We start from the raw sequence: 133,603 nt of genomic DNA on the forward strand, positions 1-133,603 counted from the left end.
CCCAGGCCGCGCTGCCTTTACTCCTGAAGTCTGGAGATCTAGAGCATCCTCCGACTCTCATTTTCACTGGTATAATCTATCTCACGCCCAGTTGACTTTCTTCCTCTCGAATTGGGTGGATAATACTAATATGGCTTAGGTGCTACCGCAAGCCTCAAAGGTTCCTCCCTATGCGCATCATTCGCGACGGGAAAATTTGCTATGCGAGCCCTGTCCCAGTCACTCGCAAGGGAATTTGGTCCTCAGGGAATCCACGTTTGCCATGCTATCATCGATGGCATTATTGATGTCGAGCGCACAAAGGGCTTCAAATTTGACGCTCCCGACGCAAAATTGGACCCTAATTCGGTTAGTTTGAATGCCGAAGTTTCAGTGTCATAGTCTGAGCATAAAAAACGGAGAAGAGAGAAAAAGACCTGCTTTTCTTATGTCGTTGTGTGATATCATTTAGCTAACGTTTTGTTTACCCCCAAGATTGCGGAGACGTATTGGTTCCTGCATACCCAGCCAAGAACTACCTTTACCCAAGAACTTGATATGCGGCCATATATTGAAAAATGGTAAGACTGGTTTCTTGTTCAATAGGTCCGTACGCTGGCACATGTAAATATTCCCGGGACAGTGGTGTGATATATGACTCCATCAGAATGATCTCATGTAATTGAAGGAGATGGATTTAATTTGAATTTTTTTCATTAACGTATATTTTTGACCCATCGTGCATCTTATAGTAAATGAAATGATACTGCTGCACAAATTGTTGGGGGTTTGGATTGGTTCGTCCTATCTACTACCAACATGGCGTGGTGTGATTGAGCTCTTTTGCCCCAGTGGCCTTAGCATTTTTCCCCTAAGTCATCCCAGAACTCCAATCACGTGCATTATATCATCATTTTGATCAATCGGCAGCAGCTTGAACCTGAACTCCAACAGAGTGGTGACCGAGTATCGCAACAAGGGCCTCCATACATAGAGTAGTAACTGACGACGTGAGTTGCTTACAATCTCCCCTTCTGATCGGGTTTCGGCCTCAGTAGTCACTAACCTATCTCCCTCTTCAGACCGCGAAAAACAACCCCCGCAACCACGGCTGCCTCCATGATGGTGCGGAACGAGGTCTCGCCCCAGGCAGATGGCTATGGCAATGCTGCTATTGACTCTGGCGATAACTACTCCTTCTCACAAAACACATTATCACCTCTCAGAATGTTTGCCACCCGAATTGAAGTTCCACCCTACGGATTGGGGAAACAATTGTTATTTCTGCGATCAAGACCCGCATACGAGGAATATATGGCTTCTCGGATTAAACAACATGTTGAAATTGGGATGGCTTTTGTGGACAGACCGCTTACTCAACTGGAGACTGATTCCTTCGTTGAACAGGCCGTAAGCTTAACCACAAAACCTCGAATTGGGGCATACCTTGGCTCATTTTTGGGGTTCCTGTTAGTCGCAAAGCCTTTCTTCAAGAACGGTCGTCTAGTACCTTTTTCACAAATGAAGGTTATGGTAGATAGACCGTTAATTATTAAAACATTACTTTGGCCGTTTTGTGTCTTTGCAGGGAATATTTTCGGAAAAGCAAGCGGCGCCTCTCTCGCAGTGCGAGATTTGACATCGGATCCCAGATTAGCCCAATACCGGCAAGATCGCGCAAATCAGGATCCTCAGAAGGTTCAGAAAAGCCTAGAAAAGCTTGGGTGGAAAACTCGTCATACTCAGTCAACCCCACGTCGCCCTCACTCACAGCAAAGTAAACCAGAGAAAGACAATGCCAGCCCAACCGCTGGATTCGAATCAAATGGCGATGATGACTCAATCTACTCTTCTACCCATTACGGATCTTCAAGCGAAATTTACGTAATGCAATCACAAGCAGATTCGAACGTTCCGGAGCAATCAAATCCGCAGCAGTGGAACCCTTCGCAGAGGCAGCAAGGCGATTTGGGTAAATATCGACAGGGTCGCCATATAATCGATAAAAGCGACGACGATGATGTCTTTGGCTTCAACTCCAACACAACACCTGCAACAGCAGGCTCAACAACCACTAGATCTCAGCCGTCAGGAAGTGCCTGGGATCGGCTACGCGGGTCACCCTCATCCGCTTCCAGCCGCCCATCTATCAAGAGGGAAAGCTCAAGCTTGTATTCACCAATATCAAGCACCGAGGGTACACCATCCGATTCGTCATCAACACCTCCCGGCAGCTCATGGGATCGAATACGCGCCGCATCCGCGTTCCCTTCCTCCACGCCTTTCCAACCACAACCTGAGCAGTGGCCTCAGAATAAACCAGACAACTATGAAGATTCTACGCGACAATCTAAAGACAAGGCGCAGCGCGAGTTCGACCGCCTGCTTGAACAGGAGAGGCAGAATATCGGTGACGGCGACAGCTATACTAAACAAAAAAGGGATTGGGGGAGAGGTTCATAGCGTGCTGGAGCTGATATTCCCTTCGATGTTCGACTATCCCTAACTTTATCAATAGAAGAGGCAATATTACCTATGAGTTGGGTTGATTCCACAGCTATGCACGTGTGTTTGCAAAGCATATATCCACATCCACATCCCATATTTGTGTGTATTATTATCACTTTAGAATGATACTGAATTATAAGTATTAGACATGCATATATATCTGTAGAACGCCTTTTGTTACTAGGAAACATACATGGATATCAGCATCACGATGCTATGTAGATTAAGTGAGACAGCGAATGGTTCATATATTAAACTCGGTGGAGATTGGTTTGTGCGCTACAAAAATGGAAGAGAACACTGCCACGATTTTAATCAAAGCCACCCCAATTAAATGCGTCGGTCCCCTGAGAAGAAAATATCGTACGGTAAAGAAAAAAAAGGAAAAAAAAAAAAACCATAAACATTGATTGGAGGGGATATCAGAACGAATAGAGCGACGACAGAGTTCAATAGAGAAGCAACGGTAAAAATGAAAGAAAACTGCTGGGATAAGGAGAAATAACGCGAAACAGGAATTAGGGACGTTAGCAATAGATATTTTCGGAAATAAAAGAAATGCTAAAAGGAAATATAAATGTTCAGCAAACATAACATGCGTGTTGCTTTTCACGGTATCATTGAGCAGCGAATTTTGGTTGCCCAACTTCGCTGATTTATGACATCCATATAATCTTTGTCGATGAATGAAGGAATAACATGAGAAGAGCAAAAAGGACTGAAATCATAATGAATTATAATAATGAGAAACACATTTTTTACCGCTGACGGTCGCTTCCATCTTTTAAATTTAGTATAAGACTTTCATTTGATCCTAGCTCCATATCCCAAAAACATCACAAAAGGAGTTAGGTTTTTATTTTTAATATTTCCCCCCATTTCCAGTTTTTCGCAGGTGTGTAGTCACTGCCGCAATTTTTTTTTTTTTGTATTGGGGATATAGACTTGCTCCCTGGAGAGTTGCAGTTTCTGATCTATATCCTGTTCTCAATAACATTTTGTATCGACAAGCTTTCATACGGTGAGGGCGCATCGGATTCCGGAGGACGAGTATTGCGACCTCGGCTTGTACTACGCATTCTATCTGTAAAAGTGCGGATTTTGCTCGTGAAGTTCTCATTCACACTGCGGCCGCGCCGATGGGTGCTATCGCCATTGCTTTTCAAGGGAGAGAGTCCTGACGCCTCGGCGATGGGGGAGAATATTGCTGGTGGTTGTTGCAGCCCCATATCATTCATCTTTGAGGGATTATCAATGGCTATGTTGATAGTTCCCACTCCTGAAACAAGCGAGTTTCGTGAATCATACGTCGACGGCATTTGGATGTGGGTATTTATCATGGGAGGTGGTGGTGGCGGTGGTGGAGGTGATTGCAGATGCCGAAGCTCCGGCAGGAGAGGTGGTGGTGCTGCATTGCCATTATTGCCATTTGATAGATTGTGGCCCATATCCTGTGACGTTTGTCGTCGGTGAGAAAATTTCTGAGCTGGCTTGCTACTCGGTATCTGTTGTTGATAATGCGGGTGGGCCACAATCCCGAGTGGTTTTCCATTGAGTTCAAGGTGTTCAGGTGGAGCTGAAGCCGACCGCGAAATATTGTATCCAGTTGGTCGATAAACAGCGTCACTTAGTGTCATAATATTGTCTGGGACTTCAGGTAGAGCAGGGGCATTGACATCGGCGTAGCCTGTGCTGTACTTTGGATGTCTCATTGCCCTGGGAGTTGCAGGTAGCCCAATCGGGACATTCGAAGGCCCACGTCCCGAGTGGTTGGAATCGGAGTTCGAATTAGCTGGTGAAATGTTTTTCCCTCCCATTCTTTGATTGAAGGAGCCGCTGTATGGGGGACTGTCAACTGCATTTTGTCGGAGAGAAAAATTACTGCCACTCTCCCCCGGAAGGGGGATAGAGGGAGCAGAAGGTCGGCGTGCTAGGGACAGACGGCGAGCTTCCAACTCAGCGGCTGCTAATTCCTTTCTTTTACGTTCTGCCATAGATTGTAATGGCAGCTGATGACCAGTTTCAAAACCTGCGGTCGAGGGAGTTTCGTTATCGATAGAGTAGGCGTGCCTACGATGGCCTTTATTGCCATCTCCACTAGCGTATGTGTCTCGCAGTGCACTCGTTGAGCGGTCATGACTCTGTCTACTGTGAGAGCGATTGCGCTCTCTCCTTCGGTCTGGAGATGGATCACGGCGAGAACTTGTGCCACGTTCTGGACGGCGGTTCTGACTCGTGTGTCTCGATCGTACACGATGTTTCCTATCTACATTAACTAGCCGAAGGCCATTCTCAACATCTTGGCCACTGTTGTAGTCCCCGAGAGTTGGAGACATTGGAAGTGGAGAAGATGGAGATCTAGGACCAGAACCCTCAGTCCTCTGAGAACTCCTTCCTCGTGTTGCAATGGAGTTATATAATGGATCTGGGCTATGGCGGCGCGTTGTAACCTGACTAGACTTATCTCCAGCCCAAGAACCGGAACGATTGCGGAGTCGATGGCGGCTTTTGGACGCTGATCGAGTTCTGGATTTTGTACGTCTTCTGCTCCTATGGCGACGCCCTTGATCCACGTTCGATTTTGATTGATTATCAGTCGTGTCCCCAGTAGTATAGAGAGCCAAGTCATCCGGAGACATTGGGATGGGTGACGACGGCGATCTCTTTGCTGGTTGTATGTACCGCTGATTGCTTCTCCCATGGGATTCCTTCGAGTTTGGCCGAGACTTCTGCTTGCTACGGGCCTTGATATTAGGGTCAGTATCTGTATTTCGTCGTTCGCGTCCGATTCTGTGATGGCCAGAACGGTAGCTAGCTTCGTCTAGGCTACTGATATATTGATCAATACTTCTGACACTAGCATTGGCACTCCTTGTTGATCGTGCACTGGTAGTTGACATTGCTGAGCTATAGAAATTATCAGGTGTCGCTCCTCGATGCTGGTTTTGCGACATTGATCGGGGTATAATGTCGTAGGACATTGAAGTGTCAGGCCCACTCTCTGGGAAAGCATCCAAAGGAGGCCATGGCATATGGAGATCCTCAGCCTTGCGGCCATCCTTCTGTTCATGCGAATTCGTTCTACTCTGATTCTGTGCTTTCAGTGATTCGAATATATCGTTTGGAAGGGGCGAAAATGGGCGGCCTCCGTCGGATCCATCATCACCGTGCAAAACAGCAGTTGTTGGAGTCTTTCTTGGGGTTTCAGATATAGGAGTATACCTAGCAGACGACAACAAAACAGGTTCCGGTGTGTCAACAGATTGGCGCTGTGCGATGGCCATGCCGGCGTTACGAGCATCCCTCTCTTTATCCGACCCTGAGTCAACGGGCGTTGGCAAACTTTTAGGGATACCAAAAGCTGGAGGATTCACATCGATTGGTGTTTCGCCAATTGATGGGAGGCGGTGTTTAGCATAGCTGTTCGGTGTTCCCGCGCGACCGATTCTTCCCATAGGTAATCTATGTGAACCAAATCCTCCAGGTGAGGTTGGGTCGACAAGTGCAGAATCTGCGATCGGTGTAATCCCGGGAGCATTGGTTGGCGTCCGATCCGCAGAAGTAAGACCAGGGAATTTGAACTGGCCATTAGGATGTGGGCTGAAAGAAGTGATGAGCTTCAGGGCCGGGCTTTTAAGATTGCCGCGAGAGGGTGGACGGGGTGCATTGGCAGTAATGGACGGCTCAGCATTCGTTGGCGTTGGGCCTCGAGATCTGGACAATTGATCTGATAAAATAGTGGTCATCTGGGCAGTTGGAGAAGCCCATGCTTCGGATGTTTCTGCATCGGTACAAGCAAAGCATCGTATAGCTAGATGTTGTTGGGAGTTTTGAACAACATGCTCACCCCATTTTCTTACTAGATACGATTGCCGCTGCCATTCAGAAGGCATTAATAAGCATGTCAAAAGAATTGCCTCCATGTACAGATTTCTTGATACGTAAACTTCGATGGCATCGTTGCAATCGCCCATTCCGAGGAGAACTGCTGCAGAAGCATGAATATCGCCTTTTGCCAGAAGCTTTTGGACCAGCGCTTGCCCGAGATGTTTGCTATGGCCCTGGTTTCCAAGCTGCGTTAACGCAAGCAACATCCAATCGCTGTACTGGCTAGAGCCTGGTCCCATCATTGACAAGATAAGGTTTGTGTCGATTTCTCCCAACCAGCGGGCGAGGAGAATGGCATGTTGGCTTCCCGGATTGTGACGGCGCACTACAAAAAAGGATTAAAGAGTCAATAAACTCACAAAAATTATCGAATATCGGGATCAAATGGAACTCACACTCATCTCGTATTAGTTCATCAATATCTCCTTCCCATCCGAAAACAACATGGAGCATCTGTTTCCTAAGCTCATCCGGTGATAGATTACCGTCGTTTTGAGGGCGAGGGGGTTGGAACGGGACATTGTTTACACGGCTCCGGATGTACGGAAATAACTCCGTAATTGGCTTGTCGAGCGAATTATGGCTGCTGGTATTGCTCGCGTTCGGGAGATATTCATGGCGCAATCGTGAGGAGCCGCGAGCGTATGATCTCCTGGAGGAGGTAGAAACCGAAGAGGCATAATTCAAAGAAGTTACCGATCGCGATTCCGGAATTGAAGGCGCGGGCGAGCCCATTGAAAATGTCGTTCCGCTGTTGTAAGATCTGGATCGAATCGACATCGCACCACGTACACCACGATTGTACGAGTTTGCGGAACTGGTCGAGGTGGTCTGACTTCCGGTTGACATAGGGCTCTTTAACCCAGCCCGTTGGCGGGCAAGTTCTAAGGCATTTGGCTCAATAGGTCGCCCTGATGACGCTGGGGACGGACTTCTCATTCTCTCGGCAATGCTGGTTTGATATTGTGCCAAATTTTGTGTCGTAAGTCCCGATTCAACTTTCTCTGGTTGTGCCTCGGTAGTTTGGCTGGTCAAGGAAGTAAGAGGGAGGTGCTGAACGTTGGCGACCATGGTAGGGTTTTCAAGATCATATTGTTGAACAGTATGATTCGGCCCCAGTGTGAACAGAGAAGCTGTTGATCCATAGTTCGCCAGGCCTCTCACTCCTTGTACGGTTGGCACTTGCTCGTAAGTTACGTGCTTTGTTCTCACATCCCATGCCCAAGTCTCCCTAAAACATATGTCAGCTAATGGAATCTGCAACTTAAAGAAATGGGCATTTAAAAAAAAAAAAAAAAAAAAAAAAAATACCCTTCAGCATATTGAACAATTCGCCCATTCTTGGACCAAGCCAACCATTTTGGCCCAGGTGAGCCATATTCAGACCTTTTCAATGATCTAATGACGCGAGGCGTTTCGTTGGCGGGATGCTTTGATACACTCCACACAAGTAGATCTCCTTCAACAGTCTGGCTGGCGAGCATGTCTGATTTCTGCTTGGTAGATGAGGCATGCCATGCCAATGAAACAATGGAGGAAGGGCCACGAGAGGTAGTAAGAGTATGAAGTATCGTAAAAGGTTGAATGGTAGCGATTAATATTGAACCATTATTATATCTATGAGGATGTTTGTTAGCGGTGAAATCCCAAGGATTTCTCTCAAGAGCGCATACCCAATCGCGTAAATCCGACAATCGTTTCCCGGTGCCAACGCAGTAATGGGATCGAAAATCGTGCGAGCCGACACATGTTCAGAAGTTGCAGGTTCAAATATGATTACTTCCCCTTTGGTATTTCCTGCTAGCCAGTCAGCAATGACTTTGTTCTAACTTTTATTCTTTAATTTTTTTGGAGAATTTTCCCACCAAACGATACATTCCCATTCCGCAGCCAGGTTGCAACTCGGATATGTTCAAAAGAAGCAAATCGCGATATTTCTTGTCCAGTGAATATATCCCAAACTATTGCCGTCTGACTAACATCATAGCTAACTACTAGCCTTCCAGCACCCCTTTCGCTAACATTGTCCACAGATATAAACTGGATTTTCTCCTGGTGGCGGTCAAACCGTCGCTCGACCGCCAGAGTATCATGGTGTAAACAGAGGATAGAAGAGCCCTGAGAGTAGAGAAACAGCGAAGCAGTGGAAGCACATGGGTCGAAATCGTCGTGGGTATTTATCTGGCTCACTCCCAGAGCACCCGAGGTGGATCTCGAGCCTGTAGACATTGCCTTGCGAATGACGAAGTGACCAGAGGACTATCAAACCAGCACGGGGATGCCAGTGTAGGCGTGTCTATACATGTGTCAGCGTCCTCGTCGCACAGGGTCGGAATTTATTTCAGCTGGAGAAGAAGAGAACAGGGGGGAAAGAAACAGAAATTAACGGTGAGGGGCAAGGGTTTGTATTCAACACAAGTTACGGAAATCGGGGGGGGGGTCAACCGCTAAGCGCAGAGAGATTACAAGAGACAGAAATCACAACCCTCTCGAAAGGATCGTAGCACCAAATTCGGGGTTTGGGAAAATGACTCCACAACTTGCCCAGAGAAATAACCGCCGTGTGAAATCGTAGCATGCGAGGCTAAATTCAGCAGACGAGCACCACCGAAGGGCGGCTGGGGATAAGGTTAGCTTGTACAAGGAAGTAAGGAATGATAGCCAAGATCAGGAAGTCGGCGAAATTCAAACAGCAAAGTTGTCGATTGTGTATAAATGTCCAGAGAAGGTGAGCAATGGGGAGGAGGAGTCGGTGGTGTCTACAGAATACATGCGTATGGATAAGGGACGACAAGCGACCATAATTATGTGCGAACAATGTTTTGTTCCATTCTCTCCTGAAAAAGAAGAAATAAAAGACGCAAGTACGGAGTAGAAAAAGCCACTAAGAGCATGTGGCCTGTCCAAGTATCAATTGACACGATGTCTCCAGAAACTGTTATTTGCCCACCTCACGTCCGTCAGGTGGTGGAAATAGTGGGTAGAAGCTGGCGGCGAATGAAGGTAATGAGAGATGGCGGGGGAACAGGGGTTAGTGACTCGTGTAGCTCTGGTAAATCCCATACTCGGTCTCTCCACGGATTCAGGAATGAGACTGAGGGGCCGGACAGCATCAACAATTTTGGCTCTCAACTCAGTCGAACCTATGTCGACGAGAGAAAAAGCAACACAAGCGCAAACGACAGGGATAGGCTGGAGGGCGTTGGCGGGCACATCGAATTGCCGGCGCTCGATATGTTTGCTTTTTCCGGCCCATCACTTTCAATTTTATTTTTGGCTACAAATGATTCAGCGTTTAAGAGCTTAAAATGTCCATTCCATCTTTTCTTGAACACTTGCATGATGAGATATCAGATCTCAAATCAAATCTTATTTTCTCACTGCCCGGAATGACGAGCGCACCTCCCTCCTTGGAACAGAAGGATTGGATCGTCAAACCCTCTCCCTGCCAGGGCGTTGCCCCTTGGGAAGTACAGCTGGTGGAAAGATTGCGGATTGGAGAAACGAAACGCCCTTAGGTGAGACAAACAGCCATCGGAGATTCGAAGGCTGGATGGACTTGAATGATAAAGTAGCGATCGTAACAAGCATTAATTGCATAGAAGCTGCAGCCAACTGATTGGCAGGCAATGGTTTCAAGCTCGATAGATCGTAATCTTCCCAGGAATCAAACCCTTTAGTCCCTTCGCTAAAATTCAGGTATTGAGACAGCAGAGTTTTGATTGCTGGGACAGAAAATTAAACATGATCGTGGTGACCATTGAGCTCCTCAACACAAGGACTAGCCTATTATTGTGACACGATGCAGGATAATCCGGTGCTGATGGCAACGATAGCAGAGAATGGCAGAACCCCGCCTAGGCACTAGTCTCGAGAGTATGCTGGCTCCGTGCTGGGCTGGTTTGTTGGCTGATGCTGTGTGCACGCCGCGCTGGGTGGTGAAGATGCTGAAGAAGTGTCCAGGCAATCAGCGTGGCCAGGAACGATGTTAGGGCTGGGGCCTAGGGTTAGGGCCCAGCCGCTAGGGCTTCTCCGTCACGCGATTGGACAACTGCATCGCGCTCCTCTCGCCCTTCCTGCACGTTTCATCACCCCAATGGCCCCCATTTCGACCATGGCCCAATGACAGTCTGCCTACCCGTGACGGGGGCTAAGCCGTCGTGCGGTGATTCCTGGAGGGACTCGAATGCCTGTGTGCAAGCCTGGTGGGGGGCTGCTCACCCCTCCGGGGCGCGTAGAGGTTGCAGATGGATCCTACCACGTTACTTCTGGCGCTGGCTGGCCGATTTTCCTCCGAGAAAATGGTTTGTCTCCCTGACGTTCATGAAGAGTCCCATCTCTGCTTTGCTAGTGAAGCACAAGTGACGTTGATAAGGGCCCCAACAATCATATTGGGCACCAACTTGAGATGCCGATTTGATGGGCAGACAAGTGCCTCGTGGCGACCACTTCAGCAACCGAATAAAACAGCACGCTCCTGCGCCCAGATAACTCATGACCCAAGGGAGGTGAGGGGCAAGGTTTATTTCCCAAGTTCATGCGGCCTGCTGGCCCGCACATTTCAAAACGAATGGGTACGCGCATGGATCCTCTCAAGCCTCAAAAGCTCTATCCTGTGTACGGCACAGTTCGATGATTATTTCCATTTTCTCAGCGCTGCGTCGTCGCCCGCGGTCATGCGAACCCAGTGCGCGGCGGATACCATCTGGCAATCTCCGCAGCATCCATGTATCTTTTTCGCCCAATTAATCAATCTCTTCAAGCCTAAACGGACTTACCAGGGCCTGGTGATTACTTGACCAGACAACCATATAGATTTGTGTGATGATTAACTTTTTCTCAAATATATGTATCTATATAAATATATATATATGTATATCTATGGATAAACCCTCTGTCTAGGATGACTCCACGGTTTGTTGCTCGCCGTCCATTTCTACAATATGAAAGGAGGGCTTCCTTCCTCCGCGAACTCTTGGCTCCGTTGTTTGAGCCCCGCTTCGATCGGCCTGTTAGTCTGATCAACCAAGCCAAATTGCGTTCATGCTCAACAGCGCTCATGCTAACTAACCAAACTTGAGTTCCGCCTTCTCACGCATGAAATCACAGTCGCCCCAGAGTTCAAGAGCACACAATCATCGCAAACTTTCACAATTCAGTTGATGAGTAATGGAGTTGTTCTCCCCTGATTTATGGTCACAAATTATTGATGTGAACTAAATGGTTAGTGGAAAACTTCAACACATTGCTGTGGAAAAGTTTTCATCTTCCCAAATCAGAGTCAATTAACTTGCAGATTGTTCAATTTCCTCCCAGCTCTTCCACGATCGCCAGTTGCGAAATCATCTCCAGAAAGTTCGACTTTGAGCATGTCCCTTGCAAGACGTCATCAGAATACTCGTTTTCTTATACTCGTTTTCTTAACCTAAAACAGGGTGCATTTTACGCCACCAGGTTTTTCCAGGCCTCATACCTTCAGCCCTTGCCTAAGAGATTCAACTAGCCCTCTCCTCTCTCTCGCAGTTCTCAATAATGGGAACGTTAGTGACTACGCTCTTTAATTTGAAACAAACTTTTCCCGCTTCAACGCTCTCCTACCATATTCCATCAAAACAGCCCAAGCTATGCCGGAAGATCATGTCATTGAATGTAGAACATTCACCACAGACCATATCTGAATTTCGAGGTTGAGGAGAATCCTCATACATCCGAGCAACAGATATCTTTCAGGAAAAATCCACGTTCTCTGCAGGCTGTTGGGAAAACTGCATGATTTGGAGGTTGCACCATTTGTGACTTACCATTGTTTTCATCTCCCAATCAGCATCGTGCGCCGGCCCATACGATCTTATATTCAATAGGCAAATCCTCACGCTGCTTTATTGAATTTCCCTCAAGCAAGCATGTCATCTTGCTGTCATTAGTGAAGTGTTGCATTACGTCTTGACATGTTTGGCCATTTCCAATTTATTGATGATATACCATTCACCAGAGTAGGGAATATGGAACTTTGGCACAGGTGAAAAGAAAACGAAGAGTAAGATATATCGCGAAACTTCACCGCATGTTATTTGTTTTAGAAGCGAACCAGCCAAATGCGCAAATGAGAGCAAATCAAACTCTGCCACTGCAAGTACGCATTAAACATCGCTGATCTCCCTCGAAAAATGATATTAAATCCACAGCTTCGGCTTGATTTTGCATCTTCCACTTCCCTTTTGAGGAATTGCTCGCAGCAATATCTGTCCTCCTACATCCCACATTTTATTCCCCCCCAGAGTTAACTAGGGCAGGTAACAGCAACCGCACGGTCTTCCGCAGCCAGGCAACTCGGTTGCGGCATCCGCATTACGTTGAAGGAGCTGTTGGAATGTCTCATGGAAGATCTTTCCGACGAGTTTCCAGATGTCCACAGAAAATTAATTGCCCCGTATCCTAACGACTCAAGGTGCAGTTCAGACAAATCAATCCTTAGTGGATAACGATACTGATAATGACTTTGGAAAAGCAGTGGTTCCAAGTGGTCCTGGAAGCGAAGAAACGTCCTCAACATCCACAATCCAAGGGAATTATGCCCCCATTATGAAAGCTGCGTAGCCTACGGCGAAAAGCTTGGTGTCCCAAATAATGCATCTGAGAGCTTTTGTGGACCCTCTGAGCTTAAACAATGCCCTTATCCCGTCCCTTCGGAGCCTATATCTAATTCAGAGCCTGAACAAATCTGTGCTTAGTTGTGCCTCTGCCTCAAGCTTGAGGAACTCTTACCAGTACCAGTATATATACTAGTATGTATATATCCACGGACAAATAGCAGGTATTCTGATCTTGTTGATTGCGACGGTGGAAAAGAGGGTTTCTCTACCGCTTCATATTACTAGTTCTGTGACCGAACGAGAATTGGGGAACCTTGTATTTTTCCAATACAGAATGGTCCTCCTGGAGACGATGACTTTACTAAGATAGGGGCCGCTTTAAGATGAAGGAATTGTCTTTGCAAATTTTGTTGTTATTCACCAACCTTCTCGATTTATCCGAAGATACTCGGTGCCAATTATTCCTGGTGTCAAAAAGCCACGGATGCCCGATGTATTGATTCATTCAACCAGCATTCGGATTAAGCTGGCATATGGGAACTACAAGAAGTTAGGTCATTCGAAGCAGCAGAAATGCAGTTACACAGCTCTCTTCCGACCATCTTTTCTGTCATGTTTGCACCGTAACACCTCGAGCAACGCAACCAATCTGAAGGCATTCAAATATAGACAGCATACGATATTAAAATTCAACTGACCCTACCAAACTCCTTCCAGAAACAAATTAAGACTCTCCATTATACCCCCACTTTGTCTTGCTTGTTCCAACAAACACCGCGGTGCTACCGGCTTTTCTGGTCCCGAATCTCCTGGCCTCCTAGGCGTCACACCAACGCATCCAAAAGAGAAGGACAAGGGAAAAAGGAGAAAGGAACAGGCGCACAACGTTTCCACAGTTTTCGCTGCGCATAGGACGTGCAATAAGCACGCCCAAAGGGGGCCCTGACACATATGTCCGCTCATAAAACAACTTCTTGAGATCCTCGGTAACTCTATAAGCATCATCCTTGTTTATGGACAAAATCGGTTCTCCTTTGAATGCTTGATAGGAGCTCGATAGACGTTTACGAAATGTACATCAGCCTGAAACTAGGAATGAAACGCGTGTGTATGTTCTTTCATTCGCCGTTTTTTCGTCCTCTTAGTTTTCAAAGAGCATTCTGAGAAGCAGCGGCACCGTTAGGCCGGCTGAATTTCCTAAACCTCCCAGGCCTTGAACTCATTCGAGTTGAGCGGCCCTCCGGCCTAGTCCCTGCAGCCATGACGCACAGCAGGTTGCTCGAAGGCGGACATACCACCACACCAAACCAAAACATTTCCCATCTCGCTGTTTGTCACACAGCAAAAAAGAAAGCAAAAAGATACTTCTTATCTATGCCCCATTTCAAGAACCCTATCAGAACAACAGGAAATCCAATTCAGCACATCCTTGTTTGCATTTTTTTTCTAATGGAATCACATACCTGCTCCCCGTTCTCTAACAAACTATATTCACAGGGGCAAAAACTCCCTCGGTGAGCCCTGAAATGTATGTATGTCAACAAGGTGTCACGGATTGATTACCCAACAGATGTAAACTTCCATTTCGTACTCGATTGGAATGTTAATCCCGGTTTGGATGCCCAAGGGAGGGAGGATTGCAACATTGCCAGAATTAATTCAAATTGACTTCCAGTCGATTGCAAACCGTTTTCTGAAGCAAAGGGCAATCATGCATCACCAGGCCTTTTTAGGTGTATTGGCGGCATAGTCCTCGAACCATGACGGATTGACTTGAAAAGGTCAGAAAAAGAATTAAAGGTGAAGTATTTTATCATTGTTATTGATACAATGTCACTTCTCCAATTATAGCTTATTATTTCCTCCTTTTCTCCTTAGACACTCACCCATCATCCGCCCCGGCTCTGTTTCCGAGCCCTCAACCCCACCAACGCCCTTCCCATCCTGCTCGAAGGCACAGCCAAAATGATCAATTCCCGCCTCAATAGCTTCATTCACTCCCATTCCTTCCCACTCCCCGATCAATTATTTCTGATTCCTCACCGCCGCAATGCAGTCCTCTCCAAACTCTCGACTCACCCCGCCACCGCATCGTCCAGCCCTTCCCGTTCTACCACCTCCTCCAGCAATCTCCATTCCAGCGCCTCCCGCGCACCTATCATCTCCCCAGGCAATAGCATTCTCCTCGTCCGACCCCAGCCGATCAACCCAGGAAGCAACACAGTTTTCACGACACTCGACACTCCCATACGAGTTTCAGACATGCCCAGCCGTGCATTACTACTCGCCACGCGCATGTCACTCGATGCAACGATCTCTAAGCCTGCGCCCAACGCAAGCCCGTTGATGCGCCAGAGGATGGGCACAGGGCAGTCACGGATGCCCTTGCAGGCGGCATGGATCTTTGAAAATGAATGCCCTAGCCGCAGCGGGGCTTGGGGAGATGGCGGTCCTCTCGGCGATGCCGGCACCGCCTATGAAAAGAATTTAGGACCTGCGCCGGTGGGCGTGACGGCAAGTAGGTTGGGGTGGGTTGCGGTGAGTGTGTGGATTGAAGCTGGGAGTGCTGTGAGGAAGGATGCGGCTGTTGAGCGCATTGAGCTTCGCCGGCCGCCGTGAGATTGTGATAGTTGCAACGGGTTAGTTTGACGGGAGTACGGCCACAGATATTGTAATGGCTCCGTCAGCATTGCTATCGCAAATCACTCTACTGCTGTTGGCCTTGTTGTCGCGGCCGGGCATTGTTGTTAGAGCCCTCGTTAGCTGCTGCGGTGAGTGACTGGAGGACATTTATTATTATTGTTTTGTTGATCTGCTTTATTCTTAAGAATTCCTATTTAAACCGGAATGCAGTATTAAAGGGGGAAATAAATCATCAGAAGTTGGCAAAAGACCCTGAATTCCCTAAGGGTGCTGCTTGATGTTGGATTTCCCTGGCTATCGGACAAAGACACAAGTCAGTTTGCCGACGAATAGCCGCGATTTTGAGCTGTACCTTTACATGTCAATTGCATTCATACAACTACTGTATATGGCTGATAGAATGACGATTTAATATATTCTATAAGTATATATATGAATCTGTCTTGACAAGTGGCTTTTTAAGGGTCAGGGAACTTATATCCCATCTCCCTCCTCCTGAGAAAGGACCTGTAATGCCAGAGGGGGCTCACCCAAGGAACTAAGCCAAATGCTTGACCTATAATTATACAGACAGACCTTGCTAGTCTTGAGTTCACCTTGACAGTTTTCTTTTTTTGTTTTTGTTTTGTTTTTTGTTTTTTGTTTTTTTCCCCGAAGCAGCATATTGAGGTGCTTGATCACTTTGGACAGGCATTGCTCTCATCACAAAAGCGAAATGGACAAGCCCTGCATTGTAATTTGATGAGGATACTATCATACTCGTCAAACCACATGGAGTTTGAGAGCAGCAGAGAAGGAAGGTCGAAACACCATATTCTAGAATGGGTCCGGTTTCTGCCCTCTATTTATTTACCAGTAGATATGATGCTCATGCTGCCTCTGGAACGTTGCAGTGGGTTTGATCCGGATATCAAAATTCTAGGCATCCCCGGAAGGACATCATCCTCTGGAACACGTTTGGAGGTATAAAGAACGAGAGAAGCCAAATTCATCAAGCCTGCTAGAACAACCCGCGCGCTGCCTTCCTGGTTATTTTTCACATTGAAGTCCGAGTTGGGGTCTTTTTTTTTTTTGCCTCTGGCGTCTAAAATACTAGTGCAACCAAAGTAGGTCACGTCATAAAAGATACCACACTTAATAAGGAGCAAGTAGGGAGGGGTATTTAGACCAGAAGGGACTCGAGCACAAAATGGCCATTTATTTTATTTTTCTTTCTTTCTTTCTTTTCGCGACGCAAAAATGGGGCTGTGAGAAAATGTGAGAGAAACTTGACTAGTGCTCCTCCTCTGGGCACAGCGCGCTCTCGACAGCTCGCGGAAAAGAAGAAGCAAGGAGGATATCCCCTATGACAACAACGCGCCAAAGGAGGCCGCAACGGCGAGGTCCATTCGCCGCGAACTGAAAATCAATCAGATCCACGGAAGCAAAGCAACTTTAAGATATCACTACTACTAACCAGCCTAACTAGCTAGTAACCTGCTCTCAAAGAAAACGGCCTGCCGGTGTTCCATCCGCTTCTCCCCGCCAATAAATTAGCCTTTGGCGCGCACCCATGGTTCCGTTGGAGACGCATTTTTGGGTTGGGGACCGACGCTCCGGCTTCAGGTACCCGACAGAGCGGAACGGGTGTGTGATCCGGCGATATTAGAGGCCTGTTGCTTGTGCTTGGGCGGGAGAAACACCCAACCCCTAACCATTTGCAATGATGCAGGCGCCCTCCCTTGCTTTGTCGCCGCAGGATATGGGGGCCAAGTCATCGTTCTACTCGGCGGTGTGTGTGTCCCCTGTGTGCCAGGCCTTGCCTACATGCACATATCTGCCCCATGCGATGCACAGTACGGAGATACCAGTTCTAGCTTTTTGCTGATGTATGTTTGTTGCGCAAAAGGGCCGCTGCAGTAGGGGCCGGGAGAGGAGGGGGAGGAGGAGGAGGAGGCGGGAGCGGGGCGGGTGGGAGCATTGGTATGTACGTTGGGATGGGATTTTATCCGCCCCGGGCAGCCTATCCCCCGCATTTAGTCAACACAGACGACCACGGCGCGATTTTATACACGCTGCGCCCATCCATGGGGAACTCAGCGTCAGCGGGCGTTGAAAGCTTGATTGCCGTCCGCCGTTTCGGCTTTCGGCTTTCGGGGACCAGCCACCCCGCATATATTGATTGGCAGGGAAACAGAGTTTTCCGCGGGACCGTCAATAGACCCTGTGTATCGGGACAAAGACAAAGACGAGGAGAGAAGGCTATTCCGAAACCGGGTGGGTGGAAATCCCCTTTGAAGACATAGGGGTTGTTGTTCTGCTGCAGTCGCTTTGTTTCATTTTACTCCGTACTTAGCCCGGGATTCCGGACCATTGTGAAAGAGAAAGAAAGAAAGAGAGAGAGAGAGAGAGAGAGAGAGAATGAGAGAAAGAGAGAAAGAGAGAAAGAAAATATGAAATAGATCATAAATGGAATTTGATAGGATAGTTAGATGTATTATTGCAAACCAGCTGGGTGGGTTCCTTTGCACACAAGCCCGGCCCGCCGTATTCAATGATTTGGCTGCTTCTTGTGATCCAACTCACAGTGAGAAGTGGTTGGTTTGCATGATAGGAGAATGGGTAAGGAGTAAGGTAAGATGCTTGTTTCAAGAATGCGCCGATCTTGGTGGTTCTTGTGTCGAGGATGTCTTTTATATTGTTGCATCAGCCCATTTGGCCACTCAGGTATGTATGTACTGTATGTATACTAGTAAATAATCTAGCCACAACACACAGATTGCAGCAAAGAAGCAAAATGGCAAACTCCGCTTGAAATATCGATGTTATACTATACACCTTCCCGGAGCCTTGGTTTCTCACCCTTGTTATCTCCAACCCAAGCCCACACCAGCGCTCGACAGGCGATGCGCAGATTACTCTTCAAACGCTACTTCCAGGAACATCATAGGGTTAGATCCAGATAGAGACTAGTATGTATAGAGCATCACCCCCAGGTTTTATCCATCAGCACAGTTAAAAAAAACAAAAGCACGACAACTTAGAAGATAGTATTCCTGCGATGTCCCTGCCAAGCAATGAGAGAAATCCTCAAGTTTGACGTCATATAGTAAATTAAGAATAACCTCGTGTTATAAAAACAAACAGCTGCACATCACATGCTGGGGAATAAATACGAATAGAAATTCGAATCTCGGATTGACGAGATCTTGTGCAGCCGCTCGTTGCCCTGGCAATACTCGCGATCGTAGCTGGTAACACGGATTATGGTGGGAAGGCGAAAGATCCCTGCTGTAAGTATGTACAGTAAGAGCACAACTCTCAAAGACCTTGGTGGATTCGGGTGCAAGCATCCAGATCCAGGGCCCCTGGAGGAGAGGGTATCCAGGGAGGTCTGTATTGAGTGATGAATTGGCCGACGGGGTTTTTGATTTTTGAGCAGTCTTCTGGATGACGTGGGGAAGGAATTGTGAAATCACAAGCTGGAAAATATGATCCCAGTTGTCATCTTTCTTCTCCCCTTCCCTCGAATCCCAGCCGAGTTTGCTTGAAGGATCAGGCAGCTGTGGATGTCACCTGCCAATATCTTCATTTTCTTCCGTTATCAGAAGCAGAAGTCCCTAACATAGGAGCCTGGAGGGGTCCCTTCGGAACAGCACACATGCTGCAATTAGAAATTGAAAAAATACATATTTCTCTTCCAAGAAAGGAAGAGCGGTCACTTCACCGACTTGTTTTTGAAAATAAAACCCACCGGAACAGAATAAAAAAAAAAAAAAAAAAAAAAAAAAAAAAAAAAAAAAAAGCCTGTTTCGCTTTCCTCAGATGGATGCCGGTTGGAGGAAGAGCCGAGCGGGGGGGGCGGTGGGTGGGGTGATATGCCACACATCATGGAAATGGATCCGTATCTCTTCTCTGTGAGAGAGATCTTGACTCGACTTGTCCATGCCTTCATGGCCTTCAGCCAGGCTGTATGACACAAGCGATCTCCACGGACGATCCATCTCGAGAAGTGGAAAACGCAGGTGAACGCGCACCGTCCTCGAGTCCGTCCTCGAGCCCGTACTCTGGAGTACTCTCCGTCACGAACAGCAGCAGCGATACAATTTCCAGCGGCATCTACGAGTCGAAGTGCGTTTGACTTCCTGGAGCTGAAGCTGAGACATGAGGGAGGGTTCTGTCGACATGTTGTCTGGCTGAGGTTGCGCCCCGCCTCTGGCGATCGATAAGCCCCTTTGCTTCTTCAGGACGCTGAGCAAGCAAACTGACGATGGAGACAAGGGTAATGGCAGAGTTCAGAGCCGCAGGCACGGCTGGTGGAAAATGTGCGAGAGTGGACTTGTGGTGGTTTTGTTGTTGTCGTCGTCAATTGTCTGTCGAACATTCAGCTTCTTTCCTTCTCCCGTCCCGTCCTCCGGGGGAAGCCAAGGGGGAAGCCGGGGAGTTGCCGGGATCCCCCTTGTGGGAAGCAGCTTCGCTTTCGTTCTCCCAGCGAGTTTGTGTGTTTTAGACTTCCAAGGCTGTTGATATTCCCCGCCATCGATCACGCTGCCAGGCGAATCTGAATGCTCAGAGATGGCTCTGGCATCGAGTCTGCACACGATGGCCAAAGCATCGCTCCGTTTCGATCCCTCAGATCCATCTTCACGACGTGAAATGTCCGCGGGAAAGACAGAATGGAGGGGGGTACCTGGGCCTGGGCAAAAAGGCTGATCCTTCTCGTCGGGTCTCGAGTGGGCCCTTTTCAACATCCAGTGATGCAATGACGCGTGATGATTGGCTCGGTTCAGCACCAGAATAGATCCGCAGAGACGATTCGATTCTTCCATCTCACTCGCGGTTTAGTGGTTGAGTGGTTGAAAAACATCTTTCCAGGAAGTTGCATCTTCCATGGATGAATGCTTAACGGGAAATGCTTAAATGGAAATGTTTAAAATTTTGGGTCATGCACTGTGCATACTTACTCTGTTTACTCCGTATGGCTTTTCGCACTTCACGGCTTTGAGAAGGTTTCACTCAGGCGGTGTTTTGCCTGCGCCCACTTCTTCATGCACTGATAGGCGGAGAGGCAGCGGCCCTTCCAGCCCGTTGTTGGCCGTTGTGGGGCCTAGGCCAAGTCCAGGATAGCCAGCCGACTCCAACACACGGCCGGAGTGATTCCGGAACCCTCTGTTGGTAGGGAGTCCAGAGAGCCCTGGATTCTTCCAGCTTTCCAGCAGCATGAGGATTCAAGGTTGAAATTGGGCGGTTCCTTGTTTGGCCTCTGAGAGTGCAAGAGTGATGTCGGGAAAAAAAAAAAAAAAAAAGAAAAAAGGAAAAAAAGAGAAAAAAAAGAAGGCTGTGAATTCCCCACTCGCGAATCCGCGGCCATAGTTGCCTAGTAGCTGCTACGACCGAGCATGTAATTGATAGTTGATATATATTATATATACTCCGGATATATATGATACATCTATAAAACACTCCCAAAACCCACCCCCATGCACGCGATCAGGGCCCGACCTCCTGTTGGCTCACAAACAGCTGCACTTTCAAGGATGTTCTACACAAAATCAACCAACAGCCGGACACAGGGGGGATACGGCACTCTCGTTCCTGAATCCTGGCTGTCGGGACCGGGTTAACGTAACATGCTGGAGGGGGGGGAATACCACTGAAAAAAAGGGGGTGTTGGGGTGGTTCTTGGGGGTCGTGGGGGATGCTTGACGCCCATTACGAATTTACGACCCTGTTAAGCTGTGAATGGTCTAAATCCGCCCTGGCGGAAATGCAGTACCCTGGCTTCCGGCGGGACGGCGCGTTCCAGACGGGCGGTTAGTGGGATTGGGGGGGATCCTGGGATCCTCGGGTGAGTCTTCCGGAATGCGCCGTGTTCTGATTATTTGATTATTCTTACATAGTACTCCGTACATTCATGATTCTTGTTGACCGTAAAAGAGTTAGGGCCGGGAGGAGGCGTCTGCCTCTGCTAGTTTGAGGATGTTTTTTTTTTTTTTTTTTTTTTTTTTCCCTTCAGAAAAGGGGGACGGATATCCTCCGTAGTGCTTTCTCCGGGCGCTTCAATTTCTTGAAATCATTGAAGTCAATGAGATGGAGATCTTGCTGGTTATTGGAAAATAGAACAGTGCAGTTCCGAAACCAGCATGAATTTGGGTTAAAAAATTATAGGAGATAGGTTCCCTTTTTTGTTTTTGTTTTTTTTTTTTTTTTTTTCTTTTCCCTTCAGAGACGAGACCTCTCTGGATATCTGACTGATACAAGCTAGGTGAAAAAAAAAAAAAAAAAAAAAAAAAAAAAAAAAAAGAAGAGGATAATAAGAAAATGAAAATGAAAATGAAAAAAATGAACCTCGACTTCCTGAACGAAGCTTACTCATGACTCTTCATCCCAACCCCCCTCCGAATCTCCAAATCCCCAGGATCTGGATCTGGATTCCTTAGCTCGTGGATCGCACTGGAAGTACAGAGGGACCAACCCTTAGTTTTGGTCTGATGCTCCAAAAGGCCCCAATAATAACAATAGCCTGAATTCCCTCCCAATAATTCAAATGCAGATCACCATGTTTCCAGTCCCCTTTCCGCTTGTAAGAAACGATAACCGTGTTCGAGCAGTAGAGGCTTCTCGATTTTCCAGGAAACGTACTTGGTGCTCTAACGCAGCACAATCATCATCGTCATCATCATCATCATCATCATCATAATCATCATTGGGAACTCTATTGAAGATGCCCTTCCTTGTGGTGGTGACAAGAGAACGTGCTGAACTCAAGAGTTGCTGCCGTGGGTTGAATGTCCTCTTCGGGCCTTTCGCTGTAGGCTTGGGGGTTTTCTATCTTCTTGGATCGTTCTCTGTTGAGTTGGAGGCCTCGCACTACCGAAGCTGCGAGGCACAACTTTGTTCACTGTTGCCCAAATAGCAGTAGTATACCCAAATAGTATACCCAAATAGTATATCAGTTTGTTTGCCTTTCGGGGTTAGGCGTAATATCCGCTGCAAGTGCTACCACGATAGGTCGTTGGCAGGAAGGGAATCCGGTTGGCTGGTCAAACTTTGGAGTGCGCCGGTGGCAGCTTGGCAGCCCGCAGAATATCGGGGGTCGTGTCGCAACAGCCAATAGCCCCAATGGGGTGCCTGGGGAAGGGGCCCGACAGCCTGGGTCAGCAGCGGGGTGGGGACAGGGATGTGTGAGGGTCTATTCTTGAGCGTTGCTCTGGTGCCTCTCTCGAGAGATGAGAGACGGAAGAGACCAGAGCTGCTTAGTTTGTGGACAATACAAGTAGCCAGTCATTGGGGGAAACACGGCCTGCCGTCCAGGTGCAAGGGCACTTCGTATTCGGAGCTCGAATCATCGGAGAAACAGGAGGGAAGAAACCTCTGGGGAGGTTGGAAGATCGAGCTGAGACGATGGAGTTGCAGATAAGCTTTGGGGATAACCATGCAATTTTCAGGTTTTACTGCCTCTGAGAACTGTGTGTGTGTATGTGTGGATTCTGGCCGTCCTCCCTCTCTGTCGATCTCAGAGCTTGTTGAGATCAGCCCACACCCGTAGACAAACTTTCATGCCTTCTCTCCAAAACGAAGCGATCTTTTAGCAGGAGCATTGAGGCCCGGCAGGAGCAGATAAGCTGTCCCATTTTCAATAGTATTATAGTTTTCGATATATAAGTTTAAATTTGACGAGAAGTATCAGTGGTTCCTCACTGAGATTTCAGAAGCTATCACATGAAAGAAAACCATCTTGATAACTATCCAGAATCAAAATTCAAACATCATCAGCAGGGACAGTTTCATGAAGATTATTCAATCTGAACCGCGTTAGTGGCTGGCGCTGCTGCCTCCCAATATTCCAATATTACGCCGTATGGTCGTGAGCAATGTGTATCCCGTAAGCCGCGGTGGCACTCTTAGTACCGTCAATGATTGGTGGACATAAGCCATGCCCTTGTTTCCAGAACCCGGCTAGAAAGAGCCATCCATGGAGATAACCAAAGGTTCCAGGAGCCTATCACCGGGATACAGCTAGCTGAACCATGTCCTGCCACGAGCTCCGAGACTCCTCAGCGTCCCAAGACATGTTCGATTACCCATCGGGCGGGAAAAAGTTTCTTCACTCGGACTCGCCTCAATACTTCTACAGATCTGTAAGAATCACCATCATCACGATCATCCTTGAGACTAAACTATACTGCCAGAGCTGACATCCCAAAGCCATGGAAAATAACCTTTCCCAGTATCCCCATCCTGCTTTTCAAACTCAATATAATGGAATGAAGCCTTCGATATTCGTATTTATCTTTTGTCTTTTTGTCTTTTGTGCATTGACTTTACCCTCATAAGGCTTTTAATCTGCCCCCTAAGCATAGAATACCGGCGATACATATACGAAACAGTAAAATAAACGGTCGCTCCAGAAAGCTGGGTCAAGCTTGGTAACTCCGGCGGTAGCGTTGGTATTGGTATTTGGTGTGGTGGTTTGTTGTGGTAGTGGGTGGCTCCCGGACCGGACAAAAGCCTCCCAAGCTTCCGAGTTAAAATCAAAAAGGCCGCGGATATCAACATCTCCCCCGAAACTCTAGCCACCGGTGCGGATCAGCGGCGGGTTTGGAAGGATGAAATCCGGGAGAGGCTCGACTGAATTTAACTCAGCGACTCCAGAGAGCAAACCCGAAGAGAGTTGCGACTAAGTGGAGCGCGGATGGGAAACTAACGAAAATGACGAGAGACCTGGCCTCTTGTCGCGGGCGGGTCTAGTAATCAATTTATATTTATATTTTATGTTTTTTCGTTGTTCTTTTCATAGTTTCTTTTTCCTTCGATGCTGAACTTTGGAGTTTGCGGAGGCGGCCGCTATACTGGATATCCGATACATAAACGGTACCTGAGGACCTGGCCTCGATCGCCTGGGGGGCCAGATTCTTGCGTAATTCATTTGCCAACGTTTGACTTCTTTGGGAGGCTAGGGGCCGTGGCGACAGGGCTGGATGGATTGGTCTTGGATTGATTGCATCGACGGTAGGGAGGAAATAGAATCGTTTGAAGAATGATGACTCTGTCGAAGGCGATGATCATGGAGTGAACATAACTAGGACTATTGGTAACTCGAAGCTTGTTGTCCTGTCCAATGTACTCCGTAGTATCCAACTCCTTTCACAGAAGAACATGAGGAGTGGACGTTATATTCCGCCACCCTCTCGCGACCACGACCACACCTAGGAATCATGAAACAACACAAGGACACGGCAGACGAAACAAACGAGCACAGAAGACTTAACCAACACCCACCCGAAACAGCCAAGGGTTCACCAGCCCTTGAATCAGTTGAAACGCTTGTCTGGGGCTGAGAGTGGCCCTCTCGTTCTTCTCCCACGTTCCTGGTATGGTATGAGATTGAGTTAACTACTCCGTACTACGTACGGAGCACAGAGGTGGGTGGGTTCGAAATAACGCCACTCAGAACCAGAGGCACAAAAATCAAACAAGTCCGATCGTATGTCCTGTATCCGTACATGTGTATACATCACAGATTCGTAGTTAAATCACGCTCCTGCAAACGCCCTCGTGCTTCGTGGACAGGAAAAGAGACCAGTTGGGATAACAGGGATCGAGATCAGACAGAACAAAGTCGACACCGACACCGCCACGGTCTGGCAAGTTACCATGTCCAGCATAATGTAATAATGTACATGTACTCCGTACTGTACGATAACTATAGTACGTACATACATAGTCCACCATGGGATGATATGGGATAACTATTCTGCAGCCAACAAACAATGAATGATTCAGCCCGATTGCGGAACCAGCCATTTTTGCGATCTGTGATTTGCCGCGTCTGATGTGCTGGCTTGGGCGGATACAACAACACATGTCTAATCTTGTACTCCGTATACGTTGTAGAAGTCGATGGTAGGACTGTATGTAGTGTTGTTAACCCAATCAAACCCAACTCGCTATTCCGCACCCAACTGCGGCCTCCCTCACCTGCTGCTGCTGCTGCTTTGTTTCGTTGTTGTTTGCAGAAAGAAAGAATCAAACCATCAACCATCAACTGCAGCGGGAGAAAGAAAGAAAGAAAGGACTTCTACTACTACTACAACTCCGCCGGCAATGGTTTTACCTGACCCAACAGCAACTCAAACATAACCCCGGCCGAAAACCCCGAAGAGCCCAAGAAGCAAAAAGCAACGAAAGGGGGATACGAATAGACTTCTCGACAAACAAACGCGTTCCATGTGTTGTTCCTGTTGTTGTTGATGTTGTTGGGCTGGATCATCTCTCTCTTTGCCCGACCACCACTTGCTCGCTGATGATCCTCTTCCTCCTGTCAGCCTGGCGTGGTCGAACTAACTTAACCATCGGATCGCCGCAGCTTGCTCTCCACACTCGCCCATCCCCAACCCATCGAACCCAATCGCACCCCCGCCGCGGTTACCAACTTAACTCCGTCTGGTACCCGATGGTACTTTTCAAACTCTGTGCGGTGAGGTGGACGCATCACGCATCCTCCTCCTTTTGTAGGGCATGCGTATCTGTGTAAAGCAAAGCATCGGGCGGGCACAAATCGCCAGCTTGCGACCACATCAGGAACAAACGTGGAAGGATCTTTTTTAACCATTTTTACGCCATTTTTGGTTTTGGGATGTTATATATATATATATTTTTTTTCCTCTTGGGGTGAGGGAGTGTGTGCAATAAAGAAACAAAAAAAGAAAATTTACATTACGCGCCAACAAGAAAGGAACATAACATCAAGTTATCATCATTGATCGGATTTGTTAGATAACCTAACTAACTGGCATCTGATCCAGCCATCCACGGGAAGGAAATCAGACATTCTCTCGATCCTGCATTGCGATTTGTGCGTTGTACCCGTGATGCACCCGGCCTGGTCAAACGAAGGAAACACGAGAATAGCCAGGAAGTCATCCAGTCGAGTCGTGCTTGGTCAAGAGGCGAAAAGGAGCTCGATCACTCACGTCTCTTCTGGCAGCCATAACTTGCTTCACCGTTCTTCTCTGGCCGGGCCAGGGGACTGGGAATCCGTAGGTTGGGTCGAATAGGAGCCTCGACATCCTGGTTGTGCCCGTGAACAAGCCCTGTGCCGCCTCCTCATCATTTTTACAAAGTGGTTTTGCGAAAGAAAAAAAACAACAGAAAAGGAAAAAACCAGAAAAGGGCAAGGCGACTAGCCGTGGGACATCCGGCTCCCCGCCAGACTCGCAAGTGAGCTAGGCCACCGGGGCTTGTTTGGCTCAGCAGCGGACCGTTCCATGGAAGCGTGCTGGGGAACCTTCAACTACTGGCAACCGACGCCCCCCAGATCTCACCAGCGAAGTCAACCCCGGCCCCACCCCCCCTGGGGCGCTTGGCCCTCCGTTAGGTTTCGCCGTCCAGCCCCAAACGAAAAAAGAAAAGAAGCAGCAGGAAAAGCAAAAAACAAAAAGGAAAAAAGCAAAAAAAAAAAAAAAAAAAAAAAAAAAAAAGCAAAAAGCTGAACGCCGAAAAAACAAAACTTTAAAAAGAGGGAAGAAAGCAAAAGGTGACCAACCAACCAGACAGAAAACCTGTCATATTTTTATACTTTTGGCCCTTTTCTTTATCCCGCCGCAACGGTTTTTTTGTTTGTTATTTGCCTGGCCCGCCAAACAAGATCCTCTATATCAATACCGCCGTCCCGCCCGTCTGGGTTGATTGTCTCGATCGCCTCATTCGTACCCTGAATAATCCTGAATAGCCTCCTATCCACTGTTCCTCCCCCAGGTTTTATATAAACTCTTCACATCCTGCTGCTGACTTCCAGCTTACCTCTTTCAACATACCACCATACCACCATACCCCATTATTCATTACACATCTTAACATCCACATCCACCACACAACACTCCTACTACCACCAGCAAAATGTGGTACGGATTCAGCTTCAATAGCACGCTCTCCTCACCATCTGGCTCACCCTCCTCTCTTCCCCCACCTCCTCCGCCATCTCCCAGCGACTCTCTACTTGATATTGCTCCCCGAAAAAGCTCTTTCTCCATGACATTGGGCAGGAACACATCATGCGCTTTTCCCTCCTGGCCCAACCGGTCCTCCCTCTTTTCTGACTCAGACTCCACAGCCAGCGCCTACCTGTCAGACGAGGATCTCTTTCCCACGTCTCCTTCACCCAGCTCTGAGTCAGCCTTTGAAGAGGATGCCGTTTCGTACCACCCGGTCTTTGGAGCCGGAGAGCTGACCACAGAGGAGCAAATCTCCATGATCAACGGAGCAGCAGAGCAGGAAGAGCGACGACAAAGATATCTTGCCAATGCTCATGCTCAGCTCCGTGCACAACAAGCAGTACGAGCTGCCCAAATACTAGCTGCTGAGCAACAAAGCGGGAAACGAAGAAAGCGACGCGTGGTTACGGACAAGAAGCGGAGGACTGCCTCATCATCTTCCTCCTCTTCGAATTCCACCAAATCGCCCACTGGTTGAGTTGACGTGTGCTCAATGTTTACTTTTCTTGTCACATGTATTAAAACTCAACACATTTCCCATTTATCTACCTTCCAACATAACCTCCAGCCTTACCACTTCCAACCCGACAACGAAGCAAAGTACACCAACATCTGATACCGAGGAAGGAAGAACTTTTGAGTGAGCATATGCATGGAATGTGCATTGACTCGCTTGTTTCGATCCCGAGTGTATCATTGGTTTTTTTTTTCCCCGAGCAAGAGGAGAGACTCTAGGAAGCGAATACGGCATTAACTTTTTAATTTGCCTCGGAATTTTCTACAAAGACGTCATGTGAAAGAGCGGTGTCGCGGACCAGAAGGAATTACTCGGAGAGACGAGACGCAATGATTCCACTGCGACGGAGCCAACCTCCCCTGACTTCTTCTTTCCTTCTTACCGCCCTTTATTCGAGCACACATCTTTTCACCAATACCATCTGAAGTGAGAAAAACATTTAACTTTTTTTCTCGTTCTTGGGGTTTCGGGGTCCCTTGTCCATGTCGGATTGGCAGGTGTGACTTGCATGTGGCATGGATGTGACGTGACGTGACGGAACGAAACTCAAAAATGTTCGATAGTTGGAAGAACGGATTCCGACTTGACCTAAGCCAGTCGTTTGGTTACAGTTGGTCAGCCTTCAGTCCAGGTTGACATACATTACGCCATTATATTTTTCATTGCCCCTTACACCGCCCACTGCCGAACAGGGCCAGATGAGGAATCGGATGTCGAGTTTATTTTTTTATCGCGGTGGTGACTCATTTATTGGAGGTGTGGGTTGGCCACTTTGTCAGCGTCGGCTGTCATCTGAACTATTTTTGTTTCTCAGTCGGACGCGAAGCCTGCATGCATATTGGCTGGCGGGGCGGGTGATTTTCTCCCTTGCTGCCCGATGCGAGGAAATCGATGTTTGTTCGTTGGGTTTCTTATGGAGGTTGTGTTTCACCCCACGCATCCCCTGCGGCTTGGCCCCGTTCTTACTTAGCCTATTACCGCGCCCCAAGCAAGTCATCCGCTGGCTGCGCATCGCCCTACCGCCCCGGCACTTCCTCACCGCCTGTTGCCTGTTGCCTGTTGCCTGTTGTTGCTGTTCACGTCTATCATCATCATCAGCAGCAGCGGCAACAACAACAGCAGCAGCACTGTTCACTCTCTGCCTATCCTTCCCCCACGCCTTGACTTGCCCCTCACCTTTCTGCCTGAATTTTTATTTTGTGCGTGTGGTGTTACCTTCGGCATTCGGCCTTTGATCTCTTTCTCTCTCTCTGATGTACCAAGCACAGCAGAGCGCAGTGTTGGGGGAACCCTATTATTTTCTTGTCCACATCTTGTTCGGCGCCTCATTTTTATTCATTTTGTCCTTTTCTGTTATGCATTATACCCCCCCGAACCAATTTGGTATCGATTTGTTTTTGATTTGTTTTTCGCTACTCTGTTTATCGATATGATCGCAGCTGTGCTGGAGAAATCGACTTTTTCATTTTTTATTGACACTTCTTCACCTCCTCTTCTTCCCCACTTTTAGCTCCCGAGCGACTATGAGATCATCGTTCTGGACTCTGGAGATGGCTGAATGATGGAAAGTACTTTTTTTGATTTCTCCTAATGGTCTCCTGCTGGGATCACATTCGAAAGCAACGAGCTTGCTGGGGTTTTGTTTTTTTCTTCTCCTTGACTGGGTTGCATTATTGCATAGCATTGCATCACACATTGGGCAACGGTCGAAATTTTTAATATGCTTTTTTACACATTCAGCGCACATAAACATCAAGAAGACTCTGTACGGTGCGTACAGGTTCCCATTTAGCTAGCAATAGTTAGGCGGAAATAGCAGCATAGGGCATCAGGATGGGATTAGCCTGTCTTGAATCGAGATTTGCTCCTTCAAACGAAGCAAAGAAAAAAATAATATAATACACAATACAGATAAATACCATGAAAAAAATAACATTCCTTCGTATTCCTTTATCTTCCTTGAGAACAGTCACAGAGAGAGAGAGAGAGAGAGAGTTCAAGCTTCAAAACGAGCGGTCGGCTGTTGCCACCTCGCTAAACTCCCCCGCGGATTTTCCATCCCAATTCCATCGGAGTTGGTGGGCGGGGGGGCAGCTGGGCGGCTTAGGCGGCTTAGGACCATACCTCGAGCGAATAGCCTGAAGGGGCAGGTCGGTTTTTTCGGCGTCTGTCTGTCTCTCGCTCTCTCTCTCTCTCTTGCTGATCGACTGATGATGACTGATCCTAAAACATAGGATTTATGTTGTTGCATCTGCCAGTGTCCTTTGTCGAGAGTTAGTGCTGCTGGGTTTGTCATATCGAACAAGCATCGGGTCTGCCTCGGCGGGGCAAAATGAGGAGGAACGGTGCGGATGAGCGGAGGGTTATGGGGTCGTTTCTTCGTAATTGTTTATATAGCTTTTTTATTTGGTTTCTTCATTGTTGGATCCTGGTTAACCTGGATAGGAGGGTTGGGTTGTGTACTTTTGAAGGGCTCTGGGGAGGAATGCGATACGCAGGATGGGGCTGATGGTTGTTGCTGGACAAAATCACCGAATAATTTCAGGCATTATTATATTTATTGTTCTCCTGTTCTTTTCACGGCTTTTGGGGGTGCTATACGTTGTTTTCATCGTTGGGTTTCTCTTTTCTCTTGCTGCAGACACACAACACACACACACCCCTTTGCGGCTCTTTATCTAAAAGAAAGAGATTCGTTTCTTTGGCTGCACGCATATATGGGGCTCCCCTACGGATATCAAGGTAAGTTAACTGACATGGAGTTTGGATCTGGGGACGGTGATGTCGCGCGATTCTGTATTCGCGATGGATGGACAAGAACAAAGAGTTCCATTGTATCGTTGTTTGCAAACAAACAAACAAAAAAAAAAAAAAAAATAAAGGCGCTCCGGTGAGCGATCCTCCAGCTGCATCAATGGGCAAGATACCGTCTCTGGATCAATCATTCTCCCTTGTCTGGCAGGCATCAAGAGTCGCAGCCGCTGTTGATAGCCATCGCCCATCCGGATGCTGCCTGACTTGTTGCCCGCCTGTACCAGGGCAACCGATGGTCAGCCCAAGTAACCCATGTATGCACATGTAACGTAATCCACCACCCAACGCCCGTTTACACCCAACGCCCGCCATTTCACCATTACTATAATGAAATATTTTCAACATTATTTCAACAACACAATTAGATTTTAAGATAATATATCATAGGATGAAAATATATATAGAAAATTACATATAAAAATATATAACTAATTCAGTAAACATTTGTTTGGTTTAATAACTCATCTGGAATGTGAAATCCTGAGTAAAGACAGATTCAGTGAGCAAGCAGTCATTAAATCAGTAGAGATTGCAATATCATCATATCCCTCTGACAGTGGATTCATGGACACTCTGACAGAGCTCTGAAAATGTGATTTAGCCACTCTTTACAAAATCAAGGATTTATTTTTCTGATTAGAAAGATGATTTTTAAATTCTTTCATCATCTTTTTATTCAATCATGATTGTAATTGTACAGCAGCTCATTTTTTCTTTTCTTTTTATTTTTAAATTTTTTTCTCATCTTTAAGTTTTTTATCAATCTGTTGTTGAGCAGTTTTTGCAATCTTATTCTTTTTATTTTCCTGTTTTATGATTTGATGAACTGTCTTTCATTTCATTCTCTGCTGAATGATATCTGTTTTTTTCTATTTTTTGAAAATAGTGTGTTGCAGCTTTGCATTTTTCTTACAAATTTATTCATTCTTTTTAACAATTTTCAAAACTGTCAAATTCTCACAGATGCTGTGCATCTTTGTTAATGAGAAGAACTACATTAATGATGAATTTGAAAGATTTAATAATTTCATTACTCTGTTATGTTTGTGATGTTTTTTTTTTTTTTTTTTTTTTTTTTTTTTTTTTTGATTAAAAGCTTTTTAGAGCTGTTGATTTTCTATTAAAAAAATCTCTTTATCAAGAGCAAAACCTTCCCCTGCACAGATCACTCAGTTGAGATCATAAAATATTTAATATCATTGTTATTTGATATACTTCATCAATTTGTACAGATCAACAATAGAAATAGACATTTTTAATTGATATATTATATCTGAAAAAGTGCAAAATTGTATTTGAAGCTTTTTAAAAATGCATTTTGAATTGAATGAATGTAAATCAGTAGCAGCAAATGCAACTTCAATATTTGAAAATGTAACTATCTTCTTTCATACAATGTTAAAAAACTGTTAAAAAATTTTTTTGATAATGTATATAAATCTCATTTTAGTTCTTATTCATTCATTCAGCTATTTAAAATATGATTTATTTAATGATTTAAATATTTCAACATCTAGCAGTTGTAATCAATGTGTAGAATAAGAAGAAAAGACAGTAAATATAATTCAATTCTAATTTGTGTAATTGATAAATGCTATATTAACATGAAATGAATGATTATTCAATATAAAAAATCTATATTCACAGTCTGTCATCTCTTTTGTAAAAGATTCAAAGATTGTCTTTAATCATATTGACTCATATTCATCATTACTTCATTTATTTTCTGAAGCAGTGAAGTAGATCTGACTTTTTTCATTATTAAAATCTTCAAATCAAATATCTTGTATATTTTTTGATTTTTTTTAATATATGAAAGCAGATGAAAGTGAAGTTTCATTTGTGTAAATTGAGATAAATAATATGATAAATTCTCAACTGTCATTCTGACTGACATCTATCATATAACTCAAATTAAGTGAATTAATCAATACAATATATTTAAGAATGTGAATGAATTCTAATAAAAATCCTTTCTCATCAAAGTTGTAGATATTTATAGATTCAAAATTGTATTTCATGATTTTTATCTGCAACTGAAAAATTAAAATAAATTAATAAAATGAGAATTAAAAAAGCAGTATAAAAAAGAAATCTATTATAAAATTAAAATAATGTTTGAAGTATGCAAAATTGTCTGCAATCTTGTATTTTTAATCAATATTTCACAGATAAAATGATTTGATCACATTTTTATAACACTCATCGAATCAAATCATTCAGTTGATTTCAATAAATGCTTTTAGAATCTCAACAATGAGATTATGAAGAATTTAAAATGTACAAGAGAAACTGTGATCTGTCAATTGATTGATATGAAAAAAAAGCTGTTTTTTTTTTGTGAATCAGTGAGAACTTTGCAATGGGTAGAGCTTGCTTTTTTTCTTGACATTTGAACATCTCTATAATGCCTTGACAATGTATATCAGCTGATTTTCATATTTTTTTGCAGTCTCAGTGTAATTAGGTGTTAATTGTATGTTCAAATCATCAATCACAGCTTGTATAACTGCTTCATGGTGCATGTTGTGGGTGGTTAAGGATGAATGAAAAATGAAGATTTGAGCGGGCGTTGGGTGTAAACGGGCGTTGGGTGGTGGATTACGTTACACAGCAGCCGCTCAACCTGACGAAAACCCTCAACGCCTGGTCGGGGCTATTTCCATTGATCATTCAGGTTTCCAAAACATCAAACCGTGCGCCCGTGCAACTCTCTGCCTCGCCCGGGGGGGCTGAAAATGAAGAGAGGGTATGATGATGATGGTGGATGATTGTCCTCCAGCACCAAGATGTCGACCCGATGAATGAACTATGAACGAGTACTGGCATCCACTATGCTACCTACCCCCAACTGAGGTAGGCCGTGCACATATGCGCAAGAAAATCAATGATTGCTTTATTTATCCCTCGGACGTATGAAGTTTATAAGGGCTCACAATGGGTGTGATTTTAATATCCCGTGTTCCGATTATCGATAAACTAACTACCTGGATGGAGAGTATGAAAAAATATATATATATGCTGTTGTTGCTACATATATTTGAGCTCACGTCTGCCATCCTGTGCAACAGAAGTTCTGACAATTGATGCATCCATCCCCTGCATGCGAGGGGCGCCATTCAAGGATCAACAACATCCAGTAGCGTCGTAAATATATAAATAACGGTTGCATATTTTTTTTTTTTTTTTTTACCCTAGAGAACGATAATGCACATAAATTCAAACCACAATCTGTTTGTTAAAAAAAAGAACAGGAGTACGAGATCGCATATCGAACAAGAAAAGCAAAAGGAAAACCACGACCAATCCGAACAAAACTTAGCCCTTAGCCCTCAGCATGGCCGAACCTGAACTTAGCCATAATTTATTCTATTCCTTGAATCCACCCCAATGTTTGAACCTCCGAAACGTATGGCGATCGTGGGATAGAAAATTGAGAGATTCTAGCCATCACAACGGCTATCTTAGGTCCGACGTCCGGTAGGATCCGAATAAAGCAGAAAGTAACTCAAATTGGCAGAACTCGGATTCCTAGCATGAGATAAAGGCTCCCGTCGAAAACGATCAAAACAATATTAAATAAAAAAAACAAGGCCGCAGGCGCAACATAAAAACCAACAGCTCTGGGGTAAGGAGATATGTAAAAAGAACGCTGACATATAAGGAAGACGTTTTGCCGTTCAGAACCGCGATGTGGATATTTTCGATCGAGAAACGATCGCGATCCTGTTCCTGAACAAATCTTAGAGAGTGGCGAGAAAAGTAAAACTGCAGAAATCACAGCGGTCTGACTTGCTCCCTCCTTTTCAAGTTCGACGTATTGAGGGGTGTTTATCCAGTGTATATCGGTTTACTACCGCAACCATATGTTAGCCAACTGCGTCCACACTAAGGCGGGAACTGAGGAGAAATATATATGCCAACATACAGATATCTCATCCATTCCGAGGTCCTCCCCCCCAGCCGCAGCTGGCTGTGCGGCTCCGTTCGTTGCGGCTGGAACGGTATTCGACGAGGGAAAGTAGTCTTCCATCTCCGCATCAAGCTCTGCGATAGACTTGGGTTTCGGGCGTCCCACATTCCGTCCGCGACGGTTGCGGCTGCGCCTTGAGCCCGCACTGGCCTTCGTGGCTGATACGGGTTTGGGTTGGGGCTTTGGTTGACTATTACACGGAATTGTTAGAACCGCGTGTGGAGATGGCGATGAATGGGCTGGATTAACAAACTTACGCGACACGTTCCGTTAGGGGCTTCACGGCAGGAACAGTGGGAGCGCGAGATGCATCAAGAACAACCTCAATCTATCGCGACCCAATGTTAGTGTGCGCAGCTACATAGAATGTATTTTTAAGAATGCAGGATTCATCATGCCTTTATGGGTCGCTTGTCGATGAGTAAACCATTCAGTTCCTTTGCGGCTTTCGCGGCAGTATCTGGACGAACGAAGGTAATGGAAGCAATGCCGCGGCTAGTACCATTTTGGTTGTAGGTGAGCATGACCTTTTTCACAGGTCCAGCAGATTTGTGGAAATATTCCTAAGACAATGCCAAGGTAAGCGATCAGTATTTTAATATTTGTGTCCGCTTGACTCATGAGCTGCATGCAATGACCGAATCTTAAAAGCAGGGAGTTTTGAAGCCACTTGTCAGGCCTAATCATCAACGTCAACGTGATATAGGTCAGCGAGCGCAGAGTGACAACACAGCGTTAGTAGTCAGTATCGAATCCCGAATTCGAACACGGCAAGTGGTACGGGTGTGGCAGCTCGTGCAGTTACGGGTTAACCCCGGTTTCTGTCACAGTTCCCTCCCATACGGGTTCGCTCCATGTCAACCAAGTGCCAAGCCAGATTCAGCACCGAATTACCGAGCCCACGTCGCAATGGTAAGATCCCTCGAAAGAAGGCGCAACATCGAAGAGAGGGCTCTGTTATACAAGATCTTAACGCCACCCACCACATGTCGAGCGACATTTCTGTTGGCCAAATGCAAACAAAGCAAAGTATATCGGGCGATGAGAATATGTCTTTTCTCAGCTTTGCATATGTCGCACGGCATCAACCGGATATAGTATGCAGGACATGACTAAGCTCTGGAGACAATGACTGGATCCAAAGCTAGTGGAAATAGCCGACCTTTTCCCTTGCCTGTTCCTTTTCGTTTTTTTTTTTTTTTTTGGACAACCCTCTATCGATTTGGGTTTTGCTAAACGATATGTGACTTCGGGTCGCATCCGTCGGAATACGTCGAGGCGAGTGATAGCTATGCTGTGTATATTGTGTTGCTTCAATCACTTCTGCGCTCGCTGATACCCATCACTCCTGGAAGGAAAATAGAGGTTGATATCAACGCGATCCGTAGTTACGTGTATGAAGTTGGATCTCTCCCAAGACAACTGCTTTTTACACGACCTGCGACCCGTTTGGCTCAGGAGACATTGTGAAGAGCTGCCAGATAAGCCTTCGGGTGCAGGGGAGTCGCGAGATGGAGACAGAGCTCAACTTGCTGCGCTTTGCATCAGGCCAATGACCGGCGAGCCAAAGCTGCAAGGATGCCAAACTGTCTTGTGTTGCTAAAGCAACAGCAGCAACCAGAAGTGCACACGCCACGAACAGGCAAGGTGCGACCTTGGAAAAAAGGAAGAAATGTGCGACGATTCGTTCGTGACATTTCGAAGGGATATATCTCGAACGGAGACGGCGACGGAAACCCAGAAAGATACCCTCTATCAACATACCTTGATATTCGCTTCACCGACATCGGAGGGCTGGAAGAAGTTAGTTAGTACATTCCAAGAAACAATGGAAACTGCAGCCTGTGTCTCCGTGCAGCGAAGGAAGGTGGTGGCAGAATAGAACTTACCAAGCCGCTCACGATGATCTTGCTTTCGCCCAGACCCATAGATGGGCCTGTAGGAATAGACTTGGAAGTGGATTTCGCATTTCTGACAGTCTTTTTAACGCCACCTACAGGTGCAGTATTGTGAGATGCCCTTGTGGATCTGGTATCGCGACGTCGCTGGGAGGTGCGACGGGCTGTACGCCTGGAGCTAAGGATATCATCAAGAGATTTGTCCAGTTTGTCCGCCATGGTTATGTAGTAGTCGTGATGCTGCAGAATAAGACGAATTCGCTGAATACAGGGAAGATGCGCGGAGCGATTAGCTCAGTCTCTAACGCAGGTACGGCAGGCAGGGCAGGATCTCTTCTGAACGATGTTTTGACGTGGTGGCGATTGTTGATGGAGGGAGCCAGATCACGACAAAGAGGGAAGATAAAAAAAGGGTTTGACAGCCGCTAGCGGAGAGAGAAATAAAGGAGTGTTTCAGTCACTAGTTTTCGCGGGTGGTGAACAGCGTATCTGGATGGGAGTGAAGAGAGAAGGTGGTTGGGATGTTTGAGGAAGCAGAACGGTAGAAGACGTTGACTGAGCCTTGAAACGGGCCAAGCGCGGATGACTAAGAGAGCCACTAGTCTATTACACCAATTTGCTCCAGCGAAAGGGGATTGGAGGCAAATTGATAGAATATATATAACTTGTTAGAAATATCTTCATGGACACTCGTAGATTTACCGGTGTGATCCACTTTGAAATAACTGCGTCGGCAACGATCATCTATATCGTAACAACATTATAAGAGCAATCAATAAACCTGCGCCCAAAACGCCACTGTTTATGAAACAAACCACAAACGACAAAACGCCCGGCAGAAAGCATGACCATAATTCCACTGCAATATGCTGATAAAAAGAATCAGGAAACGATAAAGGAGAAATTAAGGAAGATATCCATCTCAACTCTTCAACGCCTCGAGTCGCCCTCTCATCTGAGCAAGAGTTTCCTCCTGATCCTCGAATTCTCCTTCCACTGGCTCCTCTTCCACCTTGTTTTCTGGCGTGAGTCCTTCCACCTTCGCCAGCTTGCCTTGCAAGATTTCTTGAAGGACCTTGTCAACTTCGGAATCCGCCTCTTCCTCTTCGCCCTCCAATAACTGGTCCTGGGGGATCATATCGTCGACCAGCTCTTCGATTATACCAGCCTTGACAAGCTCCATACCTAATTATATCTCCATTAGTAACTAGCAAATCAAAAACGCAACCACGATCACTGTAATTATTCGTATACATACTCAACTGCTGCATGGTTCCCGCCAGCTCCGGCAGCCGTACAAGATGGTTCACATTCTTCATAATTCCCGTAGAAGCCTTAAGGCTTCCTTCAATCTTCCGTACAGAAAATGCCTCGTTGACCTGCATCTTCACGCTCTCCAGCTGCGCCTTACTCGTCGTCAGCCGGCTGCTCTGTTTTCGGATGCGGATCATCTCACGGGCGAATACACGGGACTCCTTGGCTGCCTGTGTAGCCTGCGACGGGTTACGCTCTGCCCGTCGTGATGCGGCGACAATATATTGCTTCGTTTTGATTTCTAGGGCCTTCAGTTGGGCGATGTCCCGATCTAGCTTGCGGGCGTTGGCGCGGATGAGACTGTTGCATTTTCTCATCTGTGAAGTGGTGTGTCATTAACCCTGCTCTCGGGACAATCGCTTACTTCAACGAGAGATAAGAGTTGAGATAGGCAGTTAGGCGCATACCTGGGCAGCAGGATCAGGCCCGAAGAACACGGTTTTAAGGGCGTCCATTGAGAGGTGATTGGCCACAAGGCCTGGGAGTTGGTGTGTACTGGTTTACGGGCAATTATGGGTCTAGGTGGGTATGGAGAGGATAGAAGCTGTGGCACTCATTGCCGCTCGCCGTGAACCGAGGTTGTAATGTTGGATATTTTGCTATCGGTGTGCCGGAATAAATGGATAGAGGAGAAAGCAAGATATAGGCTGAGCCTTACAGTAGAAGCAGAGTATTCTTGTGGATAGCCGTCTTCGTTAACGCCGGAATATCGTCCACTCAGGCATCCTCCGACATTCATCCCCAACCGGGCTGCTGAGTCAGGATGGGGTGTTCCACGTGACTAAAGTCGATGTGGTTCCAGTACTTTCCAAACAGCCGAATTAGTGGCACAAAAAGGGAAAAGCTCACCACCACCACCAACAGAATAAAGCATCCGAGAGTCAACAATATCAACCAATCTTCCCAGCTTCAACTGCTATTGTATCTCCTTCCCGCGCTCTCCTCCTACTCTTACATTTCTCTTTCTTACGCACACATCTCTCACAATGGCTGCGACTCAGACCCCGGAAGGTACATTATGCCCCTCATCCGAATACCTAGATAACAACTCCCAGCTATGTTTGCTATCAGTAGCTTTTTCAGAATTGCGAATCGCAATAAATAGCTATACTAACAGTATGTCTTTGTTGCAGTCCTCTGGGCCCAGCGCTCGTCAAGCACTGATCCCGAGAAAAACCTTCTCTACGTCCACCTGGCCGTGCCCGATGTCTCCCCCTCTTCCGCAAAGCTCTCCCTCACTGCAACCTCTATTTCCTTCTCGGGTTACTCAGACACGAAGAAGGTCGACTACAAAGTGGACCTGGAGCTGTACGATGATATCGATGTCGATAACTCCAAATCGCATCACTCCCCTCGTGGTGTCGACCTCGTATTAAGAAAGAAGGAAGCCAAAGACGAATACTGGCCCCGCTTCTTGAAGGAAACCAAGAAGGTCCATTTCCTTAAAACGGACTTTGATAAAGTAAGATCAATTCCTTGGAATGCAGCATGCGTAGAAATATATATATATCGTAGGATTATATACTGACAGGAATGCTATAGTGGGTGGATGAGGATGAACAAAACACATTAGCAGATGATGACTACGGCAACTTGGGTGACATGGGTGGAATGGGCGACATGGGTGGCATTGACTTCTCGAAGCTGGGAGCCGGTATGGGCGGGATGGCTGGTATGGACGCGATGGCCGATGAAGGTGGTGATGATGAAGGATCGGTATGCGACACCTCTCAGAACTAAATTACTGGCAGGTATAAGAGAAAGGGGCATAATACTGACAAAATCTAATCCCTAGGAGGACGATATGCCTGCATTGGAAGAGGACATCAAGGACGGTGATGCTAAAGATACGAAGCCTAAGATCGAGGAGGTGGCTTAAAATGTATTTCCTATTTTCTCTTGTGGTTGTCGTTTTGTGTCCTTTCCAGCTAGCCATGTATTGCCTGGTTTCTAATAACACGTGGACTGCCGGGTGGCCTTCAAGTTCCTCCTTTGTTCGGATGCGTGTCCCTCACCGATAAATGTCGACATATCATCACCTCCGACAGCAGTCAATGATCCACTGTCAACATCTGTCAGTTCTAATTCCAGGGCTGAGGGAGTTCCTACGGTGTACGGTGCGTGGATGGGAGGAGGATTTTGGGAGGTAGACTTTTCATTTTTATATGTTCTTGTTTGGCCGCTCTTGCTCTCAGTCCCAGCCTCCTTCTCACCCCCAAGGTCTGCTGGAAGGGATATTAGCGTACAAGCAATTCTCTATTCTACGAAGTCAAGGAAACCAGGAGAAAATGAAAACGAAGCCCATATTTATGAATTAATATGACAAATTATTACACTTGCAATTGGAGAGGACATGATGTATGAAAACGAAGTCATTTTTCTCTATTTTCCATTTACTTGATCTTACTTCACCCCGTCCGTACTCTTAAATAAAATGGGAAACCCTGAAAGCTGCCAAAAGGATAGCTGAGTGTATTAGTGGGTGCTATTACTTGAAGTTTGACCTGCTGATTAGTGAAACAGAAATTCGATATGGCCAAACTTAAGAAGAGTTTGACATGATACACTAGCATTGGCACATCGAGACATATTTGTTGGAGCTTTGGATTGGTTCGTACCCTCTACTACCGGCATGGCGCTGGTGGTGGTCGAACTCCTTTGTCCCGTTGCCTAACATATATTTCATGGCGGATTACAATAGTATTTGTTCGATCTTTTTGCTCCTAGGTATAAACAAAGGCCCCCGGTGGGACCACAGAGATAAGGACAGTTTCTCAATGGATATTTCATCCAGGAGAGAAGTGGACGCAAACGAAAATCTACGAAAGGACGGGTAATATATTTTGGGTGACAAATACAAAGCAGCAGGGATATTCCGAAAAATAGTAATTTCGTATGCGATACCTACATCTTGAAACAAAAGAAGACTGGAAATGATAGGGCAAACTATCGCGTATCGGGGTAGGGAAATGGGGATTGTTTTTCTAAGAATCACATAGAAAGATCTCACAAATGGAAACCCCAGCTCACTTCAAACCCTTAGAACGGTGAATAAGCCCCTGTTGAGCTTATCCGGCATGCACATCCCCCCCTAGTGCCACCCAAGAACACATCCCCATCATCACCATTCATGCACAAATTGCTGATCCGGGTCCCCATCCTGGTTTCAGTCCCAGTTTCCAAGGAGTTTGGACAGACACTTGCATCGATAGGGTAGAAGTCAGAGAGATTCAATGCCTCCAGTGGTCGACGGTGTTTGTTGCTCCAGCGCAATCGTCCTTTCCCTCCCTCCTCGAGTGGTATGGGAGTTTCAGCGGGAGCGTTCTCCTTGTTAGCCTCTTCATCCGTGTTGTCATTGATAAGTCTGCGGTAGGGATCCTCTTCCGTATTACAGTGAATGGACTGTGCCGGGCCTGGTGGGAACTCGTTTACTACGTTAGAAATATTGACAGTTTCCTCTCTGTTTGTTGTGTCTGCGCCCGGGTTTGGATCTGTGTATACTTCGAAGAGTCGACCATTTAGATATGGATGTTGTTCAGGATTTATAGCTAGTGAGTTCCCACTGGATTTAAATGCCTTCGAATGTTCGATTGGCGGCCCAGAATCCGTAGCACGGTACCGGCGACTTTATTTATTCAGGGACGCTAAGGCTGGCTGGCTGTGATAGCTGTTGGTGGTGTATGCTTTACCAGCGTCTGGGGACCATGAAATACGCAGGGAATGATACGTGGGAGACTGATTCCAGTTCGACTTGTCGTGTGAATTGGGCTCAGGCTCAGAATCAGCGTCTGGAATGCTGTGGCCGTTAGGTCCCTTGGTGTTAGAGTCTAATTGATATAAGAGTTAATTGCAATAATTGTTAGAGCAAACTGTGATATTTTCCAGATTACATGCGGCTTCCGCTCACCGAAGGCTGATCTTCGAAACATATCGCGGCTACCAGGTCGTCTGATGGCCGGATATGGCTTCTTGTATGGGCTACCAGAGTCCGGCCTAGGATTTTGGGGGCCGTTTCCCATGATTAACAAACATTGACGAATCCAATGCAACGGAATCTGACAGTTTCAAAGAGGCTTGAACCGTACAAGTAATATGGCGGTTTCTCGGCGATGTTTTGTTAGACATAGTTGATCAGCCGGGAGTGGTGGGTTTTACAGGAAGATCAAAGGCAGGAAAAATCACCTCCTCCAATTCATTATACTCGCATGGGAATTGAGATAGTAGGATTCCTCAGTTGGCTATATGAAAGACATCATCTCACTGAAGTGTCTTGAAAGTCCCGAAAATAATCTTTCCTGGGCCTCATAAAGAAAGTTTTCACCCGATCATTGTTTGGAACGGCGAAAGATCAAAGATTAGGAAGATTTGGACTTTGTATGCGTGTTTTCTATTGGGGGATGAGTTTGTTCCAGCACCAAAACCATAATGACTTGGAAGTTTTTCAGCAAGAACGGAAATGGGTAGCATGGAGATGAAATGCAAACGAAGGTATGTAGATGAGCTTTGTCTGAACGCCAGAAGCATGACTCATTGGCGATTTGCTACTGAATGTAATTGGAACCCAGCTCCAAAGGAACAATGCATGGTATAAAAGTAGGTTATCCTTTCTTTGGCTGCCAAAGTAAAAAGCACAATGAACACCTTTTGAAAGTATAGACTAAAAGACAAGGAATATTCGCTGCTGTGGACATCCACTGTGGACAACGGATTTTTGAACCAATATTTCTTAGGAGGTCCTTGTTGTCGAGAAAGACTCCGGTGTTGTTATATATATTCGATGCGATTGATATCGTTACTGACTGCCATCCACAGCGTAGCCTTAGACAAGAACATTGACCTAAGAGAAGGATATTTTGTACCTTCGTGCGGGTGTATGTGAAAAACCCCTCAATGGTATATAAGACATCAAGTAAAATTGACAGAAAACTTGAAAGAAGACAGTTGCCGCGAGAGACATGGACAGCGAAATAAAGGAAAATAAGGCACAACGGAATGATCTAATTTTGAGATTTGGATGTGATTTTCCAGAGCAGCGTAGCAAGCGTAATGGCAGAGAAATTTAATATTATCTTTGTCAGAACAAGAAAATGGGGGGAGTGAGAGCATGGCTGAACAGGGGGAAAGAATGGAAATGGAAATGAAAATAGAAGCAAATGTATATAAATAAACACCCCACTATCCACGGCAATATCACATCTCAGTCTTCATTATGGTAAAACACCAAAACCAAAACCAAAACCAAAACCGAGTAATCACTTGTGATCTTTGCGTTCGCAGGAGCAGGGGCATTACCCCTACATTGATAGACCTGGTCTACAGGCCCGCAAACTTTCAGTGGACGGGACGCCAGGTCGTGAAAATAACAACGAGAACCGACATCATATAAAATGACTGGATATTGATTCTTGATTTCGTCGTCATCACTGGTGATTCCTTTTCCCTTTCCTACGGAAAGAGTGCCAAGAATGTGTCCTTTCTTTTATTCATATATTGATATTTATCCAGCTCCATCAACTGGGGTGGGCCGTTCTTCTGAACCAGTGCCGGACGTAAGAGCCGAAGAAGTTCCGTGGAGTTTCGCAATTCGATCCTCCTCCGATTGCTCTCGTAGTCGCTCTGTCTCCTTGCGTAATGATTCCATATTCCATCCATTCCAGTCCTCATCTCCGGCGTCACCATCATCATCCTCACTGTCGGAAGCGTTCCAGTCACCACTTTCGAACATGGCACGACCACTGGCATCTTTTGCTTTGCGGGCCTCTTCCTCCGCGGCTTTCTTGTCCAGACGTTCTTTCTTCCACTTGGCAAATGTTTCCGGAGTGACTGGTGTGAGGTTGCCTGTGAGTTTATGGCGTTCGGACTCGAGGAAATCTTCGAGAGTGAGGGTTTTCAATGGGGATTTGTCCATGAGAGCTTTTTCAGCGGCTCTTTGTTCTTTGGTTTTAAGGACGAAGCTATTGTACCAGTTAGAAATCGAGAAAAACAAAACACACTGAGAACCGAGAAGCATACCCAGGTGGCAAGCTGTGTCTGTACATGCATTTATCGCCGCCATTTGGACAAATCCAAAACCAACCATATTTCTGATTCTCGACAGCATCGATAAAGTACTTGCAGACTTTGTCGGTCGTTGTCTTTGGGTTACCATGTTTGCTCAACACGACCTTCCGCAATTTCTCTTCATCCCAATTATCCATCAAATCCTGTTTCTTTTCCTCTTCCGCATCTCTGCTATCGGAATAGAGATCCTTTTTCTGGGCCTTTCGCTCTACAGCTGGGTCGTGGCTGAACTTGCATCGTTTTCCCTTTTCACAGCTGCCCTTCTTGAAGAAAACACAGAGGACAGTTTTGGGGTCAACACCAAATGGAACTTTTTGGACTTGAACGGGCTTAAAGAGTTCCGCAGCTTCCCGTTTGGCTTGCTCAGCAGCAGCCTTATCCTTCTCGCGTTGAAGTCTTTGTGCTTCTTTCCTTTTCTCATCCGCGTTCTTGTTTGATTGGGCTTGTGCTTGAAGCTGGGCTATTTGTTTCTTTGCGTTGCCTCCTTTTTTCTATATTAATTTCAAAAATTAGACATAGACTAAGGTATATTCCGCAAACATCCCCCCTGGCTAGGTAGTATCTCAAACTCTTATTCCTATTCCGTGTATGTTTATGCGTGTGGGATATATCTAATGGGGCTTGAAAACATACATTTTTCATGCCAAATGTCTGAGGAGATGAAGACCAATACATCAGCAATATTGTTCCGAAGTGGGCTAGAGAACAACAGCAGGAACAGATAACTCACCTTATCTTCCACCGTAGCCCTCGTCTTCTTCGGCTGATCAGATCCTTTTTTGGGCGGCATTTTGGCGTTGAATGTAATTCAAGTTCGGGCCTTTGCTTTTCAAATCCGTCGGTATTTAATGTTTGATGATATTGAACTGGACATTAAAAATAGGGAGGGTATATTCCGGGAAACATAGAGGGCCCCTACAACCAGCGGCCGATGTATGTTATGGACAGGGTATAGGCCAAATTTGTGATATATGTGTTGTGATTGTGATGTTCGTGTGTGCTGTGTGGAGTGAAGAACATGAGTGTGCTGGAAAAAAGAAGCCTGAATCATGGTGGGGTTATTTGGCAGCGACAGATGAGGCTTTGGCGGACGTGGCAGTAGCAAAAACATTTGTATATAAGACACCACTAGCTTCAAGCTTTGGTACTGCATACCGGCGACGAATGTTCGTAGGTCCCATTGTGAGTGCGTCCAACGGATTACACTACAGCTCCTTGAGAAGTGATAGCCCAGAAGTTGCGCGATACGGAACCTGATCGACTCGCCGATATATATACGATTTATCTATATAACCTTACGAGTACGGACTCTACTCCCATTCCGGAGATAACGATATCGACCTTGCCAAAGGCCAGCTATCGCACACAACTACATAGGACGTCGTCACCTTGAAGATGATCTCAGACGAACAACTCTATCAACTCGCCATGTTCCTTGGCTCCTGCGCCATGCTCCTCATCGTCCTCTACCATTACCTCGAAGTCAACGCCAAAGACTCTTCTGCAACCTCCTCCACATCCTCCCAGACCTCTGTAAAATCCCACGCGTCGACAAGTTCGTCGAAGAATTCCATTTCCACTACAACAATTAACCGAGATGCGGCTGGTTGAGGGCTATTGGATAGGAGAAAGTAGATGGGAAACTCGGGAAACCGGAGATGGCGAGCATTTGTTGATTGGGTTTGATAGGATCGGATCATATGGTCTCTCGGGTGGTGGAAGTGCGGCTTGCTTCCAGAAATACCTACTTCACATGTACAGTACAAAATGTATTAATTGGCTTTTTCTTTTTCTTCCTCTTGCTCTCTCGCTTCTTCTTCTTCTTCTCCTTTTTTTTTTTTTTTTTTTTTTTTTTTTTTTTTTGTTGTTGTTGTTGTTGTTGTTCTAAGCTACGATTGACCTTTCTATCGCGAAACTGACAATCTAACCTGAAAGCCATTCGCATTGTTGGCGGGTATCATTCGCATGTATACCGATCCTGAATGTACGTACATGTGACTAACTTCGAAAACTCCCGGCGCCGAGCTATATAAGTACTGAGTACAAGTAAAAGACAATATGATTTCTTAAAAAAATCCACATGCATTTCCCAAACCCATTGCTGGAACATAACATCTGTTAATAAATATTCAAGGGAGGACGAAAGCGAGAAACGAAAGGAGCAAAACTAGAAAGCTACCATTCCGTAAAAGATTTTCTTATGCTGAGACACGTAATTTCTAAAGACCCTCCTTGTCTTCAGGGACGATCTCAAAAACCCTTTCAAACGCCACAACCGTCTCCTGTCTCTTTGGTTCATAAGTGTACATCCGCCGCGGCCCAACCCCGTTCCTACCTTACTTGTTTCATCTCCAGTGCCCGCAATACCTCCAGCGCTTTGGCTTTGTCGCTCTCGTTTCCATACATCTTGTTGAAGCATCGGATCGATCTGTATGCGGCGGGGAGAATCAAGGTAGGTCGTGTGCCTTTCGCGCTTGCCCTGGCGACCACGGCGCGTCCATTGCTGTCATTGAGGTAGTCGGCGATATTGTAATCTCGATGACCTAGAAGTGGAGAACAGAGGGAAAAGAAAATGAGAATTTCCTGGTTTGTTATACGAGGGTCTTTTGGTATGTCTTTTCTTCGTCTCTCGTCTTGTTTAAGAAACAACAATTGGGTCGCTGAGTAGTTTTCCAGTCTCACCAGATCTTACAGACCCTGGCCCTTCCCCCAGGGTCCATGCGAGGGCGCTTAAATGTTCATTCTCCACATGATCTGCCAGCCTCCTACTTCCAAACATAATCCCGCGACCACTGCAACCAGCCCATAAGCAAGAAGTCTCCATCCCATTGTTTTTGGGGATATGGAGGCGGGTGACGTGCTTTCGGAGTGTTTGGAGGTTGTGAAGTTCGGCATCGCAGTTTTGCCACTGGCATTTGTACGTATGAAATGGATGAAGCGTTTTTGGCGATGAACTTGTCGGAATGGTGATCTCAACTCGGTCTGCGAATCGAGGTTTATTCTTCGCGCCTGCTGGTCGTCCGCGTCGGCGAGACAATGGAATGTGAGATGAACTCATCACGGAGATTTTAGTTCTGCTGTCGATATTGCTCTCTTGCTGAATGTGAGGTGGCGAGTTATCAATGTTGGCTGTTTGACAGGTGTGTAGTGAAGGACTATGACTAACGCCTTTTGTCGAGTCACGTGGTAATATGTTATGTAAGCGGCCGATAACGGATCTGGACTTTGCATGTTTGCAGAGAGTGAAAAGGGGAGGTCTGGAGGTGGCAGAAACAAGAGGGGCTTCAGGTGGTGGCGGCCCTCCAGGATCGACAATGTCCCACCGGAACGTGCACAAATCAGATGAGTTATCTACAGCAGAAAAATTATCTCGCAGTTTCGAAAGATGTTGGTTCAATGGACGCTCTGTTGGGTGGCGACCGGTTGCGATTAAGAGATCTCTCGCAATGCTCTTCGGGTCGTAGTAGCGCGTTTTCAAAGCCTGCGTCTTGTTGAGAGGCTTGACGATATCGCCCCGCTTCGGTAACTTTTCATTGCTGGTAGAAACATCGGCATCTGGCATATTAAATTGGGACAAATCGGGCGTCTTCGCCTGTGTTCCAGGCGTCCCAGCCGTTTCCGATGCCCATGCTGGTACTTCTTCAACATTCACTTCCACATTTGCTTCGCTCTGGGTCGGTACGTCCTCTAAGCGCGATGCTTTTGACGGGTGGGGTGAATCGTTTTCGTCACTTGAAAGTTGTGTAAAATCCACAATCTCTGCAAACGTTCGCTTTTTAGCGAGTGCCTCCTTGGAACCAGGAGCAGGCACCTGCGCAGGTGGTACAGGAACGTGGAGCTTGGATTTCAGTTTGTTTCCAACCAGAGCCGGGTCACCTCTGCTGTGTCGAAACGACGGCTGGCTTTTGCGGTAACATGGCCCTGCGTAACCAGGAGCTTGGAATCCCATTGAAAAGGTTCCTGAAGGTGGTGGAGGACTTATAAAACCGGGGACCTGATTTTCTGGCGGGACTGACACTGGAGGTTGTTGCTGCCTGAAATATAGAGGGGATCTGTTGGCCGGTGGTGGTATGGGTGTCAATGATGGAGCTGGGAGCTCCACTTTGTTCCCCACAGCCTGAGTGTCAGGCTCTGGCGGCGACATGGATACTGGAGTAATGGGAACAGGATCATCTCTTGGGGCAAGTCTGGTATCTTGAGCTGCTGGTGGAATGGGCATTGCAGCTGGGAGAGGTTGGATTTGCGCTTTCCTAGCAGTGGAAGATGGCCCATTCGCGGCCCGGTTCGGACGAGCAGTAACACTGGAACTTGTCGTTAGTTCTGGCATAGCGTTGAGTAAATGTTTCGCGAAATGAACGCGATTCAAGACATAGCCCCGAGATTCCAACATTCCGCACAGCTCAATATAGCTTGGATTCTGATCTATCAGCGATAATACCATCTCTGGAGGACATTTCTTGCCCTGGTTGCGATTACTAAGGACGTCATCGATATATCTTGAGGCCGCTTGGGCGAGGGCTAATCGCTTCGGCTCAGGCCAGATCGTAGCAACCTTACGGGTTTCTTCCTTTGTTTGCCTAGTTTCAGGTTCAGGTGCAGGTTCAGGTGCAGGCTCAGGTGCAGGCTCAGGAGCAAGTTCGGCGGCTGGCGTTGCAGCTTGAGCTGAGGCTGGAAATGATGCAGATTCTGATTTATTAGTATCTATCAGCTTCCCAATTCCCATAGCCGAGTCCGTTCGGGGAGCCCGGCCTCCATTATGGGTTTCGGGCTGTGAAGAAGGAGCTGGTGCGGGCTGTTGTATATCATGCCTGATAGGTGAGGGTTGAGCTATACAATTAACAGCATCAACATGCTTTGGCTTCCGTTTTCGCCGAGCTGCGGGGAATTTGCCGCGATCATGGATTGAATTGCTCTCATCTGTGGGATTCATGGGAGCCAAAGTGGCTGGTGTAGATACTGGATTTTTGGCTGTTCGTTGATCCTCCACGACATGGGATGTGGCCGTAACAGGTTCCGGCTATTATTGGTACGAATATTAGATTGCGGTTGTGGTAGGAAAGGTCGAGGAATTGACGCACACACACACAAAAAAAAAAAAAAATATGAGAAGAAGAAGAAAGAAGAAAGAAAAGAAGAGAAGAGAGAGAGAGAGAAAGAGAGACAAAAAGACAAATGGAGACCTCACTCACCATTTCCAGTCCGCTTAGTAACTTGGCAAATTTGCTCGGGTCCTTGGATTTGAGTTGTTTCATTTTTTCCAACATCAATTCCATTTCCAAGTCTTCATCTTCACTAGGCCGTCCTTCACCTGGGGTTTGGGCCGCCGTTGAAAGTGTCTGACTTTGACTTTCGCTAGGTGGAGCAGTGGGCGCGAGCTCTGCTTGAGGGACACTCACCGGCACCCCGACGGGCGGAGGAGGGGAAAGTTTTATCTGCGATTTCCGCTGACGACGTTGGTGTTTCATGGTACTTCTAGGTTTTTGCTGTCGTGAATTAGTGGCGTTAGGAACTTGTAGCCTATTTTTTGGGACGGGTTTCTGACTTCGTTTATGTGTCTCCGAAGGGGATGGATTAGCTACTGCGAGGCTTTCAGATTGTGTTCTCTCAGCATGTGGGTGGGCAGTAAATGTTACTGTACTGTCTATCTTTTGGTCAATTTTGGTATCAGTAGCTCGATTCTGATTTTCCTCTATCTCTACTATCTCTCTCGCGACCTGCACACGTCTCTCTTCCTCCCTTTGACTCTCTATTTCACCTTGTTTCTCGTCTTCCTTCTGTTTTTGCTTCAGCCTTTCAGCTTCCGCTTCCGCCTGTGCTGCTTTCATTTTCTGGTATTCCTGGTAATACGGATTGTAGATTTGACTGGGGTCGATATAGCTTGGCGTAGCTGGCTGATGTGATTGTGATTGGCTTAGGTTCGCCGTTTGATATTCGGCGGTAGAATTTATGTGGGGGGGATTTGACGGGGTACTTTGGGCATGTGACACGGTAGGGTGCTGTTGAGAGGTGTTGACAATATTGTATGCTGCGTGGTGCTCTTGAGAGGTTGAACGGTCAGAATATGTTGACGGCGTGGCTAGCATGGACGAAGAATGCTTGAGGGGTGCGTGGGATAAAGAGGGTTGGCTCCGACGTATGTTTGACTGGGCTGATGGTGTTGACGTTCTACTAGACTGCGGAGAAATGTTCTGTTGACGAAACGGCTGGCTCTGGTGAGCTGAAGGTGAGGACATTACTGTGGGACCTAGGGACGCTAAATTGGAGCGAGGAGGCCCATGGCTTGAATTATAAGAATGCGATGTTGAGGAGGAGCCAGCAGGTCCAGTCATCAGCCTCTGGGAATTGGCACGAGGAGCGGTAATGCTGGAAGAGAGAGAAGTCATAGCTGAAGCAGCAGTAGTTCTCAAGGATTGAGAAGAATTTGGACGGTCAATCCGTAGAGAAACAATCGCCGGTGACCTATTCTGTACTGGAGGATCCGTGTCATAGCTCATGTTTGTAGAAGGGGAAGCGGTTGATACCGGATCCACCGAGGAGTTGGGGATGGCAATGGGCTCCAAGGGATACTGGATACTTTTCAGAGTTGGTGAAATAAGTTGGCTTTGTCTCCGATGGGACTGCTGGGCCTGTTGCGATGACAATGACGGCGATATTGACGGTGTAGCATTGGAAGTATGATAGTTCGTTTGTTGCTGATGCTGATATCCGTAGCTAGGGAATGGATTGCTTGAGGGCTGCCAGCTCTCAGTCTCCTGCTGCGGCCGTGGGCTTTGGCTTGATATATCTGTACCGTTCTGCCCTTGCCACTCATAACTCTGCTGCTGCCCGTAGCTTCGATCTGCTGATGGCTGGATATTTGGAGTTGATGAAGGGTGAGTGACAGGGATTTCGCGCATGGAAGAGTATGAGGTACCATGGAGGTACTGGTAAGGAGAGTAACCAAATCCTTGGTACGACATACCCAAAGGGTATAGCTAAAATTTCTTTTCTAAAATTCACGACTCCACGACAGCTTGAAAGCTATCTTGAGATACTGCACAGAGTATGGCATGGGGTAGAAGGGAGGGGCGGTTGAAGCAAGATGCGGGAGGGTTGATCCGATTGATAAAAGCGAGGGTTTGTGCGGTTGCGGCATAGGTGATTCGGTCGCAAAATGAGCACGATGCAGGTTTCGAGAATAGAATTAGCGGCAGCAGCGCGAAACATCTCCTTGAAGTGTTTCTCCTCATCGTTTACAGAATACTCTTTTGTTGGTTGTTCGTTCAATGAATGACTTGGCAGACGACTGAGTCAGCCAGCCCTAGACCAAGTCAGCTGACCCACAGTCTCCCACACAATTTTCGGATCGGAAATCTTGACGGCGGACGACTCCCAACGACGACGATAATTGAACAAACCCACCTCCTCCCACTCTCTCTCGGAGCCAGATCTCATTTTCCCCTTCAGATCTGCACAAATGGCAAAGGTCAACGGAGGTGCGTACAACTGCTTCTTCCCTGCTTGATTTATTGGGGCCGCGCTATTTACGGAACTCTGGACCTTATTCAAAGTATTATTACGTATGTCAATGAGGGACTGACAATTTATCTTATCGACAGAACTTGCCTCTTCACGGCGGAAGTCGCGCAAGGCGCACTTCAGTGCCCCTTCCAGTGAGCGACGAGTCATCATGAGCGCCCCGTTGAGCAAGGAACTGAGAGAAAAACACAATGTACGAGATCCTAGAATCCGGATATTATTCTCAATGGATACGGCCACTTTGGAACATAAGAATAGCCAATTACGAAGAAAGAAGAAAAGGAAACATGGGAACGAAAGTAGAAGGACAAAGGGCATGGGCTAATTCTGCTACAAAAATCTAGGTCCGCTCCATACCTATCCGCAAAGACGACGAAGTAACCATCGTCCGAGGCTCCAACAAGGGCCGCGAGGGCAAAATCACTAGTGTATATCGCCTCAAATACGTCGTGCACGTCGAGCGCGTCACCCGCGACAAGTCAAACGGCCAGAGCGTCCCTATCGGTATCCACCCATCCAAGGTTGTCATCACGAAACTGAAGATCGACAAAGACCGCGAGAACATCCTCGAGCGAATGGGTAAAGGCCGGGAAGCAAAGGCAGCTGCAAAAGGAAATTAAATTGAAAACGGCGTAACTATTGTTTATACTGGTCTTTTCTTGCTTTTCTTCCCCCCCCCCCACCTTTCCTCTCCAACTCGCATTGCATGCATATTGGTGAGGGATTGTACGCAGAAGGACCTTTTTTAACTTTGCGCAACTTATTGGCCGGATGGGATTTCCTTGGCGCGTGGAGTGGATTCATGCTATATTGTATGGACTGAACGTTGAAGAAAAAAATAAGAGCAAGACACTATACGACTTCTAATTGTCTGTAGTTACAAGCTTGGCCGGGGTGGTGGGTGGGTTTGACTCGTCTCTCCAGCTTCGGCCGTTTTTATTTTTCTTTAGTCTTCGTGCAACCATTCCCTCACCTCAGTGTCCAATGCGAATCAAACAGTGGACATAACATTTCAGAGCCTCGACCGATCAGAAATGCCAGAACGGGCCCCAAAGAATTTAATCACTTGAAGAACCATTCCCATTTCAAATCCTTTTTCCGTCCGGGGGGGCCCCCACCCCCAATACCCATCCGTTTTAATAGTAACAGCACATAATAGTGCATGACCTTTGCCAGTATTATCTCCTCGCAAACCATAAGATATAATCTTTATTCGGTGGTTTAGTGAGGTATACGGCTGGCGTATATGGAGTGACCTATACAACACCAAACATCAAACTCCACTTTTTGTATTCTTAAGTACGATGTGGGTATTGTGCGATGGTGTGGGTAAATCTCGCCTGCAGACTTGTTCCTACGGTTTATATCCATGATGGAGACAGGTTTGAGAGTGAGGGACATTGATTCTAGGTATATTATGTGTACGCAGTGAGCTGTTTTTAAATAATTTATTTCCTTTATTGCAAACGGGAATCGCTCCCAAAATTCAATTCCTAAGAATTTCTAATTGAAGAAAATAGGTTTCTAGATAAACGAAGAAGTTTTAATTTTGAATCTGTAAATACTAGAATCGAGGGATGAGTGCAATGAAAGGAAAGGATTAAAACTTGCGCGCTCGGCAAAATACAAATACAAAAGCTCTGTGGCTAGCAAAAGGACATTTCAAAGACATAAGAAATACACCCAGAAATAAAATCCAGTTAAAAACATGGGAAAGAAGAAAGAAAGCCTCCACCCTCAACAGATCTAAGACAACGAATATCTCAATGTGATATCAATGTCCCCAATATATGGTATACAATCCTAGCGTCCAAAACACTTTCCCCACGCAGGCAACCCACACCCCATCCCGACAAACAAATATACCAAAAACACAACGACGACGACCAACAAGGCCATCACTTTAACATTCTTCCACCACATCTGCCGCCTCAATCCACGACTCCGAACACGGAAATCCCGCGCGCTGCCCCCCAGACGATCTGTCTTATCAACCAACAAATCAATCCGCTCCCCACGCTCCAGCACCCGCTCGATGTTCTCCGTCATAATTCCACGTACGCTATCGATCTCCTTGCGCGCAGAGGCAAGCGAGTCTGCTGGCGGGGCAGTGTTGTAGGTCTGCAGCAGCTCGCGGAGGTGTGTGTTGAAGGCTGCACAGCCGTAGGGGGGCAGGGAGCTAAAGTCGGTGCTCTCTGGGTTGTAGGTTGTGAGGAATTTGCGACGGATCTCGAGGAGGAAGGCGAAGGGGATGCGTCGACCTAGTTCTGCGGTGGCAACGACTAGGTAGCTGAGCGGGGCGTGCGAGGTGAGTTCGCCATTTTCACCTGCAGCCGAGGGAGAGTCGGCTATGTAGTGGACGAAGAGGCGGTCATGAGTATAGGTGAGTTTTTGCGGTGTTTGGTGAGAGATTTTGGGGAGGATTATGGATGCGAGAGAGGAGGCGGCGGTGGAGGAAGTGCCGGGGGAGGAGTGTTCGGCTAAAATGGTGGTTCTATGCGCGATGCAGGCACTGCCTGATGGTCAGCTGGAGTTCCATCGTATTGCACAAGGGAGAGAGTGCTAGACAGAGGTACCTACTAGAGTAAAGGGCTAGGAGGTTTCGATGAAGAAGCCATCTTCGTCTGTTATCTTTGGCTCTTCTACCAGTAGTAGTGATGAAAGAGTCGAGGATGGAGAAGAGAAGGGGCAAATAAGATGTTGGTGGTTAAATACTCCGAGGTAGTTAACAACTTCCTGCGGTTTTGTTCCAAGTGTTTCAGGGTGTCAAAGACTCGTATATGCTTCAGAGGATGGTGCTTGATATATTGCGTTTTCTAACCTTGAAACTCTTCCGCTCCTTCAACCACGTGAAATCGATCCTTTCTTGGCGTCACAGACCCGGCATAAATAATCTGTTTTGTTGCCCATACCCGCACCGTGGTTGTCAACAGGTATAACACCCAACAGTCGTGCATAAGAATGGCCACTCGCCCTCCCCCACCACCCCGCGGCCCTCGACAGCAACTGTTTACGTAGGTCCTCACGCCGGGCTTCGTCGGGTTCTCCCTTTTTGTTGTTACGCTATGGTTGCCTCCGTTGGAGCAGGCCTGTTTACCATGTCCCTTTATCGCATGAGGCAGCAGAAGGTTGCGGAGGCAAAGAGGCTCCATGATGAGCAACATCGATAGGGGAATGTGTGGGGAAGTTGTGTACCGAGAGACTGGAAAATTGAGAAAGTTGAAAGAATGGCAGGGTGGAATGCGACATCTAGGCGTGATATGGGTGTTGGGTGTTAGGGATTTTATATATATCGCGAGAATGCGATGTCATCTGTACGATATACGATTTCCATTGCATTAATGGATTCAAAAAACCCAAATTTTTGTGTGGAAGACACTTTTAATGGATAGGGTCATAAAAGACAGGAATCGGATGCGAAATGCGGGGAATATCGCAAGAGACGCAGTGTATGGAGGATCGGGAGGGCAGTGTCCCTCATGATGCACTTCGGATAGTAGCAAAAATTTCACATCCTCTATGCTATGGATGAGTTATTGTGCCATGTGATGGGACGCTGTACAGAACATATATAAATACAATGCAGAGTCTTACCACGGAAAACGAGGTGATTATAAGAGCGCTAGGCCTGTTTAACCATCAAAAACCCCTAGCAGCCAAGTTCCTGAGAAAACACTTACAGAATCTGTAGGAATAAAATGATTCTCTTAAGTTGCTGTGTGATTCAGTTAGCTCAGCTTGAGATATTTCTAGACACATGAAATTACTAGATTTGAGTAAAGAGCTCTCAAGTCCCCATAAAGGCATTCTCTCTCAGAATCCTATGGAGCATTTCACAAGAGGGTTTTCCTAAGAGAATTCTTGCATCTAAAGCAGCTTGGACATATAGTACCAAGAAGATTCTCTTAAGATCTATCAATATTGTCTTTGCTAAAAGCAGCTTATAAGAGAATCCTCTTGTGATGAGGTAGCTCATGAAAGCAATCGCCAAGTCTTCTAAAAGAATTTACTTGTGAAGTTTGGCCATTAAAGAGTATTTATTTAAAAAGCCTCTTCTGTGACAAAATCCCTCTCAAGAGAATCCTCTTGTGATTTAAATCACATGCACAGAGCATTTCACAATATGAAATTTCTACCCTTATATTTCCTCATAAGAGAATTCTTCTAAAAGAATTTATATCATAAAAGAGATGTTCTGAATCCATTTCTGAAAATAAATTCTAAAGAGATGACATCATAGATAGAACATTCCAGATAAAGCAATCATCATAAGAGGATTCTCTCAGAAAAGGTACAGGTGCGGCTAAAGCCACTGGAGCATTTCACAAGAGGATTTTCCTAAGAGGATTTTCCTAAGAGGATTCTTTTCTTCAAAGGGTAGAAATTTCATAGGCTTGGTAAGCAACTTGAGAATCATTCTACCTTTTCTGTGACAAGAATCCCATGGAAGTAATTGCTGAGCAGGCCATGCAAACCAACCAAATCATGGCTTGGTGCTCTTCTGGCATGAAGGGCATGGATTGTTTACCTGGAGGGAGATAAACCAGCATATCAAATGTAACAGCTGGTATAGGTTGGAAAGTGTACTGGTTTGCCTGCCACAAAACCTGCCAAGGTTTGTACCTACAGGTACTTCGGTCAAAAGTCATAGATCACCGAAGAACCTGCAACCACTACTCTATGTTTATAATATGTACAGGTTATTCAGCACAGGTCAAACTGACCTATGCCAACCAACCTATTTCTGGGTAACGTAATCAATAACCTTCCCGATCAAATACCCTTCCCGATCACTTCTTCACTTTAAGACACATCATACAATTTATTCATCAAAATGTCAACAACAAGTGACAGAAGAAACTTCTATCAAGAAGGCAGGATTCTATTAGCTATTAAGGCTCTAGATAAAGGTCAAATCTCAGGTATTCGAGCTGCTGCACGCGCGTACGAAGTTCCTTATTCAAGTTTATATGATCGATTACACGGCCGCACAACACGAAAAGATTCTCAGTTAAAAAACCGAAAACTCAGTCTTACAGAGGAAGCATCTCTTATTCAGTGGATTCTATCCATGACTGAGCGAGGCCAGTCACCCCGCATCACAACCGTACGAAATATGGCCAATTTGCTTCTTTCTGAACGAGAAATCAAGTCTGAATCCAAACCCCCTCCAACAGTGGGTGAATGCTGGGTACGAAACTTTGTTAATCGTCATGAGGAGTTAAAATCAACATTCTCTCGAAAGTATGATCACCAGCGAGCTCTATGTGAGAATCCTGAGATTATTCGTGGATGGTTTAATCTCGTACGAAACACCATTGCAAAGTATGGGATTGCACAGGAAGATACATACAACTTTGATGAGACTGGATTTCAGATGGGAGTTATTGGGACAGCCAGAGTAATTACTGGATCTGAGAGAGTTGATCGTCCGAATCTTATACAGCCTGGAGATCGGGAATGGGCCACTGTTATTGCAGGAGTTAATGCAACTGGTTGGGCTTTACGTACGATGATTATTCTAAAGGGAAAGATGCACCAATCCCATTGGTATGAGACTGAGAAGCTGCCACATGACTGGGTGATTGGAGTCAGTGAGAATGGATGGACAAATGATAAGCTGGGGTTGATCTGGCTTAAGGAGATATTTGACAAGGACACTCGATCTCGTACGAAGGGCAAATATCGACTCTTGATCCTTGATGGACATGGAAGTCATGCTTCAGCAGAGTTTGATCAATTCTGCTCTGAGAATGACATCATTGTTCTCTACATGCCATCTCATTCATCTCATCTTCTTCAGCCCTTGGATGTTAGCTGTTTCTCTCCTCTAAAGAAGGCATACAGACGACAGGTGGAGAAGCAAATGCAGCTTGGCATCAATCACATTGATAAGGAAGAGTTTTTGACTCTCTATCCAGCAGCTCATATGGAAGCCCTGAATGAGAACAACATCAAAAGTGGTTTTAAAGCTACAGGGTTAGTTCCGTACGATCCAGAGCAGGTTCTCTCACGCCTTAATACCCAGATGCATACACCCACCCCCCCAGGAACTTCTCATAGTTCTCAAGCCTCCTGGGCCACAGCCACACCACACAATGTACGACAAGTGGATCTCCAGGCCAAGAAGATTAAAGGATACATGCAACATCGTACACAGGGTTCATCCAGTCCAACCAATCGAGCTATGAATCAGCTGATCAAGGGGTGTCAAATGGCTATGTGTAGTGCTGCTATTTTAGCAAAGGAAAACAAGGAACTAAGAGCTGCAAATGAGAAGCAAAAGAGAAAGCGAGGGAAAGGTCGTACATATATAGCTCAGGAAGGGGTTTTAAGAGTTGAAGAAGGAATAGATCGCGTACGAAGTGTCAATGAACAGGAAAATGAGAAGGTTGAGGTTTCTGACTCTCAACCACGAAAACGAGCAGCACCATGGTGCAGTATATGTGGTACTATTGGACATACTGCTCGTAAGTGTGAAAGCTGATTTGTAAATGATTCTTAATATGATTAATCTATTTTTCTTATGTGATTGTTGTTCTATTTAGTTATAAACATGAAAAAGAGTGAAGAAGTGATCGGGAAGGGTATTTGATCGGGAAGGTTATTGATTACGTTAACTGTACTAGCTAACATAAGCACCTCGACATGGATTAGTCAACACCAGCCCTCATAGAAAATCTCTCCCCATTTTGCATTGAAATGACAGTGATGGTCATTATGGGCTGAGGAGTCCTTGGATATTCATGTACCGAGTTGGATTGTTTTATTTTTGATCTAACTAACTTATTAAACTTCCCAAAGAGGAACAAAAAGACGCATGTACGACAGAAAATTAAACTAGGTGGGCCCTGTGCCAGGAACAGTAAATAAAATCCCGAACCACAATCATTGTCTGATAGTCTTGAATATGTGACCAAAGACATACATCGAACGCTGCGGCCTCGAACCCCCAGTTGTTTACTACTATTGGTACCAAGCCATTGCGGTGCATTCCATGTCCAATCACCCGTTGAAGGACGCATCGGAGCATCTGCATGGTTGCAGATCGGTTCAAGGCAGGGAGCTGGACCGAGTGGTTTGTACATCTGCTGAAACGGAATCGTCAGTGGGCACTCCACAAGAGCTATACGAATCGATTGAGTATGGATAGATTTTCCAGCGGGAGTTTCATCACAATATACATAACTGCGAGCCGCCGATTCCCAAGCTGTTAACATACCAAGGGCTATTCACTTCTCTCCTCGGGTTTCCTTTCCTGTTTGCCCTGCCGTTTCTTTTTGGATTTCCGAGGTTTGGGGTAACTCTCGCACGTCGTTCGGGACGGCGGAGGGTATAGCTTCTCCTGTGTTTTTGTCAGCGAGGCGTCTTTCTGCGGCTGTAAATGACTCACGATATCTTTATCCGGCGGTGGAAAATGGCTGTTTAAACCATCGTCTTCGCTAAATTTAATTGTAAAGTACCGATTGTCTTCGTGGATGAGAAGGTAGACACCCCTACAACGACAGTCATCAAAATAACTACGCAGCATACGCCGCAGCGTCCCTTTCCGTCGATAACACATCTGGACGAGGCTATTGCGCTCGCTCCATGACTTTTTGACCTCCTTCGAGATTGATGGCTGCATCTTATGTCGCTGGAACACAATAGAAAATAAAGGCTCTGAGACATGACTGTTCTCACATACTGTATCCCTATGAGAAGAGCTTTCATTTTATAGCTACAGGTGAAGGTCCAGATAAAGGGTGGCCTTTGAGCCAAAGGAGCGTTTCAAAACGACACTTCTGTCAAAAGGTTATTTCGAGTGATCGGTCGTTTTGTTGCGGCGCTTGCAACGCCAGGCCACGATTTCAGATTGCAGGCCACGGTTTTGTGATCCAAAATTGTGGCTCTCTCATGTCACTGGTCTGAAACAACTGATGGTTGTAGAGTTGCATGCCCAACTTCTGTTACTGTGCATAAGGGAATGGTAAACCGAGAGAATACTAGATCTAGAGAACCCTAGAAAATGCTTGACCGAGAGAGTACTTGACCGGGAGAATGCTTGATCGGGAGAATGCTTGTCCGGTCACGAGGCGCCAAGGCCTTCTTATCTCAGATAGTAATACAAGAGAATGGCTTTGTGAAACACGGGGACTTGAGAACTCTCACTCAATCTATTCTGTAGAGAAAAAGGAGTTATGCATCCCTGTTATCTCAGTTCCTCACTGCCACTTCGCTTCGTAAAATTATAAGCTAACTCCTTTTGACTTCTGCCAAGTGCTGAGATCTTCTGGACCAATCATAATCTACATGGCTTAAACTAGTCTTAATTAGGAAGGAGGAAAATTTTCCTTCGCGAAGCGTCTGAGAAAGAACGGTCGCGCGTTGTTAGTAACCCCGGGTCATTTTGAAGGGATGGCCAACTTTGCTCCATGCGCCAACTCCATCCTTATCAATTGACACAATTCGGCATAGTAAGGGAGATTTGTCTATCAAAAAGCTATAGAACACACTATTTTTTATTATGATAGGAGCCCTTTTGAGGTACGAACAACCGTGTCAAAAATGGTCACTTCGTGTTTTTTCACCAGAATGTATACTGATTTTTCAAAAATAATCTATAGATTCTCAACCACATATCCTATCAGCAAGATAAACATACTCGGATGCTCAGAATTAAGCCTAGAATGTCCGACTACCAACAAATAACATTCTCTTGATGATACTACCTCTCAGTCAGACCATCTGGTTTCTGTGGCACAAAGTAGGGTTATACCTTACACAGTGAACCCCTGCAAACCTCTGCGACCTCCCATAGGCTTCTATGAGCTCCTGATAATATCTTCCAATTATTGAGAATCCTGTGAGATGGTTCGTGGCAAATCAGACCCCACACCGGACCGTCGGAAACGGCGAAGTCGACATCAAATACGGCACAGAAGGGCTGCACTGGCAGAGCCACAAGACATTGAAACAACATTATCACCTAGCGCTCTAGATGCTATATTAGTGATGGATATCCAAAGTATGCCTGAATTAATTGGGAAATACTCACATCCAGACCATGTTAAGCAGCAGTATGGTGTGATTGAGGCATGTCTGAAGCGGCTGCTAAGAGATGGAAAGCCAGAAAGTACCCTCTGTCCTCATCCAGAACAGGTCCGTACTGTACGGCGATTAATATATGGATATGGTGACACTCTGTTTATTGCGCGGACTGGGTTTGGCAAAAGCCTTATTCTTCATTCCTATTCAATATTAACAGGAAGGATAACCATCCAACTTGTTCCATTGACTGGACTTGGTGAGCAGCAACAACGGGATATTGCTGAATTCCCAGGGGCACGGCCTTGTATGATCACTGCAGACTCCAAGAGAGCTGAACACTCATGGTTGCAGTCCATTCAACGGGGGTTATATACCCATGTTCTTCTCAGCCCAGAGCAGGCTCTCTCCAAGGTCTTTAAGGGAGCCTTGATGAAGCCTGACTTCCAAGCACGGATTGGACTTGTGGCTATTGATGAATGCCATCTTATACATCAGTGGAAGAACTTCCGTACACAATTTGCTATGCTGGGACAGTTAAGGCTCTTACTTCGTGAGGATATTGTCTGGTTTGGCTGTACAGCAACAGCCAGCAGTGCATGTGAGAAAGATATCCTATTGAATGGTGGATTCCGAGCAATTGGTAACAAGCCTTGTGAGACTGAGATAATCCGAACATCTATCGATCGACCTGATGTTTTTATTAGCATCCATCCTATTCCTCGAGGTCAATATCACTCCTTCCACCTGTTATTTTTCCTTATTAAGGATGCAATTGATGTGGATAAAAAGCCTGTACCACAACAGATTCCAAAAACTATTATCTTTATTGATAATATCCACCAGGTTTTTATAGCCGCTGACTGTCTCCGTAATCTCCTTATTGGACTCACCAGTCATTTAACAACAGGTGGTTATTCTACTGCTGGAGAACTATCTGTAAACCAGATTGTTCAGGTCTATACCTCACGGGTAACTTCAGGCGATCAGCATTCTCGGTTTAAAGAATTCATGAGGCCTAACTCCAGCATACGGCTCATGATAGCCACTACCTCTTTGGGCATGGGTGTAAATGTGCCGGACGTGAAACGAACTGTTGCATGGAGATTCCCAGTAAGCATGGATATAGCAGATATATGGCAGCGAATGGGGCGAGGGGGGAGAGGAAAAGGACAGACCAGTCATGCCTTTCTATTTCTGAATAGTACCTTTTCAATGTCGGCAATTTGGCTCATTAACGTATTTCCGTGCACATAGCTATGGCATATTCCAAAGCTTGACAGAGTCTCTACCACTCGGCGCTTGACACCAGATCCATGTAGATAAGCCGAGAATAAAGCAGCAAAGAAGTTGGAGGTCTTTAACGTATGAGAATGACATATTATACTGAGGATAACAAAGATTCGCCGGTTGACAGTTAACTTGTTGGCATTCCACGTATAACTTTGCCGTCCAGATCGAAAATTAACAAGAACCTTTGATAGAAGCATGTACCAGATTGGTGCCTGTTCCTGCATGTCCTTAAATGCTGAGTTGAAGTCCATCGTATTAAGATCCAAATCTGGAGAGAACCTGCCAAAGTATGGTGTTTTGATAAGTTCTCTCAGCTCTTCCTTAAGTTGTTGCTGTACCATCTCATGATTCTGAAGAAGGTTTGTCCGTAATACTGCACGATGTAATGCATTCCGTCGCTTTACACCAGTTGCATATCGTGATGCAGAGAGAATGTATTTATCGCTGACCCAGGCAGATATGAGACCTTCAATTCCCCAGCGTCTTTCAGCCATAAATTGTGTGAAATCCTGCAACTTGCTGATAGTGCCACGGTTGCGACGAGGGCCTTGTTTTTGAACATAGTATCGGCGTTGGGAAGGACTGTTGTTGGACTCATTGTCTAATCCAGAAGATTCCTCAGTATCATCCACTGTCTCATAACCATCATTGATGTCTGATGAAGGAGGAGGTGATGATAACTCAGAAGAGTATGCGCCGGACGTGAGGTCAAAGAGGCCAAATGAGGAGGTATTTTCAACTGGAGTTTCCATGCTGGTATTAGGCTGTGATAACTTTTAGGATAGTACAAGTTGTAGATAATATATAAAAGAATTGAATGGTATGGTTTTCAGTCAGAAAACCTGTGTGGTTGATGTCGATGTATGCCTTCGCAGATAGAGGATGAATTTGTATGGTGGAGATTTTCAGTATCACCAGAGGGGCGACCGTTCTTTCTCAGACTCTCTACGAGATATTTTTTGTTGCTTACGTTGCTGTGTTCTCATTGGTGCAGAAGTTAGCAGGACTTGGCAGGTGATCAAAGAAGTTAGCAGGGCTTGGCAGGTATTCAAAGTAGTCTGTGGCTAGTTTGCAACGAAAATATCTTGAGAGAGGCTGAGGCACTGAGATAATACGCGAGAGCAATACAATATGTTGGGGGGCACGTGATAGGGTAGCCGTACCTAGTACCCACTAACAAAAGCAACGAGCAGCTGACAATACCTGGAAAAACATTTTTCCTAGACGATGTCCAAGTTGTTTAAGGGCGTGTTCGGTTGCACGTACAATGCCGTATAACTGTAATAGGCGCAATGGAGATATCTATATTAGCTATGTGGCGATAGAAGGGCACAGAACACGCCAGAATTAATGAGGATGGACATAGCACACGGCACCATAGGTGGCTTTAAGGTGTGGTGGTGGCAACAGTGCCCATTTATATAATGCTCGCTGATATCCGTAGATCTTAGGAGATCAGCGATTAGCTTTGAATAATAGAGATTACTACCTTTTAAATATCCTTTGTGCGTACTTCACACTACTTTCGGTTTACCCTCTGACTTCGAGAAATATTTCGATGCCCAGGCATGGGATACGAAGTTCGCATCCGCACCAGAGTCTACCAATGTCCACGCCATCGACCATCCTGCTTCTGTCAGCATCCACGTACTCATCGCCAATAACTGTTTATTTCGCAGCTTAGTTGTCTGTATTCCCAATGCAGCAGCTGCTCCTACGATTGGGATTGTTGGTTTTTTGCTTGTCGGACTTGGTCGCGCTTTTCAGGGTGTAACATCCAACAGTCGTTTGCGACATGCCCCTTCTTATGGCAGTGAGAGCACTCCTTCATCCAGTTATATTTATCCTTCTTGGTTTGTTCAGTTGCCTTCTCATTTCCTCTTATTTCGACGGTTGCTAGATCTATCAGGGCGGCGCTGATTTCCTACAAATGTCGCAGGTCTGCCTTTGCGAATGGCACGTCGTCGCTCTGACATAGTTTCCTCAATTGTCTGTAGACTTCGGAGCAATTCTTCGTAATTGCGAGGCTTATCATTGCGTCGATCAAGTTCCGTGCGTAGCACCTTTAGTGCCTTGCCACGCAAGTTGTTCATCCTTTGTTCCTCATTATATGGGGGTAAGTAATACTCCCAATCTTCGAGATATTTAGAGAAGTCATGTATCGACTGCCACTTCTGTTGCTTAGCATCCTGGAATCTCTGGCTCGCTAATCATTGTTGGTTCTGCGGATCGTTAATCTGTATCTCTAGGTGTGTTAACATGTCTTCAAATGTTAACAGTGTTGCTCCTTCGCGTCTCTCATATGATGACACAAAGTTCAACCATTTCTGCTTAACGTGAGCATCAAGGTAGAGTTTGGCGTCGTTTATCTTGCGTTCTTCCTTTCGATAGTATCGGCGGTGGCGTGCGAAGAGAGTCAACATGCGATCTTTATAATCCTTAAATTCTAACCTATTTTTTCCTCGATAGTAATCCTTAATCTCCAATCGCGGCGGCGTTTCGTTATCATCATCGATATCATCTGCGGGTCGATTTAGCGGCGGTTCTACGGCGACATCCCGGGTTGGTTGAGGCTTGATAAAAGTGTCTTCGCGTATCTGCGCTTCCAACTCGTTAAGGCGCTGCTGCGTGTGCAGAATAGCCAATTGTTGCTCTCATTCATGAATTTGGTCATTTAGTTGTTGCAGTCGGGTGTTATGATCGTTGGAGGTGATAGAGGATTCAGATTGGTTCTCAAGGGATCTTGCATGTGTTGAAACCATCTTGTGTGTTTTAACTAACATTGCGAATCTTGTTGTAGGGCGTGTGTAACAACGGACCACTCAGATAATGTTTAGAGCGATTAGAATTGTAAGAGATAGGTTATAGGAATAGTTATAAGAGTAGTGTGAAGTACGCACAAAGGATATTTAAAAGGTAGTAATCTCTATTATTCAAAGCTAATCGCTGATCTCCTAAGATCAACGGATATCAGCGAGCATTATATATATGGTCACTGTTGCCACCACCACGCCTTAAGGCCACCTATGGTGCTTTTCCTATGTCCATCCTCATTAATTCTGGCGTGTTCTGTGCCCTTCTATCGCCACATAGCTATTTCCTAATATAGATATCTCCATTGCGCCTAATTACAATAACCACTACCATAGTGTCGGAACTAGATAAAGTCCGAATATTGACCCAAATACTGAATATCAAAAGAATAATTGAATTTCTTCTATTAACTCCAGTAATTACATGATATCTAGGCAGTATTTATAAGAAAGAAGATGCTTGAACATATGATAGGGGCAGTGCTGATATCTTATCGGAACATCCATCCGGTTTCCGATATTGTCACAATAGAAGATCCTTGTTAATGTAATCAGTAGAATCTGAGATATGATATATCACTTCTGACACATAGGCAAGGGCAGAAAGCAACGAGCAGCTGACAATACCTGGAAAAACATTTTTCCTAGACGATGTCCAAGTTGTTTAAGGGCGTGTTCGGTTGCACGTACAAAGCCGTATCCTCTGGAAACCAGGCACAATTAGCGCGGTTTTTTTAGCGTGTACGATAGCGTATTAAAAACGCGAAAACTACTGGATTATATGAGAGATCGGCTGTATTAGAATGTTTTAATGTAATTTATGTAATCTATTCAATCTAGCCCTAATTAATATCATGAGAATGAAACTCCTGTCAACACTGGCTTTTCAGACAGAGAGGAATATTATTACATGCAGCACACCCATATCTTGATCTTGGAGCTTTACCTTTATTCTGCTCTACTCTCTTTCTTTTATACTGACACCAGGCACAAGTTCAAGATCCTGGCAGAGAAATTTGATGATGATTTAGATCTGAATTTGATTGAGTAGATGATAGAGAATTAGAGAACTCAAAGAGTTGAAGATAGAGCTGTTGATAGAACTGAGCATGAGATAGAGTAGTAGAGTCCGGAGCAGCAGGGCCCGGAGCAGCAAGGCCTGGAGCGGTAGTCAATTGATGAAAAATATAACCATTGACAATCACATAATCGATAATCCAGTATAGAATTGACAACCATGTGTGATTAGTGGGCATATGAGTCTCATAGAAAGCTCTATACTTATTTGTTAAATCAATCCTATTTATATTATGATTGTAGTCATTAATAATGATAGGAATCTCCATAGCTTGTTCATATTTATCATCAAATAAACATCATATCTGCAGGCCGTTAGTGGAATTGATCTCAAAACATTTTCAGATACATTCAATGAAGCTGTCTGACTTATAAACTGTAAACAGTAGTAATATCACATTATTGTTTTTTCATACAAGATAGAGAACTTCATTTTGAAAGATTATACACAGAGTATTGAAGGGAATATGATGTCACACCCTTGGTTGCGCCAAGGCCCCGTGACGGCTCCACACGGCCCATCGTTTCCCTCGGATAATCACATCTATCCCATGACATCACGCAGGTGTCCGAACCGGTTTCCAACCACCCTATGACATCATTCGGATGCAATAGAAGAGGATCCGATTGATGAGCTATGAGAATCCTGTTTCTATACGGGGTCTGGATTTCTTCTGGCAGATCAATGCAGCGCCACTGCGGAGTTGCTTCGGCTACCCTCGCTTATAGAGTGAGGGGAGGATGGCTGCCCGTTGTCTATATAGAATAGCTAGATGCTGGCTCTCTATTCCAGGAGCCAGCGATTCGTCTTTTATCTTTTGACAATAAGATACCAGAGTTACCACTGTCCTCATACAATATTCTTAGTGTGCCGAGTACCTCTGGTAGTTCAGTATTTGTATAGTATTCTACGAGTTCGCGGTTCAAGCGAGATAATCAAGCCCACCCATAAGGCTTCCCATTATATACCATCCTCCTCTGTGCCGCTGCCGAGTAGCAATCGCCTCGGCGCCGTCACATTACAAATGTGTATGGAATTCAATGCATTTGAAGCCCTGCCTGTCTGCCTGCCTGCCTGATTCTCATATATTCGCCCACCTATCCCCCTACCCGCGAATATGGAACCCCCCAAACCTCCGAATGTGGAATCCACTGAGAAACCTACTAAATCCAATGGTGAGTTCCTTATATTAATCAATTCAAATGACCTAGCTAACTAATTCATTCTCTAGTTCATACAAAAACATCAAGAAAATGAAAACAGCCTGTTGAGGAGGTTATTGCAGAACTTCCACCTTTAGAATCAGTGAAATTCCACTCAATACTGCCTACCTCACGAGATCCAATTCTCAATATTCCTGCAAATATCAATATTAGCAGTCCATACGCCCTGTTTATCTTATTCTTCTCTGAGGAATGCTTTCAAAATATCAGTAATTCTACTAATCTCTATGCAAAATTAACGAGAAATACTAGAGATACTGATGATGAAGCTCCAGAGCTTTCAGAAATGGAGGAGGATGAGGAAGCTCAAGATATAGATATAAAGATTTCTGAAATATCTATATTTTCAAAGCCTTCTATTCAGCAATGTTCATGGAAAAATACCAATCCAGCAGAGATAAAGGTCTTTATAAGCATTCTTCTCTATATGAAAGTTCATAAATCCCATCAAATTGATCTATACTGGCGGAATGATCTGAAACAAGGCTCTATTCATTCTGTTCAATCCTATATGACCCATACGCGTTTCGAACAGATTAAACGATATATCCATATATCTAACCCTCATGAGGCCCGCCGCCCGGAGGCCAAAAATAAGGATTGGTGGTATAAGGTAGAGCCATTAGCTACTAAGTTTCATATGGCATGCCGAAAATACTATACCCCTGGCTCTAAGATTTCCATTGATGAGATTATGGTTAAATGCTTCGGACGGAGTCAACATACATACAAGATGCCTAATAAACCAATTCCTCGAGGATATAAGATATTTGGCCTAGCAGAACATGGCTATTTATGATCTTTTTCCTGGTCTAGCCGCCGGCAGGGTATAATGCCTATGTTCCAATTCCCTATGTTAACAAAAACCGGATCTATGGTGGTGAATCTGGTGAAGCGGCTTCCTATGGTATCCACGCCGAATACGCCGAATACCATACCGAATGCCACCCCTAATATCGACCCTAATATCACCCATAATATTGGCCCTAATATCAACCCGAATATCACCCCCCTGAATGCTACGCCGAATGCCACACCTAATGAAATCTCTATCTCACAGCTGGTCACATCCTATTCAATTTATATGGATAACTACTTTACATCAGTTCCTTAATTCAAAGAACTACGTCAACAGGAGTATGGAGCATGTGGAACCACTCATTCAAACCAGGTTCCAGCAGCACTAGATGAGCTTTGAGAGCATTCAAATTCCATACTCTGAAATACTCTGCATGTCATTGAAAAAGAGAATGTTCTCTGTCTTGCCTGGCAAGATAATAATATGGTATTGGCACTAACTACGATTCATTCATTGGACGCAGTTATTGAATGTACTTGTAAATGCTCAGGGGAACTCTCAATCAATGTCAATATTGTTAGAAAAGTCTTTAAAGGTCAACCACAAAAGAAGCTGAAAATCCCATTGATTATAGATGATTATAATCATCATATGAATGGGGTAGACCTAGCAAATCAATACCAGGCAGCATATACTAGTCATAGAGTCACCTATCACACCTGGCTTCCTATTCTCTACTGGCTTATTGATTCCGCGGCTATTAATGCATACCGGCTTCAATATCTATATATGAAGCAGCAGGGGATTCCAGCGAAGGATCTTCCTTCTCATATAAGCTTTCATGAGAAGCTTTACCAGGAACTCTTTGAATTCACATCTAGAATTCATGATAATCTATCAAGGGAATGATCAAATTCTAATCTAAATCATCAATGGATTCCTCTTCCAAAGCAGCGTGTTTGTGCCTGGTGTCAATATAAACGAAAGATTGGCCAGCAGAAATATAAAAAGATAGAGAGATCAAATTCTGGCTGTTCAGAGTGTCAAAATACCCTCTTATGTTTGAAAACTCAATGTTGGGCGGAATTTCATAGTATATCCTAATATCTATTTACGCGGATCCTTAATTAGGGTTTATATATTACACTAATACCAATGAATACTCAAAAATACACTGATTATTCAATGATATCTCGTATAATATACACTAATGAAACCACGCTAATTTTGCACAAACCTACGGACGAGAGGATAGAACTTGATAACTTATTCTTAACTTGAGCATCTGAGTGCAATCATAAACATAGAGCACTCAGACCGACACAGATGAATCAATTTATAATGTAACAGACATACATCAATTAACAATCTAACATTATTCTAAATACAGATTACAAATTGATTAAGAAAAGAAAGAGAAAAGAGATCAGAAGAAAAGGTTGTATGAAGAGGGTTTTTATAAAGAGGAAATCAGAGCAGAAGAATATCAGAAGCTGCTCTGCAGTGAAGCACAGAGCAGAAGAACATTGAAGATTATGTGGAAGAATCATTACAATTATGTGAGTGCGGAGTATGAGGAACTACATGAGCACGGAGTGTGAGGAACTACCCGAGCGCGGAGCGTGAGGAACTACGCGGGCGTGAAGCGTGAGGCAGAAGGGGTTGGTTGCGTAAGTTAACCACTAACAAGTGCTAACCCGTCATAGATTGGGATGCGGATTGAAAGGCAGATTGAGAGACAGATTGAGCAGCAGATTCAATAGCAGATTCAACAGTGAATTCAACAGCAGATTCAATAGCAGATTCAACAGCAGATTCAACAGTGAATTGAGTGAATTGAGTGAATTGAGTGGATTGATGAAAAGCAATAGAAAACATCAACTGAGTTGAATCTTCTATTATTATTGGCGGTGCAGGCAATGTGGCAGGCACTATGGCAGGTGAGGAAGAGGTAGGCCATTGACTTGATGAAACTGAAACTTCTTCAAAGAGCCCCATATTATTTGAAGACTGACTGCCCAGCATTTTTCACAGCTCTATCATACAAAATAGGTGAGGTTGAATTGAATAAGAACAGTCTGCCTGTCATCACGGTGTGTATTTGATTATTACATTAAAACCGCGGTGATTTTAGGGTGGCAATCAAGGTTTGAAAAATCAACGCCGGCAGTACGCTAGTATCCACTTTTTGCGTGCAGGATATACGGCTTTGTATTCTGTACGTGCAACCGAACACGCCCTAATTTACGGTCCCTTTGACCATACAGAGTGCACGTGCCTTCGCTTCCCCAACCACACCCGTGTAGATGTGCTACCCCTGAACGTAGCCAGCGGGTGAACTATCAGTGCCCTTTAGTGTTTTCTACTTAAAAACCCAATACTGACTTTATATATTACTACGTGGTCTGGGGAAGATGGCTTTGAATGGGCCATACATTGTGAAGATTATCAGGAAAGTCCTTAGAGGTTATGTTCCATGAGATTAGGTTTGAAAGTCCAATGATATTAAAATCTTTAAACATGCACTAGTTACCAAATGATCAACAGCTTTTCAAACAGGATAATCTTGTGGACCCGCTCCTTCACGCTCTGGAATGTTTTCTAATAATCATTATTGTAGCGGCTCTTCGTGCATAGTTGTCCAACTGAGTTCCATGGCGCTATTCCTAAACTTTGAGGCGGAATTCCGACGGAGCAATTCCCTACAGCGCTCCAGGCTGATCTCGGCTTTTGAAAGTGTGCGTGCAGGTGATGGAGATCAGGTAATCGATCCGCGCAAGTCAAATGCCCTCTTAAGCTCATCATTCTCATATATTCGGTCTATTATGGCCCGCACTTGATTTTCTACCGTTTCCCGTTCATAGTACCGAAGATCCCACTCTGAGGAAATTGGGCTGATAAGTTGATGGACGTAGTCGAGCTGATGTAGGGAGGGGAAGAGCTTTTCTGTCAACTGTCTTGAGGTCAAAGAAGTTATGAGAGGAGCTGAGTGAATAGTTGCTAGTTACAGATGATAACACATGCTGAAATGAGGATGTCACATTGTTTTGATGGAGCCACAACCCTCCTTCCATAACTGCCACCAACTGGCTGGCTTTGAATCACAAAAAACAGGCTGACTGAAAAATTATTGATTTATTGTGTAGAAGTCACAAAATGGGGTAAAAGTTGTTCATCTGAATTTTTTACACAGTTTGATTAAGAGAAAAAGTGAAACCTGAAGATTCTGAAAGAGAGAATTATAAGTTTTTAATATTTTAACAAATTCATTAGAAATATATATAAAAAAGTAGAAATTTGCACTTTGATTTCAATGAATGATGATACTAAAGAGCATTTGAATGCACTTCTCTTTTCTCATTAATCAGATGACTGCTCTTTTATATATTTCTGATCATAGCAATCTCTTTATATGTGTATTTTTATAGTTTTCCTGGTCTGCAGCTCAAGCAGATTACATGGTTCTCTTGCATTGTGACTCAGTCTAATATCACTATGTTGATTAATAAACTTCAATTTAGATTTGAATTGCGACTGTATTTGATGAGTTTTGATCATTGATTTCATAAGTGCAATATATGAAAATAGAGTTCTGATATCTGTAAGAATTACTACACAGTCAAAGCCATTTAATTTATGAATATGCGATTTTGTATATTTTTTCAGCCTTTTTTGAATGTAGCCCACCTCTTCCTGACTAATCATCAACATTGACAGCATGCAAAGATAAGTATACATTGATGAGCTTTTAAATGAAAATAATAAAAAGTTTTTACAGTTTTCATTTTGAAATAAATGATTCTTCTTCATGTACAGAAAGCATCTACTTCAATTTCATTATATGATAAAAAAAAAAATGAAGAATATCTCCATCTTCTGCATCAGCAGATCATCACAAATTTTAAGAAATTTTTTAAGTGAATATTGAACTGACTATCTAAAACTTCTTCAGAAAAAGACTATATTATTATTATTCTTTCATTATAAATGTATGCAGTCAGTCACTATGACATCTCTCTAAAATACTCTAGAATTCTTCAACTTAAGAATAAGTTAATATACAAAGTTAATTTAATACATGCAATAACAGAATTCCAGCCCAGAATCAAACAATTATTCAAACTATTCAATTAAGAAAGAATGTCAAAAAATAACAGCAGATCAATACATTCAATTTAAAACAAATGAAATAAAGAGTATAAAAAACAATAGTTATTGAAAGAAAAGAAAGCATTCATAAATCAAACTTTTCAAAACAAGTCAAAATCAAAAATAATCAAAATGAAACAAATTTCAAAGTAAAAGTAACAAAATAAAAATAAAAACAAAAACAAAAACAAAAACAAAAACAAAAACAAAAACAAAAAAAGAAAAAAAAAAAGAAAACAAAAATTGAGTTTATTATCAGACCAAGCTATTCAATTGAAATCTTGTAGAAATATTTGATTCTTTTAAATATTCAAGTAAGAATTTATTTCCAGTTTTTATATTAAATAAAAGTTTTAAATTTAACTGCTTCAATTCAAACTTCTCTCTCAATCTCAATCTTAACTCTGTATGCTTTGTAAAAAGTAAAAGAAGATGCTCTGGATTTTTATATAACTGATAATTTGAATATAAATCACTCAAATCATTTGTAATCTTTATTAAATATAATTCAAAATAATTATATTCAAGTTTTAGCTGCATTATTGTAGCAAAAAGTTTCTTTTTACATTTTATTGAACAAGCTTTTCATTTTGACTTAGTTGCAAATCTGGAATAATGTACACTCTTTTTTTGTAAAAACCAGATATCTTGCCATTTTTGCAAATATGATTCTCTTATTTTTCTCTTAATAAAAGCTTATGTTATAATTCTTTAAAAGCAGACTTTTAATTCAGTTGCTTTTTTTTGCAGCTTTATCAGTCATTTCATTGCCATATATACCCATGTGAGCAGACACCCAGTGAAGATGAATAGAACAATTAAATGAGATTTTTCTTTGAATATTTTAAAGACTTTTCATAATCAGCTCTAACATTGACTGTTCACTGCTGATTTTATTACTTTGAAATCTTTTACGCTCAGCTTAATTATCAGAGAATATTCAAATATACTCAAATTTTTTCCATTGTTCAATCTTCATCTCAATCAATTTAAAAGCTTTTGAAATTGCAAATAATTCAGTATTAAAAACTTCTAACTCTTTCCCAATTTGCCAAGAATTAAGAATATAGTTTTTATCATTTTCTGAATATGCTATTCCAGCTCCAAGATTGTCTGTTTTCTTATATTTTTAATCATCAGTGTACTGTATATAAGAATTTTTTTGTTTCTCATTTATTTTATAAGATTTAGATATTGTTCAGTCTGAACTTCTTTTGAAAGTTGATTAATATTTAAATCAATAAGACTGACAAGATCTTTCTTTCAAAGAGACAGATTTTCAAAGACTACTTTCTCCATATTTAAAGTAGAGAAACTGTTTTTAATCATAGAGCAAATTCTAAATAACTGAGATGATATCTTCTTTTTTTACACAGATGTTGAATTATCAGATGAATTTATTTCATTTCAATTAAAATAAAACTTTCAATTTAGATCTACTTCAGTTGATTCACTTGGAAGAAAACTTGAAACTCTTTGTTTAATTGAATGATTGAGATATAACTTTATAATTCTGAGAATATAATTCATACAGATTTTATTAAATCTCACTTGTAGTGATGATAAAGAGGCTTCAATCTCCATGGCTTTAATTGAAGAGGTTTTAAATACCTTCAATATTTTTCTTAAAGCTGAATTTTGAAGCTTTTGAAATGTAATAGGCACAACGGAGATATCTATATTAGGAAACAGACACATGGCGATAGAAAGGCATGGAATAATTGTAGTATGGTGGCAATATTGTCTATATAATACTCGCTGATATTCGTAGATCTTAGGAGATCAGCAATTAGCTTTGAATAATAGAGATTGCTACCCTGTTAATATCCTTTGTGTGTACTTCACACTACTCTTATAATTACTCTTATAGCCCATCTCTTACATGAAACCTCTCTATAAAACTCTTTTAATTTTTCCATCATACTTGAAATGCAAAGTCTGAAACAGAGGTTATACAAGCAATATATAATTGTCTCATTGCTTGAAAAGACAAGCCTCTCTCAGTATTTGAAAGTTATAAAATACTGTTTAAGATTCTTTCAGCATTTGCAACTTTGATCTGAATATGAGATTTAAAATTTAACTGAGAATCTAATCAAACACCAAACCATCTAACTGAATTTTTTGATTTAACTGAATGATTTAAAAGTTTATCTTCACTTTTTTATCTTTGAAGTTTGAATAAAAGTGAATTAACTCAGTTTTATCCATGTCAAATATGATATTTTTTGATTTTACTTTTCAATCATTTCAGTTGCTACTTATTCAATCAAATTGCAGTTATTTACAATTGATTCTGAGCTTATAACTAAACCCAAATCATCTAGATAGCTTGGAGTTCTCACCATAATTGCCACTTGTCTATCAATAAACAGAAACTTGACAAATATAGCAAATAAAATGGGTGAGACTGGGGAACCCTGAGGAACTCCTATCTCAATATCTGTTATATCTTGTCTCATTCCATCAAAAAGCAACTGAATAGTTCTTTTTGACATGAAACAGATAACTCATTTAATGAGAGACTTTGGAATTCTCAGTCCTATCAAAGTTTTGATCATTTGAGAAAGTGAAACACAATCAAATACATCTTTTATATGAATAAACATTGCAGTTGTAACCATTTTTTCATTCTTTGCAAGTTGAATATCATGAATTACAGAGAGAACTGCATCAATTGCTGAGTTTTGCTTTTTACTTTCCATCTGATCATCATATAATAAATCAGTTGTAGTAGATAGAAAAGACAATCTAGTTGCAATTATCTTTTTCAAAATTTTTCCCAGACAATTCAGCAGAGATATCACTCTATAAGATTTAGAAATAATTGGTTTTCTATTGAGTTTCGACAGAATAACTCCAACAGCATGCCTCCAGCATGTAGGATGATACCCATATTTCAAAAGATTTGAGAACAATTCAAAGAGCTCATCTTTTAATACTGAATAAAGCTCTTGAATTATTAAATGATTTATAGTATCAGCTCCTGCTGCTGTGACCTTTGAAGATGAAAAATAGCTGTCTTTAATTCATCTTCAGTTAAGTCAGACCAAGGGTAAACCTAAGCTGCACAGCTATCAAGGCAAAAATATTGAAAAGATCTAACAAATGTAATATCTAGTGATTGGTGCTTCCTACGAAAACCTAGTAAAGGTTTTTTCCAATAATGCTTGGGGTTTTTGGAAAACCCGAAGTCGCGCGCCACAGCTCTTGACTGATTATGGCCATGTCCACTACGGAGTACTCCGAGTCAATCTCTTGTAGGATGGAGTTGAGTGGCGTGGAAATCTTCACAGGCTAGAGACAAAGTACGCTAAGAGGATCAGCAGCCGACTCCTGCAGGCCAAAGTCTAAATTCTGCACTGTTTTACTCCATACTGTGCACAGAGTACTGCGTGCATAGTACATAGACTTTGCTTGAACAGCGGTTGAAGACTGGGCAGACACCCAGGTATCTATCTCCAGCAATTCCAAGGGAGTGCTACGTGTGGCTAGGGGTTGGATCGCATAGGAATCTCACTCTTGATCGATGTTCAACAAAGATGTCAAATCCAGCCAATGGGAAGCACGGCGCAGCGCCAAGCCAATGTTTCAGTACCTCCGATTGGCCCACTCGTCGGCCACTCATGGCGAGGGAAAAATCAGACTACGTCCGCGAATTTTCCTCGTGGGGGTTAATATTTTTGTTTTCTTCTTTTCAAGCCCACTTCGACACCGCATTCTCTACTCCCCGCTTCTAATTGATGGGCTTCCCCTCCCTTTTTACATTCCCCTAATATTTCAATTGCTTCCTGGCTTCTGTCATCCCACTTTTTGTCTCTCTCGTGCTCCTTCCCACTGATGCTCCGCTAAACATTCCGCTGTTTGCTTACTGTCCCTCGCAGGGCTTCCGACCCCAACGATGCCGCTTCTCAATGCCGCTGGGGACACCAAGAGCTCTATTGTCCAGCCCAATGCTGTAAGGGGAGGATGGCTAACTGATTCTTCTGCCGCTCATCCTTCTGGTCCTGCTGCTCGCGGCGTCGTCGCATACACCCCGAATAGAGACCTGCCATCCATTGCTTCCCGAACCGCTTATTCTCTCAATGACGGTGCGATCCCCCCAGCGTCTCCTCCGAAGGTTGGTGCGGAGGGAAACGGGAGCAAGTGGTATGCCCTAGAGTTGGAAGATGGCACTGTCTACCAGGGCTACAGCTTTGGTGCGGACAAGAGCATTGCCGGCGAGTTGGTATTTCAAACCGGCATGGTGGGCTACCCAGAATCGATCACAGACCCTTCCTACCGTGGCCAGATCTTGATCATTACTTTTCCCCTGATAGGCAACTATGGTGTTCCCTCGCGTGAAACGGTCGATGAACTTCTCGGTAAACAACTACCCAAATATTTCGAGTCCAGTGAGATCCACGTCGCTGGCCTTGTGGTGGCAAACTACTCTGGAGAGGATTACTCCCATTATCTAGCTGAGTCGTCTCTCGGTCAATGGCTGAAAGATCAAGGAGTGCCTGCCATGCATGGCGTCGATACTCGCTCCCTCACCAAGAGAATTCGAGAGAATGGGAGCATGCTTGGCCGCATGCTTTTGCAGAAATCCGATGTCAGCGTTGAAACCTTGAACGGCGACGCACCGAGAAACGGCTTGGCAGCAGCAGCAGTTGATGACGAAGGAGGATCTGATCTTTGGAGAGCATCATTTGAGAGTATTGAATGGGCGGACCCTAATAAGAGGAACCTTGTTAACGATGGTGAGATTAACACGCTGCCAAACTGTGGCATAAGGCTTCGTCCTCTGACTTGGCTTTTGCTGCAGTGTCTATCAGGAATCCCCGTTTGTTTTCCCCGCCAACGGATTCAACGCTTTTTCACCCTTCTGGTCGCCCGATTAGAGTCCTGTGTGTTGACGTTGGTATGAAATACAACCAACTAAGGTGCCTTCTCTCTCGCGGCGTCGAAGTGCTGGTCGTCCCCTGGGATTACGATTTTCCCAGATTGGCCGGAAAGGAATATGACGGCCTGTTCCTTTCAAACGGCCCAGGTAATCCCGCTACGCTTTCAAAAACAGTGGAGAATATTAGAATTGCTACCGAGGACTCCCGGACTCCGATCTTTGGTATTTGTCTCGGACACCAATTACTTGCACGTGCTGCTGGTGCATCCACCATTAAGATGAAGTTTGGTAACCGCGGTGCAAATATCCCTTGTACCAGTCTTATATCTGGTCGCTGCTACATTACCTCTCAAAACCACGGATATGCAGTTGATTCCATGACTTTGGCAGAGGGCTGGGAGGAACTCTTCGTCAATGCTAATGATGGGAGCAATGAAGGCATCAGACACGTTACCCGCCCATTTTTTAGCGTCCAATTCCATCCGGAGAGCGCTCCAGGACCCCAGGACACAGAGTTCTTGTTCGATGTTTTCATCGATGCTATTAAGAGAAGCATGATATCGCCTAGTGCCCTAGCAGAGCCTGTTAGCTTCCCTGGCGCCACTGCCGAAGAGAATGAGCTTAGAAGCCCGAGAGTCAACGTTAGGAAAGTTTTAATCCTCGGTAGCGGTGGTCTCAGTATCGGACAAGCTGGAGAGTTTGACTATTCTGGAAGTCAAGCCATAAAGGCCTTGAAGGAAGAAGGAATTTACACCATCCTCATCAATCCTAATATCGCGACGATTCAAACTTCCAAGGGCCTGGCGGATAAGGTCTACTTCTTGCCTGTCAACGCGGACTTTGTCCGCAAGGTTATCAATCACGAACGGCCAGATGCCATCTACGTAACATTCGGCGGCCAAACTGCTCTCCAGGTTGGAATTCAACTCAAAGAGGAGTTCGAAAAACTTGGCATTCGTGTTCTCGGTACTCCGATAGACACTATCATCACCACAGAAGACCGTGAGCTCTTCGCGAGAAGCATGGAATCAATCGACGAGAAGTGCGCCAAATCCGCCTCTGCTTCCACACTCGAGGAAGCGATGGAGGTTGTAAAGGATATCGGATTCCCTGTCATTGTCCGTGCTGCATACGCTCTTGGTGGGCTTGGAAGCGGTTTCGCTGAGGATCCTGACCAACTGCGGGAGCTGTGCATGAAAGCCTTCGCTGCAAGCCCTCAGGTTCTCATTGAGAGGAGTATGAAAGGGTGGAAAGAGATTGAATACGAAGTGGTCCGCGATGCTCGTGATAACTGTATCACAGTGTGTAACATGGAGAATTTTGACCCACTTGGTATCCATACTGGTGATTCTATTGTCGTTGCCCCATCGCAAACTCTCTCCGATGAGGACTATAATATGCTTCGGACAACTGCTGTCAATGTCATCCGCCATTTGGGTGTGGTTGGTGAATGCAACATACAATATGCGTTGAACCCATTTTCAAGAGAATATTGCATCATTGAGGTCAATGCTCGACTATCAAGATCATCTGCACTCGCATCCAAAGCAACAGGCTATCCCCTCGCCTTCGTCGCAGCTAAACTTGGCCTGGGAATCCCACTGAACGAGATCTCGAACTCAGTCACCAAAGTCACCTGTGCTTGCTTCGAGCCTTCTCTTGATTATGTTGTCGTTAAGATTCCACGTTGGGATCTCAAGAAGTTCACCCGTGTCTCCACCCAGCTAGGGTCTTCCATGAAGAGTGTTGGAGAGGTCATGAGCATTGGACGGACTTTCGAAGAGGCCATACAGAAAGCCATCCGTTCTGTCGACTTCCACAATGTCGGATTCAATGAGACCAACGCGCTTATGTCTATTAAAGCTGAGCTCCAAACACCGTCCGATCAGCGACTGTTCGCGATCGCCAACGCTATGCATTCGGGGTACTCAGTCGACGATATCTGGGAATTGACAAAAATTGACAAGTGGTTCCTCCGTAAATTGAAAGGCCTCAGCGATTTTGGCAAATTTATGTCTGGCTACAATGCCACCACCGCACCCGTTTCTCTTATTCGACAGGCGAAGCAGCTCGGTTTTTCCGACCGCCAACTGTCAAAGTTCTTGAGCTCTAATGAGCTGGCTATCAGGCGGTTGAGAGTGGAAGCAGGTATTGTTCCGGTAGTTAAACAAATTGATACGGTTGCCGCTGAATTTCCAGCATTCACAAACTATTTATACCTGACATACAACGGTTCAGAACATGATGTGGACTTCAACGACCAAGGTGTTATGGTTCTTGGTTCTGGCGTCTACAGAATTGGCTCCTCTGTCGAATTTGATTGGTGTTCTGTGCGAACCATTCGAACTCTGCGAGAGCAAGGGTATAAGACAGTCATGGTCAATGTAAGTAACGGTGCGTCGCGTTCATCCACCTTTCAGAGTAACACCCTTTTATTGGACCAACCCGCCTTTCACCTCCCCTTTCCCCTTTTTTTCCACCTCGACAATTGTCTTTTCCCTCTTCTTCCCACGACTTCACACAATCTCCTAGATTCCCCAAAAGCTCCCCAAGATTCCCTAAAAAGCTCTCAAGATTTCCCGAAAACTTCTCAAGGTCCTCTGCTGCTCTGCCTCCACCAGTTTGGTTCCTGGTTGCTCTGGAGACAATTCGATTGCTATGGCTTCTCCTGTGTTCTCTGCTTCAACGGCATTAAAGCTCATCATGTCTGTTGTTTGGAAATGCCTCTGCTATGCCCGTCCACGCTTCAAACATCCTCTATTAGCAAGATTCTTCGATACCCAGGAAGAGTTGGAGGCAACTGCTGAGGGGATCTCTCTCTCCTTCGCCTCCGGCCTCTTTGATGTACTGTAAACCCCAAACCCCCTACGCTTTGAGTATTTTCAGTCTCTCACTCCCAACCCCCTCCTCTCCTGGGGAATCTACGCTATTACCATGGAGAATCCCTGAAAGCGCCCTCGACTTTACATTGGGTCTGCAACTTACATTGGCACCCCCGCTTAATTTGCGGTACGCAGTCGCCGTAAGAATTACAATGATGGCGTGGGTCTTCCCATTTTTGTCAATGCTGCCTTGGATGATCTTTCCTTTCCAACCAGGTATTGGCTGGAGAAGCATGACAAATCTGTAAAGCGTCTTCTTAAATTCAAGGAGCACCTCAACCCCTTTATTTGCAAACCATGCAACGTTGGCTTTCTCAATAAGAGCAACCTTACCCATCCTGAAAAAACCGATCGGCATCAGAGGAACCTCGAGAAGCAGATAGCTATCAGCAACCTTACGCTTGAAAATGTCGATTGTGTTCAAAATACCCCTGAAACCCCCAATTTGCCCCGTGAAAAGCGCAACTATTTTCAGATAACCCCTGTCAAGTCTAAAGAAAAGAACAGCTATCATCAAACAAACATTAAAGAGTACATTGCTAATTAGAATAACTGTCAAGTTTAACCCCGAGACGGTGAGCACTGATTATGATGAAGCGGATAGGTTGTATTTTGAGAACATCAACCTGGAAACCGTCCTGGATATCTACCAACTTGAATCTTCAAGCGGCGTTATCATATCAATGGGCGGACAGACACCGAACAACATTGCCCTTCCTTTATACCGGCTTAATGTAAATATCCTTGGCACATCTCCAGAGATGATTGATACGGCGGAAAATCGATACAAATTTTCGCGACTCCTTGACCATATTGATGTCGACCAGCCTGCTTGGAAAGAACTTACAAGTATAGAGGAGGCTACCGCATTCTGTGCGAAGGTCGGATACCCAGTGTTGGTGCGGCCTTCCTACGTGCTTTCAGGTGCTGCCATGAACACAGTTTATTCGTTGGACGATCTTGCAAACTATCTCAACCAGGCTGCTGAGGTCTCACGCGAGCACCCCGTGGTCATTACCAAATATATAGAGAGCGCCAAGGAAATTGAAATGGACGCGGTTGCGAGGAATGGTGTTTTAGTCGGTCATTTTATTTCAGAACATGTTGAGAATGCTGGTGTGCATTCCGGTGATGCTACTTTGATTCTTCCGCCCCAGGACCTGGACCCGGAAACCGTCAGACGGATCGAGGAGGCGACTCGCAAGATCGGCAATGCTCTAAATGTCACTGGACCTTTCAACATCCAGTTCATTGCCAAGGATAACGACATTAAAGTCATCGAGTGCAATGTGAGGGCATCTAGATCCTTCCCATTCGTTTCCAAGGTTATGGGCGTTGACTTGATCGAAATGGCAACGATGGCGATGATCGGCAAGCCCTTCACTGAGTATCCGCCTGTCACCATTCCCAAGAAATATGTCGGAGTCAAAGTTCCCCAGTTCTCATTCTCTCGCCTTTCTGGTGCCGACCCTGTGCTCGGCGTGGAGATGGCCTCCACTGGCGAAGTTGCATGCTTCGGTCGTGACAGATACGAGGCTTATCTCAAAGCTCTGATTTCAACTGGCTTCAAGCTCCCGAAGAAAAACGTCCTCTTCTCCATCGGCGCTTTCAAGGAGAAGGTTGAGATGTTGCCATCTATCAGAAAGCTGCACGCGCTTGGCTACAATCTTTTTGCGACAGCTGGTACTGCGGACTATCTCAAGGAGCATGGACTTCCCGTCAAGTACCTCGATGTTCTTGCGGGAGAGGAGGAGGACCTCAAGTCGGAATATTCTCTTACGCAACATTTGGCTAATAATTTGATTGATCTCTACATCAATCTTCCCTCCAGCAATAGGTTCCGACGGCCTGCAAACTACATGAGCAAGGGATATCGAACACGTCGAATGGCTGTCGACTACCAGACTCCGCTGGTTACCAACGTTAAAAACGCGAAGCTCCTGATTGAGGCGATTGCACGCCATTACTCTATGAACGTGATGAGCATCGATTGCCAAACAAGCTATCGAGCAGTTATTCTCCCCGGCCTCATCAACGTCGCAGCCTTCGTGCCGGGACTCGCTAACCCTGATTCTCCAGATTTCCAGGTGGTGACCAAGGCCTCCATCGCTAATGGTTTCAGCATGGTCCGCATCATGCCAGTGGGCGTTGATAGCTTCGTTACTGACTCCCAGGCACTCAGAACGGCCCAGCATAATTCGTCTAAGGGCTCGTACTGCGATTTCAATCTATCGGTCACGGCAACATCTACTAATTCAGAGAAAGTTGGCCTAATCACCAGCGAAGTCGGTTCGTTGTTTATCCCATTCAATCACCTAGCGGGCAACATCAACAAGGTTGCAACGGTTACTTCGCACTTTGCTTCGTGGCCGACCAACAAACCTATAATCACCGATGCCAAAGCAACAGATTTGGCGTCAATTTTACTCCTTGCCAGCCTCCACAATCGCAATATCCACGTCATGAGTGTTACTAGCAAAGAGGACATCGGCCTAATTGCACTTAGCAAGGAGAAGGGCCTGAAAGTGACATGCGATGTCGCGATCTACTCTCTTTTCCTGTCTACGGATGATTTCCCCGGTTGTGCCTGCCTACCTTCGAAGAAAGATCAAGAAGCGCTCTGGGAACACTTGGATTCTATCGACATATTTTCCATTGGCAGTCTTCCATACCAGGTTGCCGGCAAAAATGCCTCTCCCGCAGTTGGAATCCAAGACGCGCTTCCCCTCCTTTTCACAGCGGTTTCTGACAAGCGATTAACGGTTGAAGATATCACATCCAGACTCCACGATAACCCGAAGAGGGTTTTCGAACTCCATGACCAGCCAGATGCCTCCGTGGAGATTGAGTTTGACAGGCCATATGTGTTCCAAGGCCATGATGTCTGGTCGCCATTTGCTGGTACTACTCTGAAGGCATCTGTCCGACGAGTTACATTCCAAGGCAAGACGTCATGCTTGGATGGTAAAGTGATACCAGATGCACCGAGGGGCACTGATATGTCCGCTCACCGGTTAACGCCACCGCCTCAAGGATCGCCCGCTGTTAAGGATATTCTTTCCACATCTCCGCGGCCGGAAAGTGCTCTTGGGAGACGGTTGTCTTTCTCGGCCACACCACTCCAGCGCCCAACGAGATTCAAACCTAATGCTCCTGATGGATATGCTCCATCTGCTTCGGGAGATGAATTCGTGACTGTTGCTCCAATGTACCCATATCCGTCCCAGGTTTCCCCTTCGTTGCAACAGCTGCTTTCGCAATCGTCTTTTAAACAGAAACATATCCTATCTGTCGGTCAGTTCACTCGCACTGATCTACATCTCCTATTCACGGTTGCGCAGGAGATGCGACTAGGCGTCCAACGCCATGGCATTCTCGACATCTTGAAAGGCCGCGTCCTTACAACACTATTCTTCGAGCCCTCTACTCGTACATCCGCCTCGTTCGATGCCGCTATGCAACGACTAGGCGGCAGAACCATTCCAGTTTCCACCGAGCATTCTTCTACTCAGAAAGGCGAAACCCTCCAGGACACTGTCCGCACCTTGGGCTGTTACAGCGATGCAATCGTCCTTCGGCACCCAGATGACAGCAGTGCTGCCACCGCTGCCAAATTTTCCCCGGTCCCCATCATCAACGCCGGAAACGGAGCCGTGGAACACCCCACCCAAGCATTTCTCGATCTCTTCACCATCCGCGAGGAGCTCGGAACCGTCAATGACATCACAATCACTTTCACTGGTGATTTGAAATATGGCCGCACCGTGCACTCCCTCGTAAAGCTGCTCCAATTCTACGAAGTGCGCATCCAGCTCGTGTCTCCCAAGGCGCTTGCTATCCCGGAGGAGGTCCGCCAACAGCTCGTCTTATCCGGTCAGCTTATTCTCGAGTCGACGGAGCTTACACCGGAAATCATCGCACGGTCGGATGTGCTTTACTGTACGCGCGTGCAGAAAGAGCGCTTCAAGGACTCGAACGAATATGAGCAGTTGAAGAACGTGTTCGTCATCGATAACACGGTGCTTAAGCATGCGAAGAGCCAGATGATTGTTATGCACCCCCTGCCGCGCAACCAGGAGGTATGTGAGGAGGTTGATTTTGACCAGCGTGCGGCTTATTTCAGACAGGTGAGTTTCTATCCTGATTAGATATCCTCCCCCCCCCCTCCCCCCCCCCTCCCCCCCTCCTCAACCATTTTCCTGATCCTGCGCGTTTACTAACCCCTTGTGCCTTTGCTTTTACTGTTACAGATGAAATATGGGCTTTACTGCCGCATGGCATTACTCGCATTGGTCATGGCATCGTGATACGGGGTTCAAATGACCGTTTGGTTACAGGCTGGTTTTCATTCACTTTCCTAACTTATCTCCAAAGGGGAAATACCGGCCGAGATATAGTTGTTTACTTTTGTTTGTTGGCGAATTTGCCCAAAAAGTTTTTCTGTTATTATTTCCGTTTTCATTTGCTTTCTTTTTTCAGCGCGAAGACAACCTTAGCAATGCAGAGCAGACACTTGAATACGTAAATAGGAGTCGTAGATTGCCGTTATATGATTATGGTATGGTGTATTTTTGTTAAGTTACTTGGTTTTCTGCTAAGTTTCGTGGATTATGTTGCTCATGTATTTTACGATTTTTTCGCGACGTGTTTCTGTTCGATGGCACTTCTTTCTGCTTTCCTTCTTTAGTACCCACTTTCTTTCGCTGTGCTTCGTTTTCTTCCCCCTCTCCTGTGTTCGCTGTCTTTTCCTTTGGGATGCATTTGCCTGGCGCCTGTTGACATTTGTCTAGTGATTTCTTTGTGTTGATATGATTCGGTTGTTTCCTTGCAAAATAGATGTTAAGAGTGGTTAGAGCGCACATTTTTTGTATAGTAGTAACCCGCCATTCAAGCCTTGCGACCTGACAATGAAATAGTCTCCTTGATCCATGCGCATTGACAATATTGTTTTGTTTTCCTTTTCTTTTTCATGGGGGAACATTCCACTGCGGGTCCCAAGCTGTGGCCATATCACTTTTGACACTTACCAATCCCGTTTCGATCGGTGGGAGTAATAAAGGATTTTACTGTACAATCCACCTCGAGCTGATGTCACCATGACTATTGAGCTGCTGTATTAGCAATAACTATATCACCATATCTCATCCAGTCCAGGGTGAGAAGGCCTAGCAATGCTCGGTTCATTAAGCGCAGAGAATAGCCTTGCCATGAATGAAGCACGGATCCGTCTTGTGTGTATTCTAGCCGGGGGTTTCGTTCGTTTCTTTGCTCCATCCATTCCAAACCAGGAATACCTTTGTTATTGCTAATAAAGATAACTATCAAAGTAAGTGCCAAGCAATAGTTATTTAGGCAAAACATATCCTCTCAGATATATAGAATTGAAACTCTCTTGGTTGTCTTTCTAAGACGCCATCGATCTCTTTGTTGGCATTTCCAAACAGACCCATCTTAGCTACTTTTCTTTCCCCGCTGTCCCTCATGGCTGCGCCCACTGGGGACTTGCAAGGCTTAAGGTGTCGTTCACCGGCCTGGCATCAGCCACCCAACAGGCACACAACTGGCAGAGAACATCCCCCGTCGCGCAGCCAGTAGTCTGAGCGATTGTGCTTGATGCATGCATATGCAATCTGGCCAGGGACGCTCCACACTTGACTGGCTCCGGTGTCGACAAACATAAAGGATTTTGCCGCCATCCTGTTTCAGGTTTCTCCCTTCTGCGCAGCGAAATCCTTGGCCAAGCTAATCACATTCCGTTGCTGATCGTGCTGGAATATCAGTTGAAACTTTCGTGCCTGCACGACTATCGCCCAGGAACAGGCGACCATTCGCCGAATCTGCATGGTCGTGAGTTACAAACAGTACTGTGTGTTACAACGTGCGGAACTTGGTTCGTACGACTCTTGCTTGGTTATGCCCAGGTATTTCAAGCAGAACAAACCATTCAATATTGGAATTGCCCGTCTGTGACCTTCGCGGGGGCGCTACTCTGAAATACTCGCCCGGCGGTTTGTTGATGAGGATGAAAACAATGTCGCTTGAAACTCCTCAGTGCCACGGAGGGGGCAAAGTCTCGCAGAGGATTTCCCTGCGCGCTCCAACCCACAATTTTCATCCGATTTCCAAAAGGATTTATCCCTGTCCTGCCTTAGGCTTAGCCGGCTGAGGTAGCCTGCGATGAGATAAATATAGCTCGACCCCCTAAGCTTGTTTCTGTTGTAATCCTGATCCTTATTTTCCTCTGCCGTTGCGTAGATCTCTTTCTTTTTTCTGCTTCCTCTTCATCTGCCCACGGTCTTCTCTTTCATTTCTTCTTGCCATTCACATTACGTTATTCATATATCAAGGGCGCCTGGTGCTCTTCTTGATTTCCCTTCTCTTCATGAACTAGCTGTTTTATTTTCATTTTATTTTCTGAACGAGCACTCAGTAAATAAACCCATACGGTGCATACTTGGCGTCCCGCCCATCATGGCAAAACGAAGCACCCAGAATCGGCTTGTCAAGCTTGCAATCGCTGCCTCCTTGATTACCACGTCTTTCTCAACGCCTTTAGACCCCTCTAGACTTGGGCCTAGAGATGATCCAGCGAGCGTTCACACCACTCCGGCTAAGCAACTCACCCTTGACCCGAAGGCTTTTGGCGCCGCAATTGAAGGCACCTCCGTCAATAAGGCTGGTGATGTATTCGCCGTGGATTTTAGAGGGAAGGGCGCAACTACGACTTCTTCCTTCGGCTTCTTCCACCAGACCAACGGCGGAGTGGCCAACGTTGTCGGTCAAGACCCCATCGTTATTGCCAAAGGCGCAGAGGATACCTTCCTTGCAGGCTCACGATTTGTGAAGAAGGGAGAAAAAGTCCTTATAGCAGGTTAGTTCTTCTATTATTCTGTTATTTATTCCCTGTATTATCCAATTCTCGATATATAATTGTTTCTGGTTTCATTTCACCAATACGCGATTGTTTTTTTAGATGCGCAGAACAAGCGCGTTATGGCGGTAGACGTGGCATCCAAGAAAGCCTCCGTCTTTTGCGAAAATGCGAAGATGCTCCAACCAAATGACATTGCCCTCTCCACCAAACGAGATTGCTTGATCTTCCTTTCCGGTCAAAAGTACGTTGAGACAACCGTTGCCGGTGAGCATGGTGATCTGTGGACATGTGATGGCGACAAAGCAACCCAGTTTAGCCCTGAAATCCTCACAAAGGCGGGTGTTCATCGGACAAACGGCATCGAAGTGGACCCCAAGGGCGAATTCCTTTATCTCACTTCCGCTGCGAACGTCAAGGGCGTAGTTGGCAGCCTCAAAATCTTCAAGTTCGCCCTGGACAAGGCGAGTGGTGCACTCCTCGAACAGGATCCAGTGGTATTCCATGATCTCAGCCATGAGAAGGGTGCAGATCTCGATGGAATGCGCGCCGATGTTGATGGTAACTTGTACGTTTCTCTCAACGGTGTTGGCAAAGTTGCCAAACTTGACCCTAGCGGCAAGCTCCTGCAGTACATCACCACACCCGGTGTTAAGGGTCCTAGCAATCTGGAGCTCGGCGGGAAAGACGGCAAGACCCTGTTCGCTGTTGGCAGGTGTGACAATAAAGATCTGGCACCTGGCTGTGCTGCCTCCATCGATGTCGACAAACCTGGTAGAGCATTTACCTCGCTCAACGCCTGACTAGCCGACAATAGAGCATCTCAGTCCCTCTTCCCAGCCCCTCTGCTTTGCCTGCTCACTTTTTCTTTTAGCATTATGTTTGTTTTGGGGTGAGAGAGCTTTCCCCTTAGGTTCAATGTTCCTCGCTTATCATGTCCTTTCTTCGTTTTCGGAATGGCTTGTTTATTCATTTTTGTTATTGTTGTGGCTATGATCAGGAGTTTACACAGCATATGTTAGGATAAAATATCTTCGGTTCGTTAAAAGGCCTCTTCGAGGCAATTGCTGCCATTTCCTAAGGTTCATGAATTGTATAGAAATGTGGGCGGGCAGCTCTAGGGTACTATAAATTCAGTCAGTCAAAAATCAAGCTCAGATCAGTGAATGAACATTGCCCAGTTTTGGGCCTTAGTTTTAGCCGTTTGACCACATCTGCAGCCAGCCTTTCGGCTTGTAGTGTCGCCCAGCCGGGTGCAGCTACAGCGGCCTCTCTAACAATCGAATGCGCTTCTGTAATTGATCACCAAGTGCTCGAATCCCATTTGTATACGCCATCAGGAACCAATCAAGGTTCTAATTCCGAGTCACGTGCACGATATCTGACTGGGCAATGAAGTCACATTTCCCTACTTTTTTCCATGAGCAAAAGCCATTAGGTTTGGTGGGTGCTCGAATTTTGTGTGCAAACTCATGGCGGGCCCCATCTGGCCTGGTGCTGGGGGTGTGGCCATTTTCCGTCGCTTCAAGTTCTCTTCACATTCGCCGTACGATGTCAGTGGGACGAGAACGTCCATGAGATTGCAGAGCAGAAAGGCGGGACCAGAAGCGGATATATGCCACACGACATATCCCCCGGTTATAAAAGTTACCAATGCGACCTTCTACCGTGAATATCCCACCGCGGATTCAGTCAAGAAGGACAACGCTCCCCTGTACCCGAACCTGACCTTTTCGCTTAAGTCTTACAAAGTTCCGACGAAAGCTGGAGAGTATTCTTCCTTGGAGCATTGCGCCGTCATAGGCTCGTCGGCCAAGTCCAGTTTTCTTGACATTCTTCGTGGTCGATATATCTGCGTCCCACCAACTGCACGCTCATATCCGTACCTTTTATCTCCCGGAGCGCGTGCGGAAGTTTCTTCGTGCGATGCGGCTCATGCGATCCAGTATGTTGGGTTCAATGGTGACCAAAAACAAAGTGCTGGGGGGATCCGTGGTTCGTACATGAGCGCGAGGTATGAAAGTAGGCGCGAGGAGACGGATTTTACACTTCTGCAGTATTTAAAAGATCAGACTTCGCTCAATCCGCTGGTAAGGGAAAAGGAAGATCTGCGTGAGGGCGGAAGCATTAAGACTTCCGAAAGCGATGAGCATTTGAATCAAATCATTCGAGATTTCCAATTGCAGGAGCTTCTTAATATGCCCGTATCGAATTTGAGTAATGGGCAAACAAGGCGGGCGAGGATTGCGAAAGCCATTCTTATGAAACCAGAAGTCCTTCTTCTGGATGAGCCTTTTAGTGAGTACTTTTGTATTTATATCTCTGGAATATTTTTGAATGCACAGAACAAATTCTCATATACCCAGTGGGTCTGGATCGATCCGCTGTCCCGAATTTAAGCCGCCTGCTGTATCTGGCTACTTTAAATAGGGGTCTTCGTATGGTCCTAGCTTTAAGACCACAGGACCCAATTCCCCCATGGGTCTCTCAGATAATCCTCCTAGTCCCAGATAATACTGTTGCCCTTCAAGGCACCCGTGACGAGGTATTTCGATCCCTCGAGGTGTGGCAGGCCGTGGCCTCCCGGGAAGCCAAAACCACTTTCTCAACAACAATTGGCGAGGAGAATTCTCGAGTCTCATGGACGAGCTTGGCGCATTCAGGTCCGGTTGAATTGATGCCTCGCAGCAATGACGAGGAACGAAGGTACCAGCTACTGCCATTTCCTCAGCGAATGGAATATGACAAACTAGAGCAGCTACGTGAAAATGGCCGATTTGGTGACTATGCCAACATTCTACATGAAATGGGAAAGCTATATAAGCAACCTGAGAAAATAGAAAAAAAGGTAGCCCATTTGGGGGAACCAATCGTGGAGATGGATGGTGTTCGTGTCAAATATGGCGATAAGGTGGTATTAGGGGGCTGGACTCAAGTAATTGACAGTGGCATGACAAAGAAAGGGCTTTCCTGGAAGGTTCATCGAGGACAGCGATGGGGAGTGTTTGGCTCGAACGGCTCGGGAAAGACAACTCTCATCTCACTAATCACCTCAGACCATCCACAAACGTACTCGCAACCTGTCCAACTGTTTGGCCGCTCCCGTCTTCCCGAACCAGGAAAGCCTGGCATATCAATTTTCGATTTACAATCTCGCATTGGCCATTCGTCCCCGGAAATCCATGCCTTTTTCCCTCGCCACCTTCCCCTCCGCGCCACCATCGAATCAGCCTGGGCTGAGACCTTCCTCTCGAAGCCAAAAGTCACGCCTGAACGAATCATGGACATAGACTCAGCATTGCGATTTTTCGAAGCAGATCTAAACCCCAATTTCAGCCCATGCCACGATCCAATGCAAGCAACCACCGCTTGGGCCGATTCTTTCACCTTCTCCTCCCTAACTCCCGCCCAGCAGCGGGTCGCGCTCTTCCTGCGCGCCATCATCCATAAACCAGACTTAATCATCCTCGACGAAGCCTTCTCCAGCATGGGGTCCTCCCTACGCGACAAATGTCTCCACTTTCTTGAAGTAGGTGAGGACCAACACATGTCCAGCAGCGGCACCAGGAGAACACCTAACTACGCGAATGTGTGGCATTTGCCCCCACCACTGTCATCGACGGCGCCAAAACTACGCCACACTGGGATCTCCGATCATCAAGCGCTGATCGTCATCAGCCATGTGAAAGAGGAGGTTCCTGATATCGTGAGCCAGTGGATGCGCCTGCCGACGCCGGCTAGGACAACGGAGAAACCGTTCGTGTCCGACGAGGCAGCGGATCCGGTGATTGATTTTCAGATTGGTCAATTGGCTGCTCATGAATCCGTGGCAATGCATGCGTGGGAGATGATTTGGAATACATCGGCGGAGAAAAGGGGGGAATTCCAAGCAGGAGGAGTTGACAAAAAAGTGGGAGGATGCTGTGTGTGATAGGTCGAGTTGGCTGTTTCTGGCCTTATTAACTCTCATACGACTCCATTGTTAATGTTTTTGTCATGTATGCCGGTTAGGAGGGTAAATTATTTATATACAACAGGTGTACTTCGATGTCTTACGGAGCTGGGATCAAAAGACTAAATAGATCATAGAGACCGAATTTAGAAGAGTGAACTTGCAGTATACACGTACTTGAATATATGTCATGATCTCTGAGTCTCGGGACACGTTTTGATGGTTCGACCATATCTGGAGAAACAAGCTAGGTACAATAGAAACAGGAAATAAAATGGGATATCAAGGGAATAAGATATGAAATAGAGATATGATGCAGATGTAGGATAGGATTAGTCTAAGATGACTCGATTAATTGGAATTTCAAAAGGGACTACGTCTGTGGAGGAAAGTCCAGCTTTCGTCCCAATTTGGCGATGATTTGACATATGAACAAGCAGACTGTCCAATAAAAAAGGGGGAAAGGTATAAGGGAAATTAGAGGGCAGCAAAGGGCAACGCTTGATGAAAAAACGTAGCATCCTACGCCGAACGAAAACGGATATTATATGCAGACATGGCTGGTTGAGCTTTGATCGACATTGAGCTTTATCATTGACAAAAACATTAACCAGTCAAGAAGGTGATGGAATCTCCTGTCCCGTGCTTGTGGACATGTTCCCGGCTGTGCTTGTGGGTAGTCCCTTGCCAACTAAATCCTTGAAATCAACACCGACCTCCAACAACAGCGCGGCATGCTCATGGACTGTTTCCATGCAGCCCTGCCAAACGGAGCTTTCAGGTTCCACACTGCTCAATTGCCGGACAAGGATTGCGTTGAAGCTATCCAATTGCTCCTTGGCCCATTTTATGCATGCGCTCGTCATTGGCGCCTGAAAGCAGTGCTGGTAGATTCCGATAGTGTTTTTTATCAGCGTAAAGTAGACGTAGGATATTTGGAATATGTATAGGCGCAGGTCTCCTTCGAAGACGCACTGGCTATTTGCATGAGTTAGTTATAAGCGCACCCTTTTGTCTTTCGTGGCTGGAAATGGGGAAAGGGGAGGTATGGGATGGGATGGGATGGCGTAGGAGAAAAGGTGAGAGTTGGCAAAATACCGTGCGCGTTTTGTGATTACTTCCGTCCTGGTGTGTAAGAAGGCTTCGCGTGCCCTATCGTCGAAACCTAGGCGGGAAAGCCAGGATATGTTCGTCTTGGTTGCTGCAAGGAAGGAATGGGTGTCAACCAAGGCACGCAGGATCGTCTCTGCCAGTTTTAGAGCTCGTTCATCGATTTTTGACAAGATCATATCTTGGGCTATAAGGTTCCCTTTTATACTCTTCGCGAGCTTTCGCAGCTGCTCAACCCGCGACACCGCGTTGTCGAAACGTTGAAGGGCGGTATCAATATCAAGCTCGTCCAGCTGGCCTTCAACCCATCTCATATTTTGCTGCTTTCCATCCACATCAATGAGTACATCGAATTTGTCGCGGGAGCCGGTTCTATTATCGAAGATATGAGATCCTCTTGAAAGGGATAAGCTACTGTTCGGGGCGTCAGCAGTCTTAGAACTTGTTTCAGTTTCTGTCCGCATCAACTTCCGTAAATCCTCGAGCGCTTTGCGGAACGACATTAGGAGATCTGATTTCGCGGAGCCCTCCCGTTTATCGCTTCGATAGGTGAACGACTTCTGGCCACATCGGATATTGACAGCATTTGGGACTCCCCGGTCTTCGGCTTCTTGACTCATTCCATATGCGTCGAGATTAGTTGTAAGGTCAATCACGTCGATATCCTGCAACGGCCAACACTCTTCTGCAACAAGTTTAGTCGGGGCAGGGCCCTTCATATTCTGACTGTTTGGATCTACTCTTTTCCGTTTCTTCGCAGCCACAAGGAGATGATCGTTGAGGAGGACAAGATGGACGGGCCGTTTGGGCTTCCACGTTGCAGAATCAAGCTCAACCCATTGCCCACTTTCAAGTATGATATGGCGACCAGGGATCGCGGGCAGGAACTTCTGAGATCGCTCGACAGTCTTCCATAGCGCTTGGAGTTGGACATTCCACATAGTTTCAAGATTAGCAACAGAACTACGATTTGGATGTCGTTTAGCGATTGAAGCTTCGTCGAAGCTTGCAGCCATTCCATTGGAGCCATTAGTTGCGTTCGCCTGACCAAGGGCGGTAGTGAGTTCCGACATGAGACCTTGAAGCGTGTTCATCTCCCCCTTGAGTTTCTCGGCTTCCTTGCTGATCTTGATAAATTGGGTGCGATTCCTATAGACACTTTGTTGCAGATCCGTAGATGTTCTGTTCTTGAGTTTCCGCAGCTGGTTCTGATATTCTCTGATGTCTTCTTCAGAGGCATTCGCCAAGAGAGTCGTGACGTCTGGTTCCGGATGCGTTAGACACCAAAATTATCTCAAGAAAATAATAGAAGAATGTGTATGGGCTTTAAAGGAGAATATACACTTTTCCACTGCCAGATTGGGGTCTCTCAACGCATTGACCTCAACGCGGAGAGGTTGGCCGGGAATTTGAGATTCATTGCCAGCTGGTGCTTGGATACCAGATGGCAGACTGGGAACATCTGGGATATCGAAATTGAACTGCTGGTTGTATCGAGTGGAGTATCTCCGCTTGACGAGATCCGAGGTGGCACCGCTTAGCGGTGGTTTTCGAGGAGGGGAAGCATCTGTAACACCAGGTTTGCTCAAGGCCGCAGCACCTGGAGCAGCAGCAGCAGCAACAGTCGCAGCGGGAGGAGGCCAATTACTTTTACTTGTGGTCGAGCGAGGGTCAGAGATAGGCTGAGGAGCGCTGATCTGAGGCCGCCTGGATCCCTTACTCCGCAGAGTCAGCCCCCTTCCATCCATACTTCATATCAGTAATGGCGACCACGGCTGAAATCGAGCGGGCTATATTTCAATGTCTGCTTGTCGCAGTTGTCGCATGCCCGTATAGATCTGTAATTGTTGGTTTTTGTCATGTTTTGAATTGTTGTTGCAGCCGACTTGTTCGTTAATAAGCGGCGAACCAACTTTCGCTTAGTCATATTCACAGGCTCGAGCTCCCAAAAAAAACTTGCCGACTCAAGATTGAACGCGATTTCCAAGCAAGAAGGTGAAGAAACAGACGAAAACACCGCACTGGCGACATTGGAAGTACTTGTGGACAGCAGGCTATTCCTCATATAGCTATTGGCCCTATTGAACTGGTGGACACCTATTCTTGCGGTCAATTCGGGATTGTGATCACCATTCGGGCCTCTACCCAGTCTCTTCCCAGACCGGGTATATTGCAGTGAAAACACATCCCATTTTTCAAATATGAAGGCAACGACTATCGTTGCTGCCTCTGCAGGCACCATTCTGACCGGTTTCCTCGGTACGTGGACTATACATCCCGGTTTCCTATTGACCTTGTTTTCTGCGTCCTTACAGACACTAACTATGCTACCCTGACCCAGCATATGCAATCTACTTCGACTACAAGCGACATTCCGACGCTGAATTCCGACGGAATCTGAAAAGGGATAACCGACGACTAGCCAGAGCAGTCCGTGAGGAATCAGCGGCCCAAGGCGCGCGGCAAATAGCTGAGATTAAGGAGGCCGTCCTAGATGCAAAAACGGAAGGATTCCCCACTGACCCTGATGATAAGGAGAGATACTTCATGGGCCAGATTGCGAAGGGCGAACAATTAGCTGCGGATGGTATGTTCTATTTGATCTTGTGTCTGCAGGGAGCGAGGCTTTTATCAAATAAAATACAATTCAAATTGTCTTCACTAACGGGATCTTGGCGAATTTTAGGATCGAGTAACATCGAAGCAGCCCTTGCATTCTACAAAGCGCTCAAGGTGTACCCGCAACCAAAGGACCTGATCACCATATACGACACCACTGTTCCCAAGGACGTGCTGGAGATACTGGCTGAGATGGTGGGCCAGGATACCTCGTTGCAATTGGGCTCGTTTACCGGCGGAAGCTCGACAGGTAGCAGTAGCGGAGGAGCGGACCACCACGGGGTTGAATAAAGTGCCGGCAGATCGTCAGATTAGTCGCTAGTCGGCGAATCAAGGCATGGAATTGGTAACTTGGATGAACGACTGCAATTATAAATGCCGAACCAACAACGGTTACCACTTTTCCTCTTCTCTGCCTTTCCCCGCTTTGTATTTGTCCATTGATCCATATTTGCCACATTGATCTATATTCATGATGGGGGTTTTTTTAAATTTTTCTTTTTTTTTTTCTTTTTCTTTTCTTTTCTTTTCTTTTCTATTTTTTTTTTTTTTTTTTTTTTTTTTTTTGGAACTCATGACCTTTTCTCCTGTACTATTTATTTTATCGCTCCCCATGATTCCTCTCTCGTCCCATTGCATATTGTATATTGACTCTAGAATGTATGTATGTACCGTTCACTGTGTTCACCCTTTCCTCCACAACAATGGGCTCGGTGCACATGGTACAATTTGCATCTGGCGCAAATCGTTGAAGCGCAGGATTGATTTTCTTTTTCTTGTTGCAGAGGGGGTGTTCCATTTTTATATAATGGTATTTTCCCTACACTTTTAACAAATGGAGAAGAAGAGGGCTGTCAACTTGCTTTATATGACTGATTATTTTTGTAGATGCAAAGGAACATGGAGTCCTAAGAAATCTTCAATAGCAGAGACGTGAAACGTTCCGTGGGACCTGCTGCTGAGCGGCGGAATTGTTTATAGGTGTTTTAGAATATATTTTGATACTCTACCCTCGACTTGAAACGGAGAGGGGCGTCTCAACCTGGTTTTGAGAGCGTTTGACCCGAGCAGACTCCGCTAAAACGTGGGCCCAACCAAGAATGGCTCGTTCTTGGACGAGGAACCATGATGAGGGTTGGAGCTTGGGATATTATTGCATGAAGAATGTCTCTGGAGCATTCAAGTCGCTCTCCGCTTTTTTCTTAGCCTCATGTTTCCTCAGTCTCTCCTTTTTCTTTTCTTTTCTTATTGTTATGTCTTTTCTTTCTTTCTTTCTTACTTTCTTCAGCATCGCTTCATCTTCAGTCTCTCTCTGTCTCTCTTTCTCTCTCACCCTTTGTCTCTCGTTCTATCAAATTACCAATAGGCCCCTCTTGACATTACCCACAACGTCGTCAATCGTCGGTTTCCCCTGGTCCCAGAATGACTCTCGTATGTACTTGATTGATTGACTGGCTGACTGATTGACTGATTGATTGATTGCTTGCTGTAAATTCCACTCTTCTCCATCGTTGTCGGCTAAACAAGTTTCCACCCCTACAGATTCGCGTTGTAACGGCGCTCCTTGTCCTACTTGCCCCCGCAGTCGTTGCTGTTGCGCCCGGCGTGATCCAGGCTCAACAGTTCGTCAACAGTCATTCTCAGAAACGATTACTGGTCCTCGGTGTCGAGTAGGTTGCTTGTCATTAACTACCGTCTATCTACTTCTCAACAGCCACTGACGGCGATGCACTGCCAGCTACCAGCCGGGAGGAGCCGCTGCTTACAATCCGGAAAACGGACGAGATCCCCTCAGCGACGGCGATGCTTGCTTGCGCGATGCTGCTATCCTCCAAATGCTAGGCGTATGTCCTACTTAGAATGGTCTTTCTCCTCTTTTTTGGAAGCTTTACCAACACAACACAGGCAAACACTATTCGGGTCTACACTGTCAACCCCGCGACCAATCATGATCTTTGCATGTCCATCTTCAATGCCGCTGGTCTCTATGTGATCCTCGATGTCAACTCGGCCCTTCCCGACGAAAACTTGAACCGCGCTGATCCCAAATCCTCCTATCACCGACAATACTTGGAACGTGTCTTCACTGTCATTGAGGCCTTCAAATACTATCCCAACACTCTGGCTTTCTTCGCGGGGAATGAAGTCATCAATGAAGATGCGGTGATCAACGTTGGTATTTACCTTCGGGTAAGTGGATTGCACCCGCTGTTCCCATAGTTCCATGTGGAAACTTTGTGTGCGCTGTAGTGTGCTGATTCGATTTTTCAGGCTATCATACGTGATATGAAGCAGTACATTTATCTCAATTCTGATCGCAAAATCCCTGTTGGCTATTCTGCTGCCGATATTCGTCCCATTCTAGAGGATACCGGGAATTACCTGTCCTGTGAAATTGCAGACTCACCTGGATCCGGAATCGACTTCTTGGGCCTCAACTCCTACTCCTGGTGTGGCGACGCCTCTTACACCAGCAGCGGCTATGACAAGCTCGTCGCACTGTTCTCGGGGGCTTCCTTCCCCGTCTTCTTCTCCGAGTATGGCTGCAACGCAGTCAAGCCGCGCAAGTTCACCGAGGTCGGCGCTATTTACGGAGAGCAAATGACCCAGGCTTTGGACGGTGGTCTTGTTTACGAATTTTCCCAGGAGGCAAACGATTATGGCCTCGTCCAATTGAACGATGACAACTCCGCCACCCTCCTCACTGACTATGATAACCTACTGAAGCAATATAGGAAACTCAATATCACTCTCCTTGAATCCCTTGACCCGGCCACTACCAACATTAAGCCGGCCAGGTGTTCCTCCGATCTCATTAAAGACTCAAAATATTTCGAAAATAATTTCAAGCTTCCAGATCCACCTGACGGCGTCCCCGAAATGATCAAGAATGGCATCCCAAACCCTCCCATGGGCAAGCTTGTCAACATCACAGATACCAAGCCGAAATACGGTGTGCTTGATTCTAACGGCCATGTGTTAAGTCTGGAGATAAAGATTCTCAACGACTTCCAATCCAACGTTCCCGGGCAGAATATCTCTGGCGTACCAGGTCCTACCGCGGATAATAATACAAAGAAGGCTGCTGCCAACTCCGTGACCAGCTTCAATACACTGTCGCTTGTTGCTCTTCTGACTGGATTGACTCTGCTCATAATATAGAGAAATCTCCAAACGCATCACTTAAACTGTTCCCACTTTCTCCCTACCTTTCCCGTATTTGACCTTCACTGTCGCGTATGTCTTTGATTTAATCCTATGATATCGAAACTCGGGACAGTGGCCGTGCTTTATGCCAGCTGATGAAAGGTGCTTCCCGTCTAGCGTTTGCTAAAAATAAACGACGGCAAACTACACAAAACATCGCATCGTGTTTAACCCATTCTGCCGTACGACGCAGGCCTGAAATGATAATTTCGCGTTATAAGAATGGGCATCTTATGCTCTTATGATGATATACATCAATTTGAGTCTTATCACTTTGCTGCTTCATGGATGAGATATTTAGTCCCCATATATTATCCCATACCTAAATGGTTTTCATTTGTGGAATATGCGTTGACGGCTTCCCACATATTATATATACCGTGGAACAGGACACAAAATGCAGGATCGAACTGAGCGTGAAGGTATCCTATAGTTACACTCATTTAGTATTTCATTGTTTCTTTGAGGTTCCATTGACTCGTCGTATGCCCCTGGTATTGATATGCAAGGGACAGGGATCAAATCTTCTCGCAAGTTAGAAAGATTAAATGGTGTATAAGTTTAAAAAAAACGGAGGAAGAGATTTGAGTCAAAAGGAGAGAAAAGTAAGAAGCGTAATTGAGCAACGGCAAAACTAGGTTTTCAATGCAAGGTTCTTTTTAAATCACAAAACCAGCGTGGAGTTCTCTGAGATATCGAATTGGGGAGATAAAAAAAATTTGAAATTAGCTGATCTCGAGTAATCGAAGAATAAAAGAGGTACACAACTAAGACAGACAATAATACATAACGAAACACAAAGCCAAACACAGCACAGCACATAACTAGGAAGAAACGAAAATCGTGGCCAGAGAGAAGCACAAATCTAACTATGCTCTCACTGGGTTATGCCCGCGCTTTCCCCTTCCCCTTCCCCTTCTCAAAACTAGGCGATGATCCTCCGCCAAACATGGGGAAGTCATCCTCATCCTCCACGCTCCTAATAGAAGGCTCGCTATCGTCTGCTCTCCGACTCGCTTCTTCCACCAGACTAAGATGCAGCGCAAATTCCAGCTCTTCAGCTTCCTGTTTCACACTGCACTCTGCATCCTTTGTCATGCTCCCTCCGGACACATCTTCCAATTTGAACGGAAAGTCAGATGCAGATGGGGAAGACGCCTGGTCAAGAAGGCTGAGGCGGAGGGCCTCCGCGATGTCAGGATCATGCTCCTCAGTGACGGTGTCGAAAACGGAGGACGAGGAGGTTGCAAGGCTGGCGGGTGTATGTGTGAGTACTGACGGGCGGAGCATCGCATTCCCATTAGGGGAAATAGTTCCACCTGAAGAACTATCTCCAATGCTACTGTCACTTTCACTCCTTTTGCGTTCGTCGCTTGTATACGATTCCTCGCTTAACAGTTGCGCGTAGGCAAGAAGTTCCTCTTCGCTAGCATCGGACCCAAGAAGATCTACTCCGAAACGGCCACTGAGAAATTCTCTTTTCTTTTGATCAGCTTTCTCTTGTCGCTCCAGCTCGTATCTTTCGTTTGCAATGTAGTCTTGCAACGCTCCTCGACCACTACTGGTGAACCGCTGGGAAATAGGAGAGCTGTTATTTCCTCGGTGGGAACGACGTAGTCGACGCTTGTTACTTTTGTATTGATCAACTGAAGATGAGCTATACGACCAGTACCGAAGATGGCTGCCAAGGGACACAATGCCTCTGAGAACTGTTGGATCGGGGTCTAGGCAAATAGCCCCAGCTGCGAAATAATTCTGACCAACCCCCACAGCGGATGCCTCGGCTTGGACAAGACGACGGCGAGCTCTCGATGAAAAGCGAGAGTGAAGTGTCCGAATGGGCTGCATAGACGATGCGAGCGGATCCCACGCCTGAACTAGTCCATCACTCCCGCCATGTACAAGGTAGAGAGACGTCAAAGCGACACAGGACATCTGTGGGGAATCTGTAGAAATAATTCGAAGTGGTGATATTTTGTTTATAATATCCGGCGTCTGCGAAACGGGTGCTCTTATATCCCAAACATAAACCGAACCTGTGGTGGTCCCAACTGCCATGTAAGAAGCTCGCTGTCCCGGAATATCAGCAGAAGACAATACTTGTTGGCTCATCGAAGATAAGGGAGAAGACAATTGAGACGATGTAGCAGAGCCTCCATTCATGCTAATTAATGGGTCTTCTGACGTAGTCAACTGGGAAAATGTCGATGTATCTAAGGCACTGGCAGAGATTCGAGGTGGTTTTTGCTCTTCGAAAACGAAATCAGATATTCGCCATTCAATAGCAACAGAAGAATCCATTTCTGCTCGCCGCTCGGAATTTCGCGACGGAGGAGTGGACGACAATGCTGAACCTGAGCCAAGGGGCCGGCCAAAAATCGACTGGCTTGTAGGTGCCGATATCGAAGGGTAGATGTCAGAAGTCTGAGGAAAGGAAACATGAACTTTCAGTCGCGTGAATCTTCGAATCGAACTTGTCTGGTGTTCTCCAAAACCGCAATTAATGACGATAACAGACTCTCCCGAATCATGGTGATTGTAACCAGCGAAATCAACCTCCAGCTTTCGTCTCATATCCCAACCGTCAAAAACGTTCCGAAAATGTTTTGGCTTAAAGGTAAGGAATTTCTCTATCTCTATTGTTTCTGCAAAAATCTGCTCTGCGGTAAGGCTCATGGAGTTAGAGGAAGATCTTGGGCTGTAGCTTCCATCCACCAAGAGCCTATTAAATGGGTCGGGCCGAGCAATTCGCCGGGTCGCTTCTATTAGTTCCCAGCGCACAGTTCTCCCGGTCTCCCAAGCAATCCGGTTGAGTTCCTGAACGCTATGTTTGGCCGTCAAAATAGGTTGATGAGGAATATCCGTTAGGTAGAACACTTCTCCAAGCGCGTTCAAGACAATAGCCCAAATGCGTTGATGAGAACGACGCTTAGCAGAGTAATTTTCATCAACTTTAATCGCAATTATAGGAATTCCTGGACATAGGGCCCAATTGGCGGTTACCTGACCAGGTTCAAAACGTTGATCGTATGAAGGTTTAGGTCCCAATGCGTATGCGGTAAGAATGCCCAATGACGAGCCACAGAGAATGCCACATAGACCCTTAGTCATTTCGAGGATCTGAGGAGATTTGGCTATCCAGACAGAGCTGATTGCAGTTCCAATTGTGCTAACGCCGGGAATACCAAGATGAGGCTGAGAGGTGGTACCCGCTCCAGACAAAAAACGACCACGATTTTCACTTGAAGATAAATAATAGGCTCTCCCTTGAGGACAAGCTTCTCCATAAACCATGCCGTAGAGTTGGCTCACATCCATAACATTGGACATGCCTACCATATTGCCTGGACCTAGGCCCCACTCAGCCTCGCCAGGAAAGATATCTGAAAAATGTTTGAACATCTGGGGAAAAGATAAACCCCAGGAACCAGTGCCAGTTTTTCTGGAATTAGGATCACTCATCGAAGCAACTCCCTGTTCGGCAGCCCCATGGATAAACAGAGGGGGCTTGTTGTTCAATGGCGACCCGAACGTCCCGTCCATATGGGTAATAGGGTAAACGCACATTGAGTTGTACGTGAATACAGCGCTCGCAGTATGCGCAGATGGATGTCTGATGGTGGAGCCGTGGAACAGAGCGGCGTTGAATTCTGCTGGCCTGCCTCGGGAGAGAGCCCGGAGCAATCTGGTTCGCAAAATGTATTCATTTCGCCAAGATGTCAGTGCTGTCAATCTGGAAAATGTGCGCCTTTGCGCCAGGATAAGTTCGTAGTCTTCCGTGTGGATATCTTGCCTCAGACTTGCCGGTCCATGGAAATGGCGGGAGAATGCGATTCTCCAAGCATGAGGAGTAGTCACAAGGTTGTAAAATCGGCGGCTAACAAGACTAATTGACGATAGCGACGAAGGCGGAAGGTGAGACAAGATGTGTGTCAAAACCTCTGCATATAATAAATTAGTATCACGCTATGTTGGTTCGCCTAATCTCAGTGAATGGATTGTGCACACCATTGGGAAGCTCCTCGAGAGGTTGGCGAGAGAGCCCATCGATACTCGAGGCTGTGATTTTGAACCCAAAATTTTTAACTTTCCCTGGCGAAGGAGTTAACGCGCCTTCGTGGTCACCGTTGCAATCCACAGAAAACATGGACTTCAGAGACTGGGCAGGACTCAGTTCTCGCGCAAGCGGGTCGAGTGTTGACAGCGGTGGTGAGACCTCATCAGGAGGGTTTTCAGGGGAGGCATTGAGAACTCCGTCCCTACTACTCTCCGGAGAGAGATAGCATGGGACGTTCTCATGCTGCTGCTGCTGAAGTCCATGTTGGGTAGAGGTGACTGGGCACTCGGGAAACTGGGTATCGGGGGTCGTGGAATGAGACGCTTGGAAGGGCCCTGGGTGCATAAAATGTCGGAAAGAAAAAAGGAGAAAGTAAATGACTGAGCCAGAGAGCTTCCGGGTCAGTCTGGATCAATGCGTGTGAGAAAGTATACCTTCAAAGTGTGTTCAAATACTGCCGCTGATCAACTTGACGTCGAGTCCGAAGTAGGAAATGAAAAAGGGGGAAAAACCCAAGCGATGCGGCTCTGTTAGCGACCAAAGTGAGCGTGATATTCATGTCACATGACCATACATCAGTCGACACGAACGAATTCTTCGACACGGTGAGCAACGACGAGAAGGCAGAATATCTAAGTCAAAAATGCACTCCGTTGCCTCTAGTTTGCATCTCAAGGATATTGATGCATTTTTTAGCCATTGTGTATCTTAATCCTCACGCCCGGTATGACCTCATGAATTGAAATCTTGCAGCCATAATCCCGTTTACGCATATGAGCGTAACTGAGAGGCTTACACATTCATAATATTCTACTTGCGAGAGGCCCAATAGACCACCAATTTATTGATATTACATTTTTTTTTCTTACAATGCCATCCCCCACAGGTAAAGACATCCGTTCGGATAGTGAAATCCCTTCTCAATATTGTCACAACTGGAGAGCTAACAGAAATTCACACACTAGAGGCAGATACTATTCGTATCCTAGTTTCAACAGACAATCATGTTGGGTACAATGAGCGCGACCCAGTTCGCGGGGATGACAGCTGGAGAAGCTTCCATGAAGTAATGTGTCTGGCCAAAGAGCGGGACGTAGATATGGTTCTCCTGGCCGGCGATTTGTTCCACGAGAACAAACCATCCAGAAAGTCCATGTATCAGGTCATGCGGTCTCTGCGGATGAACTGTTTTGGTGACAAGCCGTGCGAACTGGAAATGCTGAGCGATGCAAGCGAGAATTTCCAGGGGGCATTTAACCATGTCAACTACGAAGACATGGATATCAATGTTGCTATCCCAGTTTTTTCGATACATGGCAATCATGATGATCCCTCTGGTGAAGGCCATTTGGCTGCACTCGATATACTACAAGTCTCCGGTCTAGTTAATTACTACGGTCGTACTCCAGAGTCAGATAATATCCAAGTGAAGCCAGTGCTCCTTCAAAAGGGCCGAACGAAGTTGGCTCTCTACGGTATGAGTAACGTACGAGATGAGCGTCTTTTTAGAACTTTTCGAGACGGGAAAGTGAAATTTTTTCGGCCATCGCTTCAGAAATCAGACTGGTTCAACCTAATGAGCGTGCACCAAAACCATCACGCACATACGGAAACGGGTTATCTTCCCGAAAACTTCTTGCCCGATTTTCTTGACCTTGTTATCTGGGGTCATGAGCACGAGTGTATTATCGAGCCCCGTTTAAACCCAGAAACAAATTTCCATGTTATGCAACCAGGTTCTTCAGTGGCCACGTCGCTAGTTCCCGGAGAGGCAATCCCCAAACAAGTCGCGATTCTCAGTATTACAGGCCGTGAATTCAAGACTGATCCAATTCGACTCAAGACCGTCCGGCCTTTTGTTACGAGAGAAATCGTCCTCCATGAAGAAAAAGAGGCACAGAGATTGGCAAAGAAGGAGAATAACCGAACAGAACTGACCCGTTTTCTTATGAGCATCGTCGAAGAGCTAATTGAGGAAGCGAAGAATGATTGGATTGAGGCACAAGAGGAAGTGGATCATGAGGAACTCGAAATCCCACTACCTCTAGTTCGTTTGAGAGTGGAGGTTTCAACTCCCGGTGGAGGCAGCTTTGATTGCGAAAACCCTCAACGGTTTTCTAATAGGTTCGTTGGCAAAGTTGCCAATGTCAATGATGTTGTCCAATTTTATCGAAAGAAGAAAGCCGTCACAGCGCTGCGTCGCGGTGAAACAGAGGCACCGGACGAAGCGGCTATTTCGCACCTCTCCTCGTTGGATACAGTCAAAGTAGAAAAGCTTGTTCGGGAGTTCCTAGCTGCTCAGTCTCTTACCATATTACCCCAAAACTCATTTGGAGATGCCGTCTCCCAGTTTGTTGACAAGGACGACAAACATGCGATGGAAATGTTTGTAAATGAGTCGCTGGAGAGCCAAATAAAACATCTCCTGGCACTCGACCGGGAACAAGATGATGACGAAATAGATTACGGGGACGGAGAAGGACAGAGCGTCATTCAAGCTGCGATGGATAAATACCGAGCGCAGCTGGAGGACATGTTTGCCAAAGGCATCCAGCGACGTACTCGCGGACAGAGAAAATTCAAGCCGAAGCCCAGTGGTTGGGACAGTGAGTTTGATGGCCCTTGGGAAGACCAACCTGGTGCTCTAATCATCTCGGATAATGAAGCCGATGAAGATGTGGATGAGAACGCTCCTCCCCGGAGAGGGGCTGCAACCTCCACGGGACGAGGCAGAGGTCGAGGAGGCAGCACCTCAAGGGGATCTGCATCGCGAGCTACAAATACGCGCAAAAAAGCTTCCCCCGCTCCCCCTCCCGCTCCCCCTCCCGCTCCCAGCACCAAAACTCGCACCAGTCGTTATCAAACCGTATCGGATCACGATGGGGAGGATGAGGAAGGAGATGCAATTATGCTAGACGACATCAATGAAGATGAAGAGGGTGACTCCGACTCTCTATTCGTTCGACAAACTCCTGCTCCTGGTGATACTAGATCAGCATCATCTGCGACAAGCCGCACACGGAAGCAGACCAACGCATCGTCCACCGTCACTACGGCCGCAACGAGAAAACCTTCCACTCGAGGCTCTGCAGCTACCAGGTCTAAACCGCCGCCGAAATCCACCCTGTCACAGGCAAGCGAGAGTCAAACACTGAATGGCACTGGTGCAAGTTCTCTGGCTGGCAAGCGACCTCGTCGAGCTGCGACAAGTCGGACAACGAGGAGCGTCAGCGTCCTAAGCGATGATATTGAAGATGACGATGACGATGCATTTGATCCTGCACCCCCTATAAGTAGTCTACGGAATTCTGGAAGGAGATAACCACGCACGTTCCCGTTTCACTACTCACATGTTGTTTTTAGAACTGCGTCGCATTCTATTATAGGATAACACAAAAAAGTGTAAAGAAACGAGATTGCAGCGAGAATAACACACGCATATATAGAATCTGTTAAGCAGAAAATATTTTATCTACAGCTTGCCCATTCCCAAAAAGTTCGCCGGGATCTCAACCCACCTCTCCCGCAAATACTCCCCCACAAATATTCCACCACATTCTTCCCCAAAAAGTGCACCGCCCGCGTCACGCCGACACCACGATCTAATAAGTTGCGGAACAGGAAATGCACCGCGCACAACTCAGGCAGCTCAAAACCGTTCAAAGCTCATGGTCCCATTCCCCCCGCCCACTCTCCGCCCAACAAACCCTGCAGCTTTTCAATTGACGACAGCGTTCTTAGCCATGGGAATTCATCCTCGTGTCTCACCCACCCAGAATCCGCAGTTCGCGTCAGAACCCTTATCGCCCGAACGCCCGTGCACGGTCCAGCCCAGAGGTCCGCGCATCGTCGGGCCAAAGACCGTCACCCGGCTGTCGGGACGCACCGTAACTGGCTGTGATAGTTGTGGGGAGGGGCCAGATCTTTGTGAGGGGTGGCGGGGCGATGTCGAGTGGTTTTTTTTTTTTTTTTTTTTTTTTTTTTTTTTTTGGAATTCCCGTAGAGCCCGGGGAGGTGTGCTTGATGCTTCGCGTCCTCCTGCGGGGGGGGAGAGTTACATAGTGCTCGAATTACACGGGTCTAGGGGACACCTTGGCGCCTATCTAGATCGAACGTCGCACCGGGATAGCCCTGCATTGACGGGCAGCAACCCGAATCCCATGGCGACTCCAGAAACGACAGCTCGTACGCGGTCACGCGGCCGTCGTCGCTATGTCTGTTCTCACTCATGATGGTTTCCTGTTTCTCTGTTCTGGTGGTTTTCGCGCGTGCATAGAAGGGTCTCATGCGCTTTGTGTACCTGCTTGTCTGTGGGGAAGTATTAATCTCAGTAGCTCTCTTTCATAAATAATAAGAGATAGCTAATGTAGCCCTTTCTCCTCCTTCTCTGAATATTTCTCCGACCCAGATGAGGATCTTGGGCAAGACATTGTCGGTCCTCGGGATGGAATCGTAGTGATGATGATGATGATGATGATGATGATGATGATGATGATGATGATGATGAATGGAGAAAAAGACTACTTGCCCGCTGCCACACCAAAACGATATAAAAGTACACTTTGTATGAGAACATCATATAAGAGATACTTTGTAAAATACTCAATAACATCACCACCATATAAGATATGAGCGTGAAATTGAAATTTGACGATTGATTATATATACTCAAATAATATAGTTAATATAATATTTTTATAGAGGGGATGAATCCCTCCAACAGTTACTCCGTAGTTACCTCAGCAATTGCCGCCGTGTGGGAATCTGTGTGTTTCACACTTCGTACATCTATCTATCTATATTTACAGAGAGAATGTTATAACTTATATAGATAGACATGATGAATAAATTTAATAAATAATATATCATTAAAAAAAAAAAAAAAAAAAAAAAAAAAAAAAAATGAAAGTCGACCATCCCATTCAGCACGGTGGGTGTGCAGCGGCGGTGTGATCTGGTGCCGCCATCGCCGGGGGGCCCGGTCTCTGCAGAATCGCTTCCCTCGAGGGTACGGGCCAGGGCTTAGCGCGCCGACAGCCGGTCGTGGACTACTCGCACGAGTGCGGGAGAAGAAAGTTGCCCGGTGAAGGGCAGCATCTCGCGACCCGGCGATTCGAACCAGGCACCAAGTCCGCTGTTTGGGGGATCAGGTGACCCCCAAGCCACACGCACCTCGCCGATGCGGGAGGTCTCCCTTCGGCCATGACAGCTGATGTTTGGTGGGGACAGGCCCTGGAATGGTATATATTACTACGGAGTAACCCGTGCGTGGTTACCGATGGAGCTTTGTCTCTTACCCGAGGCTCTCCTTAACCGCCCCTCACGAGAAGAAATTAGGAAAGCAGCGTCTGAGATCAGACGAGGAGACCGAATGAATATAATATGTTGTCAATAATGTATTCGCGATAACTGGCTATACCTAGCTATAACCAATCATCACTGACTTTATATAACGATAATATTCTGCGGCCATCCGCGGCAGGATGCGGGAAGAGGGAGACAAGAAGGGGCAAGTTCCTGTATCTCGAGCAAGTAGTTCCACCAAGGAGTTTCTTACATACCATGGATGGGCCCATGGACCTTGTTTCTTCGCCGATTCTTCCCCGTTTCCCTCGTTTCCTGAAGCTTGTGTCTTCCCCCGCAGCTGGGGTTGAGACTCTGGGGTTGGGACTCTGGGGTTGGGACTCTGGGGTTGATAAATACTTGCAACACCTGCTGGAATTGGGTGCTGGATAGCTCCTGGTGCTGGTACTGGTGCTGGTACTGGTGCTGGTACTTCAAGTGGTTGGCCGTGTACTCTCCTCTACCCCACCTCTGCTATCGTTTCCGGGTGCGCGTTTGCATTTGATTGCTTGGTTGTTTGATTGTTTGATTGTTTGATTGCTTGATTGATTATATTAGAACCTTCCTCGCCTCGGGATTTCTCTCTTCTCATCATCATCATCATCATCATCATCATCTTCTTCTTCTTCTTCTTCTACTTCTTCTATTTTTCCCTATTATCTTCACGCTTTTATTCCCACTAAGCTTGTATCCTCCCTCATTCATCCCATGGCTCTCTCCCAGCAAATCACTACCCCGACCTGCACCTACGAGCAACCCCTCGGCCTGTGAGTCCTCCCTCGGGAATTTAACATATATACACACACACACACACACACACACACAAATATATATATATATATATATATACATGTATAGCTGACTACCCTGCAAAGCTTCATCAACAACGAGTTCGTCAAGGGCGTCGATGGCCGCTGCTTCGAGACCATTAACCCCCACAACGAGAAACCCATCGCTGCCGTCCACGAGGCCACCGAGAAGGACGTCGATGTTGCTGTCGCTGCTGCCCGGGCCGCCTTCAACGGGGCCTGGAAGCATGTCACCCCGACTAACCGGGGCCGCATGCTTATCAAGCTGGCAGAGCTGATGGAACAGCACTGCGACGTCCTCGCTGCCATCGAAGCCCTCGACAACGGCAAGGCCTACTCCATCGCCAAGATCGATGTCGCCCAACTCTGCTGCTTGCATCAGGTACTACGGTGGTTGGGCCGATAAGATCCACGGCAAGGTCATCGACACCGACACGGAATCCTTCAACTACACCCGCCACGAGCCCATTGGGGTCTGCGGCCAGATCATCCCTTGGAACTTCCCCTTGCTCATGTTCGCCTGGAAAATAGGCCCCGTCATCGCCACCGGAAACACCGTCATCCTCAAGACCGCGGAACAGACCCCGCTCTCCGCTCTCTATACCGCCAAGCTCATCGTCGAGGCTGGTTTCCCTCCAGGCGTCATCAACATCCTCTCCGGTTTCGGCCGCACCGCCGGCGCTGCCATCGCCGCCCACATGGACATTGACAAGATTGCCTTCACGGGCTCCACCGCGGTCGGTCGCCAGATCCTCCAGGCCGCTGCCAAGAGTAACCTCAAGAAGGTCACGCTCGAACTGGGCGGCAAGAGCCCCAACATCGTCTTCAACGACGCGGATATCGAGAACGCCATCTCTTGGGTCAACTTTGGTATCTACTTCAACCACGGCCAGTGCTGCTGTGCCGGCAGCCGCATCTTGGTCGAGGAGGGCATCTACGACACCTTCATCGAGCGCTTCAAGGCTCGTGCCCAGCAGAACAAGGTCGGCGACCCGTTCCACAGCGATACTTTCCAGGGTCCCCAGATCTCCCAGGTTCAGTTCGACCGCATCATGGGCTATATTCAGGAAGGCAAGGCCTCCGGCGCCAAGGTCGAGATTGGCGGCGAGCGCCTGGGGAACCAGGGCTTCTACATCCAGCCAACTATTTTCAGCAACGTCACGGAGGACATGAAGATCGTCAAGGAGGAGATCTTTGGACCCGTCTGCTCCGTGCAGAAGTTCAAGAATGAAGAGGAGGCTATCGAAATTGCCAACAACACGTCATACGGTTAGTCTCCTTTATCCTGCTCTCTTTACTGCTTTCGCTTCCTTTTCTTCTGATATGTCACTGACGATCGAGCTTAGGTCTTGCCGCTGCCGTCCACACCACGAACCTCAACACCGCCATCCGTGTCTCCAACGCACTGAAGGCTGGGTCAGTATTCATTCCCCCGTTTCTTCCATCTCCTGGGTGAAAAAAAAAAAAAAAAAAAAAAAAAAAAAAAAAAAAAAAAAAAAAAAAAAAAAAATGCTAATAACTCCTCTCAGTACCGTCTGGGTCAACAACTACAACATGATCTCTTACCAAACTCCTTTCGGCGGTTTCAAGGAGAGCGGTCTCGGCCGTGAATTGGGAGGTAAGCTTTGTTTTTTTCCTTTGTTTCTTCTTTCTTCTTTTTCACTTTGTTCAAAAGTAATAAATAATTCTCACTTCTAAAAATGGGCCCTGTCTCACACCCTTGCCTCTTTAGAATACGCACTCGACAATTACACTCAAATCAAATCCGTCCGCGTTCGCCTGGGTGATGCGCTTTTCGGTTAGGTGGTATGTTCAGGGTAAGCGGGGAAGTGACTTAGTTCCAGCTAGTTGTAACTAGTTAGTTAGTTATATGATTTAATAATTATTCAGCTGACATCTTCTGTACAGATCTGTACAGAATACACGGGGAGTGGTTCTTTTCTTTTATTCCTATTTTTATTTTTGTTTAGCCTTCTCTGTTCTGTTAATGGTGTACTCCGTATATGTTCAAGGTTGCTAGTGGTTAGTCTCAGAGGGTTCTTCCCTAACTCAAATATCGTCTTACGTCAATGCATGCATGCGTCTTCTTTTTTTTTTCTCCCTTCCTTTTCGGGCATTCTGCTCCCGTTTTGTGAAATGTGGGTTTTTCCCCCGAAATATTAATAAACATAGTTTTTAAAAAAGCCGCGGCAGTGCTTGAAACCTGTAGAACCCGGAAACCACAGTACCCCGCATCGAAACTACATCCATGTCCCGCAAGCTTAAGCGGTTTAGCCACCTCGGATCCTAACCTACTCCGTACAGTGTAGTTAGTTCTCTTGAACGAAAACCCTGTGTGGTGAGGGGGGGCGGAGAGAGTTGGTCGTAAACACGCTTGAGCAAAATAATTCCAACATCCCCCCTCCAATAAATGCCCTGGAATATCATCTCTTCTTCCTTCTCCCTCCTCTTCTACCTGCCGATCGCCACCCCACATCTGCGTGGCGGAATTGGGCAACCTGCCTGGGTAAACCAATTAATTTTTCTGCTGCGTGGTCCAATTGCCATTTAACTATTGCATAGCTAAAAGGACAAGGTTTGCAAAAGACACCCCCCGTTAACAACCGCCGTTCTTATGTGGGGGAGACAGAGAGAGAGAGAGAGAGAGAGAGAGAGAGAGAGAGAGAGAGTATGTTAAGCTTGCTTTCATTCTATTGGAACTGAGGTTTCGGATTCGAGCGATTTCATGGGTTCAGGTTGCGACCATGCTCGTAGAGCCATGGAACCTTCCTTGCACCTTGGCTATTACTATCACAGGCGATGGCGTTAGCCAGCCTTGCGTCTGGGGGTAAATTTTTTGTTTATTTCACGTTTATATCGACTCTACTGAATAGATAGATACATCCAAAGGGCTTGGTTTGAAGGAATGAGGGGGTTAACCATAACCCGATTCTGCATGTAAAAAGCGACGTTGAGGAGGAAAAAGCGAAATACTAATCTCTAATATGAAGCGGGGCCGTGCGAGAAAGGAAATGTCCATCCCAAACGATGCTTGGGATGAGTATGTGATGTAAGGAACATATGAAGTCATGATTTTTTTAAAGAGGAGGGGGGGGACGACATACATCTGCATAGATATCTCTTCCTCTGTATGTCTGTGGAACTAGAGCAGATCACATCCAAGTAGGGACACAAGTCCAAAAGCATGCTGTGCAGCGGATGGGCAGATCTGGCTTGTACACTGGCTTTTGTATATACAGTGAACGGGAAAGGAAAAACTATATATTGTAAAATAGAAAATTTAAAGCTCGAGAAGCGTGTGGGTGCTCAAAACTGGAAAATGAGGTAAGAGTAGAAGAAAACAAAAGACGGAAGTAAATAACAAGGACATCACTTCATCAAAAAGTTCAAAAGCCAAGGAGAAAAAAAGACGAGGACAAAGGTACAAGGAAATCTACAAGAAATACTCACTCTTCCCGGGCCTCACATTGGGCACATGTCTCATATCGTCCGGCACCTCCGAAAATAGCTTGAACGTCGGCTTCAGGTCCTCGCGTATTTCGCACACTGATGCCATGTTACCACACCGGTAGCAGTAATTCGGCGCGCTCCATACTGTCACCACGTTCTGCTTCTGGAAGTGATATTTGTAGCCCTCGTTTACGAGCTGGTGGGCGCGCGCGATCAGCGTTAGGTCATTCACTTGGCAAAATTCTTCCGCTACTTTGTCACCAAATAACCAGCCTATATAAAAAGAATTTGGAAATTTGGATGTCAATCAATCGTTCTCTCTGACGAGCGTGTGGATGCATGTATACGAAGATGTGATTTAGAAACATACCAGCACCCCTTGGGCTCACCGCCCACGTCTCTACGTCGTCCGGGTCCGACCAGACGAGATCGCAGAAGGCGCCTTCATGTGGGATCTCTTGGGCCCTGGCAACAACGCGCACCTGGTCCAGCGTGCGAATCTCTGGACTTAGGCCGCCATGTACGCAGAGTACCTTCCCATCCACTATGGCCCCGAGGGTCATAAAATCAAACACCTGGCAGCATGCTTTCCATACGGAGGCGTTGCCATATTTCTGAAAACATTCTTCGTAAAATCCGTAAACTTGAGTGATCTGTCGTGATTCGTGGTTGCCCCGGACGAGCGTAATTTTGTCAGGGAACCTAATTTAATTTAATGAAATGAAATTTTCTCACTGTCAGCGATATTTTGGGATAGATAAATAAATAAATCCATAAGATAATGGGAAAGGGATACGGACTTGGCCTTTAAACAAAGCAATAAGGTCAACGTCTCCAAACTAAAATATCCTCTATCCACATAGTCCCCCAAAAATATAAAATTCCCGCTGGGCATGCTGTTCAATTGTGATGTGTCCCCTGACTTATCATCTGGGGGAGAAGAAGGTTCGTTCTCATCTGCACCGCCAGTATTCGGACCGTCGACATTTTGCCTGATCTTCTTCCTTAATTTCGGATCTGTGATGGAGGATGGTGGCTCGATATTATCTGACGTGATAATAGTTGGTGGGGCCGTTGGAGATTCAATATTGCTGTCATTCGGCATGCCGCCTGCAACGCGGAACAGCTCGAGAAGGTCATAGAATTGGCCGTGAATATCGCCGCATATTGTTACTGGGGCGGAAACCGGCTGGATGTTTGACTCTGCAGATTGAAGTGGGGTTTAGCAGCAATTCCGTAGTGACTGCGATCCTTTCTCTCAACGTAATAAGTAGGGAAACTCGGGATATGAACCTTCCATCATGAATTCCTTGACAATCTCACATAGCTGCTTCATATGATGTTCTGAGAGATATTTGCAATCTTTTGCTGCTTCGAGCCACTCGTCTGGGCCAGCGTTTCTCTTTAACCTGGCCGGGCCTGGCTGAGGAGCGGATTTGTTTACCATCCCGGACTTAGATATCACTTTATTTTAAAATCAAAATAGGATTATGGTGTGGTGTTTCGTAATTTAGCAGAGAGTATTCTTCGATTTGCATTTGCGCGGCGGCAATTCAAGTGGGTAAACTGCATCCAAGGTTATCAACCAGCCAGGCGATCATTCACTCAAGTGGTTCGCCCAAGGAATAAAGAATTGTCCGTGTATCGTGGAGTGCATAGATAAATGGCTGGTTAAAAAGATGATGTGAGTCTGGATCAAGCGAGCTGACAAGTATCACGGGTCTGCAGGCGGTGGGATTGGTAACTTACGTCACTGTTGTTACACCTTCGGTACGACGTAACTAGAGGTTATACAACCATCAGCAACGTGGTATGGGCATGTATTTTTTGAATCTTTCGCGTAGGTCACTATATGTGTTTTGTACCCGTACATGGACAGATATATTTGTGTATTGTGTAGTTGTCTAGGCATAGTAGACACCTTTCCTTTTCAATCAATACGGATCTAATAAATTTGAATTTTTTATCTTCATAGCTCTCCCTCACATTACACTCAAATATCCGCAACACATAGGTAGTTAGTTGTGTATATGTAAAGATTTAAGATGAGTGATGTTGGAATCTCTTCGTGACCGAAGGGTAAATTGTGATTTATTTTACACATACGGCCATACAACATGAACGGTGAGGAGAATGAAGTGTCTATCAAAAAGGGAAAATCGGGAAGTTAATACAGAGCCAGGAATCGAAATCAGCCCCAGTTCTCCCTCTCAATCCTTCAACAACTGGTCCTGCAATAACTCACGTGCAGTCTTTCGTTCCTCGGGAAGCCATTTTAACATGGAGCGGATAAACCGGAGAAATAAACAATTCCTTCTCTTGCCCGTCATATGAACTTCGGCATTCTCGAGAGAGCATCCTGTAGGTATGTCTACGGAGTCGTTTGGAGCCCATTTCCCTGTTTATTTCCCGCCGCTCCATTGAACAGGGATATATATAAGCCCAAAAGTACATGGGGTTATAAAGGAGCGGGGATCAGTTGGACTGAGCTTGTGTCTCTTTTAGGGGCCTTTCTTTGTCTTGTCCTTTTCATGGAGGCTCTCACCTGTTTCGTCAAAGCAATTCTGACAAAACTCACTCCGTATAACAAATTCAGGAGGCGGGGACCCGAGAAAGGCCACAATTTTGACCATATATGTATAGCGACAGAATGAGCCATTTCTATCAACAATGTTGAAGAGATGATCGCTCTCGAGGTGATCCCAAATCTGCCAATAACTGTTAGGAGGTTAATGGAGGAGGGGAGGGGGGCAATCGAATAAAGTGAGACGCAGGGGGCTTTTTGCTCTGTGGTTTTGGTTGCCCAACGGTACAATCCAAATGTCAACTTCGGAGTCACACGAGATCATGAAAGAGACCTCTGGTGCCCTGCATATATGCGGCTGCGCTTCTCCAATATTTGTGACATTGTGAAGTTTCCCAATTCTGGCTTCTCCAAAGCCACAGAGGACCGGCGGACCCCAGTTGCTATCTGCAGGATCCCTAGGAGCGCGGGATGTGTATACTATTCTTGTTTTGTCGATAATTTTCCGCGGGGTTAGATCGCAGATCTCGTCCCAGCAGAAGTCATCTAGTGCATACTTGTCCGCGACAGAGAACACGATGTCGGATTTGAGATCTGCTTATTATGTTAACTCGTCGGTTTTAAAAGGGCCTGAATTGAGGCACCAAATGAGAGTAGAGAATATTTTATTATTACTTGCTTGAAGCTTTGATCAAACATACATGTACGTACATACATGACATACCTGTATGCACAATATCCGCCTCCGTATGCAAAAAGTCCAGCGCTGTTAAGGGGTATTGCAACGCCAATTTGAGCAGAGTCTTATTTAACCGTTTGCTTGCAGTTTTACCCATGAACTCCAATGAATTTAGATGCATGTGCCTATGAACTAGGCAAGAAGGTCGTCCATCGGGCTCTGACACTTCAAACATATCATAAATTTGCCGGATATATCGGGTACCATGGCGTGAGGACTTAATTGAGAGGAGGTGTGTATAGACCCGCACCTCCTGGTCGTACTTGGAAGCTTCTGTTGTGTAAACTTTGAGGGAGACATCGATGGACCCCGAGAAACATGAGAAATCAAGCTATCACGTGTAGCTGGCGATTCTGTCGCGAGGGAATTGTAGTTTATAAGATTTAATGGCTGGTAACTGGTTTCATGCATCGACGCTGATACTATGAAAGGGAGATTAGATGGGCAGAAAAGTGGAAGAAATAGGTGCATAAGAAGTTATAATCAAGCTTTCCTATAACTTCATATTTAGAATTAAAAACTTCACCAGTACGAACTGGATAGAAGAGCTCTGGCTTGTACGGAGTAGAAGGACATTCTTTGTAATCTGCACAGAAGATCCTTTCAAATGCTTTGATTGGCACTAACCGTGCCAAGCGCACTCACTACCTCCCATTGAGTGCACCCCACTGCGAAGGTAATATCACTGCAACAGTAATATTTTTGAATCATCTAAACTTCAAAATATCATTATTATTCAACACCACATCTATTTATAATATAAAAATCATCTATATACTCAGTAGAAGCAGTAGAATCCGCAGCAGGTTGAGATTCATTAAATTTATTGCATTGTGGTTAATTTGCAGCAGTTCTAGTGGGCTTGATTCCAATTGTCTGAAGACTCTTATTATACTTCTTTTTCAACTCCTCTGTCTTCTGAGTTGCAATTTTGTGATTTGCATCCTTTATAGTGAGGATTCTGCTTACTTGCATCTGTTTGTTTGTGCTTTTGACAATCTGATATTTATTCATTCAATAATGGTCAGTTAATTTTTTCTACACATGTGTGTTCAATTCTGTCTGCATCATATTACTCTTGAATATCTTACCCAACTATCTGGTTAAACTGGGTGTAAGAGTGTTCTTCACATTCTGTATAACCTTCTTGCTACCGAGTCTCTAACCTAGCAAGCTTCTCACTGGTATAAGGTAAGGTCGGGGCTTATATAGTGTTGCTGAGCTTGTTCACTAAGTCAGGAGGTAGTGCCACTATCACAGGTTAAGATATAACATCAAGAGGAATATCTAGGATGACTAGCAATAGCTACGGCGGCGGCCTGAGGTAAACAGTATGAGTACCTAGTAGGGCTTACAGGTAGGGGCGAAGGCTTAAGGTATGCGTCGTGAAGAAGTATACTTAAGGTGAACTTATAGTCGTACCATGTAACTGAGTGTAAGTAAAGGTAGTAGAAGAGTAAGTAAGTAAGATGATATTGATCGTGATCAAGAAGATAAGCTCCTTGATCCTAAGGGTAATGAGTGTGTTTATATACATCTTGAGATACATGAGGATAGCTCGGATAGCTCTTGCCAAGATAGCTATCAGAGCGAGGATAGCTGTGATCACTCCGCTCACTCGAGTGATCCGAGTGATCCAGGTGATCCACTATGTCACGTGACCTATTGTTCCTATTGGTTAACCGGATCTTCCCTTATCCGATGTCTAGCTTGCATGCCCTCTACCATTTAGTCATTCCTTGTCCAATGGCTCTCAGGGTTGTGCCGTAGGTTTGTAACACTTCTCTGCAACATCAATTTGATGATATAGTTTCATGACTGTATCAGAGAATGTTAACTGAGAAGAAGCAGTTGACAATCAATTTATGAATAATGAAATAAATTGATTGTGTTTCTCATCATCTTCATCATACACAAGCAGATCTGGGCCATTCTATAGAGTGTGAGATTTCAATCAATCAAATATTACTTCATAATTAATAGAGTAGATTCTGCAGTCTGTAAAGCCAGCTCTAATAATAACAGATTTGAAGATCTGCTGGTGAATGCTGTGCAGATTGACAAGAAATTGCCTCTCATTATATTATTTATATTCATAATAAGCAATCTTATTAATTGCTTTTGTATGATAATGCTTATACTGTTGAAAAGACATACCATCAAGAGATTGCAATATATAACTTGTTGTGAGGGGTGATGACAGTGTGAAAAGTGAATAGTAGAAGATAGTATATAGTGTAGTAGAAGATAATAGTAATAATAATTATAGTAGTAGTATAGTTGAAGTTGTAGTTGTAGCTAATCGCTGAAGAGGAAAAGAAAGAGAAAGAAGATGTGCGAAATACATGCATCCATATATATATACATATAGAAATAGTGGTAGCGAGAGTATAATGGAAAGAGGTAAGAATAGACAAAGATATAAACAAAGATAATATAATAATAGAAATAATAAACGAGTGCATTACACTTGTATAAGAGAGGAGTTCAAAAACAAAAATCTTATGAAGATCACAATATTGAAGAAATTCTTTATTGAAGTGGGATTTGTGATTGTTAAATAGTAATAATCAATGACTGCTCAGCTGGTGTTTCTTGCTCATTATATTGAAAAATTTAATCCATTCAAATATGATCTCATCATTAATGAAGTTTAATTCAAATGTGGTTATTGTATAATTGTTAGACAAATTGATGTCTGTATATGTGGCGTACTTACGCCCCTACCCACCCCTCGCTGATTCCCAGAGCTTCCGCTCCACCCCTTCCTTCTTCCGCCCCTACTCAAGGCTTCTATCCTTCCTTTTATAACCCTGCGATCGCTCCTTCCGCAGGAATCAATCACTGTAAATAAACAAGCATGTATATATAAGGGCGTCCGCCCATCTTCATCTTTTAGAGAATCAGACGTGTATTATCCTACTGAGCTGCGTACGCTACAGTATATTAATCTTTTAGATGAATTTTCAATTTCATTACAATCAGCAAATATAGAACTGTGCCATCTATACTCATACATTTCAACACAGTTATTAACTCATGAAAATATGAAGATTGTATGACAGAGTTCACATTTCAATAAATAGTTATAACTCACTGCCTGCATCCCTCTTCTTCTTAGAACTCAATCTCATTAAAGCTGTAAACATTGCATGAGTGGAAGTTGTACTGATTGAATATAGATTCATAGTGATTGAATCAGTTGATGATGAAGTTTATATCCTCATTAAACATCTGTTTTGAATCCATTGACTTCTGCTTCACTCTATTATACCCTGGCAAATGTTTTGTGAATTGATATACTCACATCTTATCTACAGTAGAAAGAGAGATGTCAGAATTGAAATGATGAAACTTCAACATTGAATTTGCAACAGCTTCAATATACTTGATGATGAGGAGGCAAAAATTACTATTCAACTGTATTATCCACTTCTTAAGAGCCTCCTTCTGACTGTCATTCAACATTTGATTGATTGGAATCCTTGTTGTCCTTGATTTCCTTCCTTTAATCCACCCAACCAAGGTTGTATATGGAATTTCAAATTCTCACACCACATTTGTGATTTTCAATTTCGGATTTGATTTTAATGTGTCAATGGTCTTTTGAAGCTGATCTTCAGTGTATTTAGATGATTTAGGCATGGTTGTGATGATTAATGATTATTTGAAGTTGAAGAATGATGAGAATTAAAAATATTACTGTTGCGGTGATATTACCTTTGCGGTGGGGCGCACTCACTAATGGGAGGTAGTTAGTGAGTGCGCTTGGCACGGTTAGTTAAGAATTTAAGTTGTGATATTGGAACTGACATTAAGTATTTCCATTCCATGTTTTAACAAGATTTACGGCTGGGTTCTATGAGAGGCTCCCGTTCGCGGAGTTGTCCTTGGTCCAAAAGCGCTTGACTAGAAAACCATTCAGTGTTGTTAAAACTTTGAATGCCATCATGGTTCAAAGTTGAACAGGTCCAACAATATGATGTACAGCACATATACACTTCGATTTGTTAACCCTGTTGACTTCAATCAACATCAAAAACTACGAGTCATGAGATGTCAACTCTTCTGTACCTTTTTTTGATTAGTGGTTTTACTAATGATCTTAACTGTCTAATCTAATCTTCTATCTCAATCCTTACTGTCATGAAAATAAAGACCTGAGAGTGGTGAGTGTATTAGATTTCGGAACCCATTCAACCGTCGCCAGCACATCCTGCACTTCACTAACCGATTTTACAGCCCTTCAATTAGATATATACTTATGATCGTGTTTCATCTGCCGCCCAGTTTTTGTGAGGTTACAGCAGATCAAACCTGTTATCACCTACGGGCTCATAGCCCTAAGATCAAAGTATCTTTCTTCATAATAATCATCTCATGGAGTCTACCCAATGTCCCTAAAACGCTGGCCACATCAATGGCTAACTGAGGATCGACATAGCATTCATAGCAGAGGTTTCCCTATATATGTGAATGCTAGCCACAGCATACAGTCACCTTGGAAGCGTCACTATTCCAACAAATGTTCTGTTAGCAGCTGCGCAGCCGTGAGCAATGAAGGGCGGATAATGTCTTTAGGGTTAGCTTTGTTTTCAAGTTGCTCACTTTTCTGCATCCGTGTTCCATGTAAACACAAATGAGCCGAGGAAAGCCCCAATCAGGATAGAAATGTAAATAAACCCATTGTAATACATTGCGAGGAGCATGATGAAATATGCAAGTCCGAATTGCATCGTGAACAACATAGACTTGGTAGTATGTTGGAGTAGGGACCGCCACAAAGGACGCTTTATCGCGTTGGCTGTGGTCTCGGTCGGAGATTCGAGGCCTGGGGCAGTTTGCTTTGGGCTTGTGATTACTCGTTGCAATCGTCCAGTATAGAAGTTGCTTTTCCCAGCTACGTATCTATCAAATTCATAGCTAGCACGCCGGAGGAATTGTAGGAGCATGACAAGAAGAATGACACCAATGCATGATCCTACAAACATGGCTGGGGAGGTAATTCTCCAATGGGATGAAACGAAACCTGAAGAACAGCCGTGTCAAAAAAAGGGCAGGCGGAAAGAGAAAAGGGAAATTAATTGGAGAACTTACAGGCATTCAATACAGTCCAGTTCCAAAGCATCTGCAATAGCAATTAGTGTCTATTCCTCCGGCCATCACGATAAACCAGCAGTGACGTTTAACAAATATATTCAATCAGGACATACAGAAATCTTGCAGCCATTACCCATTCCACCCATGTGCATTCCACCCATACTGCTGCCCATTTGCATTCCGGACATGTTAGCAGCAGCACTGGGGGTAGGCATTGGTGCCCCGCTTGACATGGACTGCATGTCCATTTTGATTTTAGATTGGCAGAGCAGTCAACAGAAAGCAATGTTCGAGCATCAAGTAGTGAGAAAGATAATGGAGGAGAGTAGCGAACTGTATCTACTGTATGATGCCATCCTTTATATTATATATATCTATTGGATTAAACGTTATGACTGGAGGTAAGTGAGTTTATTTGAGCAAAATACTTTAAGATAGCCCAAGAGCAAGCATTAAGGTTTAACGCCCCCTTTCGTGGGTTTTATTTATGTATGTAGGTTGTTAATTCGCTCAAATCTTCGCTCAGGGTCAAAGTCTAACGCGGATCTGACAGTTTCAGAGTCAAACTCTAACAGGAACTCAGGAACTTAACGGCGAGAATAATTTAGGGAAAGAGGTAAAAACAGATGCTATCTAATTCTTGAGATGAAATTGAAGGGACTAACAAGCCATTTTGTGAATTTATCCTCAACCTTTATTATATCATTTCCTCCTCATCGTTGTCAGTGTCCTCGGCCACATTTTGCACCGTGATCACGAATTGTGTGTACTTCGGTGTTCCAATGATAGAGCATACACTTAAATGACCCAAATTTTCAGCGGGAAAATTTTTCACCCACGGCACAGTGCAAAGTTGATCGCATATTCAACTTTAGTGCTATTGCGCATATAGAAACAAGCACTGCGGGCGGGCGAGGGGGACTTTACAGGCCTCAAGGATTAGTTAGGTAAAGAGTTATAAGCCTTAAGAATTGGGAACAAAAACAGATTGATGTTATTATTCTTTTTCTGTCAATCTAGTTACATCAATTTTTTAAAAGAAAAAGAAAACAAAGGAGCAGATGTTGGCATCCCTACAAATGCCATGTGACCACATGTTAGATGGATACTTACAATGGACTTATGTTCCATCTCCATCAGGTTATGGGCCCTCTGGTGCTTCAGTGCCTCAAATGCTTAAAATTTCAATCTAATTATTGATTCTGTGTTCTCTATGATAGTGGATAAGTGGTTTTGGAGCAGAGTTATCAGATTAAATGCTTTAAAGAGGTCTTCAGCTGTCTCCGTGATCAAGTTATTTTGCAATTATGATACATGCAATGTCTCTGGCATGCTGGTTGCCTGTGACGGGTTAGCACCCGTTAGTAGTTAACTTACGCAACCCACCCCTACCGCCCGTTCGCCCCCTCATGTGCTCACGCGCGCCTACGAAATGCTCCTCTCCTCGCGATTCCGCTCCGCGCTTGTGTAGTCCCTAACGATTCCTCCGCGTAATCCTTAACGTTCTTCCGCGCGGCTTCTGATATTCTTCCGTCCCGATCTTTTCCCTATAAGAACCCCTTCGTATGATTCTTTGTTCTGATCTTCCTTCTCTTTCTTTCCTTAATCAATTCGTAATCTGTAATTAGGATAGTGCTTAGTCCGTTAATCGGTAGTACGCCCGTTACACCGCCTCTCATATAGCTACAATTAATTGACTTTTGCAATCATGATGCAGATGTCTCTAGTAGGCTTACTGTCTCTTATATTGCATCTTACTGTGTTGCCTCCATATGTTGTTGTTGTTGTTCTTCTTATTTTTTCTAAGGCCATATGCAGTCTGAGACTATGACAGCCTTCACCTCACTAGCCTACCCTTATGTTCGGCTACTCTCTAGTTACATTTCCCTATTCATAACTGAGTCATCCTTGATGGAGAGACTTCACTATACCATTCTGGATCTAGCCCTCAAGGGGGGCCTTGCCCCACAATTGCTCACGCAATACTAAGCAGTCCCTTGTCACTTGGACTAGACATGTAAGAATCACAACACCTTAGGATCCCACACTATACTGAATCCATCTAGACTATATACAGTGTTGAACATTGCTCCACCCTGCAGTGGCAGTTACCAATAGAAATGAGATAAGAAAGGATACCCTCAATATCCATCAAGATGTGATAATATCCTTTTTGAAAAAGGTGGGATTCGAACCCACTACCTTCTTGTCTCAGCAGAGGTGGCCCCAACACCAAGTGCCTACTTGAGAAAGCATTCCACTACGCCATCCACCCCCCCTGTTGCCTCCATAAGCTGCAGGTAGCAATGGTCAAAACATGTGCTCTAGTTGAAGATGTTTTTATCTCAAATATCAATAGAAGTCATTGGTCATTCTCACCCTCCATCATCCATGTGTGTGATTGTGCCGGAACTAACAAAGTGCGAATATTAATTCAAACACTGAATATCGATGAAAAATTGAATTTATTATTATAACTCCAATAATTACATGATAATCAGGCAGTATTTATAAAAAAGAGAATGCTTGAATATATGATGGGAGCAGTGCTGGTATGCACCGGAGCAGTGATCCGGTCTTCAAAATTGAGATAATAGAAGATCCTTGTTAGTGCAATCAATAAAATTCTTGATATGATATATCACTTCTGACAGATTGATTCTCTCTCTATTCAGTATTATCATTCTATCAACTGTCAAATCGATTCTACTCTGTATTTATGAGGTTTGCTGTAAATTCTTTGAAGAATTGACTAGATCAACTACCCACCAGAAGCCAGAATGGTTGCATCATTAAATGGAGCGAAGCGAAGTTTGACTAAAATCGTTTTTATTACTCTGTACAGATTACAGGGGGGAAATTTCAATTAGAGTTTCTTAGATCGCGTGCAGTGGAGACTGATCTTCAACACTAGGCCGCAATTGGCTCAGATACACCCTTGCCCCTGAACCTACCTACCTGTTGGCCCCCTAGGCTGCCTATTACGGACTAGCGCACCATACATTCATGCCTACTCCGTACGGAGTACATGCTGATAACAAACAACTTAGACCTCCGTGATATCCAATCAACTGCCAATGGAATATAGAATGTCCGCTAGATATACCTAGCTATCTATCTACATCCCTATCCATTAACCAACCTTCCTGCTCAATGTCCAATCAATCTCTATGAGAATAAACATCACCAAGTAGCCCACCTATCTATCACTACCTGACTACTAGAATGATATCCACTGATGATATCTATTGATGATATCTACGGTGATATCTAGCGATGCTCCGTTTTATAAACAGATTGCAGTAAACCTATTCAAGGGTTTAAGGGGGTTTCCACCTGAATATTTATATTTTTTAAATATCATCATCTCATTCAACTATTGTAGATGTAAAATCACTCTGTTTTAAAATATACTTAGAAAATCTGAGTTGCATTGCTTCCTAATATATACTATTTGAAGTGTTATTGATGATCTTCAAAGGAGGAAGATGTAAGCAGCGGGTCAAGGGACTCGCCACTTATCTAGGGGAGGTCCTTAGAACTCTACAAGGATAGAGTTATTTAAGATAATACGGTGTTATATTGGAAGGGATTCGGATCGAAGGATCAGATATCAAGGCAGTAGAATATAGGGGTCAGATTATATCAGAATGATTCGCTGGCCCTTAGAAGGTTGAGCCAGCTGCTAGTTATATACCTGTAGTATCTTAAGCAGATCGAACCTGATATACTGCCTTGATCCTGTGAGACAACCACGTGTCTCGTGTAACGCTCTTACTCTATATAAAATGGTCCTCTTAGCTAGCAATTAATCAATCAAGCTTTTCACCTCTCACAGGTTATGAGGCCCGTTTTGCGCACAACGCTGCCAATTCGGGATTCCTTGTTGATATAATCGTTTTTTCTTGCTTATTGCTTCATTTGATACGCCTCTCAGCGGTTAAAATCATCTTATTCCATCCAAATTGACGCATTCTTGAGATCTTGTTTTGATTCTCGCACTATTGCTTGCTAGGGCGTAGTGGAACGCACAATGTTCAAATAAAAAAACACTCTATTGGCGGTTATCCACGCCACAAAAGCTTATATTGGCAAGGATCCAATATGAAGAGCAGGGTTACTGCTACTACTAAAAATGGTGGAGAATAATCCAAATAACCCACTGTCATGACCGCTCGCGTTCTCGCGGGCAACCCCCCAATCCAACCGTTGAGGATACGGATGATACCCCACAGCTGCAACCACATCATCATTCTCATAAATTCTTCTCATGAACATCTACCTGGCACATTCAACAGTTCAGTCTTTGAGAGTCCCGAGCCTTTACCAATCACCTCATCACCAATCTGTTTCAATGATGGGATTATTACAGCTCTGACCACCACCTTCCACTGGCTGATCAGAGCTCTGAACAAGATGGAATCTCATCATGATGATCTTGAAAAAGACTCTTTCAAACCCTCAGTCAGTGATGATCTTGATTCTGAAGTCACTGAATGAGCTGCTGAAGATAGAAACCTCTGATGTTTATTAATGAAATGTAAAATAGAGAAGCAGAAATGTAAGAGCTTTGTTAAGAAAAAAAAATTTTAAAAATCAAATTGAAATTGAAGATGATCTGCATTGTTAATAAAATAAACTTCAATTCAACTTTCAATACACTCATATGAGATTCTGATCTCAGTGAGAAGTTGAAATATAATCTATATAATTCTGACAACCATGTTAATAAAGTGATTACACAATTCAAGAAGAATATTAAGAATATTGTCAAGCTGAACACTTTTACTTACATGTTGAATTATATGTCATGAGTGGTTTTGATGAAAATCAAGTTAGTTGACATTTAATATTGAGATATAATTGAGAAACAGCAGAAAGAGAATCCTCTTCAGAATGCTGAAAATGCATTTTTTTAAAATATTTATAATCATTAATAATTATTCACCTTCATATTCAATTTTTTGAATGCAAGTGTCAGATCATATTTTGTAAAATATAATAAAGATTAGAATATATTTACTTTTTAATATACAATTGAAAAGAAATACTTCATTCTGAAGATTTAATTACACTACAAAGCAATCATAAAATTCATTTTTCTTGATGAGTTTTAAATTATTAACATGCACAGTTTCTTTGATAAGTTATATGTGGTTATCTTGAAATTGAAAATGTTGAATGCTACCTCTTTGAATGTCTGAGTATTTGACATATTCTATTCCACTCTGCCGAATAATTGATGGGGTTATGTTCAGAAGAAGGTTGAAGAGGTTCAGTAATTAAAATTAACATCAGTTGTATTAAATATTCATTGTGAGGGGTGATGACAGTGTGAAGAGTGAATAGTAGAAGATAGTATATAGTGTAATAGAAGATAATAGTAATAATAATTATAGTTGTAGTATAGTTGAAGTTGTAGTTGTAGTTGTAGCTAATCGCTGAAGATGAAAAGAAAGAGAAAGAAGATGTGCGAAATACATGCATCCATATATATATACATATAGAAATAGTGGTAGCGAGAGTATAATAGAAAGAGGTAAGAATAGACGAAGATATAAACAAAGATAATAATAAGGAAATAATAACGAGTGCATTACATTCATCTTCTTATGAAGAAGATCTGTTCCTGCTTGAACTCTTCAAAAGAAAAAAAAACCATTCAAAGTTTAGATATTGCTGTCAATTCCACTCAATCTGAATCAACTGCAGATTTCAATAATACATTCAACTCAGTCTGAGGCAGTTGTTCAAGATGCAGTTATAGCAGTTTCTACAGCAGTGATTGAAGTGATTTTAACACCTCATCAATCTGCTCTGAGTGTAAAAGAACTCATTTCAGATACATATGCTGATTCATCAATACTGATCAAACATTTAAAGAATGAAAAATCAGTAATGCTGCTAAGCTTAAAAAGTTCAAGAATAAAAAAAAAAAAAGAAAAAAAAGAATGAAAATAAAAAAAATAAAAATAAAAATAAAAACAATAATGAAAGTAAAATTTATCAATTGATGAATCTCACTGAAATGATAAACATGTCAATCTGCTTAATTGAGCTATGTAAGAATCCTCTTACTGTATAAAATAGTGGCGCCGGTTGTCATATTACAAGCAATAAATCTGTAATGCACTCGTTTATTATTTCTTTATTATTATATTATCTTTGTTTATATTTTTGTCTATTCTTACCTCTTTCTATTATACTCTTGCTACTTCTATTTCTATATGTATATATATATGGATGCATGTATTTCGCACATCTTCTTTCTCTTTCTTTTCCTTCTTAGCAATTAGCTACAATTACACTACTACTATAATTATTATTACTATTATCTTTCACTACACTATATACTATCTTTTACTATTCACTCTTCACACTGTTATCACCCCTTACAGTTTCTAATCACTCAATCTTTGAGAGATGATTTGTTGAGTAATAATCATGATCTTTACCCACAGCATCCACTGTACTCATGCTACTGCTGAATTAGAAGCAACAAACATCAGTGAAGAAAATTATAAAACATGCACCTCTGCCACTGAAAGTGTGTAACAAGCATCAATCTTTTTTATAAAATTAGACTTTGAGTATAATTCAGAAGAGGACACCTCTTTTGAAGATTTGAATGCAATTGAAGCTGAGAAGATAGCTGTGACTAGAAGAATTAAGAAGTTACAGACTGAAAAGAAATTGTGAGAACTTCAACACTGATGCAATCTCTCTTTATATTATAGAAAAACCAACTTTTTCCGTGAAAAACATACTGTAACGTGACCTCATGTGATATCACGTGCACCCCATCAAATTCATGAATGGATTGAACAGCTGGCTCTGCGGCCTGTATAGCTCTGATATTAATCTTTATTATTTCCTTTACAGATATTCTCTACTGTATTTACATTCTTTATACTCTTCTCTACATTCATTACAATCTATATATGTTCATTAATATACTCATTTCATGCACCTCTGCTCAGTGTGTGGGGATTCTCATCCTCTCAATGTATTTGAACATTTTCAATTCAATGCATTATTCCATACATGCTCTACATACCATCAAACTCAGTATTGCATATGCAAAACATGTTTAGTTCAAATCTTTCATCTGTCATTGAGAAATGTAGCTGCTTCTGTGCTCAACTTATAGTGAATTGAATTGTCATACTGTGATATGTGCTGTAAAGATCATCTGTTTCATCTGTTTCATATTGTTATTCATATTTTCAAGAACTGCACTGATTGCTGAGCTCTCAATTATGAATATATTTGTGATGTCAAACATTGTCATTTGACAGCTACTGCTGCTGTTTCTGCAGCAGATGAAGTTGCTAATTATATATATATGAATTCCCTGAATCAGCTGACTCTCAATGATTTCATCATTCAAATGAATTTAATTATTTTTAAATCAGTTGTTAATTTTTCAATTATTTACAATTGTTGATCTGTTCTCTACAGCTTTCATTTCTATATCTGTTGCTATCAATCATTTAATTTTAATTGAATGAATGTCTACTGCTCTGTTTGTAGAGTTAAGTATTGAATTGATGAATGTGTATATAAATTGTTAAAAACCTTCTCAATGTTTTTTATATGCTGTGTAAGAGATGCTGTGAGATTGCTATCTGTCAGGGAATCTCCATCAGAGCTACATGTATGTATGTATGTATGTATAGGTTTAACGTCCCGGAGAAAACACGGGCAGCGCCCGTGTTTCAGAAGCCTCCCGAAGGGCATGGAGACGTGCTACGCTGGAGAGATTTCTATGTACACAGAGAGAGAAAACAGAATCCAGGTGGCAACTCTTGAGAAGACTCAGCTCATTGCAAAGGATTTTTCTGAGCTGCGCATCCACTTCTGGCCCGACGTATGGCCATTCATGGTGGGGCTATAGTGTGGTTCCCTGAGGGGACCGCCGCTGCCGTGCCTGGAAGGCTTTATAGTGAGCAGAGAGGGATACCTCTCTCAGTTGATCAGAAAGCTGTCTGTGCTTCTAACATCAGAAGAAAGACAGACAAGATAAATAATGAAGGAGAGAGCACTGAAGAAGGTTGTGACAGGAAAAGAGCAGAGAATGACAGAGAGAGCAAAGAAAAGAAGGAAGAAGAAGCATTTGAGCCGATAGAGACAAGGGCAAACGAGAGGAAAACAAAGCAGAGCACGCGTAGATACAATGCCGGCAGTCAAAACCATATCAGCTGAGTCAGACACGTAGACTGTACTGATTACACCACAGCTAATTGAGACAGATGAGCCTAGTTGTGCTATCTGTACTGTCTGCATAGACTGTGATGTCCCTGGCAGTTGCACTAGCTACCGTGGGTGTACTCAGCAGGCCGGCCTCGTGGAACTGCTGCGGGGGTTGTCAGATGGTTTGCAGCCAGCCGGCTGCGTTACCTTGTGCAGTACCGTGTGTAGAACTGCGTGCAGTCCAGCAGTTCTACAAAGTCTGTAGGGGTCAGAGACCCTAGATAGGCAACAGCTGTCGCCCGGTTGTGTGGCCGTGCTGCTGGCCTCTTGGGCCAGTGAAGAAAGTGCCTCTGTGAGTGTCGACAGAGCACCAAATGTTCTGGGCTCTTGTTGTGTCCACAGACACAGGTGAGCCTCGCATCTGCATGCTGGAAACGCCTGTGGTACCAGGAGAAGTCCCCATGAGAGGAGCGGAGTGCGAGCCAGCGGTGAAGGGCATGCCGTGGCATGGTGAGCTCCGGAGGGGCCTTCACTTGGTATTCCACAGTCGGCCTGCTGAAACTCCAGCCCCGGTACCAGTCAGAGAGCCTGCCACAGGCTCCACTCCACCACTTTCGCCTTGCCTCTTGGCTGAGCTGCTTGGCCACTGTGCGGACCCCACTGACTGTGGGTGTGGCCTCGAGACCATAGGCTGGGGCTGCAGTGGATGAGACTGCCCGCTTAGCCAAGCGGTCTGCTTCCTCATTGCCCTCTATCCCCATATGCCCAGGAGCCCATTTCAGGCCGACATTGTGCTGTCTGAGGAGCTCATGGCAGCGGTTGTAGGCCCAGTTTGAGGAGGCTGCTGCACTGCCCCGTATGCCCCAGATGACTGAGGTGTTGTCGAGGCAGAGCCAGATCTGAGGGTTGCTGCTGTCCTCTGTGACACAAGGTAGGAGCTTCACAGCGCACTCTAATGCCCGGCAGGCACCAACTGCCTCAGCGTCGAAGATATGTGACATAGAGCTCAGCGCAGCTGAGAAGCTGGCCAGCTGTTTATTTCCCTGATAGACTATGAAGCCATAGCCCACCTGCCTGCTGTTGTCAAGGCTCCGTTCTGATCCATCTGAGAAAACATATAGATCTGTTGAGGGTTGACTTCTCCACCATTCCTTGAATGCCTGAGCAGCATTCTTTTTGTCTACACCCTCTGTGGGGTCTGTCCCGCATCCCTCTGAGTAGTGTGGGATGGCAAGTGTGTGTCTATTGACTTCAGGTAGCAGCGCCCCCAACCGCTGGATCTTGGTCTTTGAGCGCTGCCGGGTTCCAGCCCCTCTTCCTCGTGTGATCATTGGAGGTGCTATCCGTGAAGCCAGTGGGTGCTTCTCATCCACCACCTGAAGCCTTGTCGCGAATCGAATTTTGGCCTCCTCCAGAGCTACCATTGCTGATGGGAGCCCAGCATCCCGGTATAGGGCAGCGATGGGCGTTGTACGGAAAACTGGGAGGACCCCTCTGGCTGCCATAGTAAGCACCTTCTCAACTGTCCCCACATGCCATCCCAGGCGGGAGCTAACCTCCCCACTCCTACCCGTGTGCCTTGCTGGCTGCGTGCGGCCGCCGTACCAGGCCTCTGTGCCATAGAGCAGTGAGGGAACCACGCAGGTGGTGACCGCCTTCCGCAAAGCGTCTGCTGGGGGCCCGTCTCTGGTCTTTCCCAGACTCCCGGATGTGCTGGGCCACGGCCCCTTGCCCTTCTTTGCCCGGGTGGAGACATGTGGTCTCCAGGTGAGCCTTCTGTTGAAGTGTACACCCAGCAAGCGAAGTGCTGGCTCCTGTCCAGCTGGGGCAGTAACAGGGTGAACAGTGAGGTCCTCAGACACAACTACTGCTGGTGCCTCATTGTGTCGCTTTCTTGTAAGATGGATCATCTCAAGTTTCTCTGGTGCGAAGGCCACCTTGTTTATCTCCCCCCACCTCAGAATACTCTGTATATCCTGTCTGAGAAGGGTGGCATTGTTGTCAAGTGAGTGGGTCGCCCGCCAGATGTTCAGATCATCCGCATAGCCAAAGCGCAACTCCGAGTTTTGCCACAGCAGCTCTGCCAGGTACAGAAGGAACAGTATTGGTGACAAAGGAGACCCCTGTGGCGTGCCACATTGCATCTGATGTGCTGCTGTGGTGGTCCCCTCCAGCCGGACCTGAGCTCTGCGTTCAGTGAGGAAACTGTCAATGAGCTGCAGCAGCTCGCGTGGCCACCCCTGCTGCGCCATCCGCTGAAGCAGCCGCCTGCGCAGCACAGCATCAAAGGCACCCTGCACATCCATTGTGACCATGGACACTTCTTTGTTTTGTGCGAAGGCTGCCTCCACCTCATGAGTGAAAGTAGCTACCAGGTCCATTGCAGATCGTCTGGGCAGCGCCCCCCCATGCTGTGGGCTGACTATGCCGTGAATGAGTGCCGTGTACGCCAGTCGCCTTGCAATGATGCGTTCCAGCCCTTTGGAGATTACTGAAAGCAGGGCAATGGGCCTCCAGGAGCGGACTGAGCTTCTATCTCTCTTACCCACCTTGGGTATCATTGCCACCTCTGCCAGTTTCCAGGCTCGTGGGAAGTGGCAGAGCCGGAGGCAGCAGTTGTATAGCTGCTGTATAAAGAGGGACACATGCTGCCAGCATGCTTTGAGCATCCGCACTGTGATTCCATCCGTGCCTGGGGAGGTGCTCTGTACCCCAATGGTGTTGCGCTCCACCTCCTCCATCCCAACCCGGGGGTTCCAGGGCAGGTTCCCCATGCCGCTCCAGTGCTCATCATCCAGTGGGTCATACTCCAGATCATCAGCTGAGTTGTATCGCTTCAGAATTGCTTGTTGAAGTGCCTCAGCTTTGGCGGCTGTCTCTTCTATGACCTGATCCCCAATCACCAGAGGGTGTGCTCTGAGGTTGGGTTCCAGCTTATGCCATGCCACCACCCGGTACAGGTCTCTACCATCTCTGGCCTCATTGATCACCTGCCTCCAGTATGCACGCTTGGCCTTGCGCACTGCATCCTTGAACTGGTGCTTCGCGGCCTCTGTCTGGTGAGTGGTGAGCTCTCGGTGCGCTCTTCGGCAGTCTGCTGTCCACCAGGGGGCTGTGGTCCGCCCTTGTTGAGCTGGCTTACTGACTGCCTGAGCTGCAGCCAGAAGACTCTGAGTGAAGTGCTGGGCCAGATCATCAAGCTGTGCCACATTTCCAACCCCCTCTGGGCAAGGCATGTCCACCATGAGACCTCTGACAAGATCTGCAAAGGGCTCCAGCTGAGAGTCTGTGATCTTGATCCGAGCATCACTCAGCTGTGTTTGAGGTGTTGTTGGCAGCATAGTGATCATAGACTGGTGATCTGAGCCGCAGTGTAGATCTTGACGCACTGTAGTGGAAGCAAAGGCCACATTGGAGAAGGTGAGATCAATCACATGACCTGCTGCATGAGTCGGAACCCCTATCTCTCCCACAAAGTCCATCCCATGTTCACTGGCCCATTGGACAAGCTCCCCGCCTCGGTGCAGATTCACTGCCCCTGGTTCAAAGGCATCATGCCGTACGTTGATATCCCCACCTATCAGACAGCGGGCTGGTGGGCTCAGATTGGTCAGATAGTCCATGACTGCGTCTGTCCCAGGCTGTCTGTACACATTGAGAATGTGGCAGCCATTTACACTGACCCATAGCAGATCCCTGCTTTGCACAGACCGGTGTTGCTGTGCTCTTGTCTTTGAGCCCTTGCGTACATATGTCATGACCCGGGGCCTCTCCTCCTCTCGCTGCTCCGGGTTAGTGTCATCCCAGCAGTCTATAGGCGCAAAGCACTCATATGCTGGGTGGTTAGAAGTCTTGGTGCCAGGGTGTGTGTATGGCTCCTGTATACAGACCACTTCACAGCCCTGCTCGAAAGCAAGCTGCAGAGCTGCTGTGTGACAGGGGGCTGCCCTGGCCGTATTTGCCCAGAAGACCTGCAGGGGGCGATTTTCCTGCTGGTTGTTCCTGCGGCGCCAGCCGCGTCGCTGGTGTTGGTGTCCTAGCATGAGGAGTCACTTGGTGAGCTGCTGCCGAAGTCCACCTGCGGGATGAGGTTGAAGACCTCCAGACCTGCCATCTGCATGCTGGAGTCAGACTGTTCTTTAGCTGCTTGGCTGTGCTGCCGCACTGCTGTGCGAGCTGAGCGTCGCCTGGTGCGGGCCATCTGCCAGGTGGCACCCTCCTCACTGATGGAACTCTGAGTCGCTGCCCGCTTGCGGGGTGCTAGCCCAGCGGGCTGTGTTGACTGGGTTGACTGAGCGGTTGGTGTAGGCACCACCACTGCGACCATTGGTGCTGGCTGTGCTGGCGGCGGTTGCCGCTCCTGAGCATCCCTGTGGCACCTGTCGCCAAGGCGGCGAACAGCTGCTAGCTCTTTTTGAGTCAGGCGCCTGAGGGTGCCATTCACGCGCCTGGGTGCGGCAGGGCAGTGCTGATGCCCAGCTGGGTAGGGTTGGCAGCAGTTGGCACATCTTGGCGCTCTCTTGCACTCCGCGCCTGTTGGCCCCTCATGCTGGCTTGTGGGCTCACTGCAGTTGGAGCATCTTGCCAGTCGCGCACACTTTGGTGGGTGGCAGAACCCCTGGCATCCTGGGTTATGTCTCACTGCCAAAGGCCTTTTCTCAATCAGCCTGGCCCTCTCACTGGCATTGAAGAGTGAGAAGCCTTTTACCGGGGCAAGGAAGGAGACAATCCATGTAATCTTCCCTGTCTTGGGGTTCACCCCATGACGCGAGGGTCGACAGCTCACTGGCTTTACCTTTGCCTGAGCCAGAACCTCTCCCTCAATCATCTTGTCTGTGGGGATTCTTGCCCCTTCCCAGTCCTGGACAGATTCTGGGACCCCTGGGACAGCATAATTGTACCACCGCTCTGGTAGCCGGATCTCCGTGGCGCCAAGGACTTCACAGAGAGTAGCCACTGCCTTCTCAGTGGTCAGAGCGTCGCGTATGCCTCTGTCGCTTGGTGTGATCGCCCAACCTGTCCTGGTGGGCTCCACCTTCGGCACATTGGCCACATCCACCACCCCCTGAATGTTTGCAACGATTGCCTGCCGCACATCTCTGGCTGGAGGGTGACGAGGACTCGTGGGTCCTCCTGCGGTTTTGTGCCCCCTGTGGGGCCCCCTGGCTGACTGGCGCTTTTGGGCTGCAGGCTAGCCCCACTAGCCCTGCCTGCCGAGGAAGCCGCAGTCTTGGCAGGGGCAACCCCAGGGAGGGCAGAGTTTTCCCCCTCTGAGCAACACCCGCCCAGGTAGTCGGCTCCCTCGCAGCTGTCTTTGCTGCATTTGGCTGCGGATGAGTATCCGGGGCAGCACCCTCTCTCAGAATTGATGCTGCACTCAGATCTACTGTCACATACTTGACAAACCTCTCACAGAAGATTCAGGCAAAGTTCTAACTGACTGACTGCTTCTCCTCCTCAACCCAGCTGTCCAGAGTCTTTGCCAATCTGATGAGAGCCTTCTGCTGCAGGTTCTGTTGCTGCTGAGCCTCCTCAAACTGCTTCTGCAGCCGAGAGGTGGCCGTGGGGATGCTGTCGCTGGCTCCTTTGAGGACTGGGGGAGGCATTGTGACAGTCTTCCTCTGCCTCTTGCCAGCCTTTCCAGTGACAAAATTGGCCGGTGACTCCGGCTCCAGTGGCCTGGTGTAGGCCGTTTCGATGTCCTTGGGCGGACGGGAGGGCGAGGAGGGCTCCATGACCACTCAACCTGTGCAGTACACTCTACCCGGAGAGAGATCGCAGAGGGCGTGCCGATTGATTA

At 45.5% G+C, this 133,603-nt stretch overlaps 36 protein-coding genes across 36 annotated transcripts in view; 15 read left to right on the top strand and 21 right to left on the bottom strand.

Moving 5' to 3' along the window:
• Positions 1-381, top strand: part of HCAG_08337 (conserved hypothetical protein) — a gene marked incomplete at both ends in the record, with an annotated part of 1,004 nt that extends 623 nt beyond the window's left edge. Inside the window, 2 exons of the mRNA XM_001536505.1 lie at positions 1-69; positions 140-381. The exon at positions 1-69 is cut by the window's left edge and continues 20 nt beyond it. Of these exons, the coding sequence (XP_001536555.1) occupies positions 1-69; positions 140-381 (311 nt within the window). The remainder of the gene's footprint in view (positions 70-139) is intronic.
• Positions 382-3,461: 3,080 nt separating this feature from the next.
• On the bottom strand, positions 3,462-8,604 carry HCAG_08338 (predicted protein; the record flags this gene model as incomplete). Its single annotated transcript, XM_001536506.1, has 5 exons — positions 3,462-6,700; positions 6,771-7,606; positions 7,687-7,992; positions 8,049-8,160; positions 8,241-8,604. 5 exons carry the CDS (start codon positions 8,602-8,604, stop codon positions 3,462-3,464), a joined length of 4,857 nt encoding a protein of 1,618 aa, XP_001536556.1.
• Positions 8,605-11,011: 2,407 nt separating this feature from the next.
• HCAG_08339 (predicted protein) lies at positions 11,012-11,514 on the bottom strand (the record flags this gene model as incomplete). Its single annotated transcript, XM_001536507.1, has 3 exons — positions 11,012-11,080; positions 11,154-11,228; positions 11,509-11,514. The coding sequence occupies 3 exons, from the start codon at positions 11,512-11,514 to the stop codon at positions 11,012-11,014; spliced, it is 150 nt and encodes a 49-aa protein (XP_001536557.1).
• A 3,170-nt stretch (positions 11,515-14,684) lies between these two features.
• HCAG_08340 (predicted protein) lies at positions 14,685-15,710 on the bottom strand (the record flags this gene model as incomplete). The annotated part of the gene is made up of 4 exons (XM_001536508.1): positions 14,685-14,740; positions 14,855-14,956; positions 15,124-15,442; positions 15,675-15,710. 4 exons carry the CDS (start codon positions 15,708-15,710, stop codon positions 14,685-14,687), a joined length of 513 nt encoding a protein of 170 aa, XP_001536558.1.
• Positions 15,711-28,878: 13,168 nt separating this feature from the next.
• Positions 28,879-29,432, bottom strand: HCAG_08341 (predicted protein; the record flags this gene model as incomplete). Its single annotated transcript, XM_001536509.1, has 2 exons — positions 28,879-29,283; positions 29,319-29,432. The coding sequence occupies 2 exons, from the start codon at positions 29,430-29,432 to the stop codon at positions 28,879-28,881; spliced, it is 519 nt and encodes a 172-aa protein (XP_001536559.1).
• A 5,316-nt stretch (positions 29,433-34,748) lies between these two features.
• Positions 34,749-35,890, bottom strand: HCAG_08342 (predicted protein; the record flags this gene model as incomplete). Its single annotated transcript, XM_001536510.1, has 5 exons — positions 34,749-34,770; positions 34,846-35,070; positions 35,148-35,218; positions 35,361-35,453; positions 35,777-35,890. 5 exons carry the CDS (start codon positions 35,888-35,890, stop codon positions 34,749-34,751), a joined length of 525 nt encoding a protein of 174 aa, XP_001536560.1.
• A 429-nt stretch (positions 35,891-36,319) lies between these two features.
• On the bottom strand, positions 36,320-37,007 carry HCAG_08343 (predicted protein; the record flags this gene model as incomplete). The annotated part of the gene is made up of 3 exons (XM_001536511.1): positions 36,320-36,460; positions 36,655-36,684; positions 36,780-37,007. The coding sequence occupies 3 exons, from the start codon at positions 37,005-37,007 to the stop codon at positions 36,320-36,322; spliced, it is 399 nt and encodes a 132-aa protein (XP_001536561.1).
• A 703-nt stretch (positions 37,008-37,710) lies between these two features.
• HCAG_08344 (conserved hypothetical protein) lies at positions 37,711-38,557 on the bottom strand (the record flags this gene model as incomplete). The annotated part of the gene is made up of 3 exons (XM_001536512.1): positions 37,711-37,973; positions 38,047-38,419; positions 38,510-38,557. 3 exons carry the CDS (start codon positions 38,555-38,557, stop codon positions 37,711-37,713), a joined length of 684 nt encoding a protein of 227 aa, XP_001536562.1.
• A 531-nt stretch (positions 38,558-39,088) lies between these two features.
• HCAG_08345 (predicted protein) lies at positions 39,089-39,981 on the top strand (the record flags this gene model as incomplete). Its single annotated transcript, XM_001536513.1, has 4 exons — positions 39,089-39,113; positions 39,236-39,564; positions 39,645-39,818; positions 39,898-39,981. 4 exons carry the CDS (start codon positions 39,089-39,091, stop codon positions 39,979-39,981), a joined length of 612 nt encoding a protein of 203 aa, XP_001536563.1.
• A 1,160-nt stretch (positions 39,982-41,141) lies between these two features.
• On the bottom strand, positions 41,142-42,121 carry HCAG_08346 (predicted protein; the record flags this gene model as incomplete). Its single annotated transcript, XM_001536514.1, has 3 exons — positions 41,142-41,515; positions 41,792-41,929; positions 42,010-42,121. The coding sequence occupies 3 exons, from the start codon at positions 42,119-42,121 to the stop codon at positions 41,142-41,144; spliced, it is 624 nt and encodes a 207-aa protein (XP_001536564.1).
• A 437-nt stretch (positions 42,122-42,558) lies between these two features.
• On the top strand, positions 42,559-43,140 carry HCAG_08347 (predicted protein; the record flags this gene model as incomplete). The annotated part of the gene is made up of 3 exons (XM_001536515.1): positions 42,559-42,590; positions 42,915-42,965; positions 43,131-43,140. 3 exons carry the CDS (start codon positions 42,559-42,561, stop codon positions 43,138-43,140), a joined length of 93 nt encoding a protein of 30 aa, XP_001536565.1.
• A 459-nt stretch (positions 43,141-43,599) lies between these two features.
• Positions 43,600-44,952, bottom strand: HCAG_08348 (conserved hypothetical protein; the record flags this gene model as incomplete). Its single annotated transcript, XM_001536516.1, has 3 exons — positions 43,600-44,056; positions 44,115-44,653; positions 44,893-44,952. The coding sequence occupies 3 exons, from the start codon at positions 44,950-44,952 to the stop codon at positions 43,600-43,602; spliced, it is 1,056 nt and encodes a 351-aa protein (XP_001536566.1).
• A 605-nt stretch (positions 44,953-45,557) lies between these two features.
• HCAG_08349 (predicted protein) lies at positions 45,558-45,773 on the top strand (the record flags this gene model as incomplete). Its single annotated transcript, XM_001536517.1, has 1 exon — positions 45,558-45,773. One exon carries the CDS (start codon positions 45,558-45,560, stop codon positions 45,771-45,773), a length of 216 nt encoding a protein of 71 aa, XP_001536567.1.
• A 608-nt stretch (positions 45,774-46,381) lies between these two features.
• HCAG_08350 (predicted protein) lies at positions 46,382-51,121 on the bottom strand (the record flags this gene model as incomplete). The annotated part of the gene is made up of 4 exons (XM_001536518.1): positions 46,382-46,450; positions 46,503-46,705; positions 46,845-49,179; positions 49,352-51,121. The coding sequence occupies 4 exons, from the start codon at positions 51,119-51,121 to the stop codon at positions 46,382-46,384; spliced, it is 4,377 nt and encodes a 1,458-aa protein (XP_001536568.1).
• A 497-nt stretch (positions 51,122-51,618) lies between these two features.
• On the top strand, positions 51,619-52,300 carry HCAG_08351 (60S ribosomal protein L26; the record flags this gene model as incomplete). Its single annotated transcript, XM_001536519.1, has 3 exons — positions 51,619-51,637; positions 51,761-51,873; positions 52,025-52,300. 3 exons carry the CDS (start codon positions 51,619-51,621, stop codon positions 52,298-52,300), a joined length of 408 nt encoding a protein of 135 aa, XP_001536569.1.
• Positions 52,301-53,417: 1,117 nt separating this feature from the next.
• HCAG_08352 (conserved hypothetical protein) lies at positions 53,418-54,832 on the bottom strand (the record flags this gene model as incomplete). The annotated part of the gene is made up of 3 exons (XM_001536520.1): positions 53,418-53,426; positions 53,547-54,028; positions 54,502-54,832. The coding sequence occupies 3 exons, from the start codon at positions 54,830-54,832 to the stop codon at positions 53,418-53,420; spliced, it is 822 nt and encodes a 273-aa protein (XP_001536570.1).
• Positions 54,833-56,514: 1,682 nt separating this feature from the next.
• On the top strand, positions 56,515-58,275 carry HCAG_08353 (conserved hypothetical protein; the record flags this gene model as incomplete). Its single annotated transcript, XM_001536521.1, has 2 exons — positions 56,515-58,150; positions 58,229-58,275. The coding sequence occupies 2 exons, from the start codon at positions 56,515-56,517 to the stop codon at positions 58,273-58,275; spliced, it is 1,683 nt and encodes a 560-aa protein (XP_001536571.1).
• Positions 58,276-60,689: 2,414 nt separating this feature from the next.
• HCAG_08354 (predicted protein) lies at positions 60,690-61,611 on the top strand (the record flags this gene model as incomplete). The annotated part of the gene is made up of 2 exons (XM_001536522.1): positions 60,690-61,308; positions 61,604-61,611. 2 exons carry the CDS (start codon positions 60,690-60,692, stop codon positions 61,609-61,611), a joined length of 627 nt encoding a protein of 208 aa, XP_001536572.1.
• Positions 61,612-61,626: 15 nt separating this feature from the next.
• On the bottom strand, positions 61,627-62,752 carry HCAG_08355 (predicted protein; the record flags this gene model as incomplete). The annotated part of the gene is made up of 2 exons (XM_001536523.1): positions 61,627-61,644; positions 61,916-62,752. 2 exons carry the CDS (start codon positions 62,750-62,752, stop codon positions 61,627-61,629), a joined length of 855 nt encoding a protein of 284 aa, XP_001536573.1.
• A 1,119-nt stretch (positions 62,753-63,871) lies between these two features.
• Positions 63,872-67,737, bottom strand: HCAG_08356 (predicted protein; the record flags this gene model as incomplete). The annotated part of the gene is made up of 9 exons (XM_001536524.1): positions 63,872-64,094; positions 64,323-64,653; positions 64,997-65,024; positions 65,441-65,516; positions 65,796-65,846; positions 66,339-66,480; positions 66,860-67,042; positions 67,216-67,248; positions 67,677-67,737. The coding sequence occupies 9 exons, from the start codon at positions 67,735-67,737 to the stop codon at positions 63,872-63,874; spliced, it is 1,128 nt and encodes a 375-aa protein (XP_001536574.1).
• Positions 67,738-75,963: 8,226 nt separating this feature from the next.
• Positions 75,964-84,136, top strand: HCAG_08357 (bifunctional pyrimidine biosynthesis protein pyrABCN; the record flags this gene model as incomplete). Its single annotated transcript, XM_001536525.1, has 5 exons — positions 75,964-76,804; positions 76,870-79,331; positions 79,522-79,796; positions 80,377-83,956; positions 84,080-84,136. The coding sequence occupies 5 exons, from the start codon at positions 75,964-75,966 to the stop codon at positions 84,134-84,136; spliced, it is 7,215 nt and encodes a 2,404-aa protein (XP_001536575.1).
• Positions 84,137-84,403: 267 nt separating this feature from the next.
• HCAG_08358 (predicted protein) lies at positions 84,404-85,013 on the bottom strand (the record flags this gene model as incomplete). The annotated part of the gene is made up of 3 exons (XM_001536526.1): positions 84,404-84,653; positions 84,857-84,929; positions 84,965-85,013. 3 exons carry the CDS (start codon positions 85,011-85,013, stop codon positions 84,404-84,406), a joined length of 372 nt encoding a protein of 123 aa, XP_001536576.1.
• A 1,287-nt stretch (positions 85,014-86,300) lies between these two features.
• On the top strand, positions 86,301-87,503 carry HCAG_08359 (predicted protein; the record flags this gene model as incomplete). Its single annotated transcript, XM_001536527.1, has 2 exons — positions 86,301-86,700; positions 86,803-87,503. The coding sequence occupies 2 exons, from the start codon at positions 86,301-86,303 to the stop codon at positions 87,501-87,503; spliced, it is 1,101 nt and encodes a 366-aa protein (XP_001536577.1).
• A 669-nt stretch (positions 87,504-88,172) lies between these two features.
• On the top strand, positions 88,173-90,631 carry HCAG_08360 (predicted protein; the record flags this gene model as incomplete). Its single annotated transcript, XM_001536528.1, has 2 exons — positions 88,173-88,998; positions 89,067-90,631. The coding sequence occupies 2 exons, from the start codon at positions 88,173-88,175 to the stop codon at positions 90,629-90,631; spliced, it is 2,391 nt and encodes a 796-aa protein (XP_001536578.1).
• Positions 90,632-91,266: 635 nt separating this feature from the next.
• Positions 91,267-93,689, bottom strand: HCAG_08361 (conserved hypothetical protein; the record flags this gene model as incomplete). Its single annotated transcript, XM_001536529.1, has 4 exons — positions 91,267-91,630; positions 91,751-93,023; positions 93,105-93,469; positions 93,676-93,689. 4 exons carry the CDS (start codon positions 93,687-93,689, stop codon positions 91,267-91,269), a joined length of 2,016 nt encoding a protein of 671 aa, XP_001536579.1.
• A 274-nt stretch (positions 93,690-93,963) lies between these two features.
• Positions 93,964-94,672, top strand: HCAG_08362 (mitochondrial import receptor subunit Tom20; the record flags this gene model as incomplete). Its single annotated transcript, XM_001536530.1, has 3 exons — positions 93,964-94,021; positions 94,104-94,349; positions 94,449-94,672. The coding sequence occupies 3 exons, from the start codon at positions 93,964-93,966 to the stop codon at positions 94,670-94,672; spliced, it is 528 nt and encodes a 175-aa protein (XP_001536580.1).
• A 1,131-nt stretch (positions 94,673-95,803) lies between these two features.
• Positions 95,804-97,543, top strand: HCAG_08363 (hypothetical protein; the record flags this gene model as incomplete). Its single annotated transcript, XM_001536531.1, has 5 exons — positions 95,804-95,812; positions 95,924-96,051; positions 96,120-96,225; positions 96,287-96,571; positions 96,653-97,543. The coding sequence occupies 5 exons, from the start codon at positions 95,804-95,806 to the stop codon at positions 97,541-97,543; spliced, it is 1,419 nt and encodes a 472-aa protein (XP_001536581.1).
• A 930-nt stretch (positions 97,544-98,473) lies between these two features.
• Positions 98,474-101,990, bottom strand: HCAG_08364 (conserved hypothetical protein; the record flags this gene model as incomplete). The annotated part of the gene is made up of 3 exons (XM_001536532.1): positions 98,474-99,534; positions 99,625-101,529; positions 101,597-101,990. 3 exons carry the CDS (start codon positions 101,988-101,990, stop codon positions 98,474-98,476), a joined length of 3,360 nt encoding a protein of 1,119 aa, XP_001536582.1.
• Positions 101,991-102,515: 525 nt separating this feature from the next.
• HCAG_08365 (double-strand break repair protein mus-23) lies at positions 102,516-104,967 on the top strand (the record flags this gene model as incomplete). Its single annotated transcript, XM_001536533.1, has 2 exons — positions 102,516-102,531; positions 102,635-104,967. The coding sequence occupies 2 exons, from the start codon at positions 102,516-102,518 to the stop codon at positions 104,965-104,967; spliced, it is 2,349 nt and encodes a 782-aa protein (XP_001536583.1).
• Positions 104,968-105,725: 758 nt separating this feature from the next.
• HCAG_08366 (predicted protein) lies at positions 105,726-105,875 on the bottom strand (the record flags this gene model as incomplete). Its single annotated transcript, XM_001536534.1, has 1 exon — positions 105,726-105,875. The coding sequence occupies one exon, from the start codon at positions 105,873-105,875 to the stop codon at positions 105,726-105,728; it is 150 nt and encodes a 49-aa protein (XP_001536584.1).
• A 1,821-nt stretch (positions 105,876-107,696) lies between these two features.
• Positions 107,697-109,600, top strand: HCAG_08367 (aldehyde dehydrogenase; the record flags this gene model as incomplete). The annotated part of the gene is made up of 6 exons (XM_001536535.1): positions 107,697-107,755; positions 107,864-108,179; positions 108,217-109,066; positions 109,144-109,213; positions 109,327-109,415; positions 109,530-109,600. 6 exons carry the CDS (start codon positions 107,697-107,699, stop codon positions 109,598-109,600), a joined length of 1,455 nt encoding a protein of 484 aa, XP_001536585.1.
• A 1,477-nt stretch (positions 109,601-111,077) lies between these two features.
• HCAG_08368 (serine/threonine-protein phosphatase 6) lies at positions 111,078-112,547 on the bottom strand (the record flags this gene model as incomplete). Its single annotated transcript, XM_001536536.1, has 5 exons — positions 111,078-111,109; positions 111,248-111,520; positions 111,618-111,949; positions 112,171-112,450; positions 112,541-112,547. The coding sequence occupies 5 exons, from the start codon at positions 112,545-112,547 to the stop codon at positions 111,078-111,080; spliced, it is 924 nt and encodes a 307-aa protein (XP_001536586.1).
• Positions 112,548-118,989: 6,442 nt separating this feature from the next.
• On the bottom strand, positions 118,990-119,858 carry HCAG_08369 (conserved hypothetical protein; the record flags this gene model as incomplete). The annotated part of the gene is made up of 4 exons (XM_001536537.1): positions 118,990-119,023; positions 119,119-119,539; positions 119,608-119,638; positions 119,724-119,858. 4 exons carry the CDS (start codon positions 119,856-119,858, stop codon positions 118,990-118,992), a joined length of 621 nt encoding a protein of 206 aa, XP_001536587.1.
• Positions 119,859-127,348: 7,490 nt separating this feature from the next.
• On the top strand, positions 127,349-127,738 carry HCAG_08370 (predicted protein; the record flags this gene model as incomplete). The annotated part of the gene is made up of 2 exons (XM_001536538.1): positions 127,349-127,480; positions 127,646-127,738. 2 exons carry the CDS (start codon positions 127,349-127,351, stop codon positions 127,736-127,738), a joined length of 225 nt encoding a protein of 74 aa, XP_001536588.1.
• Positions 127,739-128,006: 268 nt separating this feature from the next.
• Positions 128,007-131,561, bottom strand: HCAG_08371 (conserved hypothetical protein; the record flags this gene model as incomplete). Its single annotated transcript, XM_001536539.1, has 1 exon — positions 128,007-131,561. The coding sequence occupies one exon, from the start codon at positions 131,559-131,561 to the stop codon at positions 128,007-128,009; it is 3,555 nt and encodes a 1,184-aa protein (XP_001536589.1).
• Positions 131,562-131,839: 278 nt separating this feature from the next.
• On the bottom strand, positions 131,840-133,538 carry HCAG_08372 (predicted protein; the record flags this gene model as incomplete). Its single annotated transcript, XM_001536540.1, has 3 exons — positions 131,840-132,763; positions 132,820-133,120; positions 133,249-133,538. The coding sequence occupies 3 exons, from the start codon at positions 133,536-133,538 to the stop codon at positions 131,840-131,842; spliced, it is 1,515 nt and encodes a 504-aa protein (XP_001536590.1).
• Positions 133,539-133,603: the final 65 nt, after the last annotated feature.

Source organism: Histoplasma capsulatum, genomic scaffold, assembly GCF_000149585.1.
Source record: "Histoplasma capsulatum NAm1 scaffold_11 genomic scaffold, whole genome shotgun sequence".
NCBI classification, from domain to species: domain Eukaryota; kingdom Fungi; phylum Ascomycota; class Eurotiomycetes; order Onygenales; family Ajellomycetaceae; genus Histoplasma; species Histoplasma mississippiense.